This window comes from Thalassophryne amazonica, chromosome 6, assembly GCF_902500255.1.
Source record: "Thalassophryne amazonica chromosome 6, fThaAma1.1, whole genome shotgun sequence".
NCBI lineage: Eukaryota > Metazoa > Chordata > Actinopteri > Batrachoidiformes > Batrachoididae > Thalassophryne > Thalassophryne amazonica.
Window position 1 is genome coordinate 73,904,534 of NC_047108.1, and position 102,353 is coordinate 74,006,886.

At 41.1% G+C, this 102,353-nt stretch overlaps 1 protein-coding gene across 1 annotated transcript; it reads right to left on the reverse strand.

Annotated features, from left to right (window-relative positions):
• Positions 1-2,051: 2,051 nt before the first annotated feature.
• On the reverse strand, positions 2,052-99,362 carry LOC117512431 (plakophilin-1). Its single transcript, XM_034172496.1, is given in 19 exon segments — positions 2,052-2,946; positions 3,089-3,201; positions 4,010-4,094; positions 7,930-8,116; positions 8,226-8,379; positions 8,627-8,803; positions 8,896-9,063; positions 15,330-15,447; positions 20,110-20,152; positions 20,155-20,200; positions 20,202-20,278; positions 24,251-24,304; positions 24,307-24,457; positions 24,767-24,908; positions 32,675-32,847; positions 33,007-33,195; positions 49,089-49,133; positions 57,940-58,058; positions 99,085-99,362. Coding segments are annotated over 18 exon segments (2,181 nt in total). The 5' UTR covers positions 99,263-99,362; the 3' UTR covers positions 2,052-2,946; positions 3,089-3,126.
• Between the last annotated feature and the right edge of the window lie 2,991 nt (positions 99,363-102,353).

The following is a 102,353-nucleotide window of genomic DNA, read 5'->3' on the forward strand; positions in this document are numbered from 1 at the left end:
TTGATACTGTTGACCATAAAATTTTATTACAGAGATTAGAGCATGCCATAGGTATTAAAGGCACTGCGCTGCGGTGGTTTGAATCATATTTGTCTAATAGATTACAATTTGTTCATGTAAATGGGGAATCTTCTTCACAGACTAAAGTTAATCATGGAGTTCCACAAGGTTCTGTGCTAGGACCAATTTTATTCACTTTATACATGCTTCCCTTAGGCAGTATTATTAGACGGTATTGCTTAAATTTTCATTGTTACGCAGATGATACCCAGCTTTATCTATCCATGAAGCCAGAGGACACACACCAATTAGCTAAACTGCAGGATTGTCTTACAGACATAAAGACATGGATGACCTCTAATTTCCTGCTTTTAAACTCAGATAAAACTGAAGTTATTGTACTTGGCCCCACAAATCTTAGAAACATGGTGTCTAACCAGATCCTTACTCTGGATGGCATTACCCTGACCTCTAGTAATACTGTGAGAAATCTTGGAGTCATTTTTGATCAGGATATGTCATTCAAAGCGCATATTAAACAAATATGTAGGACTGCTTTTTTGCATTTACGCAATATCTCTAAAATCAGAAAGGTCTTGTCTCAGAGTGATGCTGAAAAACTAATTCATGCATTTATTTCCTCTAGGCTGGACTATTGTAATTCATTATTATCAGGTTGTCCTAAAAGTTCCCTAAAAAGCCTTCAGTTAATTCAAAATGCTGCAGCTAGAGTACTGACGGGGACTAGAAGGAGAGAGCATATCTCACCCATATTGGCCTCTCTTCATTGGCTTCCTGTTAATTCTAGAATAGAATTTAAAATTCTTCTTCTTACTTATAAGGTTTTGAATAATCAGGTCCCATCTTATCTTAGGGACCTCGTAGTACCATATCACCCCAATAGAGCGCTTCGCTCTCAGACTGCAGGCTTACTTGTAGTTCCTAGGGTTTGTAAGAGTAGAATGGGAGGCAGAGCCTTCAGCTTTCAGGCTCCTCTCCTGTGGAACCAGCTCCCAATTCAGATCAGGGAGACAGACACCCTCTCTACTTTTAAGATTAGGCTTAAAACTTTCCTTTTTGCTAAAGCTTATAGTTAGGGCTGGATCAGGTGACCCTGAACCATCCCTTAGTTATGCTGCTATAGACGTAGACTGCTGGGGGGTTCCCATGATGCACTGTTTCTTTCTCTTTTTGCTCTGTATGCACCACTCTGCATTTAATCATTAGTGATCGATCTCTGCTCCCCTCCACAGCATGTCTTTTTCCTGGTTCTCTCCCTCAGCCCCAACCAGTCCCAGCAGAAGACTGCCCCTCCCTGAGCCTGGTTCTGCTGGAGGTTTCTTCCTGTTAAAAGGGAGTTTTTCCTTCCCACTGTAGCCAAGTGCTTGCTCACAGGGGGTCGTTTTGACCGTTGGGGTTTTACATAATTATTGTATGGCCTTGCCTTACAATATAAAGCGCCTTGGGGCAACTGTTTGTTGTGATTTGGCGCTATATAAAAAAATTGATTGATTGATTGATTGATTGACTGTCCCTGGAGCGGGACACACCCAGCAGGGCTGGCCACTTGACAACAGAAGTGACAGCTGCTCGGATGACCTTCACTGTGGTGACCACCCCCCCCACCGCCAAAAAAAAAAAAGAAGTAATTTTTGCGGTAATAGGGTTTGCAATCAAGATTTCCTGCAGTAACTGATCCGTAAACTGAAATCCACAAACTACTTAAAATGAAAAAAAAAATATGTTTATTAATAATGGTATTCACGTTTTGGGAGATATTTTTCAGTATTCACATTTTACATTTAACGGTTTGCAGATAATTCATGATTTGCAGCTGATTCACATTTTGGGGGTTAACAGGGGAACATTAAGATCTGACAGCTATCTGATGAAAAAGCCCCTACATTAGCACATTCAAAATTCAGTGGTACCAGCTGAATATGTTTACGTTTGAATTTAATTTTTCTGTATTTAAGAAAACACTGCAAAAACAATGCTTGAAGTACAAGCTTTAAAAAGGTTATAACAAGGTAACAAACAATAACAAGGCGCTTAGACATGATTTATTGCTACTGTCAAAACTTGTTTGTAAAAAGTGGGTTACATGACAAAGTAACAATACAGTTCCAATAAAGTACAGACATTGGAAATATATAATTTCTTTGTTTTCAAAGTAGAGCAAGTGCAAATCCAACTGTGTGTGTGCTCTGACATCAACTGTTAATCTTTTATATTGTAGCATATTCAAAACCTGCAGTATTTTTAAGTAAGTCAACTAAAATAAAAATGTTTTAAAATGTTATTTTCAATCTTATACTTTAGTCCTGTTGAAAAAGCGATTTGGAGGCATGCGTTTCACCTGACAAAAGAGCTGTGTTTTGTTTTTATTTATTTATTTAATGCATGTATGTTTTGTATCTGTTTTATAACTTTACACTTTTTGGCATCTAATGTGTCAAGCCATGACTGACTCTTGGCCTTACACCCTCCTAACCTCCACCAATAAAGTTTCACATTGCATATTCTTTAACCGACATGCATTAGTCCTCGAGGCCACAGATGTGTTTGGTTGAAGCCACTTCATTGGCACGCATGTGTCAATAATGTGATTAATCTGAATAATCAGTGTTTGCATAGTAACACTTTACTGAACATATCTTTGTCCGTGTACGCCGTGTCTCTCGGACCATAAGAAGACTTCAGAAAAAGTACACAAACACTCACCATTTATCTACAGACAAAAACATACCAAAATGAAATACATACAATACCTCCAGATTAAATGAAACATTAAAAGATCATTTTTTTTCTGTTGTATTTACATCATATGGTTTCCTCACAAGTGACAGGCGCTTTCACACAAGATTATTGCAAAAAGAATGTGGTTTTTACTCTCTTTGCTGGAAGGGTGTGGCCACAGCGGTGTCTAAAAATGCTGGCTTCCATCTGCAAGCACACACGTGCACATAGAGAGACAGAGAGACACAGAATGATAACGTGTTTGTCCTCATGATACTGATTCTCCTCTTATTAGAAGCTCAGCCTTCGTTCCACTCAAAAGAAGGCCATAATCAGAAATGTTTCATACCTGTCCACCTCCACAGTTTCATCGCTCGTCTTTTGTGCTCATTCAATGACTTGCACTGACTTGTGCACTGCAGTGGTGGTGTCATTTATAAAAAGGGACTTGCCCATCCCCAGCTGTAAATGACATGAAAAAAATCAGGACTGACACCGACATGCATGCACACATAACACACCCATGCCGATTCCGAAGGAAACTTCAGTGTCAGCAACTTAGAGCACCTTGAGCCAATCCCATCAGGGACAAAATCTACAAGCTGTGCCCACCTTAACCATCTGTTTTTGTTTTGACATGTAGAAATTGCCCAAGTCCACAACATAAACATATGGTGCATCCAGAAAGTATTCACAGCGCTTCACTTTTTTCCACATTTTATGTTACAGCTATTAAGGATGATCAGTAGAAACAGGGTGCACCTCAGCTCAATTTTGAGCTTCATGGCAAAGGCTGTAAATACGTATGTACATGTGATTTCTTAATTTTTTTTTTTTTTTTTAATAAATTTGCAAAAATCTCAAAAATCTTTTTTTTTTTTTACATTGTCATTATGGGTGTGTATAATTTTGAGGAAAAAAATTATTTCATACATTATGGAATAAGGCTGTAACATAACAAAATGTGGAAAAAGTGAAGCGTTTTGAATACTTTCCGGATGCACTGTGGACAAGGAGCACGGAGAACCAGTCTGCCAGGAGTCTACTATGACAGTTTCTGTACTCTGTGAGCCCTTGGGTGGGGCAGGGGAGGAAAGTGTCTGCTGTAGCCCAAGCAGTAATAAGGACCCACCCACCTCAGCCTGCCACACACAGTTGGTGATGGGGCAGTTAAGCAAGTTTTAAAGTGTAAGATGATACAGAATGATCACATTATTAAAAAAAAAAAATAAATTCACCTCACTTAACATTTCTGTACTTTCTGCTGTACCTTTTTCAGGACACCTTGCAAGCTCTTCTCAGTCCATAAGCTGTGGAGCAGCAGTGAAGCTGCTTTGCTGCCTTTGGGGAAAGACCTACACAGGACAGAAGAGAAGAGATCATTACAGAAACGATAAGACATACAGGGAACCGAAGTAGACAGAAGGTAGTTTTTATGTTTTAGCGTATTCAAAATAAGGCAAAAAGCCCATTTTGTGCTAATGATCAATTAAATTTCTTGCTGCAAACATCATACTTCACCTCACATCATAGTAATCTTCATCTATGATATATAGTACCATATCTATGTGTTGGAATGTCCCCCTTGAGCATCCACCCACCCTTTTCTTTAATGAAAGTTGCTTAAATGCCCACCAATAAATTACAGTACAAGTCAGAAATTTCCAGTTTCCATCAAACAAAGCATGAAGTCTGAAAAATGCAAATACTCTTTCTTGTTCATGTCCACCACAAAATCTTTCACAGAATCCCTTTATAGGCCTTTCACACTGAACCTGTCATTTGATCATTTTGACCCCTCCCCTTGCATTGGGAACATAAATACTATGTTTGTATGCCCACAGCATACAAACACACAACCTGAAAAATAAATTTACAGGTTTGTAACCTAATTTGTTAACTGTCACTTACCCAATATCAGTGAGGAAGCAGATTTCAGATGAATCTTCTTGTTATGTAAATGTCTTATTAACAGACATTTAGCTTTAAGGTGAAATAAAATATTTCTGATACATCTCAATGACAGCAAACAAACACTAATCCAAGTGTTTTGCATTTTGAATGAATGTTATTTGAAAATTGTTTTGGTTTTATTCAATGAACAGCTTCTCAATATGATTACAATGCAGCTGAATGTTAAACCCAGTTATCAAAGATATACTCTCACACTGTGTGATGTTATGAATGACTCCAAAATGACTATTTCAGGTATTACAAATTCATTTTAACTGTGAAGTAAAATGAAGTTAATGTCACAGTGGAAAGCTGGGACAATGTGATTTCGTTTCTCTTCTTCAGTTTTTTTGGTATAAAAATGGTTGATCATAAGTTTACACTGATTCATTTTAACATCATTTTCTGATTTAAGTATGAATAATCTAAAAAGTCCTCTTGAGAAAAAAGGGAGAACTGAGAACGTCTTCCATTTATAGAGGAATCACACTTCTCAGCCTTCCAGAGAAAGCCTATGCCAGGGTACTAGAGAGGAGACTTACACACAGACGGTTTTGTCGGCGGGTAGTACGTAGACTGAAGTTCGCGGTAGTTCCGGCTGTTTTCGCGGTGGAAAGGGGCGGAGCATTTCGCCGGCGTTTTGACCGCCGTACTAGCCGCAAATACGAGGATAAAACACTGCTAAATCCGCCGAATAAAGCGGTGTTTTGACGCTGTAGCATCCGGAACACGTCAGGCAACGGGGGTTAATACCCAGTTCTATCCTTTACAATCGCAGGTTAAGACGTGCGTGAGAACTGCGGTGTTCTGCTGCCGCCGATAATGCCCTGTGTACCGCTGGATTTATCCAGGCAAATCCTGCGTTACTCCAGGAACTTTTGCATATATTTTATTTTTATTTTTAGTTAGTAGCTTTTATTGATTAGTCTATTTTTCTTTTATTTACTTAACCCTATTTTGTGTGTCTGGTGCAATGTGTGTGTCTTGTCTAATGTGTAAGCTGCTGGATGCCTTGAATTTCCCTCTGGGATCAATAAAGTATCTATCTATCTATCTATCTATCTATATAGGCACCGCCCCCAGAGTATAATAGGCTGAAGCAGCAGGAATACATGCCTCTGTCACTGCAGGGGGAGGGAGATCATACTCAGCCTTTTCTCCTTCCTTTTCCCCTCCTCAACGTGTTGCTCCGTCTCCACCACAGGGCTACCCTCTGCTTCTGAACCAGACCTCTTGGTAAGTCCTTGCCGCTGCCAATTTTCTTTTAGGAGGCATACTGGAGCTTCTCTGCAAAAATATCTGGAGCTGGCCGTGGCCGCGAGTGAGAGGCCTGCATGCAGCGCGCTAGCGTTTTTATATTGACCGCCGCCTCTGAGCCGTTTGGAACGCCGTTAACTGGGAGGTGGCGTTTAGAACGGCGTACTGTCCGCTAGCGCCGCCGTTTTGTCTACCTCTGTTGCCGGTTAAAACGCCCTTGAGGATGCCAATGTGGGCTCTATCGCCGTTTTACACGCCGTTAATTAGGGATACAACGCCGGCCGCCAATTACGGCGGTGTAATCTGCAGCACTACAGGAAGGGGCAGGATGAAACGGCGATTAAAAAGTATCAAACGCTGCTGTTCTCGTTGTCTCCGTTGTCACGCAAATTCTCCGGGAACGCTCCCGGAATTATTCGACATGTTGAATTATTTTTTTTCGCCGATTCCCGGTAAAGCCGGAACTAAGCCACGCCCCCTAGTGCCGGCGTTAACAACGGCGTGTGATCCTTAAGACGGCCAAAAACTCTTCCGGGACGCTTCCGGGAGCTCTTACAGTCTATGTGTAAATGGGGCTTTAGACAGTCACATCCTGAATTCAGGAGGAGTAATGAGGGTTCAGTCCTGGTCATGAAATAGTGGACCAGCTCTTTATGCTTGCATGGATATTAGATGGGGTTTGGGAGCATGCCCATTCAGGCTACGTTTTTGTGGACTTGGAAAAGGCGTGCAACCAGATCCCCCGAGGTGTCCTGTGAGTGATGTTGTGGGAGTACGGGGTATCGGAACTACTCCAACGCACAATCCGGCCTCCATATGACCAAAGCAGGTGCTGCATCCACATTCTTGTCATCAGATCAGACCTGTTCCTGGTGGGTGTTGGACTGTCAGGGCTGTCCCTTGTCACCCAATCTTGTTTGTGATTTTCTTAGACAGGATTTCAAGGTGCAGCCAAAGCCTGGAGGGTGTTCAGTTTGGTGACCTCAGAATTCCATCTATGTTTTATGCGGATGGCATAGTTGTGTTGTCTTCATCAGAAAGTGACCTAATGTGCTGAGTGTGAAGCGACTAGGGTTGTCCCCTCTGGGTTAGGAGAGAGTTAGTCTGTGTCTTGTCTTGTTCACGAGTGGGGGTAAAATAGCGTGTGAAACTGATAGGACTAGGGCTGCTTCTGATGTCCTGGGGACAATATACTGGACTGCCATGGTGAAGAAGGAGCTGAGCCAGAAGGCAACCTGCGGTTCTACCTATAGTCATGAACTTTGGGTAATGACCGAAAGAACACAGTCGCAAATACAAGTGGCAGAAATGGGTATCTGGGCTTAAACTCCAGGAAAGGGTGAGAAACTCGAAAATCCAAGAAGTAGAGTACAGCTGCTGCTTCTCTGCATCAAAAGGAACCATCTGAAGTGGTTTGGGCATCTGGTGAGGATGCCAACTGGATGTCTCCCTAAGGCGGTCTTCCAGGCACATCCCACTGGGAGGAAGCCCCAGATAAGAATCAGGACATGCTGGAGGGATTATATTTTCCAGATGTCTTTAGAATGCCTCAGGAAGAATTAGAATGCCTCAGGAAGAATTAGAAGGCTTGGATTAGGAAAGGGAAAGGTGGAATGAGCTGATTGGTCTATTGTCACTGCAACACGAGCTGGGATACATGGCAGGAAATGAATTAACGAATAATCTACAAAGTGAAGGCTGTTTTCTTCAACATTTATTGCAGAACTGTTTGTTTACTAGCAGAAATAGGTGTAATCTCACTTTTGGGTTTCCCAGCATAAACTTTGCGATAACCTTTCAAATGGTTGATATTTAGCAGTATATTTAAGATTACAGTTGGACTGAGATAAGGGACTGTCAACGTAGATTCTAAATTAAATTTTTAGATCAGTGGTGATGTCCAACTCTACCTACAGGATGTACTATCTAAATATATTTCTACAAGTAACCAATGCATAAGATTAAAAAGCAAAGTCATACCTATTCTGGCTGAGTTCAACTAGTGATGACACCAGTTCCTTGTTAATCACTTTCTTGCTGAATTCGGGGTCAGCCGATATCAGACTTCTTACTGTGTTGCAAGCAGCTGCTATAGAGTCATCAGACTTTCCCATCTCCTTGGCACCAGACGAGAGCAGATTGGTGAGACTCGGCAAAACCTGCTTTGCTGCACAGGAGACACACAAAAACAGTCACCACACCACTTCTGTGTGCTTATATCTGCAACACTGTTACATGAAAACACACAAACATCTCTTGTTTCTCCTCTTCCTTACCCATGGAAGCCTGCACACTGTTGGACCGAGATAGGTTACCCATCAGGGACATGGCGGTCTTCTGTAGGCTGGGATTAGGAGACTGTAACAGAGGGACCAGGCAGTGCAGGGCACCCAGCCTCTGAGTCAGAATTTGACTCATGGCATTCGATCCCTGGAACACAAGTCAACATGACAGGAGAAAAATTTAGCTGCAAAGAGCTGTTTTGTTTACTTTCTTGAAGAACATTTTAATCACTGGAAACAAAAATCCATTGTTTCTCACAAAACTGACAGCTCTTCATTCAAAACATGATGGCATGCTATTAATTCCCCTGATTTTTATTGTTTTGTTTTTCTCCTATATGTTGTTCCATTAGTTCAGCAAACCCATGCCAAAATAAATTATCTTTTGTACAAACCAATCCTTTGCTGGCAGTGAGATTCTGCAGAGCACCGCAGCAGGCTTCAAGCGTGGCATCTTTTTGGGAAGAGCCGAGCAGCGACAGGTAGGTCTGCATAGCTTTGGGATGGCACAACCACTTCCTGCCTGATGGGGTACCATCTTCAGGAATTCCCCGAAGTGCATCAAATGCAAACTGGGGAAAAAAAAAAACAACCTAGGACGATGCCTTCAAATTTTTCCCCCAACAACCACAGGTGGACATGTTGACATGTAGATGAAACCTACCTGTTTTTGAGCCTTGGTGCTCTTGGGACTGAAACAGCCAACAGAAGGATTTTTCATGTTGTCAGGATGGGCCTCGGTTTGAGGGGTATACTTTTCAAAGCACTCAGGAGACTCTGCCTCCAGCTGGTAGGTTAAGTTATGAAGGATGCATGCACAGTTCTCCACAGACTACAGGGGGAGGGAGGAAGAGGGATTAATAACTATCATGAAAATTCAGTAAGGTATGTCTTCTATAATACATTCCAGTTCTAAAGTAGAACTCTACTAGTGTATACTAAGGTATATCTTAATATCTAAAAAAGAAGAGTAGAGCCACTTAGGTGCCTGGTCTTGAGAACCAGTGACGGTAGGTTAAAAAGCTTTTTTATCCCATGGGAACTCTCCCTATCCACCCAAGTGGCTCAAAAAAATGGACATCATCTATGTAAGTGATATTTACACAATAAGGGTAATAAACAACATATACAAGAAATATAGTACTATATAATATTATAGGAGTTAGCTTCTAAAACCTAAATATTCATACAGGAGAAGATTATGTTATATGCATACCTAGTTTGTAGACAAGTAGTAAAATTAAATTATAGCTAGTAGGCTAAGCTATAAATATGGTTATTTTATTATAGAAACAAAAGCTATGATGTAACATGTTTTAGGTATCTAAAGTTCACCCTGCTAGCTTACTATATGACTGTTTTCTCATGGGCCAATAATGCTGAAAACTGTATTAAGTCCAAATTGCTAAAAGATACAGCAACTAATCATGAATAAGCAGAGTTGATAGGTTTTTCTATGCCAGTGGGTGAACAGAATTATGGGGTAGATCACAAAGCTCGTGCTAACATGGCCCCAAGCAGTCTGGACACTATTGGAATGACTACTTTCTGGATGCACTGTATTTTCATGTATTACATGAACTGAAATACAGTGATTCAAATGACCGTTTACTGCTAGCCATAACACTACAATTTAATGATACACACATGCACCCACACACAGAAATGGGGACTTAAAAAGCTTGTGTAAATACAGTCCTCGCACAAACATTAAACTCAAGCACCCGTCCACATCCAAAACAGCAGGTATACACAAACATACATTCTACATATGTACACATTCTGACTCTGCCTGCAGGATTAACCTGCAGAAATGTGCTATGCACAGCATGCCCGTATATAGAGGGGGTTCAACCGAACCCCCCCAAGAATTCTGCTGATTTTTTTCTGATCTGGATATCAATGTTATGTATTTTCTTTTCATTGATAATAAGCAACAAGCACTAACTGTTACACAGCTATTATCACACACCCTCAAGTTTCAATTTCCTCTGCCAGAGTAATCCCTTAAGTGATGAAAGGGGAAACTGCTAGATAAACTTTTCCCATGGGGGTTGAGAATTTTTGCTCCCTGGTCCCTATCCTCCTCTGATATCAAACAGATTAGTAGACCCATGTAGACACACAATTACACTTGTCTGGTTTGTAAAAACATGTTTGTATGTATAAGCTGAGAAATAAAGGGAGCTTCTCCTTCCTGTTGCAAATACTGTAAAGGTGCAAATATTCGCATGGGATTTATTATGCGAATTTCGCGAGTTAAACAAAGTTGCCAAATTAAATACCGCTATTTTAATACATAACGTACATATACGTACATATTCATAATGTAAAGCGAATATTAATACCGCTAAATACGAGGTCTGTTAGAAAACTATCCGACCTTTTTATTTTTTTTCAAAAACTATATGGATTTGAATCATGTGCGCTTGCATTAGCCAAGCTTGAACATTCGTGCGCATCCGTGAGTTTTTTCACGCCTGTCGGTTGCGTCATTCGCAACCGATAGGCAGGTATAAAGTTTGCATTAATGTTATCTTGGTTCTTCCTGGGTGGTTCTTATGGCAACTGATCCAATCCCAAGCAAGGACTATTTGTATATAAAAATGTATTTCCTAAAATGATACATTTTGGGTTTCAAATGAAATTTATGTAGCTTTTTACCCCTCGAAATCCTCAAAAAGCTTCTGCTTCGGGGGGCTTCGCGTTGCCCCTCGACCCCACCGGGAGCCCTGCGGCCCACTGGACCCCAAACTCAAGGATTTGAACTCCCCCTTTCACATTCTTATATACGGCCCTGCACGAGTTTAACTGTGCATACAAATATGTTTAAAGAGAGTACTTGCTTGGAGTGTAGACATGTGCAACTTTCTGACATACTTTGTTAAATCTGACAGAAAAGCAGGAATGCTTGACTACATTAAGCAGCACTCGCAAGAGGGCACCAACCAAAGCTACGAAGGAATTAAATGAACAATACCCCCAGAGTCTCCCGAGAGGGGGGGCGGAAGAGAGACTCAACGGAATGGACACATCGGTATCGGCCAGGACAAGAAAAATGACTACAAGAAAGCTCAAGCAATCTACTTTGACTGGAGTGGAGTACACTGTACGGTGCCATTGCGGGAAGATCTGCAAAAGCACCAGAGGTCTTAAGCAACACCAGAGTAGGTCCAAGTGTGGAACATTAGCAACTCCGGTGCAACGCACAGACCCAGAGTCTGGTCAGATGACGGAGAACTACAGCCAGGAAGCACCCCACAGTGCTGAAGATCTCTCCGCACCTGAGTTGCCTCAGCACCAGAAACCTGCTCATGTGAACCCCCCTCCAGTAACCCCAACCCAATAGGCAAAGCGAGAGAGGATTAGATGGCCAAAGATGGCAGACGACAATGCATGGATACAACTGGATGACGACATTGAGGGCATCTTGGAAGCGACCACAGCAGGGCTGGTACATAGGAAGATAGACACAATTACCACCATAATTTACAACCTCGCCAAGGAACGGTTTGGCACAATGGAGCAGAAAGGCCAGTGCCAACCGCAGCAGCAGCCAAATAGGAGGGAGAGGGAGATACGTCGCCTGAGGAGCAAGATAAAGGCACTGAGCAAACTGTTCAAGACCAGCTCACCGACCGAGAGAGAAGGTATTAAAGACCTAACAAGTGAGCTGCGAGGACAGCTGCGCAGACTCAGAAGAGCAGAACACCTTCGGAAGCAGCGTCGGAATTAAGAGAAGAAGAGAGCTCAGTTTGACCCATACAGCTTCACTAAGACACTTCTTGGCCAACAAAGATCTGGCTCACTCTCCAGCTCAAAGTCGGAGGTAGAAGAGTTTCTCGTGGAAGCCTACAGCGACCCCAACAGGAGTCAGGGCCTAGGAGCCAACTACAATATCTCAAGGCCTGGAAAGCCAACAATCGAGTTGAACGTGAAGGAACCCACATGGCAGGAGGTTCAGGACATCATCCGTAAAGCCAAATCTTCAGCTGCCCCTGGCCCAAGTGGTATACCATATATGTATACAAGAAATGCCCCAAACTCCTCAGGAGGTTGTGGAAAACCATGAGGAAGATCTGGGCCAAGGGCACAATTCCACCTAGCTGGAAACTGGCGGAGGGATGCTTTATTCCGAAGGAGGAGAGGTCCTCCACAATCTCTCAGTTCAGAACAATCTCTCTCCTTAGCGTAGAATGTAAGATCATCTTCTCTGTTCTGGCACGAAGAATTACCACCTATATGATGCAGAACCAATATATCAATACATCCATCCAGAAAGGTGGCATCCCAGGCTTTTGGGGCTGTCTAGAACACACCGCGATGATCAGCCAATTGATTCAAGAAGCAAAGCAGAAGAAAAGCGACCTAACAGTCGTCTGGCTAGACCTTGCCAATGCTTATGGGTCAATTTCACATTTCTCATCCAAGAAGGGCTTGACCATTATTACATCCCTATGGCAATCCGAGGCTTGATTACCAACTACCTTGCGGGATTCTGACTCAGGTTTTCATCAGCGCTCTTTACCACCAGCTGGCTGGACCTCCAAAAGGGGATTCCAACAGGGTGCACCATCTCCCCCATCTTGTTCATTATGGGAATGAACCTACTGTTATCCGCAGCAGAGGGCATAACCCGGGGCCCCAAATTGGAATCCGGTGTTGTGCAGCCAGTGCTGCGAGCATTCATGGACAACATCACTGTAACAACTGTGATGCACGTCCAAGCAAGATGGGTGCTGGAAACCTTGGGCAGTGTCGCTACCTGGGCAGGTATGCTGTTTAAAGCCAGGAAGTCCGGGAGCATGGTCATTAAGAAGGGCAGAGTCACCAGCAGGTTTAGCCTCAAAGTCCAGGGTGAAGTCATTCCATCCATCGAGGGCAGCCCAATAAAATGCCTGGGAAAATGGTTCAACGCGTCGCTGACGGATGGCGCCAATGTTGCTGAGGCTGTGAAGCAGACCGAGGAATGGCTGAAGATGATAGACAAGTCTTTACTCCCGGGCAAGTTCAAGACCTGGCTGTATCAACATGGCCTCTTGCCCAGGCTACTTTGGCTATTCACGGTCTATGAGTTTCCCATGACTACCATCGAGGTCATTGAGAGGAAGACCAACAAGCATCTGCGGAGGTGGCTGGGAATTCCACCAAGCTTCTCAGCAGTGGGCCTTTACATCTGGTCTGGTCAGCTGCAACTCCCCCTGTCATCAGTTGTTGAGGAGTACAAGGTGGCAAAATGCAGGGTCATCCTAAGCCTGAGGAATTCCAACGACGACCTCATCAAACAAGCTGGCAGTACAACCAGGTCTGGATGCAAATGGTCTGCCAACACAGCTGTGGAACAGGCCGTCAGTTCCCTGAAGTTGCGGGACATAGTTGGCAACCAATGCGTCCACCGACAAGGTCTCGGCTCTGCACAATTTCAAACCTGGGGAGGCGCAAACATGAGAACCAGGCGAGGCATGGTGCAGGCAGAAGTGAGGAGCAGGGAGGAGAAGACGCGAGTAGCCAAAGCAGTGCAGGAAGGATCTCAGGGGGCCTGGACAAAATGGGATTTGCCCAGGCGCAAAGTCACGTGGAGGGAGCTGTGGTGCCTAGAGCCATACCGCATCTCCTTCCTCTTGCGGTCGGTCTATGACACCCTCCCCTCCCCAGTACATCTGCACACATGGGGGCTAAGAGAGGATCCACTTTGCAAGTTGTGCAGCCAGAAGGGGACCCTGGCCCACATACTCTCTGGTTGCAAAACATCTTTAACCCAGGGGAGGTATAGATGGCGCCACGACAAGGTGCTCCTCTCATTGGCTGACACCATAGAGTGGGAGAGAGTCAAGAAGAGACCAGCCCACACAACTGCAGAAAGAGCGATCACCTTCCTTAAGGAAGGAGTCAGGCCTGTACAGACCACCAAAGGGAAAAGACCCAGCATACTTCATGCCGCAAGCTCCTGGGAGATGAGGGTGGATCTAGGGAGGAGGTTGCAGTTTCCCGAGGTGGTGCAAACATCTCTCTGCCCTGACAAAGTGCTGTGGTCAGCAAGAGACCAGAAGATAATCCTGGTCGAGCTGACGGTGCCTTGGGAAGCGGGCTGCGAGGAGGCCCACGAAAGGAAGGCTGCAAAATATCAACCTCTGGCCCAAGAATGCCGAGACAGGGGCTGCCAGGCATGGGTTTTCCCTGTAGAGATAGGGTGTAGGGGCTTCCCAGCAAAGTCCACACGGAGCTTCCTTTCTGCCATAGGGATGGACGAGCAGAGTAAAAAGCAAGCGGCTTGTCGGATGGGGGAGGAGGCAGAACGTGCCTCATGCTGGATCTGGAGCAAAAGGGAGGAGGAAAGCTGGAAGCCGGGGGCAGATATGCAGTGAGCTGGCCACTCACTGCGGGCCCACCAACTGGAGGGTGTTGTGGTTCAGGGCCGAAACACCCGGTGAAGGTTGGACACCACCTGACGACATCTGCCCCTGGCCTAAAGCTACAGCTACCTGCTAAGGTACCTGAGGAAGGCACCAACAAGTGTATTCATCAAATATACATGAATTTGGTCTCTTGTTCTTGCGCTCACACACAGCAGAAGATTGTGAACGTGTACAGAACTAATTGGCACAGGCAAGATTTGAAATATCTGAAAATGCTTCTCAAGCTAAAAAAAAAAAATCAGCTAGTCTCAACTCTTCCTGGAGGCAGAAAGGCCACCCAAGGAGAGTATTGTAACTGGCTTGTACAGCAAACTGGGACGTGGCTCCAAATTCCACCAACTTTTTGTGGACCTGTGAATCATCTCTCCAAACAGTCCTGCTGAGTTCTGTCTTTAAGTTTTTGCAGTACAAAAATTATTATAATTTCAAGTCTCAAGTCACTGTAATCTTATTGTACAGAAAAAACAATGGTTTAAATTTTTTTACTAATTGTAACAACTACCAAAACTAATGTAATCTGTTGGTAACTCTTAACATTAACCTAGTCCATTCTGCATTTACAGGACAATGAAAAGCTTCCTCACATACAAATAAAAAAAAGCAAACAGTGTAAGTGTACATGTAAGTGTAAATGTAAGTGAACATGCAAATGAAAAAACAAACAGCTGCTTCAGAAAGTCACCTTATCATCAGGGTTGTCCTCAGCCACACAGCCCTGGATGTAACTCATGAGGGAATCGATAAGACCTCTGCAGTCTCTCATTGCCTCCCTCTCCTTCTTGTTGGCGCAGCTCAGGTTCCTACACACATTTGATTCATTTAAACAAACATAAGAAAACCATCAATTGTCCAGATACAGAAGTCCCTCAGTGCTATTATCACCCCCTGCACACCCTATAAGCTAACGTGATGGAGATGATTAGGCATGCTGTCTACAAAGGAATGATCCCACAATCTCCAAGTTCTTACAACCCTTGTGCACTCTCACTCCTCCCCGCCCCTCCCAAAAACACACACTAGGGCTCAATATTGTTTCTCAAAACTCAATACAATACAAAACAGTTAACATCCAATACTCGGTACGTACCACAATACATTTATGTGCTTAATAGTGATTATATGAATTTTATTTAAATGCATTCATAAATTATAGTGCATGCTGTGTATAAAGGCCCGGTCACACAGCACTTAACGAAGGGCAACAAAACCCAAACAAAACAAGAACTCTGGACTTTCGCTCCCATTGTTTAACCTTTGCGCATTTTTGTTCATGCAGCTGGTGCTTCGTCAGGATTTTTAAACTGTTGAAAAATCTGAACGAATGCCACCAAAAACCTCAATCTGTCCGTATTTCATTTTGGGTGCCGTTCTTGACGGTTTCTTATACTTTGCTTAGTTTTTGTAACATTAGCGTTTAGTTCAACAACATTTGACCAGCTGAATGTTTTCATGCAGTGAAGAAGCTGGTATGTGAGTGCTGCTGCTGCCGCTGCATTCATGAACTATCGGAAATTACAGGGCAAACTCAGCCTGTTTGCTTGGATTTTTTTTTATCTGGGTGAAGGGTCAGCTTCACTGAGCTCAGACACTTTACATAGGCCAGAATTAATCTTTTGTGTGGATAAAATGAATTATTTTAGCTGCAGCTGGTGCAAATAACCGCACATGGTGAGTCAATGTGTGGCGTTCGCATGGACTGATCAATTTACTGGTCTGATGATATATTCAATCATCTTTACACAGTTTTTTTTTTTACAGTTTTCTGTTATAAATCAATATATATGGCTTAGTATCATAATACAGCAGCCTTTTTGTTTTATAAAAATGAGGCATCTTATAAATGCTGAGCATTCGCTAGTTTTATTTTTTCTTTTAACTGGAACAAGGCGGAGCGTGCAGCGCATTGTCAGTCTGAACCAGACAGTGAGGATTCTGATGATGAAGGAGATGCTCCCTCTGTTGTTCTGTGATGAGCAACCAGAGCAGGTGGATCCACCGAAAGTGCGCACAGATCTCCACAGTGGGTCGAATCGCACATTTCTGTTTGTAGCTTCTCCAAGACTCAGGCGCTACAGAGCTCTGTTCCAGCGCCAAGTCCTGGAATGCAGAGCAGGATGCAGACACACGCTGCTCCAGCAGTGGCTCCAGGCACGTTTCATTTAAAGTGTGGAGAGCAACATTAGCTTTGGTTTTGTTTTGTTCCTCTTTCGTTCCTTTTGATTCGCAGGCTATTCAGTGACTGGAAAAGTCAAAAGCCCATTCGTTCACCTTTTCTCCATGATTTGTGACTTTTTTGCCTTGTTCAGGAATTGTTGTATGCCGTGTGACCGGGCCATAACTTAGCTTTTTTAATACTTTAGTTATCTTGCTTAATGTGGGTTGTAATAGTATTTTCTTTTGCACATTTTCACTTTTTCTTTGCCTTGACATCACAACCTACATGTTTGTTTGACAAGATTACTAACCACAAGAGCATTAATCATTTTCATATTTATGGTTCCCCTAACCTCAACTGACCCGAATTTAAAGCTAGAACATCAAACATACCCAGTTAAGCCCCCGTGTAGATTTGGCTCATCAATTCCAATTAGTGCAGAACTGTAATAAAACTTAGGCCAAGAGTAATACTGATTAAGGTAAGTGCCACTAGGGTTTTTTTTTTTTAGATTTAAGTCAAAAAGAACTAAACATATTTTATTTGGCTCATCAATTCCAATTAGGGCAGAACTGTAATAAAACTTAGGCCAAGAGTAATACTGATTAAAGGTAAGTGCCAATGTTTTTTTTAAAGATTTAAGTCATAAAAATAATTTTTTTTGGCCCCACTACATAAGGGATTCAAAGTGTGATATTGCCAATATGACCAAAATCATGCTGCCTGGAAACATTTAGAATTTTTAACCTCCTGAGCGGGAGAAATTCAAGGGATCAGATACTATGACCAACATTTGGTAGATATGGAAGTGATTTACCAGAAATCTTATGGATGTTAACATAAGAGGGTCGCAGGTAATCTCAAAACCTCAAGCATGAGCTTCGTCCTGTAGTTAGTCTGCATGACGGCAATGAAGGAAAAGATAATATTCACTGTGGAAATTATCCCCAGATAAATATGCCCTCTTCATTAAAATGAGCTGTAATTTTGCAATGTTACAATACAAACCAACATTATAATGTTTGAATTTAGGTAGAAACAAATTTTCTCAGACAGATGAAATTTGAAAGGCCCTACAGCTTTAAACATTTTAGTTGTTAAAAAATAATAATACAAATACTACTACGACTACTACTACTATTAATACAACCCCAATTCCAATGAAGTTGGGACATTGTGCAAAATGTAAATAAAAACAGAATACGATTTGCAAATCCTCCTCAACCTATGTTCAACTGAATACACCACAAAGACAAAATATTTAATGTTCAACTGATAACCTTTATTGTTTTTGTGCAAATATTTGCTCATTTTGAAATGGATGCCTGCAACACGTTTCAAAAAAGCTGGGACAGTGGTATGTTTACCACTGTGTTACATCACCTTTCCTTCTAGCAACACTCAATAAGTATTTGGGAACTGAGGACACTAATTGTTGAAGCTTTGTAGGTGGAATTCTTTCCCATTCTTGCTTGATGTACGACTTAAGTTGTTCAACAGTCCGGGGTCTCCGTTGTCATATTTGCGCTTCATAATGTGCCACACATTTTCAATGGGTGACAGGTCTGGACTGCGGGCAGGCCAGTCTAGTACCGGCACTCTTTTACTATGAAGCCACACTGTTGTAACACGTGCAGAATGTGGCTTGGCATTGTCTTGCTGAAATAAGTAGGGACGTCCCTGAAAAAGACGTTGCTTGGATGGCAGCATGCGTTGCTCCAAAACCTGGATGTATCTTACAGCATTGATGGTACCATCACAGATGTGTAAGCTGCCCCTGCCATGGACACTAACACACCCGCATACCATCACAGATGTTGCTTTTGAACTTTGTGCTGGTAACAATGTGAATGGTCTCTTTCCTCTTTTGTCTGGAGGACACGACATCTATGATTTCCAAAAACAATTTGAAATGTGGACTCATCAGACCACAGCACACTTTTCGACTTTGCGTCTGTCCATTTCAAATGAGCTCTGGCCCAGAGAAGGCAGCGGCATTTCTGGATGTTTTTGATGTATGGCTTTCGCTTTGCATGGGTGGAGTTTTAACTTGCACTTGTAGATGTAGCAACAAACTGTGTTAACTGACAATGGTTTTCTGAAGTGTTCCTGAGCCCAGGTGGTAAGATCCTTTACACAATGATGTCAGTGTTTAATGCAGTGCTGCCTGAGGGATCCAAGGTCACGGGCATTCAATGTTGGTTTTTGGCCTTGCCGCTTACATTAGAAAGTTCTCCAGATTCGCTGAAACTTCTGATTATATTTTGGACTGTAGATGATGAAATCCCTAAATTCCTTGCAACTGAACATTGAGAAACATTGTTCTTAAACTGTTGGACTATTTTTTTTCGTGCAGTTGTTCACAAAGTGGTGATCCTTGCCCCATCTTTGCTTGTGAACGGCTGAGCCTTTTGGGGATGCTCCTTTTATACCCAATCATGACACTCACAATTAGTATCCTCAGTTCCCAAACACTTACTGAGTGTTGTTCGAAGAAAAGGTGATGTAACACAGTGGTAAACATACCACTATCCAAACTTTTTTTAAACGTGTTGCAGGCATCCATTTCAAAATGAGCAAATATTTGCACAAAAACAATAAAGTTTATTAGTTTGAACATTAAATATCTTGTCTTTGTGGTGTATTCAGTTGAATATAGGTTGAAGAGGATTTGCAAATCATTGTATTCTGTTTTATTTACTTTTTAGACAATGTCCCAACTTCATTGGAATTGGGGATGTACTTATTATTATTATTATTATTAGTAGTAGTAGTAGTAGTAATCAGAAAAAAAATCTTCAAAAGCAGACATTTATTCTAAGGGTGTTGCATGGGGGAGGGGGGGTGCATTGTGTCCTCTTACCATCTGGATACGCCTGTGGCCTGCAGTCTGTGAGCATGAAGAATGGAGAACTTGTCTCTTTATGTGGGAAGTGCTACCTGGTTGTCAGGTAAGAAGGTTTGATAACATACCTTCCTCAGAAAAAGACTTTGAGCATATGCATGGAAAAAAAGCTTGCTCTTTGTGTGTGTGCTCCGTTTTTCACTACTGCTGTTTTATCCGTGCTAACGCAGCCAGAGGACACATGCAGACTTTGAAAGAAAAGCAAAACTTTGGACCTGCTGCACAAAACAGTGGACTAATGGTCATAAAATCCAGCAATACATATCACAAAATATGGGGACGGGGACTACTGGTACAGCTACCCAAGATCTTATACCAGTACGTAAATAATACTATGATCCGGTATTGACCCCTAGCCACACACGCATGTTACTTTATGTACTATTGCTGAAGTGTCCTCACCGCAAACACCCAGTGGCACTGTAGAACACATCAGGGTGGATGTGTTACAAACACTACTGTCTGACCAGCAGGTGAATGGCACCACCACATTACTCAGTAAGAGCCGGCAGTGCAGATGTTATTAGGTCCCCCTTCAGCTCATCAGCAGAGGATAGATTCCACAGCAGGCCTGCATATATAACAAGAATAAATTAGTGTCAAAAAATTACCCTTCAGAATGCCCACAACATCCTTCACTGCTGCAGTGATGAAATATTTGATCTAATAATTCTTATATTTAACTTGTCCAATTACTTTGGAGAAAGAATTTTCTTGGTCTCTGAAAATGGTGAGACTTTGTATAAAAACGGCTGTAATTCCTAATTGTAATGTGATATTTTTGTTAAAACCCCTTGAATTAAATCTGAAAATCGACAAAATAAGCAAATCTCTGTTGTTTTAGCTGAACTCCATTGTGTTGGTGTACAGAGGAAACCCAGTTTGACGTGGGTTAGTTAGATAGCGGGGGTTCTCAAGCCGGTGTTGCCGACCGAACGGCCCCCCTAAAAATCGGTCTGCCCTGCCATCACTGCCGCTTTACCATGCATGCATCATTTCGGAGCATTAACAGCGTCATTTCTGAGCGTCAGCAGCAATTCACCGATTATCGCCTCGTTTCTGCTTAAAACTGCACTCCAGTCGCCACAGCAGCATGTCTGAGACTGACTCTCTGAGTCTGACTCTCTACACCCAAACCGATCAAAGGGATTAATGTGATTATTAACTATGAGATCACAAAGTAAAACCTCTTAAATCATTCTAAAGTCAGTTTTAAGCAGAAACAAGGCAGTTTAAAGCAGAAACAAAGCCATAATCAGTGAAGTGCTGCCAACGCTCCGAAATGACACATGCGCAGCGAAGGAGGGCACACCAATTTTGAAAGAAGCCCATTTGGTCGGCAGCATATTACCTTGTGAGTGAAGGGGTAAATTGCACATATTTACAGGTTATATCAAATGTTCATAAAATACTTAAGATTTGACCTTTTTCCATGGGGAAAAACTGTTGTAATGGGGATAATCCTGGCTATGCATCTTTGAGATCATTCAGATCAGTAAGTGTGCACTGCATGATCTCTGTGCTGAGCCAAGCACATGCATTTCTCAGTGGATGGGACTCTGAACCTCCAGGTAAAGAAAGACAGAAAGAAAGAAAGAAAATTGTTTCTGCACTAAAACATGACAGGAGAAAGCTGCTCTGGGTGCAGGGGGATTTTGGGAGGGATTTGCCAAGTTACATGTCAAATGGCAGCTGCAATTTTGCCGCTAGTTGTGAACAAAACTACTATATTGGTGGTTTTGATGGAAGTGGTTTGAGTGTAAAAACCATTGGTGTGTCCACCATGCAAGTTTTCTGGCTGCTACAGACTCGGTGGGTTGATGTAGTCTTGAACTTACTAAACTTTCTCTTATTTCCAGTCCTTCCATCATTGTGAATCAACTTGTTTCTAAGCGTTGCATTCTTAGGAAAAAACATAGAAGTTCACATGTTTATCCCTGAGATGGTTATGGAAGCTTCCAGAGACACAACAAGTAATCCCTGGTATTCTGCTCCTTTAGTTTACTTTCTGACTATGTCTGTGTGTCCACAATACGCACACATTTTCCACAATTGCCTGCATCACCAAAATCCAACATGAGAGGTATGCAATCTCCCTATTGTCAATAAAGGCAAATGCCAATTTTCTCCGCTGAAGTTGGCAAATCCAAAAATCGCAACTTTCGTTAGCACTCGCCACTCTGTGAGATACTAGCCTTAGTGAGAGGAGTGAGGGGAGCAAAGATGTGCAGTGGATTTAACTGTTTATCTGTCTTGAAAATGAATTGTTTTAGAACTCGCTCATATAACATAAAACGATGCTAATGAGCTAACACTGCATGCAGTGAGTGCCTGTGTTGTCTCTGCTGTGAGACACAGAAATCACATTGTGAAAATCAGGTGTTTAGTTTTGTGCAGGAAAAAAAAAACAACACCCTCTCTCTGCTATTTCATTAAAAAAAAAATTAAAAAACAGCTCAAGCTGGGTGTCATTTAGTTGAAAACTAAATGAGGACCAGCACATCTGCAAGCGGTAGAGTGAGTCCGGCAGCCCCGTCCACGCGGCCCTGCTGCTGGTCCCGCTCCGACCCACTGTGCCCGCAGGGGTAGCGGGCTGTATGATGGCAATGCTCTTCTTTTATTTTATTTTTATTGAGGTCCATAAGTTTCATGTTTTATTGTGTTATGCTCTGCAATTTCATGTACTGTATTGTTTATTTTACGTATATGTGTCTTATTGCCAAATAAATGAAATAAAATCAGAGGATGCACAAACCCAAAGCGCTGCTGGACATCACGACGCGCCTTTCAGAAAATCCCTCAGTCTGTCCATCAAAGGATTGTATACCGGTCATTCCCAAGTCGCAAGAAGGACATCTGTATTTACTACTCCTTCCATGCTGGAGGACAGTGGATCGAGCATGCACAATCCTGACAACACGCAGTGGGCTGCCACTGCTGTACAACATTTCTGCCTTCTGTGAGTGTGCTGCCACCACGCATACCATCCACATTCTTCCTTTTTCTTCTTCTATCTGTGAAGCCATGCTTGGCTTTTTTATTATTTGTTTATTGTTATTTATTATTTCATTGCTTATTTTATTATTTACATTTCCATGTCTATAGTCTTTTCACATAATAGCAGTATAATAGCAGCCCAGAGCCATCCTGAGCACAATTTCAGTGAGATTCCAACTGAAAAACTGTCACTAATTAGCATATTTTGTCACTAATTTGTGTCTTTAACTACTCCCCAAAAGTTGCAGCTCAGTGAGCTGCACCCTTATTGTTTGAATTCTCATCTTGGCTGAAGGCACTATCAGTTTGATTTTCAAAATTTTATATGTACAAATATCACAATTCATAATGATGATTCACTTACTGCTTGAACTCTCATCTTGGGCTTTCAGCCTTTCTCCTTTGTTGGTTCAATTTTCAATATATGATGACTAAGTTTTCATTCATTTTTTATTCCAGCATATTCAAATTAAGGGTCACAGGGAGCTGGATACTATCACAGTGATCACTGAGCGAGAGGTGGGGTACACCCTGGACAGGCCACCAGTTTATCGTAGGGCCACACACAGACAAACACATTCAGACCTATGGTCAATGTAAAGTTCCAAATTCAAATGTCTATGGAGGCTGGAAGAAGCCAGAGCACCTGGAGGGAACACACGCAAACATGGGGAGAACATGCAAACTCCGCACAGAAAGGACCAGGTCTTGCTTGCTGTGAGGCAACAGTGAAAATCACTAACCACCAATCACTAAGAACCAGAAGGGTACTCAAACTGTACATTCTGGTGACTGGTCAGAGCCTGTAGTACACAGAGCTGATGGTACCAGCCACAATGTCCAGCAACTTAGTAGAAATTTCACAAAATCTCAGGATGTTCCACAAAGCAGCCACAATAATTATGTTAAATGCCTTGCAAATATTATCACAGGCTACTACGAATTATTAATATTAATAACTGCATTCGATGAGTACCCAAAAACTGAGGATACGACTGATGGTTAACTTCTTGGGTATAAAGCCAGAATGCTCTGGCTGCTGAGTAGCAAGCAGCAGGCACTGAATTCTACCGAGAATGACCCTTTCACCTTCCCCAGCACAGTGGGTCGTCAAGTACTCCTATACTTGTTGCAATCCAGGCCCAATTCCTAAACTTTCCTGTCCAGAAAGGGACTACAAATACTTCTAGTTATTTGGATGATATCTCACACCCAAATTGAAATAAAGAATTCTTGCAATTCCAGGAGAACAGGATCCCCACCTGCCTGAAGAAGTTCAGCCCAAATACCCCAGGGGCTTGCAGCCTTCAGATGTTTCTCTACCTTTGCTATCTCACTGAGATTCCCATTTTACAGGAGGATTGCCTGCAAGAACACTGGCAGTGGAGATTTCCAACATCTTGAGAGGAATGTCAACCTATTGTGAGTGTGTTGGCAGGTTAGTTATGCATCTCTACAAGGTTTTGAGCTGATTAACTGATGCATTTTTTTTTTTTATGATTTTGTTTTTCCCTCCAGCATAATCATGTGTCGGGTCCTGTCCTACCTGTAATTTGTTTCTGAGTCTCAGTAGAATCTGTCTCCTTCAGTAGCTGTAGGCCTTAGCTATACGCCACAAACGCTGAACCTCCAGTTTATTGTTGTGGTCCTTGAACACTAGGTTCCTCAGTGCCCCAGCAGCACTCTGGCTTACTCCAGGGTTGGAGCTCTGCAGCAGGGACACCAGAAGTGGAATCCCTCTTAGCTGCAACACCTGGAACACAGAAATACAGCAAAAGTGTAGAAAATGCAAACCATGCCTTTCAGTCTCATATGGATTGACAAGACTGCAATTTAACCACAAACCCATCAGCCAAAAATTACAGAAAAAAAACTCCTCCCTTTCCCTCAAGGCAGGTTACAAAAAGGTCTTCAAAATGCTTCAACAATTGTACAAGACAGTTCTTGCACAAATGTGACTTGAAGAACAGAGTGACATGCAGCATTTTTATGTGTACTTTTGGTGGGAATATCTACAACAGGTTTATACATTACATTTGTGCATGTATAAGTGCAGTCTTACTTCCTGTTTGGCACTGTCCTCTTTGAAGGTGGTGTTTTGGATGAAGGTCGCTCCACACTGTTGGTAATTCTCATCAGCATGAGACAGAAACTCCACAGCCTCCTTCAGATTTAAGTCTGACATGTTTGCCACACTGGTTACCCTGTAGGAAAGAGACAAAAAAACACTAGACATACTTGTCATAGACAGAAAAGGGAGTGTGATGTTCACTAAAATGCATGGATATAACACAGGGAATAGTTGCCACATTGCAGGATAATGATAGGAATGCACCAATCTGAGAATCTGAACTATGGGTCTGCAACTCCTGCTTCTTGTTCTCTTTAAAAACACCTGTTTAAAATTGATAGATCCACCTGTATAACTGCAATCATTTTTCAGTAAGCTGAGGCTGCAACTACAAGTATAAGAGATTTCTGTGGCACTGCAACAGAAAGACGTTTTTAACAAAAGTCATATATGTGCATGTGCGTTCATGTGTCTACAGCTCATATGTGGGTAAATAGGTGGACAATAGGTGAGACAGTGTATGACCTGGGAAGGACAAATGAAATTCAGAAAGCTTAGGAAACAGGCTAACATCAATTTGGATGTTTATTACATCATATTTTTGTGGGCTAAGCGGTGGTTTTCATAATGGTTTTGCTTGGGTGTGGCCATTAAAATTATGACAAGCTTATTTCCTCAATAATCATGTATTAATCCAGATTCAGGTCCATAAGATACAGATGCACACACCTCTCAAATCTGTCACACCTTGACAATTTAACCAGCGCATGCCGAGCTTTTTAAAAAGGTTAACACAATATTTGCATGGACCATAAGCTGTAAGTAAGTTATGCGATTGTAGACACACGTTTCTTGTAAGTTACTCATAAGTCAAAATACGTCCATTGATTGGCTGAAAAACTGAAAGCTGCAGTCCTCGTGCAGTTCAGACTATTAAAACTATTCACAAACGGAGTAAATATAAAGTCCTAACCTTACCTGTTACATTGTTTCAGTTGGATTCATCATCACAGCATGACTAGAACTACAGCTGTATGCAAAAGTTTGCGCACCCCTGATAATTTTCAGGATTTTCCTTTATAAATCATTGGTTGTCTGGATCAGAAATTTCAGTTAAATATATCATATAGCAGACAAACACACTGATATTTGAGAGGTGAAATGAAGTTTCTAGCATTTAAAGAAAGTGTGCAATAATTATGTAAACAAAATTATCAGGGGTGCCCAAACTTTCGCATACAACTGTATCCACATAAAGCGTCCTGATTTTGGAAAACATCTGAAAATACTTTAGTTCATTGTCATGGCTGAAGAAACAGTGTTTTTAAAGAAGTCCCACTGTGTTTTGTCTGCTCTTTGTGCATCTCTCAGCCTGAACATGATAGCTGGGAAGCACAGTAACTGGGACGGTAGCTGGGAATAGTAGCATTTCAGGTCATCTACAAATGATTTAGCACCAGGTTCTCCACAAACATAAGGTGCGAGGAAGGGCAGGGGCTGCCAGATATCCAGCAATGCCACAGCCCAATCACGAACAGCTCTGTTCAACGGGCACCCCCGGGTAAGAGGAGCCCAGGGCCAACCGAAAATCCACAGCAATTGTGTATCGCATTGTTTAAGCAGGATTCTGACTTAAGGCGGGCTTACACTGTGCAATTTTTGGCCCTTTTACAGCTGATTTTTAACTTGTGCGAGAATTTTTTGGATTGCGCCAAGTTTCAGCTTAATCGTGCATCCAGCATCGTGCAGTCTACATGGAGTAACGAGCTGTGTTCAACATCTCACGATCACCTCCTGATCGGGAATTGTATGGTCGGATGAAAATCAAACCTGTTTCATATTTTGGTCGGCCGTCGTGACTCATGAGGGTTCCGCACTGTTGAAGCAGCGCTACAAGCATCTACGCGCTGATTACTTTGCGCACTGTGCATGAGCAAACACCGGAGAGAGCAAACAGTGATCTCATGTAAAGTCTTGTTTTTTTTTTTATTGCGTTCCCTCGCAATAACCTAATATCATATTAAAGTTCATGCCTATCAGTGCGCACAGTGAGTGGAATCAGGTGGGGGAGACCGAACGTATATGCGCGCGCGCGCGCGCGCACACACACACACACACACACACACACACACACACACACACACACACACACACACACCAGACAACAGGATTTACGACAGATAACCACAGCTGTATGACTCCGTATGAAATATAGTTTATTTATACAACAGTGTAAGTAGCAACACCTGTTATGAATGTTTGTTTTCTTTTTTACCGTCCTCTCATAAATCATGTTGCTGTCTGCTGTGTGTGCGCACGCGCATATACGTTCAGTCTCCCCCCACCTGATTTCACTCACTGTGCGCGCTGATAGGCATGAAATTTTTTTTTTAAAGAAAAAAAAAAAAACTTCCGACGTGTGGTTTTTGAACGTACGAGGTCTGTCAATAAAGCAACGGTCCTTTTTGTTTTTTTCAAAAACTATATGGATTTCATTCATATGTTTTTACGTCAGACATGCTTGAACCCTCGTGCGCATGCGTGAGTTTTTCCACGCCTGTCGGTGACGTCATTCGCCTGTGAGCACTCCTTGTGGGAGGAGTCGTCCAGCCCCTCGTCGGAATTCCTTTGTCTGAGAAGTTGCTGAGAGACTGGCGCGTTGTTTGATCAAAATTTTTTCTAAACCTGTGAGACACATCGAAGTGGGACACGGTTCGAAAATTAAGCTGGTTTTCAGTGAAAATTTTTAACGGCTGATGAGAGATTTTGAGGTGATTCTGTCGCTTTAAGGACTTCCCATGGTGCGAGACGTCGCTCAGCGCCTCTCAGCCGCCGTCGTCAGCCTGTTCAAGGCTGAAAACCTCCACATTTCAGGCTCTATTGATCCAGGACGTCGTGAGAGAACAGAGAAGTTTCAGAAGAAGTCGGTTTCAGCATTTTATCCGGATATTCCACTGTTAAAGGAGATTTTTTTAATGAAAGACGTGCGGACGGGTCCGCGCGTCGGGACGCAACCGACGCGGTGCGGCGGCACAGGAAAAACACCTCCGTGTTGATAACCATTTGTAAAATCCAGGCGGCTTTTGATGGCTTTCAGTGGAGTGAGTATATGAGAAATTGTTTAACAGCAGGACATGTTCCAACTTGTCCTTAAGGCTTCCAACAGAGGTGTTTTTCCTGTGGTGGAGCGTCGCGGCGGCTGCGTCCCAACGCTGCAATCCGCCCGCACGTCTTTCATTAAAAAAATCTCCTTTAACAGTGGAATAGCCGGATAAAATGCTGAAACCGACTTCTTCTGAAACTTCTCTGTTCTCTCACGACGTCCTGGATCAATAGAGCCTGAAATGTGGAGGTTTCAGCTTGAACAGGCTGACGACGGCGGCTGAGAGCGCTGAGCGATGTCTCGCACCGTGGGAAGTCCTTAAAGCGACAGAATCACCTCAAAATCTCTCATCAGCCGTTAAAATTTTCACTGAAAACCAGCTTAATTTTTCGAACCGTGTCCACTTCGATGTGTCTCACAGGTTTAGAAAAAATTTTGATCAAACAACGCGCCAGTCTCTCAGCAACTTCTCAGACAAAGGAATTCCGACGAGGAGCTGGACGACTCCTCCCACAAGGAGTGCTCACAGGCGAATGACGTCACCGACAGGCGTGGAAAAACTCACACATGCGCACGAGGGTTCAAGCATGTCTGACGTAAAAACATATGAATGAAATCCATATAGTTTTTGAAAAAAAATAAAAAGGACCGTTACTTTATTGACAGACCTCGTACAATGTGAGCAGTCAGATCCCATCAGAGCATCAGGCCGTACAGTGTGAGAACATGAATCGTGTGCTCTGAACTTTTAACCCCTGCGGTTTTGTCGCACAGTCTGAGCTGGAGCCAAGTACGATTGAAAATATTGTACAGTGCATGCCTAGCCTTAGAGGTGTTGGCACAGATGGCAGCTTTGCACCTTTGGCTCCTCAGCAAGGCACATACCCCAAATGTCTGAATCTGCAGTTCCTCTCGTACTGAGCAGGATTACTATTGAAACAACAACCCCAGGTTTCTTTTCAGCACTGTAGCCAGGCTGACAAAGAGTCAGAGCTCTATTGAGCTGAGTATTCCATTAACTTTAACTAGTAATGACTTCATGACTTTCTTTGCTAACAAAATTTTAACTATTAGAGAAAAAAATACTCATAACCATCCCAAAGATGTATCATTATCTTTGGCTGCTTTCAGTGATGCCGGTATTTGGTTAGACTCTTTCTCTCTGATTGTTCTGTCTGAGTTATTTTCATTAGTTACTTCATCCAAACCATCAACATGTTTATTAGACCCCATTCCTACCAGGCTGCTCAAGGAAGCCCTACCATTATTTAATGCTTCGATCTTAAATATGATCAATCTATCTTTGTTAGTTGGTTATGTACCACAGGCCTTTAAGGTGGCAGTAATTAAACCATTACTTAAAAAGCCATCACTTGACCCAGCTATCTTAGCTAATTATAGGCCAATCTCCAACCTTCCTTTTCTCTCAAAATTCTTGAAAGGGTAGTTGTAAAACAGCTAACTGATCATCTGCAGAGGAATGGTCTATTTGAAGAGTTTCAGTCAGGTTTTAGAATTCATCGTAGTACAGAAACAGCATTAGTGAAGGTTACAAATGATCTTCTTATGGCCTCGGACAGTGGACTCATCTCTGTGCTTGTTCTGTTAGACCTCAGTGCTGCTTTTGATACTGTTGACCATAAAATTTTATTACAGAGATTAGAGCATGCCATAGGTATTAAAGGCACTGAGCTGCGGTGGTTTGAATCATATTTGTCTAATAGATTACAATTTGTTCATGTAAATGGGGAATCTTCTTCACAGACTAAAGTTAATTATGGAGTTCCACAAGGTTCTGTGCTAGGACCAATTTTATTCACTTTATACATGCTTCCCTTAGGCAGTATTATTAGACGGTATTGTTTAAATTTTCATTGTTACGCAGATGATACCCAGCTTTATCTATCCATGAAGCCAGAGGACACACACCAATTAGCTAAACTGCAGGATTGTCTTACAGACATAAAGACATGGATGACCTCTAATTTCCTGCTTTTAAACTCAGATAAAACTGAAGTTATTGTACTTGGCCCCACAAATCTTAGAAACATGGTGTCTAATCAGATCCTTACTCTGGATGGCATTACCCTGACCTCTAGTAATACTGTGAGAAATCTTGGAGTCATTTTTGATCAGGATATGTCATTCAAAGCGCATATTAAACAAATATGTAGGACTGCTTTTTTGCATTTACGCAATATCTCTAAAATTAGAAAGGTCTTGTCTCAGAGTGATGCTGAAAAACTAATTCATGCATTTATTTCCTCTAGGCTGGACTATTGTAATTCATTATTATCAGGTTGTCCTAAAAGTTCCCTAAAAAGCCTTCAGTTAATTCAAAATGCTGCAGCTAGAGTACTAACGGGGACTAGAAGGAGAGAGCATATCTCACCCATATTGGCCTCTCTTCATTGGCTTCCTGTTAACTCTAGAATAGAATTTAAAATTCTTCTTCTTACTTATAAGGTTTTGAATAATCAGGTCCCATCTTATCTTAGGGACCTCGTAGTACCATATCACCCCAATAGAGCGCTTCGCTCTCAGACTGCAGGCTTACTTGTAGTTCCTAGGGTTTGTAAGAGTAGAATGGGAGGCAGAGCCTTCAGCTTTCACGCTCCTCTCCTGTGGAACCAGCTCCCAATTCAGATCAGGGAGACAGACACCCTCTCTACTTTTAAGATTAGGCTTAAAACTTTCCTTTTTGCTAAAGCTTATAGTTACGGCTGGATCAGGTGACTGAACCATCCCTTAGTTATGCTGCTATAGACGTAGACTGCTGGGGGGTTCCCACGATGCACTGTTTCTTTCTCTTTTGCTCTGTATGCACCACTCTGCATTTAATCATTAGTGATCGATCTCTGCTCCCCTCCACAGCATGTCTTTTTCCTGGTTCTCTCCCTCAGCCCCAACCAGTCCCAGCAGAAGACTGCCCCTCCCTGAGCCTGGTTCTGCTGGAGGTTTCTTCCTGTTAAAAGGGAGTTTTTCCTTCCCACTGTAGCCAAGTGCTTGCTCACAGGGGGTCGTTTTGACCGTTGGGGTTTTACATAATTATTGTATGGCCTTGCCTTACAATATAAGGCGCCTTGGGGCAACTGTTTGTTGTGATTTGGGGCTATATAAAAAAAAATTGATTGATTGATTGATTGACAACACGTCATCAGTAGGTTAAAACTAACCTGTCTCACGACAGTCTAAACCCAGCTCACGTTCTCCATTAGTGGGTGAACAATGCAATGCTTAGTGAATTCTGCTTCACAATGATAGGAAGAGCTGACATTGAAGGATCAAAAAGCAACATCGCTATGAATGCTTGGCTGCCACAAGTCAGTTATCCCTGTTGTAACTTTTCGGACACCTCCTGCATAAAACCCAAAAAGTCAGCAGGATCGTGTGGCCCCGTCTGTATTCATACTGAAAATCAAGATCTAGCGACTTGTTACGGCTATTACTTCCTCTAGATCAAGTTTGATTGTCTTCTCGGTGCTCCACCAGGGTCGTGTTCCAACTCCAGTAGGGCTGATCCAAGGACCTCACGAAACCATTCAATCGGTAGTAGTGACAGGCGGTGTGTACAAAGGGCTGGGACTTAATCAACGCAAGCTTATGACCCATGCTTATAGGGAATTCCTCGTTCACAGGAAATAATTGCAATCCCCATCACGAGTGGGGTTCATTGGGTTAACCGCGACCCTTGGTGAAGGGTAGGCACATGCTGATCTGATCAGTGTGGAGCGTGTGCAGCTCCCAGACAGCTAAGGGCATCACAGACCTGTTATGTTTTAATTTCAAATAATTTTAAAGTCCAGACCTCTTGTGAAATGAAATTGCCTCAGTTTGTCCACCTGCCATCCACAGTCGCAGCTGTGGAAAGGGACAAAAGTGACATTAAAATATATTACACACCAGAGTTATGTTTTGTTGTTTCCATTTGTTGTTACATTTATTTAATTTTTCATTTTTGTGTTCAATTCAGTTTTGTAGTCCTATTGTGTGCAACTGAACACTGCTATGCACGTATACACGTCATGGACTTCATGTAGGGACTGTTTACTATGCCATTCTTTAAAAAAAGATATACTGCACTGGAATTTAGACCAAATTTCTTGTGTTCTAAAGTATGAAAATATTCCAGTGATGGAAAGTATCAATGTTTTTAAAATATATAAATGTATGAAATTAGACTTGCAATTTTAATTAACTTATTCCAAATGAATTGTAAATGTAGTAGTTCTGTATTGTTGTTTTTTTTTAACTGTGTGCCCTCCTTTGACTGAGTTTGTGTAAGATAACCGTTCACGCTCAGATCACGTCGGTGTCCTCTTATCTCCTGCCTCTTGTCCAGTCTCTGTCTTGTTGTTGTAGTAGTTAGTGACCCCTATGTAATGTAGTCTGTTGTATTGTAAGCTCCTGTGATGTTTGTGTGTTTTTACTGTAAATTGTTCATTCTTACAGCCTGTCAGGGACTACAGATGGAAATTAGCCCATGGCAATAATCTGACATATTTACATTTTATGTGTTCATCAATATGTGTCGTCCCTTTTCAATAAAAAAATGAAATGAAATGAGCCATCTGTGTGCCAGACCACACCTTAGGTTTACACCAACACATCTATGACCAAAACAATGAGTGCAGGTGGTTTAGTGATTCAGAAGAGCTGTACACTGGGCACTGATGCATAGCACTTTGGGCCAGGGTGTGTTCTGACCTACAATCTATGGCATTAAAGTTTGCCCAGTGTATCAGAATGGTGCATTCCTAACGGCACTTGAGAGCCTGCAAGCCAAATGAACTCACGCTGATTGCTGCTCTGTCTTAGTTGTTTTGACAGCAGCAGCCTTGCTGTCAGTTTGAGGTGATTGCGGCCAAACGTGTGTCTGACTGTTGCCATTTGTCACTGTGTAGATACTCTGCCTATTTATTCGAGACTGGCTGGTCTGCTGGTTCTGGACAACATGGCCTTTGGCTTTCTGTAAAACAGTATTTACTGGCAATTTTACACAATTATGTACTGTATATATAAAAAAAAATTAAAAGAATATAAAGATTGTTTTTATTTCAAATTGCTGACATAATCTCAAAGCATGCTGGTGCTTCAGTGACAATGTTATGTGTAAATAATTGATCACCATAAAAGGTGCAGATCCATATACAGTGGGAACAGAAAAAGGAGGAGCCAAGGCTGGGTCGCTGCGACTTGGTTTTAAGCCGTTGGAACGATAGGGCCAGTTAGAAGTGTTCATGTGTTCCCATGCGCTTGAAGAGCTGACATATCTTCTTCCCATGGCTTTCGCAGACAGAGTGCGACTCTTCTGAATCTTCATCGAAAAGAAAGACAACAGGAAAGTTTGTCAAGTATAAAAAACACACATCATGTACAATGCAAAACTCCCCAATCATTCATATTTCACTTTAGTCTTCTCCAGCAATAATCTAAGTTACAAAAAAGTAGGTGGCCCACTTTCAACAAAAAACAAGACAGGTCAGCCCACACACACAAGACTACATACCTCTCACTTTCCTGAGTTTGTATTAAGGGAGAAGAATTCTTCACTAACAAGATGTCCCTCTACAGTTTAATGTCATTCAAACAGATATCATGAGTGGCGTTGTTTGAGTTCTGCTTTTCTTTTCTCTGTGTGCAGCACAACAATTCAGCCCAGCAATTATTCTGTTCAACATCGAACCTTTTTAGCAGCTACATTTTACTCAAAGCTAACTGGGTTTATTTATTTATTTTTAAAAAAGTAAAGAAAAAGAAGTAGAAAGCTAATGTGATGTTTCAATTCATCACAGATTTTGAGATCAAAGATCATTAAAAAAAACATTGTGATTCAACAACCTCATATACTGCATAATTCTGTGTGTGTGTACGAGGTCTGTCCAAAAAGTAATGGACCTTTTTATTTTTTTCAAAACTATATGGATTTGAATCACGTGTGATTGCATCAGCCAAGCTTGAACCTTCGTGTGCATGCGTGAGTTTTTCCACGCCTGTCGGTTGCGTCATTCGCCTGTGGGCAGGCTTTGAGTGAGCACTGGTCCACCCCTCCCGTCGGATTTCTTTTGTCTGAGAACTTGCTGAGAGACTGCCGCTTTGCTCCATGAAATTTTTTTCAGAAACTGTTAGAGACAGGCAGTTGGAAACCATTCGATAGATTCAGCTGGATATCGGTGAAGATTCTGTCGGCGTCACGCAGATTATGGACTGTTAAAACCTTTTTAAAGACAGCCCACAGCGGCGGAGGGTGCGCGGCACGCCGAGCGGCCATCGACAGGCTGGATCGACCAGATCATTTCTAAACTGAACGCTGTGTTGATCCGGGACATCATGTGACTACCACAGAAATGGCAAGAGCTGGACATAACACTTTTGCGGCACATTCCACTGTTACAGGAGATTTTGTAATGAAAGACGTGTGGAGGATTTCGCGCATCGGCACGAAGCAGCTCAGGACGCGCAGCAAAAAAACACCTCCGTCTTGGAAGTCTCACAGGACATGTTGGGGCATGTCCAGCTGTTACACAATTTCTAGGATACTCACTCGACTGAAAGCCATCGAAAGCCGTCTGAATCTTCTGAATGGTTTCCAACACGGAGGTGGGTTTTTTTTTTTTTGCTGCGCGTCCTGAGCTGCTTCGTGCCGACGCGCGAAATCTTCTGCACGTCTTTCATTACAAAATCTCCTGTAACAGTGGAATGTGCCGCAAAAGTGCTATGTCCAGCTCTCTTGCCATTTCTGTGGTAGTTCTCAGACAAAAGAAATCCGACGGGAGGGGTGGACCAGTGCTTAGTCAAAGCCTGCCCACAGGTGAATGACGCAACCGACAGGCGTGGAAAAACTCACGCATGCACATGAAGGTTCAAGCTTGGCTGATGCAATCACACGTGATTCAAATCCATATAGTTTTTGAAATAAATAAAAAGGTCCGTTACTTTTTGGACAGACCTCGTATGTTAAGACTTTTGCAAGCTTTTAACAATGTAACTGCTGTGATACAGTTTATAAGAAATGGTATCTTTGTACTCAAGATATTGTGCAGAGCCATGCAAAACCCTCAATAAGAGAGAGAGAGAGAGATAGAGAAAGAGAGACAGAGACAGAGAGAGAGAGAGAGTTACCATCAACAATAAGTTTCTGCTATCCAAAGTAAAACCAAAATAAAACCTGAACACGGGCGGCAGAGTGGGCTAATTGATTCAACCAACCAAAATAATAGATGAACTTCACTGCACCTACTGCTAAGAAACCAATGTTGACTGTGAGCCAGAGGCTTTGCCAAGACCAGATCAGTGTGAGACTCCCTGAATAGATGTGCAGAATGACCCTGTTGTGCGCAACAGTAACCCTAGAGGTTTGGCATGGCTTGGGCAAAGCAAGACAAGAGACCTTGTTTTTCCTTTTACAATTCTCAGCCCTGAAACATTCTTTCCCAGTAGCTAATTCCAAAACTGGCAGAGATAAAAAAGACAAAAGTACAAATGTGTCTGCTAGTTACAGCATGTGCACACAGGAATACACACAAACACGCTGCATCGCCATGTAGTACTTTGGTGCACATCCTTCCAAATGTTTGTTCAAAACAGCGCTCTTCTGACTCGGTACAAACCATTCCTTGCCGTTCCAACTGGACAGGTCCCTCAGCTAACAGGTGATGTAGGACACATTTGTCAGCAACACTGATGAGAACCTGATGACCTGTTTTGTTTTGAATTTCACAGTCCTGGATGCTTCCTCATCATTGTATTCTAACTAAATCATTGGGCTCTTCCTTATAGTAAAGACAAGACAGCAAAGCATGCAAATTCATCACAACAGCTACAAGCAGCATGTGACAGCAGAATGAAACACTCAGGGGTATGTGTATTTTTAAGTGAAATGCATCGTCCAAAATTAAGAGGTTATTTTTTTAAAAAGTCATTCAGAGGCAAAATTAAGAGGGTATTAAAAAAAGTCCTTCCAGTTTTTATTGGACTGATTAAACAAAACATATTCTGCTAGCTCCTCCACATCGAAAGGAGCCAGCTGAGGTGGCTCGGGCATCTTTTCCGAATGCCCCCTGGACACCTCACTGGAGAGGTGTTCCGGGCACGTCCCATCGGGAGGAGGCCCTGGGGAAGACCCAGGACATGCTGGAGGGAGTACGTCTCTTGGCTGACTTGAGAATGCCTCGAGACAGGTGTGTGGATCGGGAGGTCTGGGCGGCTTTGCTTGAGCTGCTGCCCCCGCGACCCGACTCCAGATAAAGCGGAAGAAAATGGATGGATGGATGGATATTCTGCTAGATCATGTTTCTTCAAATAACTAAACTGACGGCCTTCACTTTTCAATAAAAGACTCAACTTCTAGATGTGTTGTGCTGTTGAACGTAACTGCTGTGAAACAAACAATCATTAAATAAGATGTTACTGATGTAATTTCCTGGCTTTCTTACGGTCAGCACGCTCACCAGTCCAGAGCTTCTTTCAGCCCAAGCATCTTCACGTTACATTTCATGCAAGCCAACAAAGCATGAATCAGCAGGGTTGCCTTATAGACAGTAGTGTTCAGAATAATAGTAGTGCTATGTGACTAAAAAGATTAATCCAGGTTTTGAGTATATTTCTTTTTGTTACTGGGAAACAAGGGTACCCAGTAGATTCAGTAGATTCTCACAAATCCAACAAGACCAATCATTCATGATATGCACATTCTAAGGCTATGAAACTGGGCTATTAGTTAAAAAAAAAAGTAGAAAAGGGGTGTTCACAATAATAGTAGTGTGGGCATTCAGTCAGTGAGTTTGTCAATTCTGCTGAACAAACAGGTGTGAATCAGGTGTCCCCTATTTAAGGATGAGCCAGCACCTGTTGAACATGCCTTCTCTTGAAAGCCTGAGGATAATGGAACGTGCAAGACATTGTTCAGAAGAACAGCGTAGTTTGATTAAAAAGCTGATTGGAGAGGGGGAAAACCTATATGCAGGTGCAAAAAATATAGGCTGTTCTCTACAATGATCTCCAAGTGCTTTAAAATGGACAAAAACCAGAGACGCGTGGAGAAAATGGAAAAAAAACATCAAAATGGATAGAAGAATACCAGAATGGCAAAGGCTCACCCATTGATCAGTTCCAGGATGATGAAAGACAGTCTGGAGTTACCTGTAAGTGCTGTGGCAGTTAGAAGACCACCTGTGTGAAGCTAATTTATTTGCAAGAATCCCCCGCAAAGTCCCTCTGTTAAATAAAAGACATGCGCAGAAGAGGTTACAATTTGCCAAAGAACACATCAACTGGCCTAAAGAGAAATGGAGGAATATTTTGTGGACTGATGAGAGTAAAATTGTTCTTTTTGGTCCAAGGGACACAGACAATTTGGTGAGACGACCCCCAAACTCTGAATTCAAGCCTCAGTTACAGTGAGACAGTGAAGCATGATGGTGCAAGCATCATGATATGGGCATGTTTCTCCTACTATGGTGATGGGCCTATATATCGCATACCAGGTATCATGATCAGTTTGGATATGTCAAAATACTTGAAGAGGTCATGTTGCCTTATGCTGAAGAGGACCTGCCCTTGAAATGGGTGTTTCAACAAGACAATGACCCCAAGCACACTAGTAAACAAGCAAAATCTTGGTTCCAAACCAACAAAATTAATGCCTTGCAGATGTGAAGAAATCATGAAAAACTGTGGTTATACAACTTAATACTAGTTTAGTGATTCACAGGATTGCTAAAAAAAAAGCAGTTTGAACATAATAGTTTTGAGTTTGTAGCGTCAACAGCAGATGCTACTATTACTGTGAACACCCCACTTTCTACTTTTTTTTTTTACTAACAGCCCAAATTCATAGCCTTAAGAGTGTGCATATCATGAATGCTTGGTCTTGTTGGATTTGTGAGAATCTACTGAATCTACTGGTACCTTGGTCCCATGTAACAATAAGAAATATACTCAAAACCTGGATTAATCTTTTTAGTCACATAGCACTACTATTATTCTGAACACTACTGTACAGTGGGGAAAATAAGTATTTGACCCGTTGCCAGTTTTGCAGGTTTTCCCACCTACAAAGAATGGAGAGGTCTGTAATTTTTTTCGTAGGTACACTTCAAGTGTGAGAGACAGAATCTAAAAAAAATCCAGTAAATCACATTGTATGATTTTTAAATAATTAATTTGCATTTTATTGCATAAAATAAGTATTTGACCCCCTAGAAAAACAGAGCTTAACAACTGGTAGAGAAACATTTGTCTGCCATTAAGGAGGTCAGACGTATCCTGTAGTTCTTGACCAAGTTTTCACACACTGCAACCAGGGATTTGGTCCACTCCTTCATACAGATCTTCTCCAAATTTTTCAGGTTTGGCGTTTCAGCTCCCTCCAAAGATTTTCTATTGAGTTCTGGTCTGGAGACTGGCCAGGCCACTCCAGGACCTTGAAATGCGTCTTACGGAGCCCCTCTTTAGTTGCCCTGGCTGTGTGTTTGGGGTCATTGTCATGCTGGAAGACCCAGCCATGACCCATCTTCAATGCTCTTACTGAGGGAAGGAGGTTGTTTGCCAAAATCTCGCAATACATGACCCCATCCATCCTCCCTTCAATATGGTGCTGTCCACTTTGCAGAAGAGCACCCCCAGAGTATGATGTTTCCACCCCCATGCTTCACGGTTGCGATGGTTTTCTTGGGGTTGTTCTAATCCTCTAAACATGCTAAGTGGAGTTGATTCCAAAAAGCTCTATTTGGTCTATCTAACCACATGACCTTCTCCCATGCCTCCTCTGGCTCATCCAGATGGTCACTGGTGAACTTCAAACGGGCCTGGACATGTGCTGGCTTGAGCAGGGGGACCTTGCTGCCCTGCAGGATTTTAAACCATTACAGCATCATGTGTTACTAATGTAATCTTTGTGACTGTGGTCCCAGCTCTCTTCAGGTCACTGAGCAGGTCCTCCGGTGTAGTTCTGAGCTTTCTCAGAATCATCCTTACCCCACAAAGTGAGATTTTGCATGGAATCCCAGACCGAGAGAGATTGACAGTCATCTTGTGTTTCTTCCACTTTCTAATAAATAATCATAACAGTTGTTGTCTTCTACCAAGCTGCTTGCCTGTTGTCCTGTAGTCCATCCCAGCCTTGTGCAGGTCTACAGTTTTGTCCCTGGTGTCCTTAGACAGCTCTTTGGTCTTGGCTATGGTGGACAGGTTGGAGTGTGATTGATTGAGTGTGTAAACGGGTGTCTTTTATACAGGTAACAAGTTCAAACAGGTGCAATTAATACAGATAAAGAGTGAAGAATAAGAGGGCTTCTTAAAGAAAAATTAACAGGTCTGTGAGCCAGAATTCTTGCTGGTTGGTAGGAGGCCAAATACTTATTTGATGCAATAAAACGCAAATTAATAATTTAAAAAAAAAAAAAAAAAAAAAATCATACAATGTGATTTTCTGGATTTTTTTTTAAGATTTTGTCTCTCACAGTTGAAGTGTACCTACGAAAAAAATTTCAGACCTCTCCATTCTTTGTAGGTGGGAAAACCTGCAAAACTGACGGGGTCAAATTCTTATTTTGGCCCAAAGATTTTCTTCTTCTACTAAGGTGGATTAGAACTTTTTGTTGTACTACAACTACTGGACAAGAGGGACCTACCAGCCAATATGTGCCAATGATTTCAAAATGCAGCTGGCTCTTTTCAACCATATCTGTGGTGCCGTGACATGTCAATCATCTGGGGTGTCCAATCAGATTTCAGGGAGGGTCCAGTGTCACCCTGGCCTCCCCTCTAGCTCTACCTATGCCAGGAGGTGTTCCACATTTGATATTTCCTGTTTCACTGTAGGCTCAAAATTTGGCACTTCCTGTCTCAGTATCAACTTTCCACTGAATTCCCGCAAGATACCTCGAGATCTCATCTATTGTCAATCCAGGAAGCGCAGATCCAGGAAGTGTTCAACATTTGTCATTTCCTGTTTCACTGTGGGCTAAAAATTTGGCACTTCCTGTTTGGGACACAGTGTACCATGAGCGAGCGTGGCGCTGGTGTGTGTCCCTTTTCTCGGATCATTATCATCATCGTAAATGATAATAAATAAATAGCACGTTTAGGGATGGGTACTGAGTGGCCGTTGTTTTTGGGGGCGTTTGTCGGGAAAATGATCATTTCTCTACATTGATTACAGACCCTGCAGGGGGTCTGTAATCAACTTTTCTGCAGTGCGGCTTTGCTTTGAACCTTGAATTAACCTGGATTAAGGTCCAGTTTTGAAGCCGTTTTTACTACAACTACTAATACTGCTTAAAATATAATAATTTCGACAAGTAAAATGTTTAGAGAATTTAAATGTTAGAAAAATGTTAGAATTTAATAGTTACATTTATAAACAATGTAGGTTTGAAATTGCAAGTTTTACTGTTACAGTGCTGTCAACAGTTAAATGAGGTCAAGAAAGAGGTCTTTATTTTACTTTTTATAAAACAAGAATTTGTTGTCATTGAAGTCAAGAAAGGGTGACTATAAAGTGAGTTTTGGCAAAACAGGTATCATTGTCATGTTGACGTGGGTTGTTGTCGGCAGCTGGGGAAAGTAACTAAAAAAGTAACTAGTAATCTAACTTAGTTACTTTTACAATTGAGTAATCAGTAAAGTAACTTACTTTTTCAAGAAGTAATCAGTAATTGGATTACTTTTTCAAAGTAACTGTGGCAACACTGATCGTGAGTCACTTTTGTGAGGATTAAAGTCACTAACTGGGACGCCTGTCTTGTGAGAAATAAATGAGAATCGTCATCCGTTCTGTTCACACAGCTCCAAATGCTGTGTGGCTCTCTGCCTGATCAAGTTAGAATGATAGACTCCAGTTGCAATTAATAACTTCAAAGCAATTCCAAAACGATGAAAACGTTTTTCCAAAATAAGACGTCCTGCGCTGACATGCAGTAGCCGGCTGAGCTCAGCTCAGAGGTACAGAGAGACGTTCATGCCAAAATGTCTGAAAGGAAATGCCTTTGACAAAAACTACAGATTTTATTTATGTCCAGAGATCAAGGATCCAGTGACCAATTTAAAATGTTGACATAGAAAACCTGTAAAGCCTACTTTTGGTACACAGAAAATTCATAAGAGGTATCGCTACGGGAATTGATAAGGAATCAGATTGATAAGCAGAATCGGCAATGGCATCGATTTCGATGAAATCTTATCAACACCCATCCCTAAGCGCGTTGCCCGTGGGGATCCACAGGCTCTAGATTGGGTAGTATTTATAAATTAGGTAGATGACATTTTTCAAGTGTGGTAATCAATAATGCAATGTTCTTATAATGAGTTGGAATGGTGTGTAAGTCCAGAATGTTTTTAGAACCGTAGACCTCAACAATTTTTAGAATAGCTCAACCATTTTATCATTTTATGTTAATTTACTGTCTTTGTATTCATAAGTTGTTTAGGTTCTTGTTAGCATACGCACACTATTATTATTATTATCATTATTATTATTACTTCTATTTTGTCATTTGATTTTTAAATGGACCACAATGGATATAAGGGTTTTCACATTCTTGTGTCATCCATGTATTCTCTATATATTTACAATTATATTATGTATGTACATTGAACTTAGTAATTAAATTCACACATGCACACACTCATGCTTTTAATATAAAGATGATTTACCGCCCCTGCTGGAATGGCGTGTGAGTCCAGAATGTAATTAGCAATGTCCATTGTTCAGTGTTGTTAGCCAATATCTGTCGTTTCTCTAAAAATTTTAGTCCTATCAACATTTGGTTTTGGCAGAGTTCATCCTTGACTCAAAATATATAAGCATACTAAACGGCAAATGTTAAGTCTCAACGGGTTTGTCCGTGATCGAAGTTACACACACGCATGCAGTGCTTTCTGTCTTTTCTGCTGCAAGCAGGTGCTTTTAATTTTACACACCCACAAACAGAGATGGTAGCGGAAGACATCAAATGCAGTATACTTCTCACTCATGGTCAATCAATCAATCAACTTTTTTCTTATATAGCGCCAAATCACAACAAACAGTTGCCCCAAGGTAACGGCAACATGACACTTAATTAAACTGACTAAACCAATGGAACTACAAAATCACAATAAATCAATAACACTAACAACATTGTTAAACTAACATGAACCCCAATAACAACCTTTAAAACCCCAAAACCTCGAACTCCCATGGTGCATTGCAGCACAATGTCCATTGTTCACTGTTGCCTAATATTGTGAATTCCTCCAAAAATATTACTCCTACCAACTTTCTGTTTTCGCAGCATTCATCCTCAACTCAAAACACATAAGCATACGAAATGGCAAATGTCAGCTCTTCCCAGTTTCTCCATGATCAAAGCCGTACTCATGCATGTATGTACACAGAGGACACCTGGCTATTATAATACAGACAATAATAATAATAATAATAATAATGATGATAATTGGCAGTTGAAACCAGGAGTGTTTTACCATTTTGACCTGAAAAAAAGGAGGAAAAAATGTTTTTTGATTATCAAAAATGTTGACAATTTTCAGAGTTCATGCTTAAATTAGCTCATATGAATTCATTTCAAACCAGATTTTTATTTTAATTTAATGACAAAATATAGTTTGTACTGAAATCCAAGAATTAAAACTTGTTGAAACTTGTTTCAAAATTGCAGCTCATTTTAATGAAGACAACATATTTACATGGGAGGAATTCCATAACAAATATTTTATTTTCCTTTTAACACTGTCTGCAGGAGGATGTGCATGTAGACATGCATGAGGTTTTGAAATTACTGGAAGTTACCTTTAACCTTGGCTGATGTGTGTACACGGGGTGGGCACGCTAACAACCATAAGCTGTCTTCTAAATCTCTTCAGAGGTGCTATCTGGTTACAAAAACAGCATTTTTAGATTTAGAAGTGTTTACTGCTTGCCAGCCGTGACAAAATATATGAGAAACATAATAGGTTTATTCAGAAATAAGCTGGTTCTGAGACTTTTTCACCATGTTGGATTATTTTATTCAGGACAAGAGCCACCAGGCATCACTGTGCATCTCTACTCTGCTTATCTGTCACTATGTGCTTCCACGCATTCCTCGTGCAACTTGGGGGAAGCCCCCACATGATCTATGACATTGCTATCATAGAATGTAAGTAGTTCAAGGCCACCTGTTCTTTCAAAATTTTCCCCTTCAGGGGAGCTAATTTTGGTCATATTGGCAATGTCATATTATGAATCTCCATCCCATTTAAAGTCTAATAAATAAAATTATAGTGGTGCCAAAGGAAATTATTTTTATGACTTAAATCTTAAAGATTTGAAAGGCTGTGAATCTTTAAATGATTGTACTGTTGGTTTGAGCTGTTTTCAACCAGTATGAAATTATTGATATCATTTAAACATATTTGAAAAGGTCTGTAATCCTATTATGCTTGTCTTAAAAGAGTTTACAAAAAACCTGATCTGAAATTAAACAGAAAATAGGTCAATATTCTGGAAAAGTCTGGAACAAGTCAGAATTTGTATTTTGTTTAAATCATGATAAATACCTTAATCAACCGAGTATTATATTACTTGTAGGTTACATTTATTTATTTGATCAACTAATAAATTAATCAAAGAATATTTTCAATTGTATAAGCATTTTGTGCAAACAGTAGCAGTATTTTTATGCTGAAACTCTGGCTCGCCTTAACTGTTATGTAAACAGCCACACAGAGCTCTTTGAGGTGTAAAACAATTTTTTAAATGGTGAGGTTTTAATGGTCCATGAGCATACTGAAAATGTATTGGTCTTTCATTCTTTTTTTTTAATTTTTGGCTCTCGTTAGGGGTCCCTACAGCAGATCAATAGTTTCCATCTCACTCTGTCCTCTGTATCTTCCTCTGTCACATCTGCATGTCCTCCCTCAGCACATACATAAACCTCCTCTTTGGCCTCTCCAACATCAGCATCCTTCTCCCTATATACCCTGGGTCCCTCCTTTGCACATTTCCAAACCATCATAATCTCGCCTCTCTGTCACCAAACTGTCCCACCTGTGCTGTCCCTCTGATACGTTCATTCCTAATCCTGCCCATTTTTGTCCCAAAGAGAATCGCAACATCTTCAGCTCTGCCACCTCCAGCTCTGCCTCCTGTCTTTTTGTTTGTGCCAATGTTTCTAAGCCTTACAACATAGCTGGTCTCACTACGGTGTTGTAGACTTTCCCCTTCACTCTTGCAGATATTATTTGGTTACAAATCACTCCTGCCACCTTTCTCCACCCACTCCACCCTGCCTGCACTCTCTTCTTCACCACACATTACTTTGAACAGTTGACCCCAAATATTTAAACTCATCTACTTTCGCTACTTCTACTCCAAGCAACCACACTATTCCAATGGGCTCCCTCTCATTCACACACACGTACTCAGTCTTGCACCATTGCAAACAAGAAAGGACTGATCCTTGGTGTAATCCCACCTCCACCTTGAATGAGTCTGTCATTCTTACTGCGCATCTCACAGCTGTCACACTATCCTTGCACATGTCCTGCACTACCCTCACACTCCAGACTTCCCCAAACAATGCCACAACTCTTCTCTTGGTACCCTGTCATAAGCTTTCTCTAAATCTGCAAACACACAATGTATCTCCTTCTGGCCTTCTCTATACTTCTCCATCAGTAGTCTCAGAGCAAACATTGTGCCTGTAGTGCTCTTTCTCTGCATGAAACCACATTGCTGATCACAGATCTTCATGTGCTTTCTAAAGCCTCCGTCACACATAGCAAGAATTTGCCAGAAGCATGCCTGACACATCAAATATTTCCATAATCTGACGCAGTCGGGAGGAAAAGAGGCGTGGCCAGCAGTGTCGGAGTGCAGACAGACTGCCTCGTCCACACCTGTCAGATCGCATCCAGAGCATATGTAGACGACACAGACTGCCCAATCTCCAAATGTCTGGATGGCAAACACGGGACGGGAGTGCTATGCGCACAGAGCTTTTGGTTTGATAGCCGCTGTTCACACTCACTGTACATGAAAATAATTCATAATTATTATCGTGATGAAGCGTGCCACATACATTTCAACAGTTCCTTTGCGCTCGGGGGATGGACATTATTATACATGCAAAGGTCATACCGGCAGGCTTTGTGGTGCCAGATCCATCTTAAGGTTCCCTCGTATGCGCTCAAATTGCGTTTCAGATCCCATTTTGCCACCATCGGACTATGTCAATTGCGGTCAGATGGTCGTCCGATTACACATGGATCGCTGTCGGATAGGTGTCCCATCTCGACCATTCCCGGAGAGTTTTGAACATGTGCATCACACTCGGGGCTGCCGGACGATTTTGACCAACTGTGTCCACTTCTGCAGATGGCAGTCAGACCTTTTTGGAACTAGGTTGTTCTGGAAGTAGGTTGTTCCCCAAAATCTCGCAATACATGGCCCCAGCCATCCTCTCCTTAATACAGTGCAGTCGTCCTGTCCCATGTGCAGAAAAACACCCCCAAAGCATGTTTCTGTGTAGGCTCTCAGTTGTCCAGGTGGTTTCCATAGTAGAGAAGCTTGAATCTTCGACTGGACTGGGTTGCTTGACGCGAGGACGTTTCGCTTCAAATCGCAGAAGCTTCCTCAGCTAAAATTCTTGCTCTGACCAAGAATTTTAGCTGAGGAAGCTTCTGCGATTTGAAGCGAAACGTCCTTGCGTCAAGCAACCCAGTCCAGTCGAAGATTCAAGCTTCTCTACCCCCAAAGCATGATGCTTCCACCCCCATGCTTCACAGTAGGGACGATGTTTTTGGGATGGTACTCAGAATTCTTCTTCCTCCAAACACGGCAAGTGGAATTAAGACCAAAAAGTTCTATTTTGGTCTCACCTGACCACATAACTTTCTCCCATGACTCCTCTGGATCATCCAAATGGTCATGGGCAAACTTAAGATGGCCTGGACATGTGCTGATTTAAGCAGGGGAACCTTCCGTGCCATGCATGATTTTAACCCATGACGTCTTAGTGTATTACCCATAGTAACCTTGGAAACAGTGGTGCCAGCTCTCTTCAGGTCATTGACCAGCTCCTCTTCATGCAGTTCTGGGCTGATTCCTCACCTTTCTTAGGATCATTGATATGCCACGAGGTGGGATCTTGCACAGTCATGTTTAGCTTCTTCCATTTTCTAATAATTGCTCCAACAGCTGATCTTTTGTCACCAAGCTGCTTGGCAACTGCCCCGTAGCCCTTTCCAGCCTTGTAGAGGTCTACAATTTTGTCTCTAGTGTCTTTGGACAGCTCTTTGGTCTTAGCCATGTTAGTAGTTGGAGTCTTACTGATTGTGTGGGGTGGACAGGTGTCTTTATGCAGCTAACGACCTCAAATAGGTGCTTCTAATTTGGAATAATAAGTGGAGTGGAGGTGGACTTTTTAGAGGCAGACTAACAGGTCTTTGAGGGCCAGACTTTTTGCTGATTGCAGATGATGAAATACTTATTTGCAGCAGTAACATGCAAATAAATTATAAAAAAAAAAAAAAAAAAAAAAAAAAAAAAAATCATACATTGTGATTTCCGGATTTATTTATTTATTGGATTATGTCTCTCACAGTGGACATGCACCTAAGATGAAAATTTCAGACCCCTCCATGATTTCTAAGTGGGAGAACTTGCAAAATCGCAGGGTGTTCAAATACTTATTTTCCTCACTGTAAGCGTGATGGGGGTATAAGCCTTTACCTCTACTGCTCTTTTCCATAACTTCATGCTGTGGCTAACAAACCTTATGCCTCTGTTACTGCAGTTCTGTGCATCACCCTTGTTCTTAAAATAGAACCAGCATACTTTGTCTCCACTCCCCAGGTATCATCTCATTTTACAAAACTTTAACAATCTGGTTAGAAACTCCACTGTCATCTCTAGAAAACACTTCCATACCTCCGTCGGGACGCAGCCGCCGCGACGCTCCGCCGCAGGAAAAACACCTCTGTTGAAAGCCTTAAGGACAAGTTGGAACATGTCCTGCCTGTTAAACAATTTCTCATATACTCACTCCACTGAAAGCCAATCAAAAGCCGCCTGGATTTTACAAATGGTTATCAACACGGAGGTGTTTTTCCTGTGCCGCCGCACCGCGTCGGCTGCGTCCCGACGCGCGGACCCGTCCGCACGTCTTTCATTAAAAAAATCTCCTTTAACAGTGGAATATCCGGATAAAATGCTGAAACCGACTTCTTCTGAAACTTCTCTGTTCTCTCACGACGTCCTGGATCAATAGAGCCTGAAATGTGGAGGTTTTCAGCTTGAACAGGCTGACGACAGCGGCTGAGAGCGCTGAGCGACGTCTTGCACCGTGGGAAGTCCTTAAAGCGACAGAATCACCTCAAAATCTCTCATCAGCCGTTAAAATTTTCACTGAAAACCAGCTTAATTTTTCGAACCGTGTCCACTTCGATGTGTCTCACAGGTTTAGAAAAAATTTTGATCAAACAACGCGCCAGTCTCTCAGCAACTTCTCAGACAAAGGAATTCCGACGAGGGGCTGGACGACTCCTCCCACAAGGAGTGCTCACAGGCGAATGACGTCACCGACAGGCGTGGAAAAACCTCACGCATGCGCACGAGGGTTCAAGCATGTCTGACGTAAAAACATATGAATGAAATCCATATAGTTTTTGAAAAAAATAAAAAGGACCCTTACTTTATTGACAGCCCTCGTATATACTTTACAAACATAAATATATACATACATATACACAGTCACTTATATACATATACACCTACCCATATCTATATATCTACATACGCATATACATACCCACACATTCAAATATACAATAAGTCCCACTTATAAATTGAACATTCCATATAAATCAAATTATATTTGCTTCTTTATGATACTTAGACATAATGTTCTTTTTGAGTAGTTTCTTAAATCTTACAAAGGTACTACTCATTCTAACCTCTGTTGAACATTTGATCCATTTCCTCACCCCAACCACAGACACACAAAAACCCTTTACATTTGTTCTTACTGGTGGTTTCATAAAAACTGCACAACCTCTTAAACTATATCTGGATTCCCTCAATCGGAACAGACTCTGGACATGTCTCGGTAAGGCTTGGTTTTTCGCTCGAAATAAAGTTTGAATTGTAATGTAATCGACCAAATCTATGAATTTTAATAAATTTAAAGACACAAATAGAGAATGAGTTGGTTCACGATATTGTTTATTGCAGATGATTCGTATGGCTCGTTTTTGCAAAAGGAATATTGGATTGGTATTTGATTTGTAAGTGTTTCCCCATGACTCAACACAATATGTCATATATGGTACCATCAGAGAATGATATAAAGTAAGTAACCCTTCTTGCGGCAGTAGGTCTTTGGCTTTATACAAAATGGCTATAGTTTTTTTTTTTAGACCATTTTGATTTCACATAATTTATATGTGGTTTCCAGCTAAGTTTATTATCAATTATAACACCTAAAAATTTATTCTCTGTTACTAACTCAATTTCCTTATTGTTTACAGTTAAATTTTTACATTTTGGTGCCTGTTTATTTCCAAATATAATACATTTAGTTTTCCCAAGGTTGAGTGACAACTTATTAGTGTCAAACCAAACCTTAAATTTTTCCAGTTCTTTCTCCACTATGTCATCTGTACCAGCTACCTGTCCACTCTTCATCCTCTTCATAGCTGCCCTCATTTCATCCTTATTAATCCCTTGCACTTCCTGATTTACTCTCCACATCATCCAGCCTTTTTTCTCTCTCTGATTTTCTTCCTTTATCGGGTCCAAAGAATATTCTCTCTACTTTCTCAACACACTCCCCTCCCTATCTGCATATCACCCTAACCTGCTGCACATCCTTTCCAGCTCTGTCCCTTTGTCTGACCAATCAGTACATTGAAATGGTCATTGATCGCATAAGCAAATTATTAAAGGGGTCCTTTTGTGCGAAATCACTTTTTATCTTCCTTTTGTATTTTCATGAGTTTGATATATAATGTTCATCATCTTCAAAGTCCCACAATTCTATGACCCCCCCCCCCCCACACACACACACTCTATCTGTATAGCCCAGGATTACAGCCAAACTGATATGCTAAGCAAAAATTGGCACCACACACACACACACACACACACACACACCTAAATTTTTCTTATTTTTCTTTTGGCTGCTGCCATTAGGGGGCACCACAGTAGATCAATCACATCCATCTCACCCTGTCCTCAGCATCTTCCTTTGCCACACCAACCACCTGCATGTCCTGCAATGTTGAAGCAATAAATCATTCTCAGGATGTTCATGATGCACCATATTTATTTATTTATTTATTTATTGCAGACTTCACAATTAAAATCCTTAAACAAAACAGGATTTTGGGATTTTGCCACAAGTTTTATTCCGGATATCCTTCCTGACTCAACTCCAGTTCGACTTGGAGAAACACACAAAGTCCCTAGTCTTCTGAAGAAGTCCCCCATCCAAGTAATAACAAGGACACACTCTGCGTAGCTTCTGAGATCTGACAGGATCAGACTTTCACAATGCAGACTGGCTGCACATTAAAGTATTTTTAAAATTGTTTTTAATAAGAGAAGGCAGCACGTTAGTGGTTAGCACTGCTGCCTCACAACAAGAAGGTCATGGGTTTGATTCCCACATGGGGCCTTTCTGTGTGGAGTTTTACCCGTGTTTGCGTAGGTTCCCCTGTTGTCCCACAATTAATTTTGTGCTTCGTAATTTAGATAAGGTTACAAATAAAAGCAGACGGTAACAGATATGTTTGTGTTATAATGACTATGTGACTCCCTCAGCGAGAACAAATCAGCACACTCCCAAAACATGTCTCAGCTCTGTGCCAGGTCATGTTAGGTCAGCCCAACCCTTTCCAAGAGATGACGAAGTCAGATCTACTACTGTGTGGAATTTTGATGAGCACCACATTGAAAATGGGTTGAACTCATCCTGCCTCAAAACAAAAACAACAAACACTCAAAACAATCATTTAATCAAATCGATTTAAACACGCAACAACAACAAAAACAAAACATGCCTTGTCACTGATACAAAAGTATGTTTTTTCTCAATATCTAATTAAGTCACTGGATGAGTTCATACTGGAGACAAACTCTCAACTATCTGCATTTACACATATAATTATAACACTCATCTATCTGCATTTACACATATAATTATCACGCTCAACTATCTGCATTTACACATATAATTATCACACTATACAAGGTCTATTAGAAAAGTATCCAACCTTATTATTTTTTTCAAAAACCATATGGATTTGAATCACGTGTGATTACATCAGACATGCTTGAACCCTCGTGGGCATGCGAGAGTTTTTTCACGCCTGTCGGTTACGTCATTCGCCTGTGGGCAGTCTTTGAGTGAGGAGTCGTCCACCCGCTCGTCGATTTTTTTCATTGTTTAGGAATGGCTCAAAGACTGTTGCTTGTTTGATAAAAATTTTTCAAAACTGTAAGGCACAACTGAGTGGACACCATTCAATAAATTCAGCTGGTTTTCGGTAAAAATTTTAACGGCTGATGAGAGATTTTGGTCTGGTAGTGTCGCTTTAAGGACGGTCCACGGCGCCTGACGGTGATCTGCGCTTCGAGGCGGCAGCGTCTCGCCGTTTCAAGTTGAAAACTTCCACATTTCAGGCTCTGTTGACGCAGTAAGTCGTCAGAGAACAGAGAACTTTCAGAAGAAGTCGGCATGAGGAGTTTATTCGGACATTCCATTGTTAACGGTCATTTTGTAATGAAAGAACGTGCGGGCAGAGTCGCATGTCGGGCCGGACCCGACCGCGGGGGGTCGCGGCAGGAAAAACACCTCCGTTGGAAATCTTAACGGGCAAGTTGGAACATGCCCAAGCTGTTAAACAATTTCTCAGTTACTCACTTGTTGAAAGCCATTAAAAGCCGCCTGAATTCTACAAATGGTTTTCAACACGGAGATGTTTTTCCTGTCGCGGCGCACACAGATTTGCCGAGTCGTCACGGAAACGACTCGGCGAATTTGCGCGTACGTCTTTCATTAAAAAAATGTCCTTAAACAGTGGAATGTCCGCATAAATTCCTCATGCCGGCCTCTTCTGAATCTTCTCTGTTCTCTCACGATGTCCTGGGTGAATTAAGCCTTAAATTAGGATGTTTTCAGCTCGAAACAGGCCGACGACGGCGCCTGAAAGCGCTGCAGGACGTCCCGCTCCGTGGGAAGTCCTTACACCGACAGAAACACCCCATAATCTCTCATCAGCCGTTAAACTTTTCACAGAAAACCATCTTAATTTCTCGAATAGTGTCCACTCGGATATTCCTCACAGGTCCAGAAAAAATTTTGATAAAGCAACGCGTGCCGTCTCGAGCAGCGTGTGAAACAAAGGAATTCAGCCGAGAGGGCGGGACCACATCTCACTCAAGGCCTGCCCACAGGGAAATGACGTCACCGACACGCGTGAAAAAACTCACGCATGCGCACGAGGGTTCAAGCATGATTGGTGTAATCGCATGTCATTCAAATCCATATAGATAAAAAAAAAATAAAAGGGTCGGTTTATTATCTAAGAGACCTCGTAAATATCCACACATGAATGCATGTGCAATACACAGCTTTTAAGGGCCCCTTCACACACAGCACGAATGAAGCTGAATGGCACACACAGGAGGAGTCGCATGCCATTCGTGAAAAATCGGAGCCACCTCTAACGCTTCATACACTTGTCACTTTGTAGTTAAACTTTCAAGTCTTTTTTTTTTAAGAAAATCCTTCTCTATACCACTTTATCATGAAGATGACTGGTGATATAAAATGCAAAGCTTGCACTGTGCATAATTTCTCCAATCACAGCCACATAAGCCTATAACTTCTTCTGGGTTGTCTGGGTGTCTTTCCGCACTCTTCTACTTCTTGCATAGTCACTCAGTTTTTGAGAACTGTCTACTCCATGCAGATTTACCATAGAGTGCCATATTGTTTGTATTTCTTTGTAATTGATGTAAATAAGTCCGAAACATATTCAGTGGCAGCTTTACCATCAGAGAGCCTCGTCCACAACTACCACAAAAGACTCCAAGCTGTCATTGATGTTAAAGGGTGCAATACACAGTATTAAGAACAGGGGTATGTAAACTTGTGATCAGGTTTATTTGGGTAGTTCTCTTGTCATTTTGATTTAAAAAGAGGACACACTTTGACAATAAATGGCTTCACCCAGCCACTAACCATGAATGAAAAAAAGCTTTTGTGTTGTCATTCATATTCTCTTAAAAATGGCCAAAAAAGCAAAAATGTGAACTTACTATGTAAACTTTTGAGCACAACTGCAGCAGCTGTTGAGATCTCTGATCCTTGACATCCCAGCTGGGAACATGCACCGTGATTTGAAGGACATGACCTTACAACTGTCCACGGTGACGTGCGTGTGTGCTTGCTGTCCACACGTGGAAATACATAAAACCATATATCGCTTTTGCAATGGGCTGCAGCGACCATGTCAGCGTGCCCATCGACAGGCTGTGCCAAGTGAAATGGACTGTCAGATCACATGAACATGCAGCAGGCGATCTGAATGTCACGTCACCCATGTGAGCTATGTTCCACATGATGCGGTGTCTGTCCTGTCGCGTGCCGCAGTACTGTGGCAAGCGAACAGTGCGACAAATACGGCACTTTCAGTCATGTATCACCAAAAAAAAACACCATTAAAAAAAAAGATGTTTTGTCAGTTATTACGGCTCTTTTTTCGCTGTAATTAAAGACAATGAACACTTCCACTTCTGTACATCATCTAATTTCTTTTTTTTTAAAGATACATTTATCTCCTTGTTGATTTTAGACATTTTATGCTCCGTTATAAGACAGTGATTGTAGCACAGTGGTAAAGTTCCATCTGTTAATCACAGCTTTTGTAAATTGCAGGTTGGAATCCCGCGAATGGATCTTATTTTTTATTTAACTGCAGGGGTCTGTACTGGGTACCCTTTGATTTATTATTTAAATCAACCCTGTGATTTTCACTAATTACACACCAATATATAATCTATCAGTGCCCAGTGATTGTAGTAATTATTTTATACATCCGGCTAGACATAATAGGACATAATGAGAGCGCACTGCTTCATTCATGTCATTCATGACTGTACGTCTGTGACCATTCATCATATACAGAGGCACAGAGGGATCATGCTTGTATTGTCTGCTCAGCAAGAAGGATTAAATATTGGAAACTGCGACGTTTTATATGGTGTGTGGTTTTCATTTCGTTTCTCCACATGAGCAGTGTGATGTGGTACCACACACTCCAGCTGTTTTTTTTCTCTCCAGAGGAGCAGCACAATGTGGTACCACCCGCTCCAGTTCTATTTTTTTTTCTCCATAAGAGCAGCGTGATGTGACACCACACACTCTAGCTGTTTTGTTTTTCTCCACAGGAGCAGCACGATGTGACACCACATGCTCCAGCGGTTTTTTTTTTCTCCACAGGAGCAGCGCGATGTGACACCACATGCTCCAGAGTTTTGTTTTTCTCCACAGGAGCAGTGCGAAGTGGTACCACACACAGCAGCTTCTTGCACTGTGTTCAGCCAGAGTTATGTGATCTACAGCCACAAGAATGGTTTACTAATGACTCTGACACAATGTCAAATCATGTACATACTAGTATTTTTGCATATTGCGAAGGCATTCTCTATCGGATGCTACAGCCCTCAAGATTCCATCAGCAACTCGGGTTGGTAAAGGACTAAAGTTTGTGGAATATCCTTGTAGGGGGTTAATTTGATATCTTTGCATCTTTTTTAGGATGTTTACCAAGTTATAACATTGATTCAAACTGTTGTGCAGTGATCCCTCAAATATTTTGACATGAAATTCCTCTATTAGATACAAGGGGTTTACCTGCAATTTGCTTCATAAATATCAACTTACTTGGTATCAAAAACTTCCTTGTTACCGCCTTAAAGTAGACCTGCATTGAAATAAATGCAGTCAGATCTTTGGACCAAAAAATAACTTGTATTTACACATAAGATCCTTCTGAATGTAGTAAAGTAAATCTGCAAGCCCAGATCTGTCATTCAACGGAGAAATCTTCACTTAAAATGACAAATTTACAGCTAAAATTTAGCCCTCCGCAAAACTGTCAGCACATCCGGGACATTGCCGAGACGTCAAAGAGAAGACCCTATCCCAGCATGCACTGCACGCGCCAACTGTAATTTGTGGATTTACGTCAGTTTGCATCTCTTACAAAAGCACCTTTTTATTGTCTTATACGGAAGGATCGACTTTTTTTTTAAACTTCATACTGTCTTGCGGTACGTTTGGTGAGTACACATTTCTTTTATTTTTGCTTGAAAATTATTTTGGGGACTTTTTCATACGCCCATTTGATTGAGTGGTGTCGCATTGAAAATCTACTGTCTTTAGCCTCTGGTGTTACCGTTGCCGGGTATGGATGCGGGACCCGCAAAGAATCCAAGTCATTAAAAAGATACAATATTCTCTCAGTGGCCACGAAGCTCTGCGGCTCCAATTACCGAGGCCGTGCGGCGCTCCGGATTTTTCCGCAAGAAGTCTGTCCTTTTGGGCGGCGGCCGCTCCGCATCAAAACAGTGAGCGTAGTCTCTGAACGTGTTGCCAAGTTAGGCGCACCTCCATTCAGTAGACAGGGAGGTGGTGCCGGAGTTGGCCGCAGCTCTGCACAGCAGACACGGGGGCAGTGTGAGTGGCATGCTGCAGTGTTTACTGAGCCCGCAGACTCAGTAAGTGCATCGGAGGCAGTGAGAGCAAGTCCTCGGGTAAGAACGTCGCCCGCTGTCAATGTCGCCGCTGATCTGAACATGCAGAGCTGTATCTCGCATTCCTTGCAGCTTACTTTTGGATGCTGAAACCAGGATGTGTATAACAGTAACATTACTAACAGATAAAATCAATTTCAATGCGGGATCGGACTGAAGGCGCTAGCGCTCCGTCTTCTGCTGCACGTCACTGCAATGTCCCGGATGTACAAACAGTTTTCACGGAGGGCCAAATTTAAGCTGCAAATTTGTCCAATTTGGGCTTGCAGATTTACTTTACTGCATTCATAAGGGTCTTATAAATACATATCAGCTATTTCTTTCTGAGATCTGACAACATTTATTTCAATGCAGGTCTACTTTAACATTTTGCACTATTTCATTTACTTCTAACTCATTGCATAATGCCACAAGAAAATAATGCGTGTGCTGGTACCCCACATTTTCACCTGCCCCAAAATTGGTGACCTTTTGACCTCTGGTGATGTCATCAATGACCGACATCATGGCAATTTGCATACTATGAGTAGTTAACATGAACTAAGACCTTTCCAGTGATACCATAATAATAGTTGTGCTTTTCTTTATTGCAAGTATCTGTTAGAAGCATTTTCCTTTCCCCTACCGCTATATTTTTGCTGACTTTTCTCAAACGTGAAATGGCAAACATATGGGCCTAGCATCAATTCACAAGAAGATCAGAAGGGCTAACAATTTTTTCCCAGTGCTGAATCACCATACCTATCAAAAAATACATCAAACAAAAGTATATCATTCATGACCACCTAAAACCATAAATAAGCCTCTTGTGAAGAGGCTTATTAATATTACTTTGAGCAGATGGAATCAGTTAATCAGTGAAATCACCTGGTGGAATCAGTGGCTGCAAAGAAAACCTGCACCCTCTTGGCCCTTTCTGCAACAAATTGCCCACCCCTGTTTTAGACCTCTACCTGGCTGCCTCTTGAAAATTCAAGTGGCCAATCAGTTTTTTTTTAAAGAGTATTAATGTCTAAGGATTATTTGTGCCAGATTTGATGCTTGTATCACCATTTGCAGGATTCCACTGTAAATATTATTTGCTGGAGTATGTATGTATGTATGTATGTATGTATGTAAGATGCTGCTCCTCAGTGTTTCTCAATTGCCCTCAAAAGTATTGGAGCACTTGGCATTTCACACATTTTAATTTGTTTATTCCATTTCAAATACATTTTTTCTAAAAGTATCTTCCTTAACTCAAACTGGAAGCAAATCTCTACAACCTGATATAAATTAATTAAAAATATAAAATCCAGCTTCTTGATGAAGTGGTGTAGTGGAGGATTTTCTTAAAAAGAAGACCTGAAACTTCAGCTACAATTTGACAGAAAGTACATTTGAGATAAAGCCTAGATTTGATGTTTTGGTGAAAGAAACTTTCATATTTCTTCATAATTGATGTAAATAAAGTCCAAGACATATTCAGTGACTTGGAAATGTTCATGTTTCCATCCCCTGACTTGTCTAAAGAAAACTGGTAATAAAACTGATTATTATTTACAGCTATTCTCAAGTTTTAGAGATTTGCTTTCAGTTTGAGGAAGATAATTTTAGAAATTTGTATTCTTTATTTTTTGTATTTGTTGTATTTAAAATGGCATAAACAAATTAAAATGTGTGAAATTCCAAGTGTTCCAATACTTTTGGAGGGCACAGTATCCTAACATTATGATGAGTACAAAATGAGTGTGGTATTATTACTGTTTTGTTTAAGGATATTTAATTGTCACTGTTGCTGCACTTTGTGTCAAATCATAGTCATTTCATATTGACATGAAAATTCAGTAAGGTATATCTTCTATTATACATTCCAAATCTAAGGTGGAACTCTACCGAGAGAGAGAGAGAGAGAGAGAGAGAGAGAGAGAGAGAGAGAGAGAGAGAGAGAGAGGAGCCAGGTTGAAAAGCTTTTTTTATCCCATAGGAACTCTCCCTACCCACCTAAGCGGCTCAAGAATATAGACAGCATGTATATAAGTGACATTTACATGACAATTTATACAACAATATTGAGATACAATAATTTGGCCATATTGTACAACCTTACTGTCAACTCGCTAAAAACTTTGAATATTAATTTACATCTACATTAAAAAAAATGCTTAAAGTGGCACGGGGTTAAGAGAGCTGTCATGGGGGGGTCAGCTGAAAAGCAAAAAAAGAAAAAAGCTTAAAAAGGTGGGGAGTATTGGGGGCAGAGCTCCCCCAGAAGCTAAAAGGTTTTAGTCATGTTAATGCTCCCGTGAAGCATTTACTCAAAATAAAGGTCTGAAGAACCTAAATGACATGGTGAGATGCTGACGAGCTTCGCTCATTCATGTCCACGACATACGCATATTAGTCACATCTAATGCCCCCACAAAATGTCAAATTTGACTCTCAGGCTACACTTAAGTGTAGAATGATGATATAGCTAAGAAAGATTTGAGGAAGGCAGGAAATAGGTTTGAAACTTAGAATAGAAAATATTTGTTAAGAAAAAGGAATGGAAAAGGATAATATTAAGGCACTGTTTATCTTCTTAGTTCAAGACTCTGAGTTAATAGGAACAATTGATTTTAAAAATTGATTTTAAAATGGATTATTATTTCTTTTAAAATTCCACTCATTTACAACCTTGGCTATATTTTTAGATCTTTTCACTTAGGACAAAAATTTATTTAATTGGCATATTTTTCATTTATAACAAAAACAGCTCATTAGCAAGCAAAAGCTAATGGGAAAATCAATGTTTTGGCATGAGGCACAAAGAACTCAGAATAAATTGCTTCTTGTCACCACTGAACAGACAAAACTACCATTACAATTGTCTGGCTGCTTGCAAAGCTATATGTGCACATGTACTTCACTAAATGTCGTTCCCTAAAACTCAGCCCCTCCTCCTGTTTTAGATCAGCGTACAGGAGCAGTATTCAGTTGTAGGGCATGTAGACAATGCCAATTTGTAGCTATAGATGAAAATGCAATACACGTTTGACATATAAATTGCTTTGATATATAATTCACAGGACCAACCAAAGAAGTAAAAAAGCGCACAACTTATAGTTCAGAAAATACAGTAGTTACGGTAATTCAACTGAATGTTTCATTAAAAATAAATATAGAAATAAAACACTTTGCATCAAGTTATGAAATAATAGTTCTACTCTAAATTATTTGAAATTACAGGAAAGTGTGCTAAAACTTGCAAAAAGTACTGAACTGAACAAATACCTTTTTGTTGATGCCTGTTGATATCATGGATTTACTACGGCCAAATTCGTCCTTTGCTTTGGAGGGTGAAAACTTGAATGATCCAAACTCTGCAAATACTGAATTCTGCTGAGTCTGACCTGTGAAAGAGAAAATATGTGAAGACTGAAACAAGAGAGGTGTTACCAGAGGCTGTACATCAAATAATAAGAGAAACCTGCAATACAACTGCAATGTTAATGGATTCTTAGTGATAATCACAACAAATAGCAGTATTCCAATGTATACTCTAAAAATGGAACTGCTGTCTCAACAAGATAAAGTGATGTAACAATTTGCATAGATTTTTTTTAAAGTTATTTCAATTTAACAACAGAAGTCTTGTGGCATTAACTCAGTTGAAAGTTGAAATAACTAAGTTGAAATAACTTTTAAAAATCTATGCAAACTGTTACATCACTTTATCTTGTTGAGACAGCAGTTCCATTTTCAGAGTATACATACATCTGATCAAACACTCTGGAACGACAGATTAAGGGAGTGTTTGCAGTGCCTTCAGGTAAAGGCTGAAACGATTAGTCAAGTAACTTCAATAATTTGATTACAAAAAATGTTCGAGGCAAATTCTCTGCCTCAAAGCTCCATTTAGTGTTGTAGTACATATGCCAGGCCTGTGTGTGCTGCTGTAATGTCTCCAGAAAAAAACAGAAGTAGACTAGAGCATGCACATAAGCCGTGTAAGAGCTAATCAATTTAGCACCAAAAGCTACAGCTTTCCAACGCAACACAGGGTAAATTAAAGCCTTTTATGAGAAAGACAGTCCACACTAATCATAGTAGAGAAGCTTGAATCTTCGACTGGACTGGGCTGCTTGACGCGTTCACCTGCATCCCCACCGCTGAGGCCGTCTCTGCTGTGAGGCAGAGACTGCTGGAGGATGTGTCTCTACTTGAAAGGACCAAACTCACACAAGACCACATCTGCCAACTCTTGTAGATCTGTCTTAACACCACGTATTTCCTGTTTAGGGGGAATTACTACAGGCAGATCCATGGTTGTGCGATGGGGTCTCCGGTATCCCCCATTGTGGCCAATCTGTACATGGAGCGAGTGGAGAAAACAGCCTTGACGTCTTTCACGGGCATCCCTCCCAGTCACTGGTTCAGATATGTCGATGACACATGGGTTAAAATCAAGCAACAGGAGGTTGAGGACTTTACAGAACACATCAACTCGGTGGACTCCAATATCAAGTTCACACGTGAGGATGCCAGAAACAACCATTTAGCCTTCTTGGACTGTGATGTTACGATTGGAGAGAACAGGCAGCTCCAGACAGGGGTTTACAGAAAACCACGCACACTGACCAATATCTGTTCTTTGACTCAAACCACCCCCTTGAACACAAGCTCAGGGTGATCAGGACTCTTCAACACAGAGCCCTACAGGTGCCCACAACTACAGAGGGAAGGGCTAAAGAACAACAACTTGTACGGAAAGCCCTCACAGTATGTGGGTACCCACGATGGTCCCTGGACAAAGTGCAGAAGTCCCAGAGAACAAAGAGACCAGATAGACAGAAGACAGAGACAAGAAGAAGAGGAGTGTCTCTCCCTTAATTAGCAGGAGTAGGGAAAAAACTACAGAGGATCTTCAGACAGCACAAAATCCCAGTTTACTTTAAACCGGTTAACACCTTGAGGCAGAAATCAGTTCACCCTAAGGACAGGATCCCTAGTTACAAACAGAGCAATGTAGTGTATTCTATCAGATGTCAGGAAAACTGTAATGAACACTACATAGGTGAGACTAAGCAACCTTTACACAAAAGGCTATACCAGCACCGCAGAGAGGGCGCCAGTGGACCTCAGTCTGCAGTTCATCTCCACCTTAAAGACACTAACCACACGTTTGAGGACAAGGAAGTTAAAATCTTAGCCAGAGAGAAGAAATGGTTTGAGAGAGGGGTCAAGGAGGCATTCTATGTGAAACAGTTGAAACCCAGCCTTAACCGGGGAGGGGGTCTGAGACACGCTTTGTCCCCTGTTTACAATGGGGTACTCAGGTCAAAGTAGTTTCAGTCTTTTGTTCATGGTAATGAGTCATTCACATCATCAGGAGAGTCGTCAAGGGAGCTGGCAGGAGAGGCGTCCATCCCATCATTAGGAGGGACAGCTGCCCTGTCATTAGGAGGGTGCTAACTAGAGCACAGTAGGTGCTAATTAGAGCTATTTTTTAGTCACTAGCCTATAGCAGTCTGCCTCTCGGTAGGAGGGATCTGGTTAGGTTTAAAACTCCAGCTTTTGTGGCTTCTGTTTATTCTTCTCTACAAGAGTCAAGACAGAAGTCAGACTACCAGAGCAAGAATTTTAGCTGAGGAAGCTTCTGCGATTTGAAGCGAAACGTCCTCGCGTCAAGCAACCCAGTCAAATCAAATCAATTTTATTTATATAGCGCCAAATCACAACAAACAGTTGCCCCAAGGCACTTTATATTGTAAGGTAAAAGCCATACAATAATTACAGAAAAACCCCAACGGTCAAAACAACCCCCTATGAGCAAGCACTTGGCGACAGTGGGAAGGAAAAACTCCCTTTTAACAGGAAGAAACCACCAGCTCTGGTTCTGGCTCAGGGAGGGGCAGTCTTCTGCTGGGACTGGTTGGGGCTGAGGGGAGAGAATCAGGAAAAAGACATGCTGTGAAAGAGAGCAGAGATCAATCACCAATGATTAAAAGCAGAGTGGTGCATACAGAGCAAAAAGAGGTGAACAAAAAGAAACACTGGGTGCATCATGGGACCCCCCCCCCCCCAGCAGTCTAAGTCTATAGTAGCATAACTAAGGGATGGTTCAGGGTCACCTGATCCAGCCCTAACTATAAGCTTTTTTCAAAAAGGAAAGTTTTAAGCTTAATCTTAAAAGTACAGAGGGTGTCTGTCTCCCTAATCCGAATTGGGAGCTGGTTCCACAGGAAAGGAGCCTGAAAGCTGAAGGCTCTGCCTCCCATTCTACTCTTACAAACCCTAGGAACTACAAGTAAGCCTGCAGTCTGAGAGCGAAGCGCTCTATTGGGGTGATATGGTACTCAGAGGTCCCTAAGTCCAGTCGAAGATTCAAGCTTCTCTACTATGGAAACCACCTGGACAACTGAGAGCCTACACAGAAACACACTAATCATCTGAAATAGCTTACTGTACATTTAAAGAGAAGCAGTGTGTTTGGCTATTTTTAAAAACACACAGTCCACTCTACGTGGGGAGGGACTATTGACCCGGTGGCCGGGTACCCACAGTCAAAGTTTGCCGTTTGCCTGGCGGCTGTCTCTCTCTGCCCAGTGTGAGGGGCTCAGCACTCTCCTCACAACCAGGCGAGTTACAGCTCCATTCCCAGCCACATTGACAAACAGTCTCTGAAAGAAGATCCTCTCAGCAGAAGTTCATTCTCTCTTCTGTGTTTTGCTCAGACTCGCACTGAGTGTTTCGCTGTTTTGGGCAACACACACAACGCTTCACAAACACGGTAACTTAAATTTATAAAAAATAAATAAATAAAAGCAGTGACTGTGAGGCTTGCATGTTCAACATCCAGCTGAAATGCATCTGCTGAATCGCAGAGAAAGAGGGATTAAAAAAAAAAAAAAAAAAAAAAAAAAAAAAAAAAAAATCACACAGGGACCCAGTCCACCAACCCTAAAAAACAACTCAAAAATGATTAAATTTTACAAGTTGGGGAAACCCATCCCCATTTCAGCAAAATTTCAAGACTTTGGTGCAGTGACATTGTGCCACTGGTTAGGGAGAGCCCTGGACTATTGATGTTTAAAAACGCAAAAGTACTTTTTATCCGATTACTCCATTAAACGCCACAATAATTGATAAAATACTCAATGACTTAAATACTCGATAGCTGCAGCCCTACTTCAGGTTTAACATGCTGTTTAGTATTCATCTCACATTCCGTTTAACCTGTGATAAATTATTAACTGATGCTTAACTGTACTTTTTTCTCCTCATTGTTTTCTCACTGTGTTTCATTTTCTGTATATTTTTTTTTTAAAGGAAAGTTTCTAAAGACTGAAAGTAGCTGTTCAGGACAAGGACTGGAAAGTAACTTTACACATATAGCTAAGTGTAAGAAAAAGTTTTAAAATGGATATTTGCGCCAGGGTTTGTCATCATGAATCAATTCCTCCACAAACAGAAAAAGAATTGGTAACTATTTTGATAATGTAGTAGCTGTTTATCATGGAAAAATACGTCACTTTCACTGAAATCACATTTTCAAACATCAGGGTTCCCACACCTTGGTTAACATCAAATTCAAGGGCTTTTCAAGGACCAAGTCCCTCAAATTTAAGGACTGAATGTGGTGACAGTTTGAGATGGAAGAGGAAGGTTAGCTACTTTTACAATTTTATAATGAGACCTGCAGACTTAACGAAAGCTCCAGGACAACAATTGACGTCAGAAGCTTGAATCTGTGAATATTTCTCAAAATGACCTATGTCCTTGGACAACTGACTCTTTATCTGCATTGTCTTAGTCCACCCAGCTGCTGATGTGGATAGCCGTGCATGGCGCAGTAGCTTGCATCAGACTGACGTCCCATCCCATCATAGACATTCATCCGCTTCATACTACGTAATCCAGAGATTAGTGCTAGCACCAATGGGCCTCAGGGCCTACTGTAAATAGGACTAACTTCTACTTCTCAACCAAGCTGTGTTACAGGGAAAGCAGAAATGGAGTTTTCTTGCCTTCTCAAACACAGCACAACAAAACAATATATTGCGTGAGAAGAGAAACGGAAACCAAGACATCTGCAAATTGAGCTGAGTTCATCATTTGTCTTATTAAATAATAGCTAAAAAGACAAACTAGGGCTGCAGCTATCGAATATTTTTGTAATCGAGTATTCTATCGATTAATTGGATAAAAAAAGTACTTTTGTATTTTTAAACAATATCAGTAGTGGCAGGGCTCTCCCTAAGAAATGGCACAATGTTTCTGTGCCATCATGCAGATTTTTAAGTTTAGGATGTTCCCTCTGTTTTCTCAGGTAATTATTTATTTTTTCACATTATTAAGAGTTTTGGAGCTTTGCCAAACCATAAGCCCAGGCACTCTGTGAAATCTTCAGTCTGCGGACAGGACGTTTTTTTGTTTTTTTTTCTTATTGCACATTTCATTTGCACTTTTTATTGCTGTGATTTATTCAGTGCTTAATGTATATTTCTACATGCTGTACAGAGCAGCTCAAACCGAAGTCAAATTCCTTGCTTTCTGTGGATACTTGGCAAATAACAAAGCCTTTGAAAAACAGCTGTGGAGTGCAACATTTCCACAACAGCTGCACTGATAAATTAACTCTGCAGCTTGTTAATAAAATCTCTTATCAAATCTAAATATAGGCATTTTTTTTTAATATTTAAACAGTGTGCTTCCTTTCGCTTCATCTGCAGAGGTGGAGAGCAGCCAGTGGAACAAACCACGTTTAAAATATAAACACTGCTCCACTTTAAATACATAATAAGTCTGTTTCAGACGATCAGCACAGACCCTTTCTCTTAAAAGGCTTTATTTTACTCAGCATGTGGCTTCGTAAACTTGTAGCATCACCTGCTACATTGAATAGCACTTACATTAGTTATGGGCATGTGCTACAGTCTTCTTCTCGGTTTTTGTAGGAGCGTTACAGCGCCACCTACAGGCCTGGCATATGTACTACAGCTTTAAACGAAGCTTCAAGGCAAAGAATCTGCCTCAAACATTTTTTGTAATCGAATTATTCAAATTACTCAATTAATCGTTTCAGCCCTAAGACAAACAAATAAGACAGTGGCTTTCAAACTGTGAGGCTTTTCCCCCCGGGGGGCACCAGAGTTCTTCAGGGTGAGTGTGAGGGATGGGCATCATGAACCAGTTCTTTTCGAAAATCAGTAAGTAATAATTCGATCCACCGACATCAATAGCTTTTTTGCATAACGAGTCCCTTATCCAACCTTTAGAGCGGCTGTTTTATCGAAAATCTTTTTTTTTTTACATTGATTACAGACCCTGCAGCACTCCGATCCGCTGCTTCATTGGTTCATTGCTTCGCTGCTTTTCAGAAGCGGCAAGTCCGCTTCTTAACCCTTCTGAAAGCCATTTTAAAATGTCATTCGTGAGTCACTTTTATGTGCAATAAAGTCACTAACTGGGACTCTTGTCTTGTTGCAGGCAAAAAACAATAATCGTCCTCCGTTTCGTTTGTACAGCTCCAAACGCTGTCCATCTCTCTGCCGAGTCTCTCATGGGCCTTTCACACTGAATACGTCAGATGCGTCAAATATCGGTCTAAAAAGCATTATTTTCAATGAGACGCGTTGCTTTTTAGATGCGTCAGATGCGTCGCGTCAAAAACCGAGCTAAACCGATGCTTCTGACGGGAGCGCGCATTGCCACTTGTCGGCAGGCTGACGCAGTCAAAGTTCAATCCAATCCAACTTTCGACGCTCTGAGCTGTGACATACCTTTGTGTTGTCCAATAGGAATGACGCGTCGGGCCAAAACACGGAAGACTAGTGGCAGAAATCACTGATCTCTACAAAATGGATCGGTGTAGAAACCACTGATCTCTACAAAATAAACGTGTCACAAAACTGCTCATTTATGGAGCAGTTTTCTGAAGAAAAATCCTTGGAAATGTTTTTTGTTGTTGTTTGTTACCGCAGAATTTCTGATTACTGTTAAAAAAAATTTTAGAACACTTGTAATTAAAATAGCTAAATAAATCAATAAATGGTTCTTTAGAAACCTTTCATCTGTAAACTAAAACCACCTGATTTCAGATAATTTCTTAACATAAGGAACCTAATTTATTTTTAGACAAAATAACATGGAAATTTGTATATTTTTTTTAAGTCTGGTAGATTATTTATATCTCATTTCAACCATAAAAACAGACACTGTAAATAAATACAAATGTTTATTATAAATGCAACAGGAAATAATTTAACAATGACTGCAGTGTGATTGTAAAGTAGGATTTCTGTGACATAAACCTCATGATGAATTTTTTTTTAATGGTCATTTCAACTTGTAATTTCGCCAAAATATGTAATTGCCTTTAATGTTGTTATCAGGAGAGAGCCATTTCTAAAATATGAATTTGAGCACAATAAGTGGAGAGCTTCTACCTGTGCAAATGTCTTTTGACTTTAACGTGGACATCTTTAATGATCCGTTCATTTATTGTTAAAATATAAAATGAAACAGCTTTTTTTTTTAAATAATAAAATAGTTGCTGTTGAAAGGGCCTTTTATTTAGAAGCAGGTTGATGTTATGCTGGATTTTCGGGACCAGATGAAGGTCTCTTCTGCAGCTTTGAACTCTGGTGGTGTTGCTGAAGACACTTTTGTCCTATTTTGAAGAGCAGAGATGTTTTCTTTCGACTGGACTTCGTGGTGTTCAGCTCATCAATGGACGTTTGGTTGTCTGCACAGCAAATGTTGCTGATTGGGACAAATAAAAATATTTCTTTAAAGAAACACTAAACAGTTAATATATAAAAAAGGAAAAAAGAAAAACGGGGGAAAAAAAATGGAAAGAAAATGCCCGAAAAAATAAGTTATTTAAAGTTGAGCTTTTGTGGTGTCTGAAAAAAGTTGTAGCTTTATTTGGTAAAAATAAAAAAAGACTGAACCATTTAGAAATTAAAGCGTTCACTCAGATCAACTGTGCTAAAAGGCTACGCTAACGTTGGCTGATCATTAAACCTTTACAGCAGTTCAGCAAACATCACGTTTTATTTTTACATTATTCTCACCTCGATAAAGCTGCAGAACTAAACTCCGTTGGGCAAACTGGGACTTTGCATATATCCAAAAACAGTGGTGGGCACAGATAACCAAAAAATTAACTTCGATAACAGATAATCAGATAACTGAAAAGTTATCTTTGATAAAGATAAACCAATAAACCATCCAAAAATGTATCGGAAGTTACAGATAATCGATAACCGATAAATTCCAATATTGGCTCTGGTACATTTGCAATTACTAAGAAGCTGAAATTGACTTAACACGATCGCTTTTGAAAGCATCAAAAGCGACAAAAGACAAAAAGAATGAGCCAGTATTTCCATGTTTGACATGCTGCCCCCTGTAGGAAACTGCACAGAAAAATCCTGAGAGCACCCAAAAAATGAGCTCTCTACTACAACTCCTGGCAAAAATTATGGAATCACCCGCCTCAGAGAATGTTCATTCAGTTGTTTAATTTTGTAGAAAAAAAGCAGGTCACAGACATCAATCAATCAATCAATTTTTTTTTTATATAGCGCCAAATCACAACAAACAGTTGCCCCAAGGCGCTTTATATTGTAAGGCAAGGCCATACAATAATTATGTAAAACCCCAACGGTCAAAACGACCCCCTGTGAGCAAGCACTTGGCTACAGTGGGAAGGAAAAACTCCCTTTTAACAGGAAGAAACCTCCAGCAGAACCAGGCTCAGGGAGGGCAGTCTTCTGCTGGGACTGGTTGGGGCTGAGGGAGAGAACCAGGAAAAAGACCTGCTGTGGAGGGGAGCAGAGATCGATCACTAATGATTAAATGCAGAGTGGTGCATACAGAGCAAAAAGAGAAAGAAACAGTGCATCATGGGAACCCCCCAGCAGTCTACGTCTATAGCAGCATAACTAAGGGATGGTTCAGGGTCACCTGATCCAGCCCTAACTATAAGCTTTAGCAAAAAGGAAAGTTTTAAGCCTAATCTTAAAAGTAGAGAGGGTGTCTGTCTCCCTGATCTGAATTGGGAGCTGGTTCCACAGGAGAGGAGCCTGAAAGCTGAAGGCTCTGCCTCCCATTCTACTCTTACAAACCCTAGGAACTACAAGTAAGCCTGCAGTCTGAGAGCGAAGCGCTCTATTGGGGTGATATGGTACTACGAGGTCCCTAAGATAAGATGGGACCTGATTATTCAAAACCTTATAAGTAAGAAGAAGAATTTAAATTCTATTCTAGAATTAACAGGAAGCCAATGAAGAGAGGCCAATATGGGTGAGATATGCTCTCTCCTTCTAGTCCCCGTCAGCACTCTAGCTGCAGCATTTTGAATTAACTGAAGGCTTTTTAGGGAACTTTTAGGACAACCTGATAATAATGAATTACAATAGTCCAGCCTAGAGGAAATAAATGCATGAATTAGTTTTTCAGCATCACTCTGAGACAAGACCTTTCTGATTTTAGAGATATTGCGTAAATGCAAAAAAGCAGTCCTACATATTTGTTTAATATGCGCTTTGAATGACATATCCTGATCAAAAATGACTCCAAGATTTCTCACAGTATTACTAGAGGTCAGGGTAATGCCATCCAGAGTAAGGATCTGGTTAGACACCATGTTTCTAAGATTTGTGGGGCCAAGAACAATAACTTCAGTTTTATCTGAGTTTAAAAGCAGGAAATTAGAGGTCATCCATGTCTTTATGTCTGTAAGACAATCCTGCAGTTTAGCTAATTGGTGTGTGTCCTCTGGCTTCATGGATAGATAAAGCTGGGTATCATCTGCGTAACAATGAAAATTTAAGCAATACCGTCTAATAATACTGCCTAAGGGAAGCATATATAAAGTGAATAAAATTGGTCCTAGCACAGAACCTTGTGGAACTCCATAATTAACTTTAGTCTGTGAAGAAGATTCCCCATTTACATGAACAAATTGTAATCTATTAGACAAATATGATTCAAACCACCGCAGCGCAGTGCCTTTGATACCTATGGCATGCTCTAATCTCTGTAATAAAATTTTATGGTCAACAGTATCAAAAGCAGCACTGAGGTCTAACAGAACAAGCACAGAGATGAGTCCACTGTCCGAGGCCATAAGAAGATCATTTGTAACCTTCACTAATGCTGTTTCTGTACTATGATGAATTCTAAAACCTGACTGAAACTCTTCAAATAGACCATTCCTCTGCAGATGATCAGTTAGCTGTTTTACAACTACCCTTTCAAGAATTTTTGAGAGAAAAGGAAGGTTGGAGATTGGCCTATAATTAGCTAAGATAGCTGGGTCAAGTGATGGCTTTTTAAGTAATGGTTTAATTACTGCCACCTTAAAAGCCTGTGGTACATAGCCAACTAACAAAGATAGATTGATCATATTTAAGATCGAAGCATTAAATAATGGTAGGGCTTCCTTGAGCAGCCTGGTAGGAATGGGGTCTAATAAACATGTTGATGGTTTGGATGAAGTAACTAATGAAAATAACTCAGACAGAACAATCGGAGAGAAAGAGTCTAACCAAATACCGGCATCACTGAAAGCAGCCAAAGATAACGATACGTCTTTGGGATGGTTATGAGTAATTTTTTCTCTAATAGTTAAAATTTTGTTAGCAAAGAAAGTCACGAACTCATTACTAGTTAAAGATAATGGAATACTCAGCTCAATAGAGCTCTGACTCTTTGTCAGCCTGGCTACAGTGCTGAAAAGAAACCTGGGGTTGTTCTTATTTTCTTCAATTAGTGATGAGTAGAAAGATGTCCTAGCTTTACGGAGGGCTTTTTTATAGAGCAACAGACTCTTTTTCCAGGCTAAGTGAAGATCTTCTAAATTAGTGAGACGCCATTTCCTCTCCAACTTACGGGTTATCTGCTTTAAGCTACGAGTTTGAGAGTTATACCATGGAGTCAGACACTTCTGATTTAAAGCTCTCTTTTCAGAGGAGCTACAGCATCCAAAGTTGTCTTCAATGAGGATGTAAAACTATTGACGAGATACTCTATCTCCCTTACAGAGTTTAGGTAGCTACTCTGCACTGTGTTGTTATATGGCATTAGAGAACATAAAGAAGGAATCATATCCTTAAACCTAGTTACAGCGCTTTCTGAAAGACTTCTAGTGTAATGAAACTTATTCCCTACTGCTGGGTAGTCCATCAGAGTAAATGTAAATGTTATTAAAAAATGATCAGACAGAAGGGAGTTTTCAGGGAATACTGTTAAGTCTTCTATTTCCATACCATAAGTCAGAACAAGATCTAAGATATGATTAAAGTGGTGGGTGGACTCATTTACTTTTTGAGCAAAGCCAATAGAGTCTAATAATAGATTAAATGCAGTGTTGAGGCTGTCATTCTCAGCATCTGTGTGGATGTTAAAATCGCCCACTATAATTATCTTATCTGAGCTAAGCACTAAGTCAGACAAAAGGTCTGAAAATTCACAGAGAAACTCACAGTACGACCAGGTGGACGATAGATAATAACAAATAAAACTGGTTTTTGGGACTTCCAATTTGGATGGACAAGACTAAGAGACAAGCTTTCAAATGAATTAAAGCTCTGTCTGGGTTTTTGATTAATTAATAAGCTGGAATGGAAGATTGCTGCTAATCCACCGCCCCGGCCCGTGCTACGAGCATTCTGACAGTTAGTGTGACTCGGGGGTGTTGACTCATTTAAACTAACATATTCATCCTGCTGTAACCAGGTTTCTGTTAGGCAGAATAAATCAATATGTTGATCAATTATTATATCATTTACCAACAGGGACTTAGAAGAGAGAGACCTAATGTTTAATAGACCACATTTAACTGTTTTAGTCTGTGGTGCAGTAGAAGGTGCTATATTATTTTTCTTTTTGAATTTTTATGCTTAAATAGATTTTTGCTGGTTATTGGTAGTCTGGGAGCAGGCACCGTCTCTACGGGGATGGGGTAATGAGGGGATGGCAGGGGGAGAGAAGCTGCAGAGAGGTGTGTAAGACTACAACTCTGCTTCCTGGTCCCAACCCTGGATAGTCACGGTTTGGAGGATTTAAGAAAATTAGCCAGATTTCTAGAAATGAGAGCTGCTCCATCCAAAGTGGGATGGATGCCGTCTCTCCTAACAAGACCAGGTTTTCCCCAGAAGCTTTGCCAATTATCTATGAAGCCCACCTCATTTTTTGGACACCACTCAGACAGCCAGCAATTCAAGGAGAACATGCGGCTAAACATGTCCACTCCCGGTCTGATTGGGGAGGGGGCCCAGAGAAAACTACAGAGTCCGACATTGTTTTTGCAAAGTTACACACCGATTTAATGTTAATTTTAGTGACCTCCGATTGGCGTAACCGGGTGTCATTACTGCCGACGTGAATTACAATCTTACCAAATTTACGCTTAGCCTTAACCAGCAGTTTCAAATTTCCTTCAATGTCGCCTGCTCTGGCCCCCGGAAATGACACAAAACTAGTCATTTCAAAAGGCAACTTTCTGGCTTTAAGAAACACTGTAAGAAATCAAAAAAAAAAAAAAAATTGTGGCAGTCAGTAACGGTTACTTTTTTAGACCAAGCAGAGGGAAAAAAATATGGAATCACTCAATTCTGAGGAAAAAATTATGGAATCATGAAAAACAAAAGAACGCTCCAACACATCACTAGTATTTTGTTGCACCACCTCTGGCTTTTATAACAGCTTGCAGTCTCTGAGGCATGGACTTAATGAGTGACAAACAGTACTCTTCATCAATCTGGCTCCAACTTTCTCTGATTGCTGTTGCCAGATCAGCTTTGCAGGTTGGAGCCTTGTCATGGACCATTTTCTTCAACTTCCACCAAAGATTTTCAATTGGATTAAGATCCGGACAATTTTTTGAACCTATGTGTCTTTTTGCAAGGAATGTTTTCACAGTTTTTGCTCTATGGCAAGATGCATTATCATCTTGAAAAATGATATCATCCCCAAACATCCTTTCAACTGATGGGATAAGAAAAGTGTCTAAAATATCAACGTAAACTTGTGCATTTATTGATGATGTAATGACTGCCATCTCCCCAGTGTCTTTACCTGACATGCAGCCCCATATCATCAATGACTGGAAATTTACATGTTCTCTTCAGGCAGTCATCTTTATAAATCTCATTGGAACGGCACCAAACAAAAGTTCCAGCATCATCACCTTGCCCAATGCAGATTCGAGATTCATCACTGAATATGACTTTCATCCAGTCATCCACAGTCCACGATTGCTTTTCCTTAGCCCATTGTAACCTTGTTTTTTTTCTGTTTAGGTGTTAATGATGGCTTTCGTTTAGCTTTTCTGTATGTAAATCCCATTTCCTTTAGGCGGTTTCTTACAGTTCGGTCACAGACCTTGACTACAGTTTCCTCCCATTCGTTCCTCATTTGTTTTGTTGTGCATTTTCGATTTTTGAGACATATTGCTTTAAGTTTTCTGTCTTGATGCTTTGATGTCTTCCTTGGTCTACCGGTATGTTTGCCTTTAACAACCTTCCCATGTTGTTTGTATTTGGTCCATAGTTTAGACACAGCTGACTGTGAACAACCAACATCTTTTGCAACATTGCGTGATGATTTACCCTCTTTTAAGAGTTTGATAATCCTCTCCTTTGTTTCAATTGACATCTCTCGTGTTGGAGCCATGATTCATGTCAGTCCACTTGGTGCAACAGCTCTCCAAGGTGTGATCACTCCTTTTTAGATGCAGACTAACGAGCAGATCTGATTTGATGCAGGTGTTAGTTTTGGGGATGAAGATTTACAGGGTGATTCCATAATTTTTTCCTCAGAATTGAGTGATTCCATATTTTTTCTTCTGCTTGGTCTAAAAAAGTAACCATTACTGAGTGCCACAATTTGTTTTCCTGATTTCTTATAGTGTTTCTAAAAGTCAGATAGTTGCCATTTGAAATGACTTTAGTTTTGTGTCATGTCTGTGATCTGCTTTTTTTCTACAAAATTAAACAACTGAATGAACATCCTCCGAGGCCGGTGATTCCATAATTTTTGCCAGGGGTTGTAATCATAATGCTCCGGTCAAGCGGAGGTCTTGAAAAATAAAGTCATACTAACTTATGGTTTTGTGAAAATACTGATAGAATAACTCCATTAATGTCAATTCTGTCATTTGTACAAAGTTAAAATATAACATATATCTTTTAATGTTGAATAATGTACTAATTCTGAGGTTTTGTAACAAACACAGACTGCAAAGCATTCTGGGTAAAAGTGCCCTGCTAAACACTGATTGGTTCAGTCATTCATTATGTAAACCAACACATTAATGTGACGTGTGTTGGTTTAAAGATAAATGTGCTTTTGTAAAATATTCAATTTTTATTTGTAAAAACAGGCATTTTTATGGAGCTCTGGAAGTGTCATCGCAAAATGTTTTGCATGTGGAGAGAATGTTTGTGTGCGCACGTTTTATGATGTTGTAAAACGTGCACTCAATATTAGTAAGTACGTCACCAGCTCTCCTTTGCCTACAGAGGATAGAGTAGTTTTTTTCTGAAAACAGCTCTCTTCTGTTTGCAGAGGGTAGAACAATATACCTACTAGGAAACTTTTAACAGGTAGGTCTCAACTGCTTTTAAGTTTTAAAAATGTTTTTCACTGTTCAGCTTGGTTTATTACGTTATCGGTCTAAAGGTTATCGGTCGGCAATTCATCAGAAGATAATTAGTCCGATGATGGTTTTTAAAGTTATCTAAAAAGATAATCCGATAATGAAAACGTTATCTTCGATAATTCTCTCTTATCGGATTATCGGAAGTGTGCCCACCACTGTCCAAAAAGTGGGAGATTTCGGACTCAGTGGGTTTGCTCCATCCCCCCGGCTGCCTGCCTCGCTGTGCCCAGTGATGATGCCTGAAGGCCGGCTTTTCCGTGCGAGTCGGCCCGCTGTCACGGTTTGATCGATATCCCACCAAGTAGTCAGTCCTCCCTCGTTCCGCGTCGCTCCGAAAAGTAGCTGAAAAAAAGCTTCTCCCAGCAGGGTGATGGGAGAATCGTTCTACTGCTGTATTTTAAGAGCTTTTTTGTGGTTCAGGCGACCTAGGCCTGGACGATTTGGCCTAAAAATAAAATCTATTTTTTCAGAAAAAAAAAATAGATTTTCGATTTTTCCGATATTTCACTCCTACTTTTTAAAAGAAAACATTTAATACAAATGACAGAAATAACTCAGAACAAGTTTTGCTTTTATTTTATCAAAAACTTAAAACTAAGCCCTACTTACCTCCTGGAATTGAAGCTCCAACTGTTCTTTTGATTTAAAAAATACACTTTGGTAAATTATTCCACCAGAGTAAGCTGGTTTTTAGCGGGCGTTGGCGCTCTTGTTCCCCTCGTAAAGTGTAGCATTTCTCCCATGCAGCTGGATGCCTCTGTTTTAGATACTGGAATAAGTTTGTTGTGCGGCTGCGTTTTGTTGCGATGGGCTTTCAGGGTTCGCCCCAGAAATTTTTAGTATAGCGGTGCTCTTGGCAATTATCACCCGAGGCGGCGTGCTGTGAGTCATTTTGACTGGTTTTAGATGCATTGAAAGCAAGAATAGACCAAAAAAAAAGGACACTTATGTTGTTGATTGATTGATTGATTGTAATAAAGTTCTTTTTGCATGTTTCTGTCTAAGTTAATAAAATAAATAACATTGAAAAGTTTAAAAACACAATATTTGATGGACATCTTTAAAAATGACACACTGTACCTTTAATCCAATAAAACAGGCAGAGTTTTACTGTCATGTTGACAGTTTAGTTTTTTCTTTTTAACATTTCTGAGTGGGATTGCATACTTTTTTAAAAACAATATAACCCCTAATTGTCTTGTTTGTACAAGAGCTAAACCTGGACTGATTTGATTGTCAAATCAGAATCAAATTTATTGCAAGTAAGTTCTCACATACAATTAATTTGATCTGGTGTCATTGGTGCATAAACAACAATAATAAAAAGAAATCAGTTTTTCACACTTTACTGTTTCACTAAATTGTGTGGTGAAGAAGATCACTGATTAAAATTGCTTCGCTGCTTTTTTTTTTTTTTTTTTACACATTGTGGAGCGTCTGTTCACACTTTTTCCTCCCCCCTCTCTCTCTCTTGTTGTGTGGGAACGAGACTCTTCACTACACCGTCTTTGCGGCTTATTTGAGCAAACTTTGGAAACATGAACGCTTTCATTTGTAAAATAAAGCCTTAATGTGTCACTAGCTTTGTTCTTTCACTGAGAGACTCTGAGCTGCAGCGCCGTGACTCTGCTCTGCTCGGCTGGCTGCCAACGAGCAGACAGCAGTCCCTTCTTCACGAACAGACTGGCTGGATTAAACAAAAATACAACGGCACTACGCCGTTGTTCCAGTCTGGGGAGAACCGTGGCTTTAGACAAACTTTGCAGCGTCCAGTCACTTGTTCCATGTCTGTTACAGCAATCTCAAACCACTGCCGAAACTCGCTCTCCATTAGCGGTTAGCCATCTTTGTTATTGTGTGAAGGAAACGGGACAGGGAGGGGGGAGCTACGGAACGTCCTGGGGACAAAAAGGTGCGCCGCTGCAAGAGAGAGAAAAAAAAAAAAAAAAACTCTAATTTTTTATTTTTGAAATCGTCCGCAACAAATAATTCGAATTAATCATTATCGATATATCGCCCAGGCCTAAGGCGACCCAAATTCAAGATGGCGATCGCTGAACTTTTTTCAGGTTGTGGAAACAGCCAGAGTGTGACGTGGCAATCTCCGCCCCCTTGCCACTTCCGAAGCGACGCGTCTGATGTCATGCGTTGGATGCGTTAAAAACGCATCTTGATGAATTGGAAAGCGTTGACGGATTAGCCTGAAGTATGCAGTGTGAAAGGCCCATTAGAGAGTCAAGTTATAGTCCTGCCAGAATTAATAACTTCAAAAGGAATCGCTGTTTAAACCAAATGACACCTCTTTCCAAACATTGGACTACAGACACCAATACAACCACAACAACAGGCTAAAATGTTTTTTCCTCTCAAAATGAGACATCCTGCATTCTTCATGAATGACTGATGTTGACTTGCAGCACAGCCGGCAGGTATAGATTTGTGCCATTAATGTCTGACAGGAAATGCTTTTGAGAAAAACTACAAATTTTGTTTTATTTATTTGGGTGATTCTTAGACTACGGGCACTTATTATGTCCTTTGATCATATTGTATGAAAAACAGAAAAAAGGGGAAATTTCACACTTTTATAGTAATCTTTACAATGAAAGTGTGTTAAGAAATTTGTTCTAGTAGTCTATGATGAGTTTTTCACCGTTTTTCAGCATCATTATATGCAAATATTGCCGTTTTGTGCTTGTCCCACACCCAGACTTTTGATCTTCAATGATAAAAATGAATGGTAAAGAAATGTTTTTTCTAATGTTTTAAAATATCTCTGAATAAAATATCAGTAAAATAATCAAAACATAATTGGGGTATTCAATGTCATACAACTGTTGTGATTTTTTTTAAATAAAATGTAGTTGTCCCACACTATTGCCATAATTTCCACCACAACACTGTAATGTCCCTAAATAGTTTGTATGGAAGATTGTTTGGGTAGTTTCTATGGAGATAAACAGTGACATCAGAGCACATGTATATAGCACCAAATCACAACAAACAGTTGCCCCAAGGCGCTTTATATTGTAAAGCAATGGTGTGGTGGAAATTACATTTACAAGGCCAATAGTGCCCATAGTTAAAGAATCACCCATTTATGAGATCAAGGATCCAGTGACCAATTTCATATTTATTTACTTTAAGACTCAATAAAATGTTATTTAAATAGAAAATCTGCAAAGCCTATTTTTAGTACACAGAAAATTCATAGGAGGTATTGATAAGAGAATCGATAAGGTATTGGAACTATAAGCAGAATCGATAATGGCATCAATAGGTAAAATCTTATCAATACCCATCCCTTATTATTTATGTTAAAATGTGTTAGTTATGCCAAAGATGTTTAAAAACACAGAGATGTTTAAATGTTTTTTAAAAAAGGATGTTTAAAATATGACAAAACAAAAATAGAATAGAAAGATCTTTAAAAACACACACTTAAAATGTTTGAAAAGGGTGTAAAATGTGTGAAAATGGAAAGTTCTTTAAAAACATGTTTAAAACGTTTATAAAGGCATAGACAGTTCCTTAAAAATGCTCAAATACTTTTACAATGTGTTTAAGATGTGTAAAAGAATAAATAGAAACACACGAAGATGTTGAAATTGTGTGTATGTGTGTCGTGGGGGGAGGGGGGCAGCGATTCATTTGTTCTCTGAGGGGAGCTCACTCTCCCACACTTTGAAAACCCCTGACATAAGATAAATAAGAAAACATAAGAAAAAACGGCAAACACATTTACTTTGACTTCTATTTTATTACGGACAGTATGAAATAAAGGGGTTTTTTGCGGCCAACTTCATTTGTTAATGTGCATCAGTCCCACATTTAAGGACAACCACACAATTCAGAGGAATTTGCTTTGAGTGGAAAAGGTTGCAGTGCTTACTTTGCTAAATTTGATCAATCTAATGATGTAATGGTTTTTCTTTGTGCATTGCATATTATTTGGACCAAATTTTGCACATTGTTAAAAAAAACAAAACAAAAAAAACATAGTATGTAAAGTGTTCTTTAAGTTGAACAATAAGTCAGTCAGACAGAAAAGCAGACATGACATCATGCTCAACTCAGTGATGGTTTTCACTTAAGCTTACAGAAATCCACTGTTTGCACCTCGCCAACATGTTTTAACATCCATTCTGTTTTTTTTAAGGATGACTCATGCGAACATGAGATCATTCCAAGTGTAAGTGCTATACCAGAAATTCAACCAATCAGTGTAATAATACCTGTCACCATTTCTAAGCTGGACTACAGCAAATTCTAGTTCATTATTATGAAGGTGGTTGCACTGAGAACTGACAAGTATTTTCCATGTATAACACATACACAGCAGGCAAAAGAACCACAAAATACTTGACTGCTATCCACTACTATGTACAGTAGTGTTCAGAATAATAGTAGTGCTATGTGACTAAAAAGATTAATCCAGGTTTTGAGTATATTTCTTATTGTTACATGGGAAACAAGGTACCAGTAGATTCAGTAGATTCTCACAAATCCAACAAGACCAAGCATTCATGATATGCACACTCTTAAGGCTATGAAATTGGGCGATTAGTAAAAAAAAAAAGTAGAAAAGGGGGTGTTCACAATAATAGTAGTGTGGCATTCAGTCAGTGAGTTTGTCAATTTTGTGGAACAAACAGGTGTGAATCAGGTGTCCCCTATTTAAGGATGAAGCCAGCACCTGTTGAACATGCTTTTCTCTTTGAAAGTCTGAGGAAAATGGGACGTTCAAGACATTATCAGAAGAACAGCGTAGTTTAATTAAAAAGTTGATTGGAGAGGGGAAAACATACGCAGGTGCAAAAAATTATGGGCTGTTCATCGACAGTGATCTACAATGCTTTAAAATGGACAAAAAACCAGAGACGCGTGGAAGAAAACGGAAAACAACCATCAAAATGGATAGAATAACAACCAGAATGGCAAAGGCTCACCCACTGATCAGTTCCAGGATGATCAAAAACAGTCTGGAGTTACCTGTAAGTGCTGTGATAGTTAGAAGATGCCTGTGTGAAGCTAATTTATTTGCAAGAATCCCCCACAAAGTCCCTCTGTTAAATAAAAGACGTGCAGAAGAGGTTACAATTTGCCAAAGAACACATCAACTTGTTGTGTGGGCCGCCCGAAGAGGAGGTACTGCTGGCCCAACACCAGAGGGCACCCTGCCTGATGTCGGGCTTCAGGCACCAGAGGGCGCAGTCACCTCGCAGGAGCACCAGGAGCCCGGAGCTGACAGCTGTCAGTCATCATCTCATCACCACATCACGTCCATAAAAGCCTGGGAGAGACACCATAACTCTGCCGAGTTATGAGTTACCTGACAGGTAAACCTACTCAGCCGCTTTGTGCCGTTCGCACATTTATTGCTACTGACCTTTGCAGTCGTAACCTCTGGTATAGTTGCAGCTTGGAGCTGGGTTTGTGGAAGTTTGGAGGAGCTGGCGTTTCCACTCCTCACTTTCCTTATCTCAGAGTGTTACTGTTGGTACTGCACGTTTTCAGTGTTCCTGTTTCCTGGGAGTGGTGGATTTTTCCCTCAGGAAGGAACTGTGTTTTTGCTGACTGTTTGCTTGGTGTACACACACCCACCGTAACCTGTTTGTTTTTCCTGCCAGCAGTACCAGATCTGACAGCTGGAGGCAGTGGCCACCTGGGGACTCAGGACTTGGCGGCTCCGGTGTATTGCAGGACTCCGTTGGCGGTGGAACCTTGTGGGTCCCGGCTCTTCTCTGGATAGGCGTCTCCTACCCTCGGGCCTGCCCACACGTCACCTTTGGTGGAACTTTGATTGACAGACTAAAAGCAGTATTTTGACCTGTTGTGCACTTTTGCAGTATTAAATTGTATTTATTGGCATCTCTATTGTCCGTTCATTTACGCCCCCTGGTGTGGGTCCGTGTCTTACACTTTCCCCAACAGAACTGGCCTAAAGAGAAATGGAGGAATATTTTGTGGACTGATGAGAGTAAAATTGTTCTTTTTGGGTCCAAGGGCCGCAGACAGTTTGTGAGATGACTCCCAAACTCGGAATTCAAGCCACAGTTCACAGTGAAGACAGTGAAGCATGGTGGTGCAAGCATCATGATATGGGCATGTTTCTCCTACTATGGTGTTGGGCCTATATATCGCATACCAGGTATCATGGATCAGTTTGGATATGTCAAAATACTTGAAGAGGTCATGTTGCCTTATGCTGAAGAGGACATGCCCTTGAAATGGGTGTTTCAACAAGACAATGACCCCGAGCACACTAGTAAACAAGCAAAATCTTGGTTCCAAACCAACAAAATTAAATTAACGCCTTGCAGATGTGAAACACTGTGGTTATACAACTAAATACTAGCTTAGTGATTCACAGGATTGCTAAAAAAGCAGTTTGAACATAATAGTTTTGAGTTTGTAGCGTCAACAGCAGATGCTACTATTATTGTGAACACCCCCTTTTCTACTTTTTTTTTACTAATAGCCCAATTTAATAGCCTTAAGAGTGTGCATATCATGAATGCTTGGTCTTGTTGGATTTGTGGGAATCTACTGGTACCTTGTTTCCCATGTAACAATAACAAATATACTCAAAACCTGGATTAATCTTTTTAGTCACATAGCATTACTATTATTCTGAACACTACTGTATGAAGATTGAGCCAAGGTGTAGCCGTTTCAGCCTTACTGATCACTTTCACAGATAAATGTTGGGGTGAATAAAAAAAAAAAAACTGACACCAGTTTCCTGCAGGACATTTTATCCTGAGTTAAAAACTGTCCTTAACTGTTCATCTGCTGTTGTGCACGCTGTGTACTTTCATGCAGAGGGGAGCTTACTTTTCTGGTATGGTTGAAGTCTGGTAAGTGTGAAATAAAGCTTTAAGGAGAAAAACGGTCCACACTGATCATCAGAAACAGCTTACTGCACATTTAAAGCAAAGTAGTGTGTTTGTCTGGTTTTAAAAAAAACTGGTTCGTCCGCTGCCTGCTCTCCACGGGGAGTGACTATTCGCGCGGCGGCCAGTGGCTGCGTCTCTCCATCTGGTGTGAGCGGCTCAGCACTGGCCACACTGACACACAGAAGTCCACTGTTCCTTCTGTGTTTTGCTCAGACTCTCACTGAGTGTTTCGTCTTTTAATTTTCACTTTTTTGGGCAACACACAACGCTTCACAAACATGGTAACTTAAATAAAATAATAATAATAGTAATAATAACAACTGACTGTGAGGCTTGCATGTTCAACCTCCAGCTGAAATGCATTGGTTGAATTGCAGAGAAAGAGGGATTAAAAAAAAAAAAAAAATCACGCGGGGACCCAATTCATAAATCTTAAAAAAAAATAAAATAAATAAAATAAAGAAAGAAAGAAAAACGGTGGTTAAATTTTACAAGTTGGGGAAAACAAAAAACATAAAGCCACATCCCATCGCCGTTTCAGCAAAATGTCAAGACCTTGGCTGAGCTCCTGCCACCAGGAAAGATCCAAAACTTGTAAAGATGTGAAAAAAATAAATGATTACCCAGGAAAACATAACGGGATACATTAAATTTGACAACCATTGCTTAGGAGCCCTGGACTGTTGTGAGTTGGAGCTTTATATACATATATACATATATACATACACACATATACATACACACACACATACATATATACATATACATATATACATACACATATATATATATATATATATATACATATACATACACACACACACACACACACACACACACTTGTTGTGAATTTTTGTTTATGTTATTATGACTGTTATAACTGTTGAATTTGTGCTGGCAGGGGTGGGCGTTGATAAGCCTTGCTTCTGCCCACACCCTTTCGGACTCACAGGCTTTGTTTATATAACATTCATGTTATTTGTATGTTTCTGTTCTTTCGGATTTGTGTGTGTGTGATGAATAAATCCATTCATTCATTCACTGTTGATGTTGTTAAAAACGCAGAAGTACTTTTTATTAGATTAATTGCCAGAATAAATCCATAGAATACTTGATTACTAAAATAATCGATAGCTGCAGCCCTAATTACATAATATTCATTATTATACATATAATATTCATTATATTTATATTTAAGATTTACACTTCTGTAGAAATGGGAAATGTGGTGGATTGTCATGATTCATGATGTGAAACAAGCAGAATGCTGAACACAAAATGCAGACTCAGGGACTCAGGAGGTGGAGTAATAAAAAGGCTTTATTTTGCAGAAACAGGCACAGGTACGGTACACAAGTAGACAGTCAGGGATGCAAAGGTATCCAGCAGAGGTGAGGCTGAGGCATGGTCAAAAACAAGCTGGGTACGAAATCACTGAGTCCAAATACAAAAGGCTGTGGCAAAAGCGAGGTCAAAAACAAAGCAAGGTCATACAGAGCAGAACAGCAGCTCACAGACAAAACAAGAGTCCAGGAACAGTCTGAAATGAGGGATGTGACACGAAGAGTAAGCTCAACGAACTATCAGTGAAGGATCAAACGTGAGGCTTAAATAACCCAGGTAGTGATTAAGGAGAGTGAGAACAGGTGTGGGAGAAGGTTCAAGAAGGGGTGTGGAAGAAAGAGACAAAGATGAGGCAAGCAGGTGCAAGAAAGAGTGCAGTAAAAGAAACACTAAGCAGACAGAATCAAAACTAAGAAGAGAGAAGACTAGTGCAAGAGTTCAGTAAAATAAACACTAAACAGGCAAATAGACAAGTTAAATCCAAAAACAATACAATGCGGAAATCCATCCAAGAACTAAATCCCCCGCAACAGAGTTACAAAGAAACAAACCCAAGAAAACAAAGGTGAGAACTGAAAAGGTGAACAAGAAAATTAAAGACGGAGGCAGAAACCAGAACGAAACTCACAAGTGGCAAAAGTATAATAAACAGATAATTCAACCAGTGACAAAATTAAAACAGATAATCCAAGACAGTGGGTAAAAGAACAACGTGGAAACAAACAAAGGACAAAACCATGACAGAGACCAAGACATGGGGTAGATCATGACAAGGATAAGCACAAATGGACCTCAAAGACCATATCAAACTTACTTATTCTTCTTCTACAGATATATGGTACAGCCAGTAATTGCACAATATCTTGTATTTTACATTAGTTAGTGGCCTTATTGCATGGTTAACTTTTGCATTCATTAATGTTTCATGGTCCTAGGTGTGCAATTGTATGATCACGTGACACTTTCTATTATGTTCTTTAAATATCAGAAAAAGAGTGAAGTGGACTTTAGACCACGTTTTTGGTGGTCTATGTTTTGTGATGCCAAACGATGTGAATGTGCCAGCTCTGCGCTTGATTGACCACACTTCAGGTTCAGATCAACACACCCACATGAGTACGTAAATAGACTTGCCGTTAAAACCTCCTTTACAAAGGGATGGTTTCTGTCCGTCTGTCTTTGTGCGGTCATGAAATTGCGTAGAACCGCGCTTGACTGCAAAGAAGCGCTTAGTTGCCACCAGGGCCTTAGAAGAGCCTCTCGGTATGCTCTCACAAACCACCATGATCGCAATGATCAAATCAATCAATCAATTCAAATCAATCAATTTTTTTTATATAGCGCCAAATCACAACAAACAGTTGCCCCAAGGCGCTTTATATTGTAAGGCAAGGCCATACAATAATTATGTAAAACCCCAACGGTCAAAACGACCCCCTGTGAGCAAGCACTTGGCTACAGTGGGAAGGAAAAACTCCCTTTTAACAGGAAGAAACCTCCAGCAGAACCAGGCTCAGGGAGGGGCAGTCTTCTGCTGGGACTGGTTGGGGCTGAGGGAGAGAACCAGGAAAAAGACATGCTGTGGAGGGGAGCAGAGATCGATCACTAATGATTAAATGCAGAGTGGTGCATACAGAGCAAAAAGAGAAAGAAACAGTGCATCATGGGAACCCCCCAGCAGTCTACGTCTATAGCAGCATAACTAAGGGATGGTTCAGGGTCACCTGATCCAGCCCTAACTATAAGCTTTAGCAAAAAGGAAAGTTTTAAGCCTAATCTTAAAAGTAGAGAGGGTGTCTGTCTCCCTGATCTGAATTGGGAGCTGGTTCCACAGGAGAGGAGCCTGAAAGCTGAAGGCTCTGCCTCCTATTCTACTCTTACAAACCCTAGGAACTACAAGTAAGCCTGCAGTCTGAGAGCGAAGCGCTCTATTGGGGTGATATGGTACTACGAGGTCCCTAAGATAAGATGGGACCTGATTATTCAAAACCTTATAAGTAAGAAGAAGAATTTTAAATTCTATTCTAGAATTAACAGGAAGCCAATGAAGAGAGGCCAATATAGGTGAGATATGCTCTCTCCTTCTAGTCCCCGTCAGTACTCTAGCTGCAGCATTTTGAATTAACTGAAGGCTTTTTAGGGAACTTTTAGGACAACCTGATAATAATGAATTACAATAGTCCAGCCTAGAGGAAATAAATGCATGATTAGTTTTTCAGCATCACTCTGAGACAAGACCTTTCTGATTTTAGAGATATTGCGTAAATGCAAAAAAGCAGTCCTACATATTTGTTTAATATGCGCTTTGAATGACATATCCTGATCAAAAATGACTCCAAGATTTCTCACAGTATTACTAGAGGTCAGGGTAATGCCATCCAGAGTAAGGATCTGGTTAGACACCATGTTTCTAAGATTTGTGGGGCCAAGTACAATAACTTCAGTTTTATCTGAGTTTAAAAGCAGGAAATTAGAGGTCATCCATGTCGTTATGTCTGTAAGACAATCCTGCAGTTTAGCTAATTGGTGTGTGTCCTCTGGCTTCATGGATAGATAAAGCTGGGTATCATCTGCGTAACAATGAAAATTTAAGCAATACCGTCTAATAATACTGCCTAAGGGAAGCATATATAAAGTGAATAAAATTGGTCCTAGCACAGAACCTTGTGGAACTCCATAATTAACTTTAGTCTGTGAAGAAGATTCCCCATTTACATGAACAAATTGTAATCTATTAGACAAGTGACGTATGAAGCTGCACCTGATTTCTGCAGAAGGGTCACCAAGCCCGGAAGAAACACAAACACCACTCAGGCAATGCAAAAACACCTCACAGAGAACACCATGACCACCCAATAACCGCAGATCGTCCACTGACACGACCAGAGTGACATGAGTTTGGATGTGAAGTCAGAAAAAAAAAAAAAAAAAAAGAGAGTAATATTTCAATATCACAGCCAATGACCGGGACTGCGTGCTGTGAATTGTATGAATAAAGTTCATTTTATGTTATAAAGTGTAAATGAGCTCCTTGTCAGCTGATGTCTGCGGAGTTCATCAGAAACTTTTTATGCATGTTCAAATCAGAACAGATCAGGCTGAGAGATTTATTTTTTAATTCTCCTGTGGCTGTTGGTTCATTCTGAGATTCTGAAAACTCCAGTGTCTACGCAAGTGGACATGCAGCTCGACTGTCACCGACAGACAAGTAAGTAATCTGTGCCCCAATTACTGTTATGATGACAACCTGGAACACTAACTAAAACTCACTGAAGACAAAACCAGCTAAATAGTAAATTAATGCTTTTTCCACGTTTCTGTACGTGCACATTCACTTTGGATTATGCGTGGTTTTTTTTTTTTTTTTTGTTACTATCGTGCACCTGACAACACCTGCCTGAAATGTAGGTACCATTAAGTTCATTGTGGACTCACCACAGTTTTGTCTTTTTTTTTTTCCATGAACTGTATAATCCAGAGTTTGTCTCACAGAGCTTGTGTGGAGCTCTGGTCAAAAGAAGAAAAAAAGTGGGTTTTCTGAACACAACAGTTTACTAACAAGTCATGTGACCTTTTTCAGTCCCTGCAATGTTTTTTTTAATCTGTTTTTATTTTTCATAGCTCAGTTGTTTTCCACCCATAAAAGTTCAGTGGAAGATGTTATTTGTTATTTTTCTGGAAAATTATAGCTGAACTTTCAGGACTTCTTTTTAAGAAAACCCTCCTCTATACCACTTCATCATCAAAATGTATAACTGGGGATACAAAATGTAAAACATGCACTTGGGACAATTTCTCCAATCACAGCCACATAAGCCTGTAACAACTTCTGGGTGTCTTGGCGTCTTTCCTCTCTCTTTACCCTTCTTGCACTGTCACTCAGTTTTGAGAACTGTCTACTCCACAAAGATTTAGCATAGAGCGCCATACTGTTTGTATTTCTTCATAATTGATGTAAATAAAGTCCAAGACATATTCAGTGACTTGGAAATGTTCATGTATCCATCCTGACTTGTCTGAAGAAAACTGGCAATAAAACCGACCATTAACAGGTATTATACCAAAGTTTTCCATTCCTTATGCAACCCATCATCTTAGCTTTCCGACAATCAAATGGAACGCTGACGGTGCGGGAACTACGCAAACGATGAGGAACCAGAAAGCAAAACAGAATGAATTGAGGTTGTTGGGATTCGTTCACATTTTTCAACAGTTTGAAAATTCTGACGAAGCACCAGCTACAGGGACGAAGTTGGATGACAGTTAAACGATGTCTCCAAAAGTCAAAGTAAATCCAGATGTCTTGTTTCGTTTTGGCTTTGGTGTCCTTTGTTAGTGCCGTGTGACCAGGGCTTAAGTGCGCGCTCTGGGTGGGGAGGGGAGCAGCACTGCTCCCCGGAAGCTGCGTTTCTTCCTTTTTTTAACACATTTTCCACTCTGCCTGTCTGACTTCATTCACTGACTCACTTTTGCTTTGCAGTGCAGTGCGTGCTTGTGCTGCATAGCATGCACCGCCTGCAGCTATTTGTGAAGAGATTGTCATTTGTGTTAAGATTAGTATTACACAGCAATCAGCTGTGATGGTGCAAAAACTCAAGTGGAATCTGTTGAATTGTGCGCTTTACTAAAAAAAAACAAAAAAACCTTAATCATTTATGGCTCCCCACAGAGAAACTTACGTTTTATGAAGTATCTCTGAATTGTGGGTTCATTCCATGTGCGCACCTGGCACGGGCACTCCGTGCGTGCAAACACTTGTGCTTCAGTTTTGATTAGTTGGAGGAGCAGCGGACGATCAGATCAGGAGTTTATCTCAGACGGGTGCTCAGCCAGGCAAGCAAGTGTGCCAAGAAATGCAGAGAATTGCCAAATAAAATGTTAGAGTGAGAAGAATTACCAATAAAATGCATCAGCGATCACTAATTATAAGTGCATGTGTGAGGAGAGACTTAGTCATAATTGCAAGTGTTTCCACACACGTGCTAATAATTACTGATCTCTGATGTATTTTATTTCTCACTCTGAGCGTTAGCAGGCCAAGGTGGATTTCCGGACGTTTCACTCAGCAATTCTGGGCATTTTTCAGTGTGTGACGTCCTTATTAGCCAGTGACTGAGAAACGGAGGGAAACAAACCTGCTCCATCCAAAAATGAAGCTTCTGAGCTGCCTTTTCAAGAATGAATCTGTGCCTCCGTTCTTAACGCTAACAGCTACATTCCAATGAAGCACAAGCTGGGACGCTTCTAGTAGTGACGTCACTTGTCGAAAACACCCGAGTACTCACGAGTACTTTGTTTTCGGACATCACCATAGCTGTTTGCTGCGAATGCCGTATACTTTCAAACTGGTCACGGAAGTGCACAAAGTAATCCCGGTGGATCATCGGATGGGCACTAAAGCCGCGTTCACACACTACAAATTTGCGTGGGTCGCCAGGCGACGGACTCGCCTCCTTCGCCCGGTGTGTCGCTCTGCTTGGGTGGACTTTCGCTGCGAAAATTCACCCTGGTGCATCATCAAATAGGAGGAGCTTCCATTCCGCTCACCGTGTCAGTCAAGCTAACATGACGGACCTTGATCACACGGAGCGAGTTGCTGTGGAAAGCTCCCAATACAGAGAGTATCATTATTTGCTGCAGGAGCTGTGTCTGGGTGACGGCCGCTTTCAGCGGTCCTTCCACCTCTGCGGGACCCAGTTTGAGGATCAACTGTCCCGTTCGCGCGCACATGTAAATAATAATAAAAAAAAAAGAAACTCCGCTGCTTGCTGCAGCTGGCTCTTCCCCCAAAAAACTCTTGTCATAATTGTGTTTAGAAACCAGTCACCATTTGTTTTATTATACATCTGTGTAGTTAATTAATAAAATATTCTCTACAGACGATTCGCTCGCGCGCGCATGTAACAGGAAAGGAAAAGGAAAAAGCTCCGCTCCCGCTGCTGCAAGTAGGGCTGCTGCTCGCTCCAAAAACTCTGTCATAATTGTGTTTAGAAACCAGTCACCACTTGCTTTTATTATACAGCTGTGTAGTTAATAAGTAAAATAATCTCCAGGACGATTCGCGCGCACATAAAATAAAAAGAAACTCCGCTCCCCGCTGCTGTGGTGCTGCTGTTCGCTCCAAAAACTGTCATGATTGTGAAATAAAAGGACAAAAGAGACATAAGTCCTGCTCACAGGCTGCTACCAGATACAAGACATGTTCACATCTTCAGTCAAACTCCAGACATCTCCACGTCACTACATATTCAGTCCCTGATTGGTCATCGCGGCGCGACGAGACGAAAAAGTTCAGATTTTTGAACTTGGGGAGGAGGGCAACGCGACGTCATGCGACGTAATATTGTGCCACAAATGCACAAAATTGCTTCACTCGCGTCCATCGCGTTGCGCTGCGGCGCCAAAACGCGTCCTTACATAGGGATTACGTGGCAACCTGTGGCTGCAGTCGCTCGCGTCGCGCCCGGAGTGAACGCGGCATAACAGTCTAAATCTAAATTGTTATGATTTTGGTGTGACATGTCCTTTAATTTATATCAAATTGTAGAGATTTGCTTTCAGTTTGAGGACAATCATTTTAGAATTTTTTTATTTTAAAATGTGTGAAATACCAAGTGTTCCAACACTTTTTGATGGCACTATATATAAAAATATCGTATGGACTGGATTGTGTGTGTGTGTGTGTATATATATATATATATATATATATATATATATATATATATATATATATATATATATATAGTATAAACCACGACTGTATAAACCGGATAGTCGCACTCACTAGACAAAAGCAAAAGTCCCAATATTTTTTATGATTTTCTATGTAATAAACACTGTATATAACGGATTTTGTATGACGTATTTTTGCTCACATCAGACAAACCGCCCCGCCCCATCGTAATGTATTTCCATTAACAACTCCTTGCATATACCAGACAGAGCAGTCTGGACGTGCCCAGTAACAGAGGGATGAAATGAAGTTCAGCACTGACACTCACCAGTTTGAAGAAAGTGGGTACCGTATTTCCTTGAATAAAAGTCTGGCAGTTTATTTTTTTTCAAACTGTGCTCAGACATGGGACCTAAAGCTGGGCATACACTGTACGATATTTTCAATCGTACTTGGCTCCAACTCAAACTGTGCGACAAAACCGCAGGGTGTAAAAGTTCAGAGCGCACGATTTATGTTCTCACACTATACGGCCCGATGCTCTGATGCAATCTGACTGCTCACATTGTACGTTCAAAAACCACGTCGGACTCGTGTTTCCAGATGCAAACCGTAAACAGAAGCTTTTTTCTTTTTCCTTTTTTTCAAACTTTATTTACATTTCTTATTTTTACAAAAATTCTCAATGGGAGACAAAGTTTTAGCAAAAAATAAATAAATAAATAAAAATTACAAGACTTTAAATGAGTTGAAGAATAATGGGGAAAAAAGAAACAGAAGCTGCTCTCCCAAAGAGATGATCACTGTTTATGCTCTCTCCGGTGTTTGCACGTGCACAGTGCGAGAGACGCTTGTAGTGCTGCTTCAACAGTGCGATACCCTCACGAGGGCCGACCAGAATATCAAACAGGTTTGATTTTCATCCGACCATACGATTGCGATTGGGAGGTGGTCGTGAGAGGTTAAACACAGCTTGTTACTCCATGTACACTACACAATGCAAGACGGATGATTAAGCTGAAACTCGGCGTGAGCCAAAAAATTCGAGTGAAAAATCAACAAAAAAATGACAAAAACTATTAAATAAAAGTTGGCCCTATTTAGACAAATTAGATCCTTTTATCTACTGAGGCTGTCAAGATATTTTTGCATGCTTTAATTTTTCCCCATATTTCATACTGTATTACTTGTTGAGGTCAGGCTAGCCAGACAGCATTAGGCCCTTAGAATCCCTGTACAAACAGGCCCTGAAAGTTTTTGACAAAAAGCCACTGAGGTATCATCATTGTAGCATATTACACATGTACAATCTATTATCTTTTGAAAATTTTAGGATATTTTCAAATTTATGTGCTGTTTACAAAATCTTAAACAGCTTGGCTCCCGCCAGTTTGTGCAAGTTTGTCTATTATCGTGGCTTTGTAAGGTCTACGAGAATAGCTTCTATACATGACTGTGTTTACCCCTTTGCTACTCAGCATTTGGGCAGGCAGCCTTTTCTGTTAAAGCTGTTACACAATGGAATGCTATTCCAGACAACATAAAAAATTGCGGCTCATTTTGTGATTTTAAAGTTAATATCAAAAATATTTAAAGCGTTCACAACAATGCACCCACTAATAAGTTAGTGCTTTTATTATTATTATTTATTTATTTATTTTTGTGATAAGGAGTGTGTGTGACTGGGGGCAGTGTTGTTTGCTGTGCATGCTACTACACCCTATGAATATGTCTATGTATGAGTGCTTATTGGGGGCATTTTATTTACAATACATAGTGTTGCTACATGTTTTTATCTGTTAAGTGATATTTAACATCTTGGTTGTATTTATTCGTGATATTTGATGATTTTATATGTGTCATATTTATTTGTGATCAGGGACTGCAGATGTAAATTAACCTAAGTCTAACTCTGGTGCAATGCATCAAATGGTAACATTTATGTTTTAATTGCACATGGACCCTTTCAAATAAATTGAAATTGAACTGAATTGAAAAATCGGGTGAAAAAGGGCAAAACGTGTAAGCCCAGCTTAAACAACGTGGGCCATAATTCAAGGCCGGTGATTATTAACAAAATTCTGTTTGTTGCCTTCACTGTAATATGGTGTTAAGTTTCACACATATTCCTCGGTGTGACAAACCAAACTGCTTTAGATCAGAGCCCTCTGTGTGGCTACGAACCCTCACCGGAGCATGACGAGCACCTGCTAACGACGGACACCACAAAGGGCTGTGATTTCTCACTTTTCGAGTGTCACTCCTTCCTCTCCCGTTATATTTCAAACGTTTTTGCAGTGTACATGCCGATTATATTTCGATCATGAATCAAATACGTTTCACAGAAAAGTCTGCAAATATGGCCAACCTATAACAAGGAATCTGAAAAATGCTCAAATGACCCGCAATTCATGGAGAGGAATTGGACGTACCATACCATTGGTTTGGTGGTTGATGACTGTATAAGGAAGTGGAGCTCATTGAGGGCCAAATTAATTCAGAAAAAGCCACTGTTCCTGCGATAAATTGCATCACGACGTGATGAGTAACTTTAAAAAGGGTCACGCACACATCATCACATGGCCACAAAGTTGCAGAAGCATAAATCAGGCTTTAGGATTTTAAGGTACCACTCCGCAGCTGGCTTAGAAAAAAGAGTGACTCAGCCAAATGTAACCTTTTTAATGCATGCTTATTTAAGGGCCCTGTCCCACTGGCATTTAGAAGGATTTGCGTATGGATTGCGCACAAAATTGGCCCATAATCGCCAAACATCCGCAATATCCGTGTAACATGCCTGCATGAGTCGGCCGTCATCCGAACACGTCCGTGATCATCCGCAGAGGCACGCATGTCCGCAGCCAGGATTTTTGAGCTGTTCAAAAATCTGAATCTCAATTCATACACAATACATACTCACTCTATGCACTGTATATCTGCCGTTAACCGCTGATTCCGCAACTGACGGGGATCTGTGGCTTGGCAGCGGACCGGGACAGTGTGTAAAACAGATATATTACGTGTCCATCATGTCCACATCACAAACTAAAATATGTTGTAGCGAATGCATACAAATTGGCCACAAATAAAGCATTGTTATTACATCTGCTTTGCGGACAATCTGTGAATGCAAAACAAACACGTCACGTAAACCCAAAGTACTATATGTGGCAGAAAGCGACATACCTGCCAGTCAGTGCCGGTCCGGCTGTGTAAATCCACAAAGACGTAATAGCTGCTGTAATCCAGGACTTTTATTTAACACGAACAATAGGAAGAGTTGCTGTTTACCCACAACTCACTCAAAAAAAGAAAAACACCATCTCACACCCCGAGTGGCTTCCCCCCTCCCGCTCCCCAAACTCATGAACAGTTAACCTTCGCATGACAACACTCTGATCAACTTGCCCAAGTCCAGCAAATGCTCCAGAGGCTGTATTGTTGGTGTGAATAGTGATGCCGAAAGGAGCGAGTGCGCTTCTTTTATGACCGCAATGTAGATGCCATGTACGTGCAACACGTGCGCGATGCATTCATAATACACCCGTAATACTGCCGTGATAATCTCAATGTGTCGGATCAGTTTCCTCACTACATGCGTTATATAACCGTGATTGTTCATCATATATTCGCTATATATTATTAATATATCTGTAATTCATGCTGGGACATATGTCATTTTTGGCCATTTTTGTTGCGGACAACAACAAATGCCTGCAACTTGTATACTCAATTCATGCTCAATTAATCCTCTCCCCAGTGGGACAGGGCCCTAAGGCAGGCTTTTTTCAGACAGAGTTTTGACCCGGTCAGTAAATGAGGCAGGTCCCTATTCAAGGTCAGGCTGTTAATCAAGGAAATGCATAAGCCTAACTGGTGCTGCGGATGCCCCGTAGATCATTTGGTGCCTCCTGACTAACAAATCTGTTACATACATATTTTTGTCCATTTTATACACTGACCGATTCAGATTATAACAGACAAAATTCGCTGGTCCATCTGAATCCATTACATGCAAGTTTTACTGTGTGTATGTGTGTGTGTGTGTGTGTGTGTGTGTGTGTGTATATGTGGTCCCGCCCTCTCGGCTGAATTCCTTTGTTTCACACGCTGCTCGAGACGGCGTGCGTTGCTTTATCAAAATTTTTCTGGACCTGTGAGGAATATCCGAGTAGACACTATTCGAGAAATTAAGCTGGTTTTCGGTGAAAAGTTTAACGGCTGATGAGAGATTATGGGGTGTTTGTCGGTGTAAGGACTTCCCACGCAGCGGGACGTTGTGCAGCGCTTCCAGGCGCCGTCGTCGGCCTGTTTCGACCTGAAAACATCCTAATTTAAGGCTTAATTCACCCAGGACGTTGTGAGAGAACAGAGAAGATTCAGAAGAGGCCGGCATGAGGACTTTATGCGGACATTCCACTGTTTAAGGACATTTTGTAATGAAAGACGTGCGCGCAAATTCGCCGAGTCGTTTCCGTGACGACTCAGCAAATCTGTGTGCGCCGCGACATGAAAAACACCCCCGTGTTGAAAACCATTTGTAAAATTCAGGCGGCTTTTGATGGCTTTCAACAAGTGAGTAACTGAGAAATTGTTTAACAGCTTGGGCATGTTCCAACTTGCCCGTTAAGGTTTCCAATGGAGGTGTTATTCCTGTCGCGACCCCCCACGGTCGGGTCCGGCCCGACATGCGACTCTGCCCGCACGTTCTTTCATTACAAAATGTCCGTTAACAATGGAATGTCCGAATAAACTCCTCATGCCGACTTCTTCTGAAAGTTCTCTGTTCTCTGACGACTTACTGGGTCAACAGAGCATGAAATGTGGAAGTTTTCAACTTGAAACGGCGAGACGCTGCCGCCTCGAAGCGCAGATCGCCGTCAGGCGCTGTGGGCCGTCCTTAAAGCGACACTACCAGACCAAAATCTCTCAGCCGTTAAAATTTTTACCGAAAACCAGCTGAATTTATCGAATGGTGTCCACTCAGTTGTGCCTTACAGTTTTGAAAAAAATTTGATCAAACAAAGCAGCAGTCTGAGCCATTCCTAAACAATGGGAAAAAAAAAAAAAAATATATATATATATATATATATATATATATATATATATATATATATATATATATATCACAAATTCCCTTAAAATACTGTGATAAAACTTTGAAGCTATATCACTCACCTCTCGTACAGCTTGGACATAGGATCTTTTAACACTGTTTAATAACATTGTTTTGAGATTGAAGACATATTATCTCAGTATTTTGATACTAAGATCTTTGACTGAAGGAAGATTAAAATCACAATCTACATTTCATATATTACAATTACCCCATGCAAAAAAAAGGCTCAGCTCTCTTTGACCAGCCAAAATTTAAAATCCATTTTTCAGAAAAGAAAAAAGTAGACAAAGAACCACCCGTTTTCAGTGAACTATATGATGACAGTGAGAGGACCACTGCATTTTTTTTTAAAACAACCAAGATGGCTATAGCTGACCTAAAATGATTTTCTGAATCTGCTGTCATATTGGTATTAAAATATGTGGACAGTGTGTTTTCTTTCAAAGAAAAAACGACTATCCCTAAAGTCTTCGTTTGCTAAAAAGATGTGTTTGCTATATTTCAGACATTCATTTGTTTTATATACTCACTTATTCCAATTAAGGATCACTGGGGAGCTGGAGTTTATCCCGGCACTCACTGGGTGAGAGGCAGGGTACACACTGGACAGGCCACCAGGCTATCACAGGGCCACATACTGACAAACACATTTATGTGCATACTCACACCTACGACCAAGTTGGAGTCACCAGTTCACCCAATCTGCATTTCTTTAGACGTAAAGGTGCACTGACATGAGCATGCCTGAAGCCCCTTTCACACCGGGGCTGCTTCGAATTGCTACCTGTGGCATCATGACGACGCAGGAATGTCTGCGCCAGAGAGGCGAGAGGATGTAGCCTGCTGGTTCTCTGCACACAGAAATCAGAGTGCACAGTTTGGCTGCAGACTGTGCACTCTGATTTCTCTTCTAGTTTATATTTGCTCTTGAGCTGAGCTGCAGGTCTGCGCTCGGAGTTCTGTTATAATTTATCTTTCTTCCTTTGACCGCGAGCTGTGTACGCAAACGAACCGTCCATGAGTAAATGTGGAGATGTATGGAGCTGTACTTGATGTGGAAATGTCCTGTCTCTGGCAATCAGTCTGTGAGCAGGACTTATGTCCTTTTTTTAACACAGTGATGAGAGAGTTTGAGCAGAGTGAGGAACTAACTGCAGCCAGACAGTTTTTTTTCTTCTTTTAATTGTTCACATGTGCGCGCGCGACCGAATCATCCGTGAGTGGACTGGAGATGTCCGGACTTTTTACTGGATGTGGACATGTCCTGTCTCTGGCAATCAGTCTGTGAGCAGGCCTTTTATGGATTTTATGTAAACACAGTTGTGAGAGAATTTAAGCAGCTGCCAGGCTACAGTCAGCATTTTTTTTTTTCTGTGCTCTTTTGGAGTGTGTAGTTTTACTGCATTGTGTACACGGTATAAGAACAACCCTGCGTGATTTATACTGCGGGAACAATGGAACACAGCAGGAATCATAAATTGCCATCTGGTAACGTATTGTGAGGGTGTTGCTTCCAGTCACGTTGAGTACCGTCGCGTTGCTCTGACTTGCACTGAAACCACTTAATTTCTGCATCAAGCACAGGATGCAAAAAAATTAAACGTTTAATTTTTGGCATCCGATTCACTGCGTCCTTCGCGCTGTTGTGCCATTGAGCTACATCGTCTCAGCACTAGGTTGGTTCCACGTGGTGTCATCATGACGCCGCTCGACGCAACTCGAAGTGGGCCCGGTGTGAAAGGGGCTTGAGACTCACGCAACAGCATGAACGTTGTTGTGACGATACCAATTGCTGTGTTCACAACTGGACGCCGCTCTTTGTTCTACCAGCTGCCACGCTCTGCGCTGGACGCTGTGTATATAAAATAATTATTTCGTGGTGGATTAATAACAGCTCCCCAGGAACCGGGGTCAAGGGCCCTGTGGGGCCCCATAATTAAAGTTTTTTTCCAGGAGATACTTTTTCAGCATCTCCTGGAAGAACAAATCTCAAAATTAGTGGATATTTAAATGATCCTCTATTCAACCTTTCATTTGACCTGTCAATGATGATGTCGAAATAACAGAATATGACGTGGAAGTAGGATCTGGAATGATTTTCCTTTCAATTGTAAACCAAATTATGCATCAACTCAGAACAATTAAACTACATTTGTAGAATATTTGGAAAATCATGGTAAAATATCAATAACATACCTTATAGTAAAAAGTCACATATTCTTGTGTAAATCCATGCAGCCTAAATCCATTCAAAGCCACAATGTCTTTTTTACAATGAAAGTAAGTCTAGATTCGTGAAAAAAGTCACATAATCTTGTCTAAAATCCTGTTTGAACAGCAGAATGTTTATTTTCCAGGGAGAGAAAAATTCTTACCGTGTTTCCTGATGGCACACTTCACTTTTCCAGTTTCTTTTATCTTTCAGGTGTGTTGATGAAGCCAGCAACGATTCCAAGGATTCTTGTCCTTACAAGAATTTTTCAAACACTCTTTCTCGCCATCTTCTCTCTGTGCGAAGTCGGTCCGTGACACAGACATGCTGCACAAATCTTCTTTTAAAAACTTGAAAGCTCTAAAAGTTTGGGATGTCCACATGCTAAGTTTAGCTTAAGCGGCGCACAGGAGCCACACAGCTTCGCCGCAGCAACCAACCAGTCCTGCTTTACAACAACTGTCGTAACAGCTACGCTTTGAGTGGCATTTTTCCTCCGCGAAACTCCGCAGAGCCGAGGAAACTGATTTGTATCTGTAACACACAGATCAGTGTCCGTGGACTTAGAAAACTTACACAATGTCGTAAAAAAAAGAGAATGCTTTGCGATAAGCATTTTAAAAACTCAGTGATGATCACGATTAAAGAGTACATCACTAACACCCCACCTCCCCTCCCCATGATGAAATCCGCGGAATCCCGCGGATCCGCTGAGTTTTCACAGCCCTGTAGATAACAAGCTTACTGTACATGAGCATTTTGTGTCACTCAGGGTATGCCACGTTATATCTGCATTTAACCCATCCCCTAATTACAGTCAGACACAATCCAAAAACTAGGAGCAGTGGGCAGCCACAGTCCGGCGTCTGGAGACCAATTCCAGATGTAGATGTATTCTGTTGTTCTGACTGATTGTAGAATGATCCAATTGCTCCCACAAGCATTTTTAGACTGTATCTACAACCCCTGGCAAAAATTATGGAATCACCGGCCTCAGAGGATGTTCATTCAGATGTTTAATTTTGTAGAAAAAAGCAGATCACAGACATGACACAAAACTAAAGTCATTTCAAATGGCAACTTTCTGGTTTTAAGAAACACTATAAGAAATCAAGAAAAAAAGATTGTGGCAGTCAGTAACGGTTACTTTTTTAGACCAAGCAGAGGAAAAAAATATGAAATCACTCAATTCTGAGGAAAAAATTATGGAATCACCCTGTAAATTTTCATCCCCCAAATTAACACCTAAATTAACACATGTCCAAATGTCCAAAAACCCATCAATGTTGTCAGATCATTTCAATCGATTTCTATTTACTCACTAGATGGAGGACTGGGGCAATCCGCTCATTTGCTGGCTGTTGCCAGCGCGCCGCCATCTTGGTTAGCGTCTAATAACCAAACATATATAGAACTCAATGTCTGCATAATCAATGTTTTCAAGAGAGTTTCACCACAAATCTGTATTTTCCGTGCTGTTACATTTATTCAAACTCAGGATCAGGATCAGACTATTTACATAACAGACTTGAATGAATTTGTTAGTCCCAGTCCAGACAGAAAATATTACCATTCAGTTTGCCTGCCACGACACAAGATACTAGTCTGATCCTTAATTAATTTCATTATGAAGTTAAGCTAAAGATGGGAAATAATCAGGGGTGAAAGTAAAGCCATGGTCACAACCCGCCGTACTTGCACGTGCGTGCAGTCTACTTGCAAAAACGTGGGCTAAATTTGGAGATCCGTACGTCGTAAGTACAGCCTCAGTATGAATTTAGGAGCACGTAGACATACGCAGACACGTCGTAGAGGTTTTAGTGCATGCAGAACTTTCACTGCGGTCAGGCTGCGGATTCACCAGCAGTACAGATGACACACGTTGTGAGTACTGCCTCAGTACAGATCCATACGGAGGCAGTAGGCTACTCACCACATACTATGGAATTAAATTGTAGGTATCAGATCTTGAAGATTGTGATACACATATATAAATTAGAATTAAGTTGAAATTTAAAAAGCTGGTAATCAAGTGTGTAGTGAATATATTCCTCTATCAGTGTTTCACACCTTGTGTGACTTTTCACTAACTTTGATGTGGGGAGGCCGACAGACTTGCATGCACGACGCAGCTTCTCACTTGAACTTGGACTTTATTTTCAAACTTCAGCAACACAGACACTCCAGATCTTCAGTCTGATAACTAGCTGTAACTTTTCGAGGCAAGTAAACACTTATACAACTGACCGCTGCAGGCTGGACATGCTCATGCATCGCTGACGCCGAAAAACACCCGCCACTCCGGTCCTGCTCATAATCAATAGAAAAGCTGACCCCACACACACACACTGCTTTATTGTCAACTCTCTTTATAGTTACACTCCTAGAGACATGCGTTGAACGTACTCCCTCCCTCCTCTTGCTACTGCCTCCGTACGTTTTCACAAAAACGTAGTGGACGTGGCATCCGCAGAAAACGTACGGCGAAAAAAAAAAAAAAAGCATGGTGGGTTGTGACCGGCACTTAAGAGCTTCGCATGCTCGCATCATATTAAAGATATGAATATTAAAGGCTGCTCTTAACCCACCTGCAGCTCTGCTTTCACAAAGCGCTCAAATAAAATAAATAAAATGAAACAGCCACACCGGCATCAGGGGATACAATTCCTGGCGGGGGCTACTTTGGCATGACACTGGCCACTTATGTTGGTACTGACATTTTCCCCTTAAGTGTGTGTTAACTCCGATCATGTGCGCTCCACTCCAGTGGGATGTGAAAGCAATATGGAGTATATCATAGAGAAATTAATCTCATTCATGTATATTCTTATATTTGTAGCAGAATATAGCGACTGTCATGTGACCCACCAAATTGAGAGTAAAACCATTTCCATTCTATGAATTTGCTTTTACAGAATCTCAGGATGGAAAACCTGATGTGAATAAAAACCAGAGGCCAATTAAAAAGGGATCAATTGAGATTTCTAACTGAATCGCTAAACTAATGGTGAGATATTTATCATGACAACGCATTCAGGCAAAGTCACTGCTTTACAGAAAACAGATCAACACAAAAAAATAAAGAGTTTTCTAACCTTTATTCAGCTATTTGTCATTTCCCAAAATCATTTATATGACATACAATACACACTTATGAAAGTTCAAGCCACAATGCTTTGTCGCTGCACCCGAACGCTGCACAAAACAGCATTGTCAGATCACTTTAACCCAAGTTTAAGTCAGCGCATCACAGATTTCTATTTAATCTAATGCGCAATAAGCAAGATGGCGGCTGCCTGGCAACAGCCACATTCTCAGGAGCGCCACTAGCATAGCTTATGGCAAGCTAAAAGTGGACGCTCTCATTTTGGCCGAACTTCTATACAGTTTTTGTATATTCTGTGTTAGTACGCACCCATGGCCATCATGCTTGATGAATTCCTGTGTAAAAATTAGTTCCCTGATAACTGTGATATTAGTCACAAGAAATTGTGTATCTTGTGTGTTTTTACGCCTAAATGATCGTAAGTCAACACTCATACTCATCCAGCAGCATCTTCTCATGTCGGCAAATTCAGTGCCATTTTGCAAACAACCGGAAACTGGGTCATTCGAAAGTAGTCCAGCCAGCTCAATCTGCGGGTGCAAGCTATCCCACAATGCCAAAATAGCAGAGAAGTCACTCCAATAAGAGCAGCATGCAGAGCAGGGTGAGCAACAGCTCACAGGCTTTACCTGCCATCTAGTGGCTTAAATAGAAATCGATGATATGGACCAACAACTCTGTGGTATGTTTCCAACACCTTGTTGAATCTATGCCAAGAAGAATTAAGGCAGTTCTGAAGGCAAACAGGGATCCAACCCAGTACTAACAAGGTGCACCTAATAAAGTGACCAGTGAGTCTGTTCCAACCCACAATGGAATGAATAAATAATATCCTGCACACATAATTACTCAATATATATTCAAACTCAAACTACTCAATATTGAAGTTTTTGTTCCACCGTTTAATTCAAACCCTGAAATCACATTTTACAAGATTAAAAATTTTGTGAGTTTTGCAAGATCTCGTGCAGCATTGTAAATAATGCTGTATTTTCTTTTTAAAAAAATCCTCATTTGTGTGTTATGTTTCCAAAGGAGTGCGTTATTGTGCAAATGGGCCTCACTTTGAAGTGTTTTTCACGACTCTAACCATCAGTGAACAGCAACAGGACATGATCATATTTCACACCGAAGTCAGAAACTGCAGCAGTGACTAATGACGCTGTTGCCATTTTCACAGCGAATAATAATCATTATTATTACTACATTACAAAATATGAATACTAATAATACTTATTAATATAATAATAATATGGCATTGATAATAAAATGAAATATAATAAGTGACGAAGTTTTAGCCTACGCAGGTACGCTGAGACAAGAAGGACGCTATGTCCAAAAAAAGAAATGGAAAGGAAAAACAAAAACTGTAGTAAAACGCCTAAGACGAGAGTTAGTATGTTGCCTACTTGTGGCTGGAGGGGACAGGGAGCCGCCGTTCTTGCCGTGCTTGGATTTGCTCCTCTTGATGGTGTCCACCTGCTCGAGCACGCGCTGCTGTCCCGAGCGCAGCTTGTTGTCGGAGGGCAGCGCGAGCGACGTGTCCTCCGCGTTCCCGATGTTCAGGGCAGACCGCAGCGGATCCATCGTCTTCCCAGCTCGGTGCGCTTCCAATTTTCTCAAACGGGGAAGTTCCAAAATACCAGTTCAGCGGAGCCGCCAACTACCGACTACGCAGATAAATTAATGTTTCCAGAAGAGGAGTGACGAGGTGAGTGGGCGGGGCCTAGCAGGGCAAGGCGTTCGGTTACGTGTGTAATTAAACATAGAAGAAGGGATTGTCCCCGCTCTAAACAGTCTATCTTCGCCGCATTTTATTTTATTTTATTCTCATATAAGCCATTAAAGCTTGTAACGTATTCAGAGTTCTCGTGCGTTCTCCCTCCGTTTTATTTATTTTATTCATGGTCATCCTGTTCTCAAGGGCTGTGCAAAAATTGAGAAATTTTGAGTTGTAATTCTCATCCTGTTTGCTACTTAAATTCAAAATAAAGCATTGAAATTCAGAATTCAAGTCTGAATTTTGTACAGCCAATTTGTAGACCTGGGTTTGAATCCCACTCATGCTACCTGTCTGTGTCCATCTTACACACATGCACGAAAATACTCATTCCATCTCAAGCCGAATTCTTCCACTTCTTACACTGTGAACCTTCATCTTTTTGGTCTTGGGGTATCTTGCCATGGCACTAACTTGCTGTCTTCTCCAACCCAGTGTCACGGATTGTCATGATTCAGCAACATGAAATATACATTAATGTATTGGTTCGTCATATTGTAACGAAGTGCAAAGTTTTTGTCATGGCAGCACAAATTCATTCTAATTCATTCCGTGATGGCTGCATGTAATTAAACGTTCAGCAGGGAGGGAGGTGGTGGTTATGGTTAGGGTTGGGAGTACGAGTAGGGTTAGTAATAGTGAATTTAAAAAAAACACGTCCCGAAAATTTTAATCATTTCAAAACCGTGAGACTGGGGTGTTTCATATTGCAAGTGCAGCAGTAACGTCCTTGATTCTGGTACATTTCACCAAACTTCTTTTGTATTTCGTGGTCTCCACATTCTTTTGTAGCCATCACCGACTACTCAAAACAAACAAGATGCTATACAAAGTTTGAGCAAAGTTAACTTCAGAATTTGGTGGGAGTTTGTACGTGGCTTTTGCACACGACCCAAATGCTTGACCCCGCAAACTCTGAAGTATGACGACATGATCCCTGAGCTAGGTGGAGTCAAGCCATTTTTGTGTTCACACCTCAGCGAATCTGGCTCAAATCCAAGAAACAGAAAAGAATCTGTTTTAAGTCCAAATACCTCTATTCAGATTAAAAACAAACCTATCCATCTTAAACCGGATTTGGCCCAAATCCATTTCGAGCCAGATTACCAACCCCAATCTGAACGGGGTCTTAATTAGAGGTGGGCGGATCAATCCTAATATCGATAATATCGATACCAACGCTGGTATTGATATTGAACGATCCTCGTGTAAAAAGATTGATACTCAAGCTTTTTTCTCTCCCACACGCACTGACTGCTGTGCACGCAGATTCATCAAAGTCTATTCTCTGTCTGTAAGAGCAGCGCTGCGCTGTGTCACACAACATGGAGCAGTGCACCCTTGTATTGTGGTTTGTCAGCCCTCTACCTCAGGAGATTTTGTTTTAAGTTGTGTTGAGTGATATTTTTTTAAACAAAAATGTTGATTGTGATAATAAAGTATTTTGTTGTCACGTACAATGTTTGGCGAAATTCTATCCTAGGTCTTTTAGATCCTTTGGATCTATGAAGCTTAAATATGAAAAAGTATCAGTATCGGCGGTATCAGCATCGGTATCGGCGATACTGGGCCTGTATTTACTTGGTATTGGATCAATACCAAAATTCCCGGTATTGCCCACCTCTAGTCTTAATCTGCATCTTTTCAGTCCAGCCAGCTGTAAATGGGCTCCAGCCTTGGCTGGGTAAGTAACCTACATCAGACTGGTGTCCTGTCCACATGGAGTCATAGACTTTCATCAGCTTGATGCTACAGAATCCAGAGGTAAACACCAACAGGTCTCAGGGCCTACAGTATACAGTACTTACTTCTCTGCTGCTCTTGCCACATTGACATTACTGTCCCATAATTAATTTATTTCTTCTTGCATCCGTCACAGAATGTATTCAAATAAATTTGTGCTCCAGTTATGAAAATTTGGCACTTTTCGTGACAATATCACGAACCAATAGGTTAATGTATATTTCGTGATGCTGAATGACGACTTGCCATGAGATATGGTAGGAGAAACCACACTATTTGGCAAAAGGCGCTTTGTTTTTTGCAGAGCTTGACTGACTCTTAGCCACCTCAGCTCCATCTGTGATTGGATCAGAACAGCCTGAGGCAGGGTTAGCACAATGCCATGTAACTCTGGGCAAACTTTGTGTGCACGCAATTCTCATTTCTAGATATCTTGGGGTGATTCTTTTCATGTTTGGTGTGAAAATTAGGGATTGAGGTTCATAAGCTTCCACCAAGCCGTACACAGCATGACAGATCTTATCAAAATTCAGTCGAACTCCCAAATACTTTGAAAGTGTTCAAAACCAGTACCAGTTTAATAGGTTATTGTTGCAAGACTTGAACGCCTGTGTGATATCGTGGGATTTGACCACTTCTGGGGCCTGTACTGCGAAGCGGGGTTACTGGCTTATCAGGGTAGCTTCGGGAGTAAGTTGATGACATGTGGAGTAACTTCCCGGTTAACCCGTACTACGAAAGGTGGATAGGTTTTGATCGAGGTATGCTGCCATGGCAATTTATGCTGTGTGCCAAACCTGCTCTGAGCAGGTTATGTTCTCGGTTAGCTTGAGGTTTTCGCTTAACCACTCCCTTTATAAGTACCGTCCATCCACCTTCAATCACTCCGAAGACAATGCCGGCCTACCTGGATGATCCATGTGATATTGGGGCACAAATTGTGAGGGGCTCTCTTCGCAGGGCGAGGGTCTTTAAAGACCGCCAGAATCCGCTGACATACCCGGACGATATTCTCTATGAAAGATATAGATTCTCAGCTGAGGGAATTCGTTATCTTTGTCAGCTGATCGGGCCAGAAGTATGTAACATTACCCATCGTACACTGTAAAAAAAGACTGTTTTTTACAGGAAAACGCTGGCAGCTGTGGTTACCAG